This window comes from Calonectris borealis, chromosome 23 (assembly GCF_964195595.1).
Source record: "Calonectris borealis chromosome 23, bCalBor7.hap1.2, whole genome shotgun sequence".
NCBI classification, from domain to species: domain Eukaryota; kingdom Metazoa; phylum Chordata; class Aves; order Procellariiformes; family Procellariidae; genus Calonectris; species Calonectris borealis.
The window spans coordinates 3,932,083-4,073,363 of NC_134334.1; the positions used below are offsets into that span (position 1 = coordinate 3,932,083).

Genomic DNA, 141,281 nt, shown 5'->3' on the forward strand with positions numbered 1-141,281 from the left:
TAGATGTCTGTGTGACCCCATCTGCTCTCTAACCCGCTCAGTCTCAGCTGGTGGCTGGCTGGGAGAGGCTTTACTGGTGGCCAGGCCCTACCCTGCTACACTTGCCCCAGCAAGGACCCATGTTTCAGGCTGCCAGGCGCTCGCTGGAGGAACCTGCTCTGCTGAGCGCCCCAGGAATGGGGGAGCAGCCGGGCTCCTGTGAGCCTGGCATAGCTGGCCCAGAGAGCAGGAGAAAGTGGGTTTCAGCACCCTGGAGCCGGAGCTCTGGAGTCTGGTATTTCTGCCCCAGCCCTAAGGCATTTCCTGCTGCAGGCAGAGGAGAGCATATTTTTAGCCCTAATCTATGTGTTCTCCTGGGAATATCTACGGGTGTGGGAGAGTGGCTGGCCACGTGCTAATAACCGGGATAATAGTGGCAGCATGTCTAGGAGCGAAGAAAAGTGAGAACAGTCCTGGGGAGGCATAATGCTTGTCTTGCAATTACAGAGCGTGTGCCTGGGCTGGAGAATTCCCAGGGGACAGGGCAGAAGGTCCCCAGTAAGAACAGGGTTGACGTACCACCAAAATGCTGGCCACTGCTGGAGGGGAGAAGCAGTCACATGGGGCAGGAGACTCAGGAGAAAGCTCATCAGGAGAAAGCTCATCAGGAGAAAGCTCATCAGGAGCCTTTGTGTCCAGGCTGATCTCTGGGTTAAGACACCAGACTCTCCACAGGGAGTGTCTCTGAAGATGTTAAGTTCTGGGAAAAACGCTCCCAGGTCTTTAATGTTCGCAGTCAGGACAGCTATAGGGATCCCATTTCAGCTCCGTCTGTCATCCAGAGGAGCACCCAGTGCTACTCAAAGTCACAATTTCCTCCTGAGCTGTTCATTGATATAAGCACAGATTCACATGCTTGCTCTTCCATTTGCAGGCTGGAAAGGGATAGCTGGGTACCAGGACACAGCCACATCACATAGCTCTCCAGCAGCTGGTGCTGGGAATGCAGGAGAAGCAGCAGGGATTCCAGTCTGACGGAAGGGAATCCCCCAGGTGCGCTTTGGCCAGACGCTGTGAACTAGTCCCATTCCCTCAGGTCCGCATGGGGCCAGGACCCTCATGTTACACCACCTGAGAGATGGCAGCCCAGCACCAGCTCAGCTTTGGGGAGATGTTTGCACTCCCAGCCACAGCCGCAAGAGCTCCATAAACCCTTAAATTCAGAGCATCTACATAGCCCTGAACAGTAGACCCTGTGACAGGCTCCTTTGACGAAGAGCCAGAAAGACTGTGTTGATGGGCCAGGTTGTCTACTTACAAACATCGCAGCCCCTTTTCTCTCTGAATAACCACGTTTTCCCAGCCAGAGACATAGAGGTGCGTTACAGAGCAGGGTAATGGATCATTACGCTGCTTTGGCAGGTGAGGGGAGTGCAGTGCAGCGAGTGGAAGCGACCAGCCCGAGGCACAGGCTGCGTCAGCAGCAGAGCGGGGAAAGAAATCCACGGCTCCTGCTCCCCGCCACACATGCTGCAAAATGAGGCCAAGCAAGCATGGAGCCGAGGGGTCCAGATCTATTAACAGCCACTACCCCAGGCTACAGGGGAAAGGGATGTGGGCCACAAATGACACTCAGCAGAGATTTAGGTCTGGTCTGCCATATTCCAGAAGGACTAGCCCCCACCAGCCTGGCTAGCAGCAGCAACCTCAGGAACAAGCAAGCTGATCGGTCTCTCACTTCACACTAACCAGCACTCGGGAAGCGGGCAACTGTAAAAGGCGATACGCCAGGTCAAAATCCCACGGGACAACCCTGTGAGACCATTCAGACCAAAGCAACACAGCCACTGCCCTTCGCTTCCCCAGGGTCCCCCCATCGGCTTCCCCACCATCCTGCTGAAGCCTCAGCTCAGCGGCTTAAGAAGAATGGAGAAAGCTGCTTTTAGCCCCGGACTGAAGCTCCCGGGCACGGGAGAGGCTCACAACCGGCTGTCGGGGTTAGCTGTTCCCGGGGTGCCAGAGCGAGCTGAGGATGGGTAAGACCATCCAAGCCCAACTGCCCTCTCCTTCTTGACGATATCGCCCGATTGCCTTTGCTCCCCGCGAGGGGCTTGATGCGCACATGGTGCGTTCCTGGGAGCACTGAGCAGGCTGCTCTCGGAGCAAGGGCTGCCAGAAAGCGCGGCCAGGCCATTCCCCTGAGTCATGCTTGCTGCCTGCCCAAGCGTGCCCGCAGCGTGGCTCCTGTCCTTCTTTCCTTCCTCTTTCTCCTCACAATGGGGTTTTCCAGCCTGTAGTAAAAAAAAACCATCCAGCTGTCAGAGCTCAGCTTTTTCTTCTGGCCAAGACGACGATAGCTTTTTCTCCTACTGCTTTGCAGCAAGCTGGCAAAACGCCTGTGAAAGAGGTACCGACTTTGCAAGTCCGTGCCTGTTGCGGCATAATAAGGTCATTGTCAAGAAGACGCTGCACCAGGAGGCTGATCTTGAGCAAAACATGGCCCCAGTTGTGAGTTGTGCAACCCCTGTGGCTGTTCAAACACTGGCCTCATTGTTCCCCATTGTGAGTCTTCGGCGTCTCGTTGTCCATTGAAAAGCCGGTTCCTACTGAGCTGGTGCAGACACCAATCAAATGTGCATCATTGCTGGATATCAAAATGACTCGCTTTGCTAAATTAGCTGCCTCCCAAATGGCAGGAAACCCACGTTCTTTTCTCACTTCACACCACTTGGATGAACACGAGCTCTTGACGGAACAAAATTCTCTACCTCCCACCTTCTTTTCTTGCAGAAAGATGAAGCTGCAGAGATCGGAGAGCTAGGGCTCTGGCCAGGTGGAAAGGCCCCATTAGGAAGACCTGTCTCGAGCAGGAACTTTGACGCTGGTACATCTCAAACCACATCCTGCTTGCATGTTTGCGACTGACTTTCCATGGCTCCTCAGCTTACAGAGGGCAAAACCCAGGGGAAACTGCAGCCATCAGTGAGAGGCAGGCCACAGAAGCATCACTTCAGTCTCGTTGACATGGTGTGACGTCAGTGGGATACAAAGCCTCTTTTGAAAATGCTACCTAAGAAGAGTTGATAAAAGCACGCATGGCAAAGAAGGAAAAGCTAGTGGATACTTGAGTAGGTGAAACCATTCAGAGCGCGATCAGATGGTCACAGAGGAGGGGAAGTAGAGGCACACAGGAGTCTTCCTCCTGCAAACACTGGGTGGATAGGATTGAGGTTGGCATTCGTAAAGAGGCTGCGTTTAGAAGATACAGCAGGTACCTGCATAATCCGGTTCTAAGGGAGATAGAGGGGGAGACACCGGTTTGACTTCACACAGTATCTGCCCAGGAGACAGATACACACCAGCGAGCAAGCGTGAGGCACACAGGACAAAAAGAATAAAAAAGCCATAGGCCCCTTAAAAACATATTTAATAGTTTTCAAACTTTATTTCATGGTGATTGACGAAAGACACAAGTTAGTAATGGTTATATCATGCTGCTCCTCTACTGTGCATTGCCCTTCAGAATTCATACAGCAGTTCACAATGGTCATTAATTTACCCTATAAATGAAGCCACATGGACATCTTTTTTTTTAAAAAAAGCAAAAAAAAAAAAAAAACCAGAAAAAAACCCAAACCTCAATGTCTCTTTTTTTGTACATACATGTTATAAATGCTATTAAAAATAAAGCCGAAGTTAAGTGCACAGCCCCTAGGGAGCACTGCTGAATCTGACCTTGGTTCAAGACGCTTGACAACGAGGACGCAAGGTCCTGTTTTAAGGCATTTCCAAGCCCCAGCGAAAGCGGACAGAGTTTTCGGTTTTGTTTAGTTGTTTTTTTTTGCAGTGACCCTGGCTTCATTTCAGTGGCATTTTAGAAAATTAGCAGCTTCCTCTGCGCATGCCCCTCTCCCTCTGGCGTTGGCACATTCAGCCCTCGGTCTCAGCCAGCGCAGTCGCGTTGCCCAGCCAGAACTCACCTTCTCCAAACACAGATCGAGGGTCTCGCACTTCCCTCCCATCCCACCCCATCCTGCAGTCCCAGTTAGCCCCTGCCTATCTACACCTCGTGATCAAAATACAGCAGTCCGTCCCTTCCACAACAGTCACAGGACTCCCCACCAGGAACCACAACTTATATACACTAGCCACTTAAAATGTGGTATTGCCACACACACAGCCACACCACCCCCCCCCGAGGCTCCATCCCACAGAGGGTGCAGCCCCCCGTGAAATATTTAACCACTGGATTTTTAGAGGAATGTCAATAGATTAGGCATAGATTTGGCAGGGGGGAGAGGGCATAGATTTCTTTTAATAAAAAAAAAAGAAGAAAGAAAAAAGAAACCCAAGTGGTTTTACACTACGTTCTTCCCCTTTGTTGTATCTGTGTTCAGAGCTCACCCTGAGAGAAGTAATTTGACTTTTCATGGCTCAAAATTTAGTGCCAAGAAGCAACATTTTTAAAGGGTGCACTACTTTGTAAAGGTACACTACAAGGTGTGCTAGAAATTCACGGTAAAACTGCAAACTGATGGCACCCTGGCTATTAATTAACACCTGATACCTGGCGGGATCCTTCAGCAGGTTTTACACAGAGCAATGCCAGCTGCCATCTCAGGGTGGGAAAGGGACACAGTTGTGTCCCAGTGGTAGAAAGGGACAGAGATGCTACACAGCATCAGTAAATTCTTCCCATGGAGAAGGAACCTGAATGGAGTGGGTCATTTCTTTCATAGCTGCAATCCGTTTGTTCTTCTCCTGCTTACAGGAGATTCAGTGTTTGCATGCAAATGTGCGCTGGTTGACAGACACTCACACGTACATTCATTCAGAAACACACATACTGGCTTTGTAACTGGCACCACAATATTTGCTTTCAAGATTTGCACGGAGGAAGAAAATACTTAAAAAAACCTCCTCCCAAACACTACTGCCTCGACAGCTGACTCACGCCCCAGTCCCACTCCCATCGAAGCTGTTGCTGCTGGGCTGGCAGTATCCAGAGGAGCTTTGATCATGGCGTGGAAGACCCTGCATTGCACTGGGCATTGCAAAAACTTGAAGTCAAAGGTAAAACTCCGATTACTCTTCACGGGAGAGGCTCTAATACCAGCTCTACAGAGATTCACATGCTGGACAGCCGCAAGCATCCTCATGGTAGACAGAGGGCAAGTCATGCCCGGAGGCTGGAAAATGGACATGGGTCATGGAAGGATATATCCAACAGATTTTTTTTTTTTCCCTAAAGTGAAAAGGGACCCAAGTCCCCGTGCCCTCGCAGCCCGTTTGACAGCGCTGGAAGAGGGAGAGCACCTTCCAGCTCTTGAAGACGTGCTGCAAGTTCTCACTGGCGCACGGGAGGGCAACGCTTGGTACACAGAAGCTCTTGGGAAGAGCAGCCAGGGCAAGCAGGTGGTTAGGACACGTCTGGATAAACACAAAGCGTGGAAATGAGGTTTCACAGCTGCTTCTGCACATGTCCAAGAGGAGGAGAAGGAGAGCCAACAGAGAAATCAACATTTCCCCCACAGCACCTCTCAGTCCAGCAAACAGTCATAAGACAACCAAAGAGCAATGCTTTTCTGCCTGCTCAGAGCAGACCTTGGTCTCTCTTCCAGTGCATGGCATCCCTGATTTTAACAGAGCATAAAGGAGAAAAGCACTTGAGATTCTTACACACATAAATTATAGTGAGAGGAAGGGGGGGAAGGAGGGAGATCGGGTGAACACAGGGCCAGGAGAAGGCTTGGCAGAGCCAGGCCCCAAAGCAGGGTGGTAATTCCCATTTCTCTGATGGCCACTTCCCCGCTCAGCCAGCGCTGCGGAGGGGACTTGGGGCCAGGCCCGAGATGGGAAGGCGGTGAATCCAAGAAGGCCACACGTCTCGCCAGCACCAGCATCCTTTCCCCCGCGGGCGTGAACAACCACCCAAGAACACAAGTAAGGAGGGGGAAAAAATAACCCAAAAAGAAGCTTCAAGTATGAATAAGATTTACAATGCAGGTGCAATGGGGAAGTTCTTCTGTCACTTCTTGGAGACTTGGTTCAAGGTTTGTTCTTTGTTGCTGCTGTTTGATTAGAGTCTGACTGACCTGGATAGACTGCAACCGAACAAATAACCCAAAAGAAAAGGTGTTTCCTCCCCTCCCTTTCCCCCCTCCCCCCAAAATATAAAAAGCAATAAGTTTACAAAAATAGAAAATAATTACAGCAATAGGCAGGAGGGAGGGAAGGAGAAGGAAGGGTCCCTGGGGGTCTATTTGGCTGAGCAGTGTAATATCGTGGGGTTGTTTAAAGCGTCCTCCACCAGATGCAGTTCTTGGCGGTCGACAATCACGTCCCTTATGCAGCCAATAAAGCCAGTGCTGTAGGCCTTGGGCAGCTTGTGAGCCACGCTCAGCTTCTCCATTCCCCCTGCAAGAGAGAGCGCGGAAGGTGGGGTGGGAGGACAAAGGACAGGCTGCGGCGCGGGCCAGCAGCCTGCTCCCGGCAGCGTCGCAGACTCGCGCCCGCACACGCGGTGCAGGGAATGCCTTCCTCCACAGCCGGGAAAAACCTCTTTCCTGGCCAGTATTTATTTTCACTTAAAGCAGAGAAATGCCAGTTCCAACCCATATATCCAGGTTTCCTTAAGACACTTAAAACAGTAACTTGCATTCTAAAATATCAATTCAACTTGAAATGCTTCATTTCCTTGGAGATCGGTCCAAAATTCAAACTGAATTTTATTTCAGTTACTGAAATGTCAACTGTGGCTCATTCCAGGCCCTGAAATGATGAAAGGCTGACTGCAAACAAAACCTTTGGAAGAGCCAGTGGGGAAGCCAAGCAAAAATTTCTCATGGAAAAATTCCGCTTTCCACGTAACTTCTAGGTTGATTTCAGGATGAGAAACGGCATCTGGATACTGTCTTTTCAGAGGTAAGGCTACATTTGTGAATATGAACTCTTTGTAAGTCAGGTTAGACCTGAAACTACGGGCTTAGACCGGGAAGATAAGAACAGATGCTTCTGAAAAGCGTGAACAGAATCTAATTCACTGTTTCTTCATTACAGATAATCAAAATCCCCAGATGAACATTTCTGTGGCCTCTGTGCTCCCTTGCCACCTGAACGCTAGGACTGCTACAGCACCTGAGGAGAAGCCCAGTCCTTAACTTACAGATGGAGAACTGAGTCATGCAAGCTCCTCAAAGGACGAACGAAGCCCGGGACTTGCAGCATCCCCTGTCACTGGGCACCCTTCTTTCATCCCTTCAGGCTCCAAAAAGGATTTTACTATCCTCTTAGCTCAGATTAGTACTGGTGGTAGTTAAGCACAATTACCCTACACTTGTGGGTGGATTTCTTGCCTATTTGAGCTGTTTCAGGACGAATCTAGCCTCCCTCTGGGCTGGCAGATCTGCCCCAGGCAGTGTGAGATAGATGCAACGGGTCAAACTCTGCGGGATCAAAATACTTCTGTCAACACAAATGGAACTGACTCTGCTGCACACACAGGCACTTCTGGCACATCTGCTTGTTCTGTTATGCAAATAAAGCAACATTTAAAATCTGGGTGTTTACGTATTTCCAGACAGAAGTCCCCTTCTCTCAGTTCAGCCATTTCACCTTTGGGAACCAGAGTTACCCAAGGAAGTCACGTTTGGGAGGCTTGTGAACTAACACGGGGGAATTCGGCAGGTGGGAGCAGTCCCAGTTCGAGGAGGGAGAGGGTGCTCCGTGCCAGCGGCAGCAGGGCATCCTGCAGGCCAGCTAACCGCTCTCTTCAGGGGACACGGTGACACGGAAAGGACTGGCATTTGGTACAGCCAACCCTTCATCCTGCCCTAGTATGCAGAGAACGAGCCGGGGGTTTTTTAGGTCAAACCTGTCAAAGCCACCTGGGAGGCAAAGGTGTCCCAGTGAAACAAGGGAGGGAGCATCAACATCCCAGCTCCGGCTCCGCGCCCCTCAGCAAGGGGTGCAGAGGAGTTCACCCTTTCCACACCGACTCACCCAGCCACAGGGCCCCATCTGTATCTAGCTGTGTTGCGCCAAGTGGAGAAGAGCCAGCAATGGGGGCTTCGTTGCCGACTTGAAGGGAACCTTCTCTCTGTACCCTGCTCCCGGAGGGAGGGAAGAAGAAACAGAAGAGGATTAGCAACCTTACAGGAAAAAACCCACAGCTGCCCTCTGCTTTACGCGAAATCCAGACACTGGGCACCATCAGCTCCTTCTCCACCTGGGGAGGAGCGGGGAGCAGAGCTCTCCCTCAGGCCACGTAGCACAGAGCGGTCCTCGGTGCAACACCACAGTTCCTCCCGCGCCCTCCATCAGCAGAAATCCCTGGCATGCCAGGCGCGCGATCCGCTCCCCGCTCCCACCACCAATAAAAATAAAAGGGACGGCTCGGGCTCAACACGAACAGAATGTCAAACCCTCAGCTAGCTAAAATAAAAGGCACGAACCTTTCGTACCTCCTTGAGCCTGCCCCTTTGACATTTCCAGACGTGTCACAACACGCACCCCTCCAACGCGGCACTGCCCACATGCCTCTCCTCTATTATTATCCAAGAAGAGGAGTGACCCTTGGGGATCACAGGGCACGGAGCCACAGCCGTGACTCAGGCTCCCTAGTTCACAGCTTGCCCGTCCCAGAGCAATCTGCCGCGGTCCTGCTCTCCCCCCCTGCTAGCCTTCACACCTGTATGCTTTGATGTGAATCCACTGGTTGGTGTTGACCGGGACCGTCGATCGTAGGACGACTGGCTTGGAGCCGAGGTCGTAGGTCATTTGTACGAAGCCATCCACTATGGCGAGGGCGATGTAGTCCGATCGTTCCAGCCCCTTCCCACTCCATAGGATCAGCCCCTGAGTGGCTTCTGTTTTGATGCTTAGCTCAAAGTGGTTCGATTGCAAGGCCTTCTCGCTGCACGGGGAGATGGGAGCAGGGGAGAAGACAGAGCGGAGTTAAAAACATGGCTACAAAAGCAACAGGCAGCCAGTCAGCTCTCGGAGCAGCCTCCTCTGCTCCCAGCCAACTAGCTCACCTGCTGAGGATAACCTTCAACCGACTTTGGCATCAGGCTATGCATGGGGTCTCAGTCCCTACCTGCTGCACTCGAGGGGTCGCAGCCTTTGCAATACCCCAGGCCTGCTCAAAGGCCTGGTGCATGGCCGGGGGGAGCAGATGGAAAGTTCTAAACCAGGCCACAGGATCAAAGAAATGGCCCTCTGGAGTTCTCTAACCCAGCTCCCACTCAGAGCAGGACCAGTGCCAGCGCTAGGGGAGGGCAGCTGCGGCTCTGCCCAGCTGAGCTTGGGAACACCAAGAACGGAGCCTCTCCATCCTCCTACTGCCCTGAGCGGGGGCTGCACAGCTCTCCTGGGGATGAACTGTTTTCCCCAACGTCCAGCTTGAACCTCCAGAGACACAGCCTGGGGCTACCACCCCTTGATTTTGCCCTCCATGGAGCACAAGTTCAGACACATCAACCCCTGCAAGTCTTGTTTTTGCCTCCTCACGTGCAGGCGCTGAAGGAAGAGGTCTGTTACATGGGCTGGTGAACAGCACCAGGCTGGCCCCGATCTGGCCAGCAGAAGGGTTTTCCCCACAAAGCTACCTTTGATTTGGGAGAGACCAGAACAAAGAGGCCAGATTGGGAGGGCTGCGGGCAGCAGCTAAGCTGGGGTTGACACCATTTCACCATCCTGCTGGCAGGCGTCCGAGGTGCAAGCAGAGCTGGGGTGCCTGGGGACCAGCACTGCCCATGACCAGCACCACACAGCCATCAGCCTTGCAGGCACTTGTTCTACACCACTGCCTCTGCTTGACCAAGGCCCGACGGGAACCTGAGGCTGGGGACCGTGAGGCGATGAGAACCCTGTAGTTTGAAGGGGATGGAGACTGTTCCCAAAGGCAGAAAGCCTTCTTTCTCCTAGATGTGGTGTCTTTTCCCAAGGGAGGAATGAAGGAAGGACAGGATTCCCCCAACATCGGCATCTCCATCCTTGCTCAGTCCCTTTTGGAACAGGCAACAGGTGACATTGCCACATGAAGTCACCATCCACTCTCCTGGGATGCTCGGAGACACACTGCTGACACATGTACACACATAGACCAGACAACACGGGCAACACAGACAGCTTTTTATTCCCAAGGGACACGGTGTCCAAAGGGCTGGACGAGGGCTGTACTGTCAAGGTGACTCAGCCTCTCCCCTCACCAGTGGCTATTTGCTGTCTAGGTCCCCCGGGAGCGAGGGCCAGAGCTGAGCTGCATAGGAGCTGCTGTTCCTATGCTGGAAGGACAGGGCTTCCTTTGCATTTACTCTCATTATCTGCAGAGCTGTATCCCTTATCAATAAAAAGCCAAGGGTAAGGACACACAGAACACGCACAGAGACAGAGACATGCTGAGGCAGCAACAGCAGAGCACGAGACACAAGAGCTGAAAGCCTGGCACAGACTCACCTGGGCTCCGCGGGATAGTCCAGCACTTCGGGACTTAGATGCAGGAAGAAAGGGGAGCGTGCGATAAGCGCAGGACAGCAGAGGAGACCCTTCCCTCCCACCCCGCTCAGACAGGGAACAGCCCTGCTCCACAGCGACAGCTCTTCACCCTACAAATGCCCAAGCTGAGAAAACCACTCAGCATGAGCAGCCTCAGCCACTGTCCTCGGGGCTGAATTTCCTCAAGCCAGCGAGACAAGTTTGCAAGTTGTTGCTCAGCCAGGGTGAGCGTAATAACGCCAACGAGTGAATGCAGCCCTGTCCCAGCGCTGGAGGGACTCTGCAACGCTCCCCTGGGTCAGGACTATCAGTGTTCGTGCTGCCCTGCTGGGATGGGTGTCCCAGGACAGGACGGAAGGCAGCACTGCTGGAGGAAGGGAGCTTTTGGTCCACGGCCCTGCGCGAGGACCCTTTCCGGGGCAGACCTGCGGGCAGGTCTCAGGCTGGTTCTTTGGGATGCCGCCGCACGGGCTCCCATCTAGCCAGATAGCCGAATTGTCACTTGAGGCCTCTGAGTCAGCCTTGGGGCACTTGGGCAGCGGGGCGTGCAGGGAGAAGGGGAAACCCAGGATTACAGCTGTCCTGCTGGCTCTGCCTGCAAGCGTTAGGGGCTACAGGCCCGGCATTACAATCAGCTCTAACTACATGTACATATAAAAATGTACGTTCAAAAAAGAAAGTACGGGCATGTCTTGGCCAGCAGAGCCCAGAGGAGCAATTGGAGTGTCAGTCCTGCCCAAGGCACACCCCGGTGCCTGCCCGGAGGCAGAAGAAACTACTTTTTATGGGCAGCCCAATGGGTCCTTCAGCCCTGGCGGGGCTAGTGATTGCTGCTGCCAAATCCCAGCAGAGGGATCTGGCAGAAGTGCTAAGCTCCCTTGCAGGATGGGGCATGCAGAGCCAAAATAGGCTGGCTCAGGCGGGGAGAAGGCTGGGAACGGTGACCTTCCCTTTGCAGAGCACTGGGAGAGGCAGGACACAAAGGTGGCAGCTTTCTGCTCATCTGCAGGGATGTGGCTCGTGTCTGTGCAGAGGGACAGCTGGGCACTGCCACGTGGCAGAGTTGTCGTGCAGGCCACTACATGCCTCTCGTTGCTGTAGGGCACTGCCTAGCTTAGGAGATGCTTGGCTCCTAAAAAGCCCCTTCCAAAACACCAGAGCACCTCCCAAACCATTATGTACATGCAGGTGATGGGCTCTGTGGCTCCCCAGGTGCTGACATGCACGCATGCACGCAACTCAGCCTCCCGCGCCTCTGTCTGACCCTGCTTGTAGAAAATGAGGTGAAATGGGGATGTGACAGGCAGGTATCGCTCAAACTCTCCCCCACACAGTGGGGAATACAGCTGCATGAACCAGTGCTTCTCGTCCACTCCTGCCGCTCAGCAAGACAGACAGACAGCAAATCAACAGCTGTCAAGCCTGCTCTAGGGAAGAAGCCCTTCTCCCCATCCGCCTGCCCAGGTCCTGCTGCTGCCCCCCTGTACGTTGTGAGGGGTTGCCCAGGCCACGCACCCCTGACCGGGGAACATTCTCCTAGCGCCCAGCCTGGCCTCCTCGCTACGGCAGCAACGCCACATTCATGCTGGAAAAATCAGGGCAGGATTAGCATCCCTGATTTCCATCGCCAATGCCTTCGCCGCTGATGGAAGTTCACAAGAACTTTCTTTCCCTATGTTCATCCGCTTAAACTAAGGCTAAGTTGCAGCGCGCTGCTAGGACGCCGTCTGACTGCAGCAGAGCCAGGCAGCGTAGCTCCTGCTGCATCTTGGCTGCGTTTGGGCCCCTGTACAGCTGCCAGAGCTGCAGTCAGTACCTGCGTCCCCCTCACCCTGCCCATGGCAGACCCCTGGGACAGTGCCTGTATTTCCCCTCCCCCACCTGCCCTGCGGGTGGGCTGGCGGTCAGGGTGGCAATGGGAGACGTGGTGGAGGGCAGATGGCTGCAGGGGGGAGCTGGGCAGCGGGGAGGACTGTACTTACGCGGGGATCTCATTGGTCAGGTGGCTTGAAAACAAAGAAACAAGGACGTTGAGAAGAGACGGACAGACAGAGACCGACAAACAACAGCTCAACACAGACACTCTCCCCAGGGAGGGTTTAGGGCAGCAGGGAATCTGAGGGTGTAAGAGGCAGATGGACAGAGCCTTATCCAATATCCTGTCCCGGTGCCGTGGAGCTGGGAATTAACCACGGGGGTTGTCGGAGCATAGGGCTGAGGAAGGGCACTGAGAGTCTCCTGTGGGAGAAATATCCAGCCCAGAGGCTGAAGAGGACCTCAGTCAGCAGCTCTGTACCGGGCTCTGCTTATCTTGAGAGAGAAGCCCCAGGGACCAGTACAACCACAGAGACCACAGGTCCAAACACGTACCCCTAGCCCATGGGGTCAGGGCCGAGCAGACCTGGAGAAGGCTACGCAGGTCCCGCAGCAGCGACAGCCCGTCCCTGCTGGCAGAACCGACCCCGGCTGCACAAACAGCCAGGGAGACAAAGGAGCTGGCAAACAAGCGTGAATGAAACCAGAGGCAGAGCTACCTCTCCCCTCAGCTCACCCAGCCCACAACCCATTCCTGAGCACATGGGCAAAGAAAGGCACCGACCAGGAGCAGGGCACAGGCCACATGAACCATCTTCATGGGGTGCACTCAGCCAGCGTCATCCCACTCCCACACCAGACTATGCTAACCCAGAAGGTGGCCCACACGCTGCAGAATGAGAGCATCCAGACCTGAAGTTGGCCAGACGCTGCTGTTGTGGGGAAAGCCCTCTGCCAGCAAGGCAGCTTTAGAGGTAAGGGCTGGAAGCGACTGCTCACGGCCCCAGTTTGGCTTGCCCCTCTTTGAGCACTGCACTTGGACTTCTTTGACCTTAGCTCTTCCTCCTGCTAACAGCCCTAACTCCTTGTTTTGATCTTGGTTCAGCTCAGCAGCCAAGTTACCTCTTTGTCACGGCATTGTGGTACTCCATATATGTCCTACCATCAAAAGCAATGGCCTCTGCATCTCCAGCAGCCTTCTCAATGATCACTGGAGGTGGGAAAAAGAAGAGCTGTCAGGCAACGTAGCATGGCCTGTCCGTCCTTGGAGACTAGGAAAATCCCCCTTTACACTGAGCACTCATTACAGGACGAAGGCACGCACAAACCTGCCATTCCTTGGGGCACGTCAGCACTGTGGCACTCTAAGCAAGCCCCTGGAAAGTTTTGCTGTGGCTTTAAAGCCCGTGAGTTTGGCCCATCTCCCTGTTTTGCAGCCAACTGTCATGAGATCTGCAGCCTTGCTGGTTTCCTGGCTGAAGCTGGGGAGGAACCTGGACTCGGTGATGGCCCAAGTGCTCATCTCAGGGAGGTAGCAGGAAAGAAACCCTGATCTGCTACGGCACCAAACCACGTTTCCCTGCCCCAGACGGCTTCAAGTGAGTATAGCAACACAAGACAGGGTCAGAGTGCACTGACAGGAGGAGGTGTCAGGGCTGGGTGATCTACCCGTGGCCAGCGGCATTTGCCCTGCCGCATGCAGTGTAATGCCTGCATTTCTGAGAAATGGCATTGCCTCGACTTCACAGTGCCAGCCTGCAAATGCCACAGCTTGTTTCCCCTGGATCCCCCCCAGCTGCCACAACAAGGGCAAGACCTCAGGCTTGGCCTAAGCGGTGCGCTGTCCTGCTGCCACCAGCTAATCATCGAAGCAGCTTCAGTGCCGCGTCTGGCTAGTGGGTGAGGGTGCATGTCCAGCCCTACCCTGGCAGCCTCACCTTTCTCACAGTGAGCCCCGGAGAAGCCCCGCTGGCAGGCACACTCGTAGCTCTCTAGCCGGGGGCTGCAAGTGCCTCCGTTCTGGCAGGGATTGGGTTTCTGGGTACAGGGGTGGCCTCGGAAGGGGGAGATCTCAATGGCACTGCGGATGTTCTGCTCCTTCAGCACAGGCACCCCCTTGACGGAGATCTGACAGATGCAAGCAAGAGGAAGCACAACAGTCAGCCTTCACCACCCCAACTCTCTGCGGGGCCGCTGGGGGGACAGAGGCCAGCACCCTCGGGGAAAAGCGGGAGATGGGAATCCAGCCCCAAGCCCCATGCATTCCTGTGACGCATCCCCGCCTCCCCTCCTGCCACCCACTGCTGCCGCTTTTCAATTGGGTGTGCCCCCCGGGCAGACGGACCCACGTGCCGGGGCAGCCCGCTCCCAGGCTCGTCCTCGCCCTCCTCCAGCGATGCCCGTGCAGATGGCACGTCTCCCAGGCAGACGCCTGCCCGGTAGGGCCTTACCCTCTGCACAGCTCCATTGAAGCTGGTGGAGATGGCGGCTGCTCGAGCTAGTTTGCTGAAATCAGGGGCTCCCCCCACATAAAATGGCTCCTTCAGGTTCAGGAAGGTGTGAGGCACCTGGGGGGGAGAGGGGAGAAGGTGAGATGGAGAAGATATCAGGCTATCCCTAAGCTGCAAGCTGGGCACTTGGGCCAGCTCCGCGGGGACTAAAGGAGGCTGCGAGCAGGGCAGCACTGCAGGCAGAGCAGGCACCCGTGCACAACAGAAGTTGGGCTGGTGGGAAAGAAATCAACACCCGCCTGTCCCCCGCACTCCCCACTCCCTGCCTTCCTCCCTCGAGGCACGGGCTGCGTCCTGGGGCAGGGCTGGTGTGGGGCACCGCTAGCCATCTCTGCGGAAGCCGGAGCAGGAGAGCCCCTCCGAAAGCGTGCCAGGGGCCCAGGACAGCCCTGCCCTAGGGCGGGCAGGCAGGAGGTGGGCCGGGCAGGGAAAGGCAGGCTGGGCTCGGCATCCCACTTGGGAGTGGGTCCCTACCCCCTCCTCTGTTCCCTGTGCTGCTCCTGCCCCAGCCCAGCCACCCCGCACGCCCTGCAGCCCTCTGCCTCCCTGCCCTGCCCGCCGGGACCTGCAGCCGGCCACCAGCCACGGCACTGCCAGGGTTAGCCACCGCCGAGCACGGGGAGCGGAGAGCTCCATGACTGGCACCAAACCAGGGCTGTGTAACGGGCGCTGGGAGAAAGGGGCCTCCAGCGAACCTCCTCAAGCCGAGCTGCAAGGTCTTGCCTGCCAGCAGGCACACAAGGAAAAGATTTCCTGTGAATTTAATTTTGGGGAGACGCTGTTCTAATGCCCTCAGGCGTGGAAGCCTCTGGCTTTGTGTGGCCCCCAAAACCAAGTGAACAAATATTGCTTCAGTTTCGCCAGGGCTAATGTTTAAACCCAAACTCATACCAGAGGGATTCAGCTTGGGTTCATCCAGCTGCTACAGGTCCCCTACAGCAACTGGTTAGAGGAGGTTCTTGGGCATCTCACAGGGCTGTGAGTTTGGAAGAGAAAGATCCCTCCTTGCAGTCACCCTGCAGCCCCAACTGCTCAGCACGGAGAGTCCCAGGTGAGTCTTCAGCCGCACGGCTCACCGGGCACACGCAGGAGCGATGTCCCCTCCTGTGCAGCCGGGATGGACCCAGAGGCACAGCAGCGAGGCAAAGATGCAGTTATATGAATCACTAGCTAATGCTTTGTGGAGTTAACAGGAGAAACATGACCGGATTAATTGAAATGCTTCCGAAACAAAATGTAACAACTGGCTGGAAATTAATGACGGAAGAGGAAACAAGTGTCTCTAATCTACAGAGATCCTAAAGCTGCTTGGTCAGATGGGAAGGGGAGCGGGTGAAACACTGAGATCTGAATGGAAAACAAAAAAGAACAACGTGCCAATGGCAGATGAGATGAAGGTGCAGTGGGTCATACTTATCTTTACCTTACGGGATTTCTGGGATCCAGACAGCAGGGGAGGGAAAAATACAAATGAAAATCAAAGGGAGAAAAAGAAAGAGAGAGAGAGAAAAGGGAGATCAGTGGGTAACATCGTAACATGCAGGGCTGCAAGATCACCGCTGCAACCAGTGCCCGGGATAGCCAGGGAAGGGGAAGGGGAGCTGCAGAAGGCAACAGGAGGGGCCGCTGCCACCCTGGAACCTTCGCTCGGAGAGAAGCTTGAAAAGACGAGAGCGAGGGAAGGAAGAAATCCCTTCTTTTGCAGGAACGCTGCATAATCTTCATGCTGCACTTCTATGTGGAGCTTAAGGATGAGTTCAGCAGCAGTTGGGGCTTTTCTTGCATTATCAACTTCCCCGCTGGAAAGGCGGATGAAAGGAAAACCAGTGGCCCTGCCATGAAACCCTGGGGACCCGCTGTTTGTGCAGAGGGGACAGGACACGGGAGAAGTCAGAGAGGAGAGCTGCCAGCTGGGAAACTGAGCAGAGAAGGCACTAACGGATTCAGGAGCAACAGTGCAACTTTTACTACTCTGTGACTTCCTCCCGGCCGAGCTCCCCGCGCAGCCAAGCACTGCGGAGGGCTCTTGAGCCCAGCATCAAGGGCGCAGGATGAAACCCACCCGCGCCCAACACAGTGGCAGCACAGGCAGCCGCTTCCCTTGGCTGCAAGGGTGCCTTGTGTGCCTGCCCCAGTACAGGGACACTCGAGGACCTGCAAAAAGGGGGTGTGGGGGTGTGTGAGGGGGACGTCAGTCAAACACATCCCTGAAACCAAGGCCCCAGGAATCAGGGCACGCATGTCGCTGGCAAAGGGGCTGCAGCTCTGTGTGGTGGGGGATAAGGAGGGAGGAAGAGCTGGGAGAGGTGCAGGTGCTGTCCTACAGCACCAGGGCCAGGCTGTAAAGCAGCTAAGAGGGGCAGGCAAGCTCTGCCCTGCAGCATCCTTTTCTCCCCAGGTCTTGCCCACTCCTCCGCCCTTAAAGCCATGCACCACAGGGATTAAAAGCCCATGAGCCTGGGAACTTCTCAGCTCATTTCACACAAGAGGAGCAGGGCTGGAAGCCCAGAGAGCTCTCCCTGGCCCATCAACTTACCGGTGACTCTCCCATCACCCTCTCGCCGTTGTTGATCCTCATTACCCCTTTGCGCCCATTCCTCTCCAACAAGACATTTATCCAGGTGTTGAGGGGAACTGGCTCTTTGCTCCTGGGGGCGAGAAGGGGAGGAGAAGACACATGGGTGAGACCTCTGCCATCACCACCTGCAAACACAGTGCTGGAAACCTCCCCTGACCAGCTTGGGCTGCCCAAGCCACTGCAGCTTGACCAGCTTGGGCTGCCCCAGCTCGCAGCCATGCAGCCGTGCATTAGCCTGGGAAAGAGGCACGAGGCTGTCCCACACAGGGACGGCTGACCAAGAGCCACTACTGCAAACAGCCGAGGCCAGTATGAAGCCTGCTCGCCCCTGCTTCCTTACCGGTTTGTGGGGAGGGGAGCTCAAAGCCAGTGCTAATTACTGAAAGCCACCACTGTCCCTCTCCTGCCTCTGTTGCCAGCACCGCCCTGACGAGCAGCTCCCCAGCCCGCAGCCCACCCTACCTGAGCACAGCCGCCCCTTTGCCCAGGTCGTATCTGTACTCCAAGTAGCCATCGTGTAAGGCCAGAGAGACAAAGTCCCCTTTGCCATCTGTCTTCTGCCCGTTGTAGAAAATCATGCCGCTGGGGTTCTTGGCCAGGAACACAACTTCCATGGACATTTTGTCCCTGAGGAGAGAAGGATTATGGATACCCTCCAATCCGGCTGCCCACACGCTCTCTTCCTCCACCCCCGTGGGCTGAGCCCTTGGAAGAACTCTGCCTGCCTGGGACTACAGGTATGGCAGAGAGATGCCACCCTTGTAAGGCACCCTTGCCATGTTCAGGATGCCGCTCCACGGTGCCTATTTACCCAGCCCGTTGCAACGCCAAGTCCCCGGGGAGCGTTGCTGGCTCAGTCTGGCTGTGGGGATTCTGGCGATGCCAGTCCCTCTGGACAAAACCCAAACCCTGTCGAACGGGGAGAGCCAGCGTGTGACAGGCGAGGCTCAGAGCACGAGCTCTCTCCCCCAAATCAGCCACGCAGGCGATGCGCTCGCCTGCCCCTTTCCCGTTCCCTGGCACTTACTGCAGGTCAGGAACGAAGGTCTGCAGCCCGTTCAGCTCCAGGTAGGAGAAGCCATTGAACTCCGGGAGGAAGGGCATGGTGTGGTCCTGCTCTGTCACTGGGCACAAACGAGGGAATGGTGAGGACGAGGAGGCAGAGCAGCTTCAGCCAGCGCCCCAGAGCCACAGCAGGCAAGGCCTCCTGACCACCCGGGCGATCAGGGAGATCAGCACCTTCAGTTCCACCCCCTTCCCCAGACCCGCTCCTCTGCCAGCTCCCGTCCCACCTAGCTCGCAGAAGTCTCCTTCCCGGCCCATGGGACAGGCGCACAAGGCACCTCCCTCTGGCAGCACCAGGCAGGTGGCAGAGACGTGGCAGGGCGTAGGGTCGCAGGGATTCCTCTCGTCGGCACACGTTGGGCCTGCAGCAGAAAAGGCAGCCTGTCACATCAGCATCTCAAACCAACTGCCATCAGGCATGCTTTGGCCAGAGACAAATGTCTCTGATGTCTCCTGATGGCCCTGCCAGCCGCCTTCTCCTGTCTCAGGCTGGGTTCCCCGCAGTGGACCCCACAAATGGCAGACGATACCCCTGCCAGACTGCACTTTGCGCTGCCCCTAAAACGCAAGAGGACTTTTTTTTGTGCATGAGAACAGACAGACCCCAATCTTTGCCCCATGTGCGTATGAGGGCTACATCCTAAATTTATGATCCTCACTGGATGCGGCTTCATCCTACACTTCTCCCTCTGACCCACTGCTGACACTCCACACCACATCCCCCCCCGCTGTACCCCACAATGTGAGCCCCAGAGGCTCTGGGATCCCTCAGGGCCAGCCAGCGGGATCAGGAGCCCCAGCAATGCGCTGTCTGCAGCCCCCTCCCCGTACCGGTGTAGGTGTAGAGACACTCGCAGTGGAACATCTCTGCCTCCTTGACATGGCAGATGCCACCATGGTGGCAGGGGTTGGGGTGACAGGGGTCGTTGCCGCACTCGCCCACCCCGCTGCCATACAGCACATCACTGCCTTTCTCCCGCAGGTCGTACATCTGGTTGTTCACGTCCAGGAGGCGGATGCAGCCCTTCAGGCCGGTTGTAGCCGCAGTACGATCTGCCACCCTGAGGGGACAAGAGGACAAAGTGGGTGGGGGTTTTGTTGCAAGGACAAAAATGCAGAGGCCCTCCAAGCATCTGGGTCAGGCTGTGCTCCCCAGCAGGGTGTTAAGAGGCCCCCCAAGCCCAGAGAAGCTCCGCTCCACAACGCTCCCCCACCCACCGCCTGGAGCCTCTAGCAAGCAGAGGGCTGCAGCCACCGTGGATGCACTGCCCGCAGCAGCAGCAGATGCTGCGACGCCCACGGCAGCGGTCCCGCATCCTCACTCACACAGCCATTTGGTCCTCCGGCACTCCCCCGATGAACAGGTCCGTGTCGAGGTTGAGCCCGTCGGTGCCCGTCGGGCTCTCCCCGCTGACGTGGGGCTCCCCGTCGACAGACAGCACGCCACTGCGGCGGTTGCGGTTCACCACTAACTGGTGCCACTTGCCAGGCTCAACGCGGACCTTGCTGGTGATGATGCCCGTGCCGGAACCCGTGTTAAACCTGGAGCAGAAGAGGGGGAGACCTCTGTCTGTGCCACCCTGCAGAAAGGTGACATCTGCGCCATGGCACAGGGGCTGCTGCATCCCAGGGAGAAGCTGGGAGCACTCGGGAGCCCCCCCTCCCTCCCCACCTCTGGACCAGGCTGCACTCGGAGCATATAGCCGACCCCCGCGGAGCATCGGGACCGACTGCCCGAGAACTCGTCCGGATTTTGCAGTCCCCAGAGGTCTGCCCACCACCTCACCTCATTCCGAATCTGCGCCTTTGGCTTTTGGAACTGGAAAAATCATTTTAGCTCAGATTTCTGGGGCCTTTCTCCCTTTCCTTTTTCCCCCTGCATTTCTTTTTCCAGTACAAAAACAGTGCCAAAAAAAGACCTCTCACTTGTTCAAAAAAATCAACCTCCCACACCTTTTAGCTTTTCAAAATTCAAACTGAAATAAATGGATCAACTTTGTTGAAAAGTGCCACAGGGAATGAGTCCCCTTACTATTCCTATTACATTGGGAAAAAAGCTCCTCTTCTTGTCCATTTGGTGCTACTGTTTCTCAGCCTGCAAGTTCAAGCCCAGCATCCTCCCGGTGTTCTGCAAGGACCATTCTGGCAAGAGCGGCTGCTCCGCTTCCTCCACACCACACGGGGCTGAGGGGAAGGGCACCCACCTGAGCTCCACGAAGCCGCCAACCAGCGCCAGGGAAATGAAGTCTTTGCCGCGGTTCTGCCCGTTGTAGAGCAACAGCCCGCTGAGCTCCACAGTCCTGAACTCCATGGCGATGCGCACGGTGTGGTACGCCTTCATCATCTTGAAGGCCAGGTAGGACTTGCCACCAAAGCTGGGGATGAAGTACCTGATAGCTGCAAGAGCCAGGGCGGTGGGTAGAGAAAGGAAGGGGGATGAAGTACGGGAGGGAAGAGGAGGACAGAGAGCAGATAAAAGCCTGACGTGAGCCTGTGAACACTTTGCTACGTGTAGAAGCAAAGAGAGCTCTTGTGAAATGGCAGAAAGAAGCTCGCTCTCTCCTCTGGGCCCATGCTCCTGTGCAATTATCCTCTGTCACCGCCTCCCAGACACTCGTACTGGTAGCAACCACCGCCTCTCGTGATGGCATGCCCCGCAAAGATTGCTCCCAGGCTTTAGAGATCTGTGGTACTGCTATCCCAGTACTTCGCTTCAGCGGTGTCCCAATCGGCTCCTCCCAGTTAAGGACCAGTGCTGTCAGTCCTTTCCATGCCCAGCCATCACCTCCCCTGTGCCCTCAGCTGAGCTCTGCTGCACACACAGTTCCTCTAACTCAACTTCCCTGCTCCTTAGGTAATTTTTATCTGTCCTCCCAGAATCCCACATGACAGATCTACATTCATCACTCCCGCTCTTATCTATTACAGCTGAGATTTTCCAAGGGAACTGGAAGGCCAAGCCCTATTAAAATTAACAGGACTGGACACCCACATCCAGTAGCAGCTTTGAGCGCTCCAGCTTATAGCTTTAGGGATGAAGCTTCTCAGGAATAAGCACTCGCAATCACCCAGAGCCCCCCGGCGTGACACCAAATTGCCAGTGGGAGCTCACAGTAAATAACAGCAGCTCTGGTTAAGCACGCTGCCAGTCTGCAGCTGTTTGCTAAGCAGCTCTGAGCGCCGGGGAATAGAGCCTGAATTATTGGCACACATCTCCTGGTGTTTGGGAGGACAGTTAGTACCTGTCTCTCTGTTACCCTAACTAGCAGTCACTAGCTGCAGGAGCGGCGAGCGACAATGCCTGAGATAAAAAAGCAGAAGCTCACAATCCCCATGTTTCGGAGCACTGGTATTATCAGAAGTGGAGCCAGGAAAAAATTACTCCTGGCACCTTCTTACCCTGCAGCCTTGCCATACTTGCCTCTTACAATGCACAGTGTATGTACCACTTGTTTTTGGCAGAGTTAAGAAAGCCGGTCAAATTGACCCCTGCAGTGCCTCCTGCCTGGTGCATGTGCAGCGCCAGCGCAGGTTAAGGGCTGGGTTTGCATGTGCCCCCACGTCCCTCCATCGCCACGCAGTCAATGCGGTCTGCTGGAGCATGGACGGACGGAAGAAGGGCCACACTGCGTGAAGCCCAGCCCTCCAGCCCTGGTTGTGCCCAGCAGCGCGTGCTTAGGGAGAACAGGTAAGAAGAGGGGCAACTGCAGAGCAATGCTTTCCCAGTTGTGTCCTCCCAGCTTCCTCAGCTGGAGCCTCTAGGTGGAACTCAAAGCTCCAGAAGATGTGGTTCCCCTGACTGTGCTGTCCTTGCTTTTCGCCCTCGCCCTCCTACGGCTGTGAGCTCTGCTACCGGTGCCCGTCAGCGCCGCGGCCGCGATGGGTCAGAGGCACGTACGTTTCTCACAGACGGCTCCCCCTTTGCCGGCCGGGCAGCTGCAGGTGAACTCCTTCCCATCATCTTCGCAGGTGCCACCGTGCAGGCAGGGGTTAGAGTCGCAGGGCCGCGAGGGTTTCTTCGTGGCGGAGGGCTGGCGCGTGGGCTTCCGCCGGGTGGTGGCAGGGAGGGTGGAGGTGGGTCTCTTGGTGCTCACAGCTCCTGCCATCTTGCTGCTGGGTCGGCCCGCGGCATCTGGGCGCAGGACGTGGACAGTGGTGGCGGCGGCGGCCGTGGTGTGCCTGCGGGTGGTGGCGGGTGCCATGGTGGTGGCCGTGGTTGTGGTCACAGTGGTGGTGAAGAGCCTGGGGATCCAGTCTGAAACACAGCAAAATGCAGGCAGAGGTTGGTGCTTTGCAACCCCCTCTGAGGGCAGGGAAAGCCGCTCGGGCTTTTGGGGTGAGATGGCAGCAGAGAGGCTTGGACGGCTCCCGCTGCACGGCCCGGCTTATGAATCTGGCAGCTGCCTGCACAGAGCACGTGTCTGCACAGGGCCCTCCTCGGCAGCACCGCAGCGCTGCCTGTCCTCCCACCCTGGCGTGGGGGTGGACATGCTCCCAGGTAGAGCTGCGTGCAGGTTGTGGCCATGCACCTTTCTTTCCTGAAAAATCAGTGTTTCGGGTTTATCAGCATGAGATATGCGGGCTAGGCTGGTCACCCCCTCGGGAGTACCAGGAAGGGCTCGTTTTCCAGGACTGTGGGCAGTGCCCCATCGCCACGGTGCAGCACTGCCGCTTGCCACGTGCTGTGGAAGAGGGGAGCAATTTTACCCCCCTTATGGCCTTCCTGAGCTGAGAACAAGTCCGGGCACATGGACTAACCTCTCAGCCCTGGAGGGCACTGTCTGGGGAAGCATTTGACGGGTTACTGCTACAGATGAAAGGCCCTGGCAAGACTGAAGAGCCAGCCTGCCCGTTCGAAAGCCTAAACCAGGAGAGGGGGACTGACCGCAGCCAGAGGGGGCTCACCAAAGTCCATGAATTTGACATGCTCTTGCTGAGGCTTCTTCACCAGGATGGTCTTCTTCTTGGAAGCTTTGATCTGCTTCAGCAGGGCCCCTTGGACATCAGCTGCCGTGTAGGACGTGGCTGATCGTAGCCAGGAGGAGAAAGGAGAAAGGAAAGAGTGAAGATGCCACCTAGCAGTTTCCCTCTCATGACCCCCCACAATGCATCCGAATCATTCCTTTCCCTAGGAAAATGCTTCCAGCCTTCCAGGCACCAGCTTAGGGCGCACCTCCTCCCAGCTCTTCTCACAGCATCTGTTGATTTTGCTGGACAGAAGACATAGCGCTGGCAAATTTTAATAAGGTTCTTTCATGCTGCTTGCCACACGCGTGTTTCTCAGGCTGGCAGCCCCACTGGGAGTGCCTGCTCCCTCCTCAGGCTGATGCCACACTGGGAAGGCTCTTACCTGGATCGAAGTGGGACTCCACAATGACACGGACAGCGCTGCTCTGCCCCAGGTCTCGGACACGGATGCTCTTGAAATCCTTCTTAACGTCAGAATTGCGGAAAAGCTCATCCAGCTAGTTGGTCGGAGGTGAAGGAGGAAAGATAAACAAATTGAGTAATGGGGAGATCCTAGGGCACAGGTCCTTTCAGTGAAAGATCTTGAGTCTCAGCCAGTCTCCTTGGTTTCAACCCACAGGGGTTTGCATCCGAACCTTTGCAAGACATCCCACTGACACATGGAGAGAACAGGGCTCCTTTGTGTGGGGTGATAATTTCAGATGGTCCCTATTCTTTATGGCCTGCAGTCAAAGGTAAGAACAGGATCCAGAAACAGTGTGGGGAAAGTGAGCTATCCCCATCGTACCCGTGGAGAAGAGCGGAACAGAGCCAGACCAGAGACACCTTGTAGTTCATATAGGGATTTTCTATTGTGTGGCATCTAAGTCTTACTGATCTCTTCTAAAGCTGTGTAAACCTGCTTAGGCACTTTGGAAAATCCCATAAGGCACCATTCTGCATCTTTAAGTACCTGACTGCCTTTTAAAACTTGGCTCTCAGACATGGCAGGATTTGTCTGAAGTCACACGAAGGAGACAGTGACAATCCAAGGCTTACAGCAAGTCAGGGCTTTAACGCCCCTGCTAGCTATCTCTGCAGCCTCGCGTTGGACTGGCAGTCGTCACAGCTGGAGGCCACCGCTTCCTTCCCTCGCCTTCAAAGCAAAGTCAGAAGAAAGTAATTAGCTGACCGATGGTCCCATGGTATAGTCTCCCCCTATAAATTTGGGCACAGAGATCTCAGAGGGGTAAAGGAGCACATCACATCCATGGGTAATTTGCAGGTAGGTCGCACAGGGACAACAGGTCTCTGCAGCACAGGTCCGTGGCTGGAACCTTCAGCCCAGCCACAGACGGCCTCTGGGACAGAGGGCCTGTGCCATGCCTTCATTTCCCACAGCCCTGGGAAAACAGAAGTCGGCAAAATCTCCTGCCTTCTCACGGGGAGCAAATGGATGAACCAGAGAATGAAGCTTTTGTGTGCATGTTTGCATCCTCAGATAGAAGCCAGTGTTGTATTGGGAAATATTGCTATTGTGATACAGAACTGCATGAACCATATGGTCCATATGCCAGGCACACATCTGCTTATATGACTGTACCGAGGGCTTGCCAACTTCTAAGTGCAGCTTGGAACCAGCTCGAAATATGTTAATCTCCTCGCAAAGATGCTTTGTATTTGCTGTACCACACTGCAGGCTACAGTGTAATGTTGCTACCCCACCCAGTGCTTCCTTGGCATACCCATATGTACACATTGCCACGCAAAGTCCGCCTACTCCAAGAGCTGGCAATGCAGGGGGGTTCTCCCTAAAGGAGGGAGACTGGATTTACACAAGCAGCTTCTCAAGTTGTGTAGCTGAACTGGAAGGGCGAAGGGGTTTTGGACACGTTTTTGTCTAAGGGCTTTTCATGGAGATAAGGACACTTCGGGAAATCCAGAGCGTTAAGGCAGAACTTCTCATCTAAACAGCCCCGCTACCAAGATCAAGCTGAAAAAGGATAATTTTTGACTCAGCGCATAACAAAGGATGGAATCCACTGACACAGCATGTGACAGAAGCTAGTAACATACGTAGATTAAAAAGAGATCGGACAAATTTACAGAGGGTACCTATTAGACAGAACTGGTGCATCATCTCCTTGCACTCTTAATAGCCCACCCCACAAAAGCGCTGGCCCTGGTGATAGGCTGTCTTCACTTTTGTTCGTTAAGCCCATCTCCAAAAAAAAAACCACCCAACATGGAGCAATGCTCCTCCAAGACACCCAACACATTTTGCAGACAGGTCTCTGTGCTCCCATTTGACAGACAGCAATGACAGGCCATGGCCTCCCCAGAAGCCGTCGTGAATGAGAGGCAAAGCAGGAGGAAACCCACAGCGGTCCCCGTGGTCGGGACAACAGAGCCCCTGCAGTCACAGAGGGTGGTGCTGGCACTGGGAGCAGTGCTCGGAAAGCCGACAGCGCTGGGTCCCTGCTTCAGCGGGGTGGCTGGAATGGAGCGCAGCGGGCAGGCAGCCTTCCTGCGGAGCACTGGCACCTCGGAGGCCCAGCGGACGCAAGCAGGCGAGCGTGCCGCAGGCTGGCTCCCCGTGGGAACCCAGCCACTCGAACGGACAAGCCTGCTTATTAGCAGCAGCTCGGAGAATGCCTGCTCACTTGAGAAAGGAAGGACTGTGTTTCTGGAAGTGAACATTTGGGGTTTAGTCGTCTGTCCACCACAGTGGGCAGGGTCCTCTCTTCTTTTGCCGAGACCAGAAAAGCCCTACCCAGACCCTAGATCAAGTGCAAAGGACTCACCGCACTCTCAATGCTCCTGGCCGTCTCCCCAAAGAGCTCTGACTTGGGGTCAGCCATCTCAGGTGTGTAGAACAGCTCCTGGCCCTCCACCTCCTCCAAGATGAGGACTCCTTGGAAGACTTTGGTAGCTATGGGAGGGAGGGTAAACAAGACAAATGCCTTTAGTTGGCTTGTGGGCAGGGGACAGGCGTGTGGCTGACAACCGCAAGGAGCGTTCGAGACCCTGGGGGGAAAGGGCGATGGCAGTGTGCGGGTAGTGCCAGTGTTGGGGTTAGTCTGGATGGATCTGGGAGAGCGCCATGGAGGATTAGTATCAGAGGGTGCTGGAGCAGATGGCAAAGACCAGGCTGGAGATGGCAGCTTTTACCATACGGTTTCCTCTGAGCTCCGGCCCGGATAGCAGCCCCCCTGCACCGGCTGAGTAACAAGAGAAAGACGTTAGCCAGAGCAACACATAGACAATATGGCAGGATCAGACACGTGCATGCAAACAGGGGGCAGAGGAGGGAGAAATGTGGACTCTGGACAAGGAGAAGACCTGTGCTGGGAGAGGGAAGCAGAGACCCTGCTAGCTAACAGGCTGTGGCCAGCCTTGCAAAACCAGTCCGAAACTGCAACAGGAACCCCAGGCGTGGTTCCCTTCCAGGGGAGCTGTGGGAGTGCGGAGGCAGCTACAGAAAGATCCCCGCTGTGGGTAACCATACGGGAGGTTCCCAGCAGATGTCCTCTCGTGGGTTAGAAGGAGAACGTGGTGTCCAGAGGAAAAGGGGATGTCCTTCTGGAAACCCCAAGGAACAGGGACAGTTAAGAAGGACCTCAGTGAGCAGTGAGGAAACATCTGGGATACAGCCCCACAGCAACAATTTTTAGGGTAACGAGGATGTACGTACAGGGCAACCAATACTCTGACCGAGCACAGGTGGCTCTGTGTTTCCTCTACATGGACGGCGTGAAAGGGCCTGTAAGTGGGCAAGACAGATCCTGCCAAGGTCATGAGAGCAGCGCACACCCCTGGGAACCACAGCGTGAGTCAAGAGAGCTCAGACTCCCCAGGAAGCCCAGCAGGGACACTGGGGCTTCTCTACAGTTGCTCTCCCTCTTGCCCTGGCACAGAACTGGTCCTGGTCAGCCCAGTTCCCTTTACAGCCATCGACATAGATAAAATGGGAAACCAAGCAATTCCCTCATCTCCCTTAGTGCCAGTCGTGAGCTCTGCAGAAGCCTGGGCAAAACGCCAGTCAAAGTTTTAAGGCTGTAGCAGTCAAGGAAGAAAGTGGTCACCTAAGCGAAGAAAACTGCAGAGCGCCCTGGCTCCCCGTGTGAACAGCAGCACCCACCCAAGCACTATCGCTGGCTGCTGGGGGCTGCGGCAGGGGGGCACAACGTCTGCCAGCTACCAGGGCTCAGCACGTCCCCATGAACACCCCCTCAGGACACGCCAGCCCCCAGACTGGACACAGGAACCGTGCTCACTGCCAGCCGGGCAAGCACAGCACCATGCTGCTCTCCCTGCCGGGCAGCTCTCAGCGGCATCTCTCCCTCTTCTGCACCCTGCAAGAGCTCAGTCTGACTCCTGACCACCAAAAGGGAGCCCAGAGCCCAGCCCCAAGGACAAACTCACCCGGACAGTTGCTGCCTTCCGCGTCAGCAGCCGCAGTCTTGCCATCAGAGCAGCATCCCAGCGGGGTGTTGTAACACGTCGCCCTCTCGATGGCTGGCGTGGAAGTTACCTGGCTTTCCTCCACCTCCTCTTCCCCTGCAGGGCATTAAGAGGAGCATTCACCAGCAGGAGGTAAGACCTAACCTCGGTGTTAGAGAATGAGGCTGAGACACAGCTTCATTTTGTCTTGAGAGACAGGGTACGGTTTAGCCCACAAGCGACCTGCGAAGCCTAAGAAGCGCACACTCACCGGCAGAGCCTGCTCCACTAGATTCCTGGTCTCCACTGGTGCCCATCTCTTGGTCTCCACTGCCTTCTGCACTGCCTGATTCAACAGAGGCAGGCTGGGTGGTGGCCAGGACCACCGGCGCGGTGGAGAGAGGGCGGACAGTGGTCTTATACATCCCGTGGGTCATCCATGGTGTAGTGGCTGGTCTGGCAGTCGTGATACGCCTTGTTGTAGGGTGATCTCTTTCAGTAGGCCTGGCTTCCAACAGCAGGGAGCTGGTAGCCAGCTCGGTGGGTTCTGGAGCCCGGGTGGTGAGCCGCAGTGGTGGAGGAAGGATTAATTTGTCGAGGGGCAGTGTGGGCAGCGGTGTGGGTGGCGAGGTGTGGCTCGTGTGAGTGATGGACTCTGAAAGGAGCAGCAAGACAGGGTAGGTAAGGAGGGGCAGGTCTGGGAAAGGTTGGCCGCGACACTCTAAAGCATGTTGCAAACCCTCAGGCACCAGCCCTGGGCAGTGCATCGGCTGTGCCATGAAGAGTCACGGCACAGCGAGGAACCGCAGAGGGAGGCAGCCAGACCCGGGTCCAGCGTCAGGCCAGAGAGCTGGCACTGCCCCTGCACCGAGAGCCGCAGAAGCTCACCGTGGCACTGCCCCACATGCTTCACTGTGATGACCTGTCCCTGCCGGCAGGCAATGGTCTTCAGCTGGCACTGGTCCCCATAAGTGACACCATCAGAGCCACACACCTGGGAAGCAGAGGGGAAATGTGAGCTGCACCTCCAAGCCCTGGGCAAAACAAACCAGTCTCTAAATGCTGGGAGCAGAGGCTTTGCAGGGGTCCCTCCCAGGCAAAGAGGTGATGGTCTGCACAGAGGGATCCAGGGCTGTGGAAGCCCAGGAGCAGAGCAGCTCAGACCCGATGGGGCACAGGGCATCCAGCTCTGCTGGGAAACATCTATGACTCGCATGTCACCGTTCCCCACCGAAGACAGTGACCGAACTTGCCCGCCTGCTTCTTGTGGGGAGGAACAGACATCAGACTCTCGTGCTGCCTGCACCAGCCCGATGCAGCTGAGTTAGACACACGTCCCCGCGCACGCCACTCAGCCCCCCACGGCTGCCTCTCCTGCAAACCTTGGTCATGTTGGCCTCCGAGCAGAGCGGGGATGGGCACTCGCAGTGGGCAAAGCCGTTGACTTCCACGCATGAGGCCCCAAACTCGCAGCTCATTTCCTCGCAGGATTTTGGGGCTGATGGGTCTGGGGTAGGCAGAGAAGGGGGAAGAGGTGACCAACAAAGCACATACCAATCATACAGAAAGAGGCTATGCTGAATCAAAATCCCTCTCTCCTCCCAGTGGGTCTTAGCCCTCCCAGGGACTCGCCGGAGCAGTTCAGACCAGTGGACAAGACAGAATTTCCCCAAACAGAGACACAGTCCCTCGTGCTGTGCATGAGTGCACAGGTAACAGGAACCCAGCCAGGAATGGAGGCCAGGGCCCCTCTCCCCCGAAGCACAAGCACGCAGGGTGGGAGCGATGCATTTCTTTCACGGGCCTATGTGTGCTGCCCTGCAGCAGTACCCAAGCACCCACTTCTCGGTGCCCCACGCAATCCCTCTGGTACGTGGCTCCCTCACCTTTCTCACAGCCAGTCATGCCCAGCTTGCTGCCATTGGGGCACTGGTTGCATTTCATGCCGGTGATACCAGTCTTGCAGGAGCACAGTCCAGTCATCTGCTCACAGTCATCACGCACTGATCCCACCGGGTCGCAGTTACAGGCTGGGCAAGAAGGGAAAAAAGACACTGTTTTGCTGGTGGATTTGTGGAGCCCACAGCAGACTCACTCAGGTCCCCCAGCAATCCAAGAGAAGAGTGAGAAGCGGCCGGGGAGGACCATAATGCTCACCACTACTCACTACTTACTGACCCCACACCAGCTGCAGGAACCTGCCTCCACCCGCTCCCCTCTGACCATGGTCCTATGGCTTGTGATCCTATATCCACCCCACAGACCCGCATTCCCATCAGCACTAAAGATTTACATGGCTCCGGTAGGAATGTTCAGCCATCCTGGGAGACCTTCTGCCTCTCTCTCGTGCAGGATAAAGGAGAGGGACGGTAGAAGAGATAGTGGCCGTCGGTGTCTGTCCAGCTTGAAGTCAGAGGATTTTACCTATGACATTTGTGATTCTGCTTTTAGAGCGAGACCCCACTCTGACTTAAAGATTGCAGGTGAGAGCGAATGAAGTACAGCCTTGGGAAGACCTTTCAGCAGTGTGATGCCTTTGCTGTTACAAAGCTGACATCCTATTTCCAATTTAAGCTTTCTGGCTCTGACCTGCACCTACTGAATCCTGACGTGCCAGTGTTTAGACAAACACCCTTTCACGGAGCCGTGAAAGGAACCCAGGAGCTTGCCTGCCTGTCCTCTCTCCAAAGCACAAAGCATCCTTCTACCCTTCAGCTGCACAATGGGGTCTCCAGCCGGAGCTTGCTACCTCTGAGCAGGGCACTTGGGTTCAGTCCCTCGGCCAGGGGCTTGGGCCAGGTAGAAGTCCAAGACATGCCTACCGCTCAGCAGACAGTAATCTGTGATTTCAGCGAGAGGTGGGAAGAATCATATTCTCTGTTGTTTGCAGTCCCCTCCCAGTAACTCCTCTTCCCTCTGGCTGTTCTGGTCTCTGCCTAGTTGGAACTTACTGGATTTCTTGGGTGGGTCTCCGATGCAGCTTGGAATAAACAGGGCTTTTTTTCCTGTTTGTTTACTGCTGTTTTCACACGGCTATTCCTGGTGGCGTCAGCATCAACGGGCAAAAATACTGCCTCCTTCCTTCCACTTCAAACCCATTCCTTCGCACCTGCCTGCCCTGCCACGTGCAGGGACCCCAGGGCTCATTCACGCTGGGCTCTAGCAGCCCTGCAGAACGTCTGGGGGAGCAGGGAGCAGGCCCATGGAAGGGGACACCGTCTCCTAACCAAGCTGCACCACGGGGGAGCAACAGCACCCGTGCAACGCTTCAGGCCACCCCGTCTCTCTTGCATGGAGCAAATCGTCAAGCTCCGCAAAAGCAGCCGCTGGAGGTGACTTACAGTAGGACCAACATTAGGGCTCATTGTTTTAAATAGCACGATACCCTGCCGTGCCTCGAGCCCTGCGGAGCAGGCCAGGGAGCCGCGCCGGCGGAGAATTGCAGGGGACGAGTGGCACCGGCCCAACCCTGCCCGTACTCACGCGTGCAGCCGCTCTTGCTGTCGGTGACGATGCCGCGGAAGTTCCAGAAGCCGGGCTCACAGCGGTCGCACTTCAGGCCCCCCACGCCTGGCTTGCAGGAGCACTGCCCCGTTGCGGGGTCGCAGGCCCCCCCGTAGGAGCCATAGGGGTTGCACTGGCAGGTGCCTGCGGGCCAGAGAAAGAGAGAGAGAGCGTGAGGCTGAGTCCTGGCCAAGGAGGCGGGGGGACGCTGGGGGCTGCATCAGGGCGGAGGGACCGACTGCTGAGCCAGCGAGCTGCTCAGCCAGAGCAGGAACGTGCTCTCACGCTGGGCAGGAGGAGGTTTCACCAGCTGCTCTCAACACTTCTCCTCCGTCCCAGCTACGAGGGGGAACTAAACCTTCAGGGATTAACCCGCTTTCTGCTGTCATCAAGAACTCCTCTCTCATTGACATCAAAGGGGGAGGAAGCTATTAGAAGTTTATTACTAATTCATTAATTAGGAACTTGATGGAGGGAAATGATCCAAAGATAGACAGAGAGACGCTCCCTTTATCCACAGGGAGCCGTAGAGCTGGGGAGAAAGGGAGACCTCAGGAGCAGCAAGCAGGGTGCATGCGCACATCCCCAGACTGCCAGAGGCAGGGAAATGGCATGTCCAGAGCAGGCAGCAATGGATAAATCTGCCCTAGGGGCTTCAAGCTGCTGGTTAAGTGGTAATTGCCTCCTGATGTATGCTTGCTGCCCACGCAGGGACACAGGTGGGACAGAAACTGGTGGGATACTGCATCCCAGTCAGTTGGGAAGCTGTGTCCATGGATTGGAGGGCAGGGGACAGGACTTCCATCAGAGACACAGAGGAACATCACTACCAACCGCCACTGGCAGGACGACGCTGAAAGCGAAACGCTTCTGTCCCCCCTAGCGTCACTCTGGCCAGCTCCTCCCTGCTCCGCTGGCCCCTCTCGGCCAGCACAGACCACACTGCCATGCGTCTGCTCTTCCAGCGCCCACCTCGGCCTGCAGCCCGCCCTGTGCACCCCCTCCCAGGAGATCTCTGGACATTCTCTGAATGCTGCTGCTTTTTAAATTATACGGCACATTAAACAGCAGTACGTCCTCATCAAGCAGGCATTAGCCAGGCCCAAGCACGGCATGAATCCTGTTTCCATGGGGTAATGTGTTTCCCTAACAGGCGGCCACAGCCTCAGCTGTTAAGAGTTTGCTAATGCCTTTCAAAATGCGCCTTCTGCTAAAGTGCTGACTCCAATAATTATTTAATAAATATTAATGAAACATTTGCCAGCTCAGCTTCCTGCACAGCGCAGTCACCCACTAGTCAGCGGTCCTGGGGTGGTCTGCAGAAGATCCCTAGGTGAAACCTGTTCCACCTCAGCCTGCAGTGCAAGGATACAAGCAATATTTTTTCACTCAGGCCGGTGAAAAGCCCTAAGCCTCTAGCAAAGGGTTGAAGGCACAGAGGGCACTGTCTGGCCCTAGGGGCACCTTCTGGGGCATCCAGCAAGGACTCAGCACCAGACAAGTTCTGAGCCACCACCTTGTCTTCCTGCATTTCAGAGGGACTTAGAGCTGGAAGTTGACTCAGGGCTTTTGAAAGGACAAGAGCATCACTAGTAGATATAGAAGGCAAAGCATGTGTGCACATCTCCATGCTGTGAGCCTGGAGCTGGCGATAAACCAAGGCTTTTTGAGCCTGGGAGGTCACTAGTTAGCTAAGGAATGGCGAGGGTCCACCTTCCTTTGTTTCCCCTGGGATGGGACCCCAAGTCCCCCCTCCACCTGAACTCTCCTGCCTTCCAGACATCCTTGAAGGTCCTTCATGTCCCCCCCCAGGTGGGAACACAATGTTCACTCACTTGGGCATCCAGCTGCACCCACTCCAAGTGCCAAGGTCATGTTGTCTGGGCAGCATCCATAGATGGTCTGGCTGCAGTGCACAACCAGGAGCGGTGGTGGGGTTGTGGCAAGGGCTGCAGGGGAAGGCAGAGAGGTACAGGTTATCTTTGGCACGCAGGCTGCCGCAAGGCAGTATTGCCAATGTACGGATCGAGCAGCTAAGAGCATTCCTGCAAAACAACGCGGTCCTTGCAGTGTTGCTGGGAGCAGGTGATGAGGTGAGGTCCTACCCTTGGCCAGGGAAAGCACAGGGTATGAAACAGGAATGATGCAGCGGGGATCAGCAAACCAACACAGACACCGCTGTGTCCTTAGTGAGCACTTCCTTGCTTAGCCCCAGGGAAAGGGCACGTGTTACGGCAGGGCACCAGGCTGGGGACCAGTGCACACAGCTTGTGTCAGCCTGGGGGGCTGGCTGCCTTCGGGGGACTCACCGCGGCAGGCTCCTTGGCTAGTGACATAGAGATCCTGGCGTTTTTCACACCGTGTCTTCTTCAGCTCACACTCGTTGGTGTAGGTCACACCATCAGAGCCACACACCTGCCAGGACAGGGAGGGAAGCCGCTCAGGGCAGTCCCTGGCACAGGAAGGCAGGTTCCCTATCCATGGGATGCCCTCTCCTGCCCAGGAAGCATGCGGGAAGGCCACCAGGGAGAAGAGAGGAGGGGAGGCGAGGACTGCAGCAGGCAGCCCAGAACTGCTCAGCCTGCTTACCGGGTTGCGTGGCACTGCCAGGCAGGTGAAGTCACACACACAGCGGTCATCCTCTGCATCCTCGTCCCACCAGCCCCCGTACTGCCGGCACCGGTCCTGTTCACACTCACTACCGTCGCCGGAGCCCGAGCCCCCTGAGCCGCACTCTGGAGCGAAGGAGGACCATGGTGAGAAAGGGCTCACACCCAGCAGGGCAGAGTTAGGGGAAAGCAGAGGGGATGGGGCCACAAGGCTGTGTCCTGGACAGGGGAAGCAGCCCACAGCTGCACAGGCCCATCCAAATCACAGCAGATTTAACCTCTTCAGCACAAGCAACCCCAGAATCTTGGGCCCACATATATTAGGATGCTTATGCCTGGACCTCAGAGAAGGTCCCTCTCCCTTGGAGAAAGCAGATTCTCCCACCGCTGTCACAAGATTGTGCTAAGCCTACATAATGAAAACGGCACAGGGATGCTTTAGCAGGTGGCCTGAGGTCTCCTTCTCTACAGCATCACCGCAGGAGCTAAAGCAAGGATCCTGCGACTACCAGCGCCCTGCAGGCTACCTGGAGATTAGACAGCTAATAGCCATGCACAGGAGGAAGGGCTGCCGCTTGACTTAGCGACAGCGTAACTCCATGCTTTGAACCGACTCCTTCCCTTTCTCCTGCCCTCCCAAACACATAGTGCAGCAGAAAGGTTGCTGCTGCTCATATAAATATGGAAACCAGAGCAGAGGAAGGGATGGGGTTTGGGTTTAGTTTGAAGTTCAGTTAGGCAGATATTCTTAACAATATATAAACTCTGTCCCTACCCTGGCTGCTTCTCCATAAGATGCTCAGAGCTCCAGCAGCAAGAGAGAGACGTTGCTGATTTCAAAGGCTTATTAAAGGGGAAGGGGGGGAAGGAAAACCTGGCCCTTTTTATTGAGTGATCAAAGGCTGGGATTTGGCATTACAGAGAGAATTATTTAAGATCTTTTCCCAGAGGGACATCAACCTGAAATTCCCCAAGGAGGGCTGTGATCAAACACCATGTTATGCCTTCCCCTCTCCCTAAGCTCTGCCATAGCACTGAAGTCCTTTCCAGCTAGACTACATGTGCAATGAGCCGGAGAATCTCAGCTCGCCAGGTCACCACATCAGAGCGGCGAGGTTTACGCACCTCCTGTATTCGGATTCAGCCAGCATTAACCCACAGCTTTCTCCCTACAATGGGAAAACTCAGCAGGTTCTTAGTTCTTAGCCTGGCCAAGCAAGGTACAGCCAACCCCGCGACCTTCCCAGGTGCTCAGTACCGAGTCAATAGTGGCCACAGGCCAGGCCCTGGAGCAGCCCCCGGGGCAGGGGGAAGCAAAGCAGTAGCCAGGCCCCCTGCCCCAGGCACCGCTCCGTTTCCCCCGGCCAAGGCCCGCTGTAGTGTGAAATTAAAGCAGCGATAAACTCCTTGCCCAGCCGATTAGGTGGCGTCATCTCTCATTACTGCTGGATACAGCAAGACAAAGGGGAAAGGGAGGCGGCAGGGGTGCTGGGTGACAGCGGCCAGCTGGCCAGGAGGGAAGGAGAGGGCTGTTGGCATGGGACCTGCTGTGCTGGGGACGCTGGGGGTGTCACAGGGCACTGTGCCCCAGCTCCACGCCCCGGGGCTCACGTGGCCGCCGGGCACAGCAGAGCAGCGAGGGGAAGAGCCCGCTGTGTGCGGCCTCCGTCCTTCCTCACCCTCTCCCCCACCTTTCGCACCCGCACGGCTGGAGGAACAGCGGCAACCTACCGTCCTCACACGGCCCCATCCTGGCAACCTCAATGCTCTTCTTCTGCTGGCAGGAGGCCACCTGCAGCTCGCACTGGTTGTCGTAGGTGAGGCCATCGCTCCCGCACACCTGAGCGAAGGGCTGCCTCTCGCAGCGCGGGCACACGCACTGCCCACCCACGCACTTGCTGCCGAAGGAGCACACCGTGCTGCCGCAGGACTCTGCGGGGCGAGAGGGAGGAACCACAGTGAGATGTCGTCGGGACCTTTGCAGCCAACCGCCCAGTGTCACACAGCTGAGGACCACTAATGCCATGCCCTCAGAGGCAAGGAGAGAAGCCCTCCTTCCCCGGAGTGGTTTGTTATTGCTTATTTAAACCGTGCAAAGACTCTGCAACAGGCAGATGACAGTCCTCAGCATTTCTGATTCCCATCAGCACCCACAGGTGTTGCGTCCAACAGCTTTTTCTAGGACACCAGTAAGAAATCCCATTTACTCTCATGATGACTTCAGCCTCCTCCTGCTCGCAGTGCCCACGGAGCACTGAGAGTCATCTGTCACACTCGGTCGCTCTTCTCTCCCAAATTTAGAGAGGATCTCCATGCACAGTTCAGCCTTGGAACACAGACCCAGCTGGACAGGTTTTACAAGGCTCAATGCATTGCTTTTACTATAGTAGCATTTGTCCTAATGAAGAACGTAGGCAGGGCTTTTAATTCATTAATTCGTTAAGAAATTAGCACAGACAGTTCCCTGTGCTGGGGAGTGGGGAGGAAACAGATGAACAAAGAGGAATTAACCCCAGGGGATGGAGGGAAGGGAAAGCTACTGAGATGAACTGTGTGATCAAATAGACCCTCGATGCCTTCTGTTCTGGTGGTAGCTATTAATGTGTTTTTAGCCCAATTTCTTTTCTTGGCTCAATGGACATTAGCCCAATTTCTTTGCTTGGCTCAGACAAGTAACGAAGCGGGCAGATACCACCTATGATGCATAGCTGGGGCTAAAAAGAGAAGCTGCTCGAGAAACACAAGATGCCCCATTCGTGTGAAGACAAAAGGGAAGACCAGGCTGCTGGGTGTCCCTGGGCAAGCCCTGTTACTCTGGAGCTGATATCCTCCTGGGAAGTCCTGAAAACAACCGATAAAGGCACCAGGAGGAGTGCTAGGGAGACCCTCCACACATCCCGACCCTGGGGTTTTCTCAGGTGCCTCCGAGGGCTGGCAAACCCACGGGCTGCGAGTGCCACAAATGACTGGTGAGCCTTGGACGGCCACGGCCAGGCAGCTCGGCGGGGCCGGGCAGCCAGCGGGGCTGAGCATCCGCTCTCTGAAATGCCACCAGCAGGAGTGAGACGAGGGAAGAAGGGGGACCTTGCCAGACTCACTGCAGTCTCCTTGGGCAGCCACCAAAATGTTCGTCTGCTGCGTGCACGCCCGGACGTGGAGCTCGCACTCGCTGCCGTACGTGTTGCCATCTGTGCCGCACACGGGCTGAGAGGAGGGAACGCACTCCGTGGGGCACACGCACCTTCCCGTCTCCGCCTCGCAGATGGCCCCAAACTGGCACTTGCCACAGCGGTCTGCGCAGACAAAGAACAAAACCGGTAGGTTAAAACAACAGGTCAGGCAGGCATCGCTGCCTAATGAAGTGCCAGAGAAGAAATAAAACCCCACTGCAACCTCCTCCCCCAGGTCAAGCCCCGGCAGACGCCGGCAGCCTTGTCGGGAGCAGGAATCCCAGAGCACAGTGCAAGGGAAGGAGCCGAGGCGAGGGCTGCAGGAGGAGGGAGAGTCAGGCTCGGAGGCAGAAAGGCAATAACTACTCGTAAAAGCCTTCAGGGCCAGGAATAACCGTGATGAAATGTCACCCGAGCTGTATGCCGTTACAGCTAAATAGGAGGCGGGAGAGAGCACGGGGCTGAGTGCAATTACGAGGAGTGATAAATCAGCATCCCAGGCAGCAAGCGGCCAGTCTCCAGGGGAGGGAGGCGGCAGGATTCACACATGGCAAGTCGGCAGGGCGGGAGGAGGTGGTCGGCCGGGGGGGGGATACTGTCTTCCCCTAGTTTATCAGGGTGCCAGCAGCGCCGGACGCACGTATAACATAGCACCAATTCAGGGCTACCTCCCCCGGCGGGATCCTCAGCCTGCCTGCTGCAAACACAGGCACAGCACACGCACAGCACACGCACGCAGGCTCGGGTCAGAGAAGACGTTTATCTTCGTAATAACTCACTTGCAAAGGAGCTATCACTCGTTGCAGGAGAGATCGGACTCCAGCCAGCACATCTCCTTTCTCCTGACTCCTGGGTATTTAGTGATTCGCAGCTTCATTTTCTCCTTCAGAGAAACACCCTTCTTCCCTCCCCGCTATTCAAATCACGAAGAATTTGGCTCAAAGATGGGTTTTCTTATTTTTCTTTCGCACAGCAGCTGCTGCCTTTGCATGGGGGAGGGAAGATGCAACAACCCCCTGCTTGGTTTGTGCAGACTGTTGGCTGGGAGGCTTCTATCTACAGCACAAAGCTTGCAGCCATGCCTGGGCTCTGCAGGTCGGGAGAGGGGCTGCTCAAGGCAGCCTGTGTGCAGACAAGGGCAGCTCTTTCCTACAGGGCACTCGAATGCGTGTGCCCAACAGTTGAAGTATTTGCATCCTTCACTGTTTCTCTTGTAACTGCGTGGAGTTGGTACCAGCATTTTCTTCTGACCTGGATCCCATTGGGCCTTCTGCTATGCTGCAGCGGGGAGCTCTGCAGGTTTTCGCTTTCTGGAGGAAAGGTCTTCCTTTTCTCTGCTGTCTCAAAGCCCTTACAGCTCAGGAGCATGTTCCCCAAGTAGGACTGCGCAGCGCAGTTCAGTGGGGAAATGACTGTAAGGGATGAAGCCCAGTTTTGACAGGGGCACTGCTATGCCACACCAAGCCACAGCAGCCCTGGGTGGAAAGCCAGGCACCAGCTCCCGATACCCAGCCTGAAGGTTAGGGGCAGAAAAACTGTATTTTGACAAAATTGCAACGAGCCTAGCCCTACCTGACCATCACGGCAGATTTTGTCCTGGGAGAACCCAGCCAGCTCGGGCTGTGCCTGTCTGCAAACACTTTCTGACTGGCAAAGCTGTGCTGGCACAAAGAGAGAGCCTGCAGATGGAACTGCTGTGTATGGGTCTGAGCTGCATACACTACATGGTGGCAACCAAAGCGCAAAGACACCCCAACAGCCCTATCTCCCCGTGGCTGGGGCCATCTCGTGCTTAAGACAACCGCCTGCTCCCAGCAAGCAAACCCAGCTGCAGCCAGGAGGAGGAACCCCCAGAGATCGGCTCTTACCGCAGGGCCCCTTGTGTTTCACTTTGATCTCCCTCTTGAGGACACAGGCCATGGAATCGAGCTCGCAGGGGTTGCCATAGGTGCGGTTGTCGCTGCCGCAGACGGGGTCGTAGCGGCCCTGGCAGACCTGCTGGCACTCGCACACGGCCTCCTGGTTCTTCACCACGCACGTGGCCCCGAAGGTGCACTCCACGCTCAGGCACGGGCTGGGTGTGCCCAGGTCTGCAGAGGGGACAGGAGAGAAAGGCACCGGTCTCAGTCCGCTGCTTCCCCAGCTCCCCCGGGGCACTGTGCACAGCAATGCATGCCAGCATCCCCAGCCTCAGGCCCACGCCTGCCTCCCCCAAGCCGTGGCAAATGCACAGAGCTCCTGGCCTTGGCACCAGCCCAGCCCCTGCACCCGACATGCCACCCCGACATGCCCGGCTCAGCATCTTCCCCATGCTTGGCAGAGGTTAGGGATGGGAAGCAGGCACAAGATCTTCTCCCTGCACGCCACGAACAGGACTCCAGCCTCGTCTCCTCCATCCCATCCCCATCCCAGCTACGTTCTGCCCCGAGGGGCCGGCCAGAGGTGGGATCAGCCCCTTGGGTTTCTGCACCAAATCCCGATGTCTGGGTCTCCCCAGCAGCTCCCAGCCAGCATCAAGAACAAGCATCATGTGCTGAGGGAGGGCAAGACAGACTGAGGCCCCTCGTCGATGGGAGGGGAGCCGGCACTCCTCTTCCCGGGCAGCAGCGGTGCCACGAGCCTGCCTGTGAAGTCGGATCTGAACGACCAGCCCTGTGGCAGAGGGCAGGGCAGGAGGCAGCAGCGCAGGACTCGGTGCCTCCAGGACGCTCGCTACATCAACACACAGTACCTGGCACCGGCTGCTGAACCCTCAGTAGCCAAAAAGCTCACACAGGGATAGTTCCCTTCACTCAGAATCACAGTCCCCTGAACAGCTCATCCTAATACCCCCTCTAATACCCAGGAAGATCTGGCTGGAGAGGACACCTGCATTTGGCTTCACCACACAGCCCGTCTCTCTCCTCTCCCCCGCAGCTCAGCTCCCTTCCCCTCCTCTCTCTTGCAAGCTGGCGTTGGAAAGGCCAGGGAGCTGCTGTGCGGCAGGATGAAGAGACCTGGTGTCCTTGCTTCAGCCCAGTCCTCGGGCATCTGGCTCTAGGAGCAGAGCCCTGAGGCTCCCAGGGGACGGGTAATGCCCCGCAGCATGGGTTGGAGGCTGAGAGGCAGCAGTCCCCTCTGCTCACTCACTGGAGCTGCTTAATCGAAGTCAGCCGAGCAGGTGGCACCTTCCCTGCAAGATGCCCGGCAGCGATGAGGTGAGCAGCCAACCCTGATGGTGACCGCAAAGAGAAAAGGCTGCGTCCAGCTCCTTGGTACAGCTCTGCAACTGCTCGCAGGGAAAGCCCTGCAGTTCCACCTGGTTCCCAGCCCGCTTGCTGAAGGCAGACGTGTCCCTCCAGGAATGCCCTCCACCATCCACAAGCCAAGACAGGCAGCTAAAAGGCAGGACTGGCCGTGCTGCTGGGGAGAGACCCAGAATTGCCCAGCGACCCCTTCTTGTGACTCATGAGAAAAGCCCTGAGGACCTGGGGCAAGGAAAGGACACAGATTTAATCCGTGCTGAACACTGACAAGGACACATGACAAAACAGATGCGGGGAACAGACAATGCGGCCAAGGCGAGATGGATGCAACAGGCAGACACAGCGCAGCCCCACCACCACCAAACAGCGAGGCAGGCACAGAGCCCGAGCGCGGCAGGAAAGACAAAGCCCTCCGGAGCCTGCTGGCGTGGCACAGAGAGCGGAGAGGGGCAACAGGTCCGTTTTCCTCCCCTGCTGGGACCAAGGTGGCATATCTGCAGAGCAAGAGCAAGGCTTGAGCTCCCAGGAGTCTGGCTGCATGCTGTCAACCAGTGAGGAAATGGCCATAGGATGGGCACAGGCAAGTCTGAATTTTGGATTTGGCTCTTTGGGAAGCACCTGCCAAGTCAAAACTCAGAGCCAACCGTCTGCAAAGGAACAGGGAAGAGGGGGACAGTTAGGTACATGGCCACTACTTCAACCCAGCCTTTTCAACTGTGTCCCCAACTTCCCTGCACTGAAGCGTTTATGAGCAGTTCCCCAGGACCAGGAACCGCTCCCTGCTGTGCTTAGCCCTGTGATGCTGCTCACATCTCCTGCTTGTGTTTCACTTTTTTAAAACAACGTCTGTACCACAATCATGTCCACCGAACACAGAGAAAGTGCCTCTGCGGGACACAATCAGGCAGTAAGGATGCAACGAGCTAGGCATGAAGCAAATACATTTGTTCGTTTGAAATACAAATTCACACTCTTGTCTTGGGGAGCAAGTGAGCGGTGAGTGAGAATGCAGGAAAGTGCCAGGCCTGATGGAGAACTCTGCCCTGACATTTCTGGCCCTTCTTAAGCAAGCAAACCTGCAGAGATGCAGCACATGAGGTTCCTTCGCAGCCTGAACCTCAGCCTGTGAAACTTCCCACACAGCCCTGGGCACCTGCAGATGTCAATGGGAGTTTTGGCACCAATTTTGATGTGGGTGGATATAATGAGCTCCTAAGCAAGGACCTTAGGCTGTGCTATAATCAAGACCTGCTTTGATTTCTGGCCCTTCTCCATCTTATAGGCAGGGAAACTGAGGCACAGAGAAAAAATGCCCATTCTGCACCCTGACTGATTCAAGGGCATGATCCCTCACCCACTGCCAAGCTGTGCAGAAACCTAACCAAGCCCCGGGGACCCTGAGCTCTCCTGCAAGCCTTGCCTGTGGATGGCTATGGGGAAGAGGCTCTGAAGCTGCTTTGTAACCCATAACGCCCCATCGATCTGTGCCCATGACACTCAGCAGGCTCCAGCTCCAGCTCCACAGCGACTCCATAGGGGAGTATTCTTAGAGAAGAACCACATCTGAGCACAGACAGCTCCTCTTTCTTTCAAAAGGTGCTTTGCTAGATATTGGGGAGGGGAGCTGCAACCCCTGCAGGGCCCCTGCCCACTGGACTTGCACAGACAAGCGTGACACACACTACGGAGAGCAAAGGGACAAGCATCACAGTCCCAGGCAGGCAGAAGTCTCTGGGAAAGAGGAGGTGGGGAAGAAAGGGGGGTTAGTTGGGGGCAAAAGGAGAGGTAAGATCAACCAGGAGCAGTCCAGACTGATGTATCAGCCAAAGAGGGGCTTGCTAAGGATTGGGGGGCTCATAGCACCCACCTCTGCTCCCACTCTCATTTGCCTCGAAGGGTCAAGCCACAGCAAGCACCGGACAAGACCCCACTGCACTGCAAGGCATTTCCATTCCAGCAGGAAGTGTTTGGGGCGAGGGATGGGAGTAAAGTCAGGGCAATCTCTCCATCCCAGGGGCTCTCAAGCAAAACTAGAGAGGAGGGGAGCAGTGAGAAGAGGCCAGGACTGTCACTGGCTACGGAGAAGGAGAGAAAGCCGACCTCCTAGCAGAGATGTCCGGGTAGGGAGCAGAAGGGTGCTGCGAGGACACAATTCCTTCCTCCAAACAGGCAACACTGTAAAACACAAGACACAGACGAAAAAGGAAAGAAAGAGAGAGAGAGCGGAGGGCGAGAGAGCAGAGAGAGGCAGGGAGGGAAAAGACAGATGCAACTACAGACACCTTCCCTCCACCTCCTGTCCACATCGGTCTCATCCCATCCCTTCTTTCTCAGCTGCCCCACCATGGTGTAAAGGTAGAGAAGTATTAAAAACAAGGCCTGGACTGTTTTGTTTGGCTTTGCCTCCTTTGCCTTGCTGCTGGAAAAGACAGCAGCAGAGCTTAGGGTTCATTAGACAGCTACGTGTGAGAGATTAAAACACTGCGACCATACTAACAGCCTGTCTTTCCTTTCCTCCCCTTCCCCGGCTCCGTGCACCTCCTCTATCCTCACAGCGCAGCGGCACGGATGAACTCGCCCCGCTCCCCGCCCTGGGTGCTGGATGCAGACAGAGCCTGCAGCTGCCTCAGGTCCCCGGTCTCACCCACTGCCGAGCGTCCCACGAGTCCTGGCCCAGCCTGTGCCGGCGGACTGCACCCTGCATCCCAAGGGAGCCTCGGCCAGGAAGCCAGCCAGGAGAGAAGTTAGTGCCACCGGCAGTGCTCATGCTGAGAAGACCTGTCTCGACACACAGGCTGGCAAGCAACATCACCACCCCGTCCCTGTTTCTAAATCCGTTTCCCATCTCACATCGAGTCTGAACTGGTGACACAGAGGAGAACGTGCTTTCTTCCCAAAGGGCAGCACGGAGCTCAGAGAGAAGATGCTTTCCCAAGCTGATGGGGAGGCCAAAGGCTTGCCCCCACCTCATGGTGGCTTGCTACAGCGCAGCCTGGAGCTGCCCTGTGGACTTTGAAATCCTAGGCTTTGGCAGACCAAGCCCTGGCTTTGATTTACGTCCCCCAGATGACAGGCTTGGTTTGCTCCTACCCCACAAGGATGTAGCTCCTGAAAGCAGATGTGCGCATCTGCTGTCCTCGCCTGGAGGAAGAGAAGTTGCAGGAAAGCTAAAATAAAAGAGAGTAAGATGGAGAGAGGAACAGCAGATGCATAGGGACCATATCCTACTGTCCACTGGCCTCACTCCACCGAATGCGGCGGAGATGCATGTCTGACAGCAGGGTAACTAGCAGCACGAGTTCTCTGCTCGCCCTAGAAATTCGGGAAGCCTTAACAAGGACCTGACTCTAAAGGAGGTACAGGAAAGGGTTTGTAGAGAGCCCAGGGCCCGGCCACCCAGCTGCAAACAGCCATCTCCTGACCCCACTGCCCCAGAGCTGCCTCGGGAGCCCAGCGGAGCCCGGCCACGGGCACCTCGCTTCGCCTCCACCCTCTCCTGCGCCGAGGCAGCCTGCCTCGCCAGGAGCAGCCCTCTGCGTTCCCATGCCAGCCCCAGCGGCCGGTCACACCTCCAGAAAGCTTCACAGCAGCACAAGAGGGCAGGAAAATGAGTGCCAGGCTTGCCAGCGTGAACGGCTTCCTGGCAAGGCTTGCTGGTTGCCATCCCGCACCAGCTCCCCGTGGCCTGGGGAGAGAGAGGACTGAAAGGTGCCTCTGTTGCCCTCCCTATAGGGAGAACTTGGGGAACTGACTCCTAATCAGTCAACCACCAGAAACACGGTGAAACAGACAATTAAAAATAACAGTTGTGATTATATTGAGTGTGATTTTGGGAGCCTGACAAACAGTCTTCAAGCAGCTGGGCCTGGCAGCATTAAAAACCTACTGCAGGAGCACAAAGCCAACAAAACAGACCCGCAACATGGGGCCTAATTTCCAAGTACTTCAGAAGGTTTGATACAGCTGATGCAAAACATCAGCTTAAAATAATAGGACACAGTTCTAGACCTAGTAAAAACCAATTTGAGTTGAAATGAACAGTCCTTCCAACTCATACAAATCAATCCAGTGACCATGTTTAACCTCCTTCATTTTCTGTGCAATAATTTTAAAATTGGACGTTCCCAACATCCTAGGGACCCAAAGCCCCATCCTATCACATATGCCTGAAAAAAAGTCCATTACAAAGGTCAAAAGCTTCTCCCAGAGATGAGACAAAGACACGGCGAGACTTCCAGAGAGCGGGTGCGCTGGGAAGAGTTCCTTACGGAGAGTACCTGGAGCTGAGAGAAGCAGGCAGGCATGGGGGGGAAGCATGGAAGGAGCTTGGGGACTGGCACTACCCTGGGAGGAGAAATGAATGGCGTGGGCTGCAGGGGAACTGCGGGGTGGCAAATGTGCACGTGGCCGTGGCGGTGAATGAGAGAAACCAGCTGGACATCACAGACACTTTGGTACTGTTTAAACACAAATGATTCTTCCCCGTGTTACTGAGCACATCAGACAGAGACAAGACGAAGGAGGAATACATGCACACACACACACAAGGACTGCTGACTGCTGGAAGGAAAAAGAACAGGGACAATATTCAGGGCTTGTTGGCCGCAAGACTGAAGAGAGCCTGTGGCTTGCTCAGACGGTGGGCACCCGGTCACAACTTACCTGCAGCCTTCCAGCCTCAACGCAAGCACCGCTGCCTGCATGGAAGGGACTGACGCAGGCTGGGCTTAAAGTGGCTGCTGGGGCTGGGAAGTGAGAGGTCTGGGGGTACCAGTGTTCCTGTGGGCGACCAGCCCGGCGGCACCAGTGCTTACCACAGGGTCCACTGTGCTTTACTGGGATGACAGCCTTCTGGTGGCACTCGGCCTTCTGGCGCTCGCAGTCGTTGCTGTAGGTCCGGCTGTCCCGGGCACAGACAGGCCGGTAGGCACCATCGCAGGTGATGCGGTCACAGGAGCAGCGAGTGGTGCCACGGCGGTTCAGGCAGACAGCGTTGAACTTGCACTCATCCTTGCATTTGTCTGGGAGGAGAAAGGAAAGCACCGCTTGCACCCACCCAGGCGACAGGGGAAGGGGGTATACTCTCATTCCCGAGAGCACGGCACGGAGCAGCGGGGAAGGTCAGGAACCCGAATGCTCCTGTTCCCCAGGAAGCAGAGAGGTACTTACCCTGATGCTGGCACTGCCCTGAACGCACCTTCTGGATCTCCAGTCCCCGGATGGCCCCCGAGCGCCCCATCACGCACTCGTTGTCATAAGTCACCCCGTCGTCGCCGCACACAAGTTCCCTCTTTGGGGGACAGTTCTCGGGGCGGGAGAGCAGGTCCGCCCTTCGGGTGCGGGGGTTCACCCGGCAAACACGATTCATGTCGTTGAGGACGCCTTTACAAGGGTCTGTGCACAGAGCCAGGGCAGATAGTTAGGCACACTCATGCCTTTGCCCAGAGAGGTGCCTCCTGGCCTGCCCTCCTCCCTCCCAGCTGGCCCAAGAGCCTCCGTACCTTCCCCAGTAGCACTCAATGTGTGCTCATCTCTTCCTCGGGACTGGACATCTGTAGGGCTCTGCACACCTAAGGACTCATTTTTTACTGAGCTGCACACACTGAGGACACGAGCCCTTTCCAAAGTGACCGCTGGATGGGATGAGCTCTGCCTTTTTTCCCATCCTCAGCTGCCCTCACCCCCCTCTGTCTAGGGGACAGGGCTCTCTCCACCCAGGCGAACCTCCCGAGTCCAAGGGGCGTTCGCTGGGCATTGCGAGACGCTTGGTACTCCCACCCTGCTCCTTCCACTCTCCCTCCCTGTCTTCCCAAAGTGCTGGAAGAGCCCCGAAGGCAGCCAGGGCCACCCGCTGCCTTGCTCCACTGCTCCAATCTAGGCTTATCCGGCTCACCCTCTCTGACGGGCTGAGCTCACATTAGCATACCAAAGACACAGGCAAAACAGATGCCAACTGTTCACTAATCCCTACTCTAGCCCTGGGTTTTTCTCTTCCTTGTCAAAGCACAGTACCTGGAGAGTGCCGATTCATTTTCTGCAATTGCAGAAACACAGCTGAACGTTTCCAGCCTTTAATCCTACTAGTCTGAAATCCCTGCGTTGACCACAGTCCCAGGCTGACAAGGGGAAGAAACAATACCGTACCCTGTTTCCCCAGCCTCTCACAAGCAAGCGAGGGACCTCCCTTTCGGCTGCCCCCACATCCCTTGGAGAAGGCCGGCCTAGGACAGGGTCACAGCTGAAGTCTTTTGCTTTGTCCATTTTAGCACGTGCAGCGATCATGGAAACGAAGCAGACGAAGGAGCTCCCGCAGGACCTACCCAATCCATCTCCCATTCCCCCTCCGGCAAGAACGGCCCGTTCTCGCTGCTGCCCTGCAGTCACACCAGCAGACAGCCAGGGATGTGTTACCTCCTTGGAGGCCCCTACAAACCCCAACGAAATCACAAGAACATCTTGCGTGGACTCAAGGAGCTGTGGGTAAATAAAGCTGCTGTAGTGGGGCAGGGATGCGGTACAGTTGAGGAGCTGGGGACCGCATCAGAGGGGTTGGGGATGAAGCAGATGCACAGACATATCTCAGGGACTGCACGATGAGGATATTTGAGATGTGCTCTGCCTGCACTGCTCAGCCCCACTCTCTCCCCTACCTTGCAGAACATCCTCAAGCCTTACAGTGCAGCCAGTAGAGTCCAAACGCCTTCAAGTATTTTCAGGTTCCATAGCCCGGCTGCTCAACCCAGACTGCCTCAGTTTCTACTGATGCCCAGCTAAAATCAGGAGGACCTCAAAGTAACAGTGAGGCTCAAAGCCTCCTCTCTGCCCTAGAAACCAGAAGCGCCCAGCGTGACATCAGCTCTTTCGCACATCCCCTTGCACCCATCTCGCCCTACTTGGGACTGAGCAGTGAAAGCGTAATTAAAGCTCTTCCAGGTTTGCAGCCTGCCCAAACACACTCCCACACTCCTTCCCCCAGGGACAAACACTGGTCTGGCACGTGTCCTGGCTGATCTCATGGTTTTCCTAATGAATACAGTTGCTTTTAATTACAAGTATCCACAGCCACCATTAGCCAAAGAGGAAGCCATCCTCGGAGAGGCAGGACTGTGTGTGCGCTCTGGGATCTGTGCCTGTCGGGCTCCTTTAATTAGAGCAAGCTGCCTGCCCGCGAGCCCTGGGACGCCGGCTAGCAGCAGGCTCCTTGCCAAAAGCAGCAGCCGGGAGACTTCAGCCAGGGGAAACGGCAGGAGGGAAAGGAGATGGCACAGATGTTGCCATTGCTCTCTAGGGCAGTGGGTCCTGAGTAAAAACACCCCCAGCCAAATGCCGCGGGGGAAGCGCTGGCTTGGTCTGAGTTTCAGAAGCCGTCACCCACAGACTGACCTTTTTCTGCCCAGCCCGTGCTTTTGAGCTGATGACAGCAGGCGTGCGGACAGGTTTTTCTCCCCAACCCTCGCCATTTCCCGCTGGTCTGCCCTCAATGCTCCTGATGCAAGAGGAAACATTTTTAAAGCAATACCCCCGGGGGGGGGGCAGGGGACTCACCACAGGCGCCATCGAACTTCTTGAAAACATTCTCCTGCTTGTCGCAGGCATGCTTGTTGAGGTCGCACTCGCTGCGGTAGTCTTTGCCGTCGCTGCCGCACACCGTGCTCTCGGGCATGCCGCTGCAGGACGACGGGCAGACGCACTTGGCCGACTGGCCGTCAGTGGAGCGGACGCACGTGCTGCCAAAGCTGCAGGTCACCTCTGCGCAGGGGTCCTTGGAGCCTGCGGGAGAGAGGAAGGGGCACGGCACAGGCGTGAGCACAGCGGCCCGTGCTCCCGTGCTGCCCTCTCCCACTCGCTCCTCTCACGGGACAAATAAGCCCGACACACCACGATATCTACCTAGACAGCCCCGGTCCCTCCGAGTGCCCAGAAACGTACACGATGCCAATGGATGTCCTTCCCTCGGCTTCAGCAGATGCTGGAGCCAGTGCCGTGTACCTGGTCCCACAGCAGCAAGCTCATCCACCCCGATACCCGCAGAGGCAGGCAGGATTGTGAGGCTGTAGGATCAGCCCCGAACCCACGGCATGCGAGGAAGGGAGCTCACTCCCCACCTGGCACTTCAGGCAGAGCCCCTCCTTTCTAAACCTCTCAGCCTCACTGCTGCGAGCTCCCTTCCCTGCACATGCTCTCCGACATCCTCTTGCTTCAGCAAACGAGCAAAACAAGGGTCCTTAAGGCATCTCCTGCAAACCGTAATTAGAGGAAGAGCTCAAGGAGCAATTTCCTCACTGATGAGGAAGGGCCGAAATTTATTTGCCAGCTTTTTTTGCTTTTTTCCCCCCTTTATTTGTCACTTTTTTATGATTATTATTTTAAATAAATCACTCGGCACTCTCTCCCCTCTGACAAGAGCCCCAGCAGGAGTGCCGGATGCAGATTTATTGCAAGCCAGAGCGCTGCGTGAGAGAAAGGTCAAGTTAATTTACTCTGAGATGAGGAGACTGGGGTCTCATTTACACAGCTCCTTGCTCACAGCTGGTGAATGCCAGGCTGGGGAAGGGCTTTCACCAGCCCACCCAGCCTGTGCATAAGCCTGGTCCCTCCAACTCCAACTTGTAGCCGTGGCAGACGTGACCCGCTCTGGGGAGGCAGTGTGGTGCAGCAGGCAGAGCTGCCCGAGTTCCCCAGTCTGCCACGCACCTCTTGAACGGCCTTTGGCCATCGGTTTGCCTGCTTATTAAACTGCCGATCACCAAGGCAGAGCTGGTGATTCTCCCACAGTGTCCCTTCCCACCAGACCTGTCCCCGTGCCCCAGGACATCACCAGCACCGCAGGGACGACATGAGCTCGGGCCAAGTCTCCCTGGCCTCACACGGTCGCCTCCTGAAAGCAGGAGGGCACTCACCACAGGGTCCCTTGCTGATGACTTTGATCCGTCTCTGCTGGTTGCACTGGGCCTTCTCCAGCTCACACTCGTTGCTGTAGGTGGAGTAATCGGAGCCACAGACAGGAGCCACCACGACGGGGCAAGCTGTCTTCTTGCAGACGCAGGAGGCCTGGGAGGGGTCGGTGGAGCTCCTCTCGCACACCGCCCCGAACCCGCACAGCATCCCTCGACAGGCTGTGGGCACAGACACGGAGAGACCGGTGAGCCACGGCTGCTCCTCTGCAAACAGGAGGGACGCAGACCAGCGCCCGTGCCTCTCCTACCTCCCCGGCAGAGCTGCCCACACCACCCAGGCTCGGGGAGGGGCTGCAGCCCTCCGGGGGCCCGGGACTGCAAGGGCAGGGCCAGCGAGAGGAGGATGCTCCAGGCACAGCAAGGTCCTTTCCCGGCTTAGGGCGAGGGTGTCATCACCTCGGCATCATTTCTCGCTGCCTGCCAGGAACCAGGCGGTTAAGTTGGGTCCTTCTCCAGGGATGCTTAGGGTGCATTTGAGGTGTAGGGGGGCCGAGCCAACCTTGCCAGAGCCACCCACCCCAAAGCCACGTGCCTGAGAACAAGGGTCTGTCCAGCGCAGGCAGGGAACGGCGCGAGGCAGCCAGGCTGCACCCCGAGTTCCCGTCTCCTGCCCGGAGCACGGGCATTAAGCAAAGGCACAGGTAACCTCAGCGCCTGCTCCATCGCGCCGGTACCATGCAGAGCAGACAGCACAGAGGCCACGGGGAAGGGCAGCATGGACAGCGGGGTCAGTAAAGCCTGTGACCCAGAGAAAGCCTCATCTGAAGGAAGGCTGTCCTGGAAGGCAGCACCCCCTTTGCCCTCAGGCACCGCACTACCATCCACGCTGGCTCTACCGCAGTCTCTCCTGAGTGATTGAGCCCTGTGGCCCTTTGAGAGCGGCCAGGTAAGGCAGGATACGTGCTAGGCACCTTCATCCCATGCAAGGACAGGGAGGGAAGAGGCTGGGCTACAGCATGGTCCAAAAGGAGCCAACAAAGCCATGCTCAGCCCTCTTGCCTCCTTTGTGCCCCTTCTCACTCCAGGCTGCCCATTCTGCTTATTGCCAGTCCTCCACACCACGACGTGTTTTCCGCAGGGAGGTGCCTCCAACCCCACTACAGACACGGAGGAGTGTCCCCAGGGCTCCGGAAAGCACTTGCTCTGCCCAGGGCCCCTCTGCTCAAGCCTTTGCGAGTCCTCCACAACATGACGTGTTTTCTGCTAACCAGCAAGAGAAAGGAAAGTCAAGGAATGGAGAAGAACATCCTCATCACCTCTCCCAGTGTGGGACAGGTTGTCCCACACGCACACACTGCTTTATTCATTGCCGTTTATGCAAAGCAGCCGAATCACGTGGCTGGTGTCTCTCTAAAGGAGATGCGCAAATCTCTTTATCACATCCACTAATCAGCCAGCACGGACCAGTTCAGCATTTGAATTGCTAATGCAGTAGGAAATGTAATTCTTCAGTTGGAGGAAGGAAGGGAGAGGACAGGTGTCTCCAGACTCAGGGGTCTGCAGGTGAGACAGCGAGAGCGAGAGATGCCAGAGCTTTCTGCCCAGTGGTCGCTGCCACGGGCACAGCCCTACACTCACCACTGGGCAGGTACGTACGCACCGCACACCCGCTGCACCACCCCGCGTGCACAGCCGCTGCGCCAAGTGCAGTGCCTGCACCGGCACCCGCCACACCGCTACTGCGCCCACGCGCAGCGGGCACCTCCGGGCACACCTTAGTGCCCCGCGCTCTCCTACGCTCACAGCATACGTTAGAAATGGAGACTGACCTACATGAGAGAAAGAGAAATCATAAAAGGCAAAATAAAATGCTCAAGAGCAGCTCATTTACACTTCAATTCCCGGGCGTTTGCCTTTGACTGCCTTAAGATTTTGCGCTCATATGTACAGCAACAATGCACCACTAAGAGACTCTCTTTCTCTCCTGCCCAATATCTAAAAGCAATTCATCATTTTTATGAAGCGCTCTGGATAGTCTCTCCTCCTCTTTCCATTGCTGCTCTCTCTCTCTCTCTCTCTCTCTCTCTCTTTTTTTTTTTTTAAAAAATGCAGATGAGCCTGTTGAGCTCTGAAATTAGAGGGTGCAGGGGAGGTGTGCAAGTGAGGAATGTGAAATGCAGGACAAGCGGGGATTCATCCCGTCCCCGCGCCCCGAGGCGCAGGTCTGCGGAGCAGAAGTGTAACTGTGTAGTGCATAATCAGCTGCCAGTCGCAGGGGAGGCAGAGATGGAGCTGTCTTAGCGACCAGACCTACGGAAAGGGAGAGGGAGAGGGAGACGGGAGACGGGAGAGGGAGAGGAGGCAGCAGGTGTGTGCAGCAGATGCGGGATGCAGAGCCAGCTTGGAGTGGCGTTCAAGCAGGCGCCTGCTCAAAGGCGAGGGGCGAGAGGTGCCTGTCTGAAGGCACTTGCCTTCAGGACACACCGGCCCAGGTTCAGCAGCACGCTTGCAGATAGGGAAACCAAGGTGGGAAGCGTGTCCAGGGTTTCAAAATCGGTGTCAGGGACAGCTCTCTCCTTTCTTGAGAACAGAGCTCTGCTGTTTTTGTCTTTTGCCTCAGAGTATGGGAAAGGAGCCTCACACATCCAAGGCGAGGGCTTCCGAAGTGAACGCCTGACCCAGGTCGGGTCCCCCCCAAACTGAGGAAGTTTTCAGTGGGACCCAATTCAGGGCAGCACCGAGCCCTTCAAAAACCCTGTCCTAAGTCACTTGTTGCTATTTTTGGGTGCATTTCCTTCCCACACGGCTCCTGCACCACCAACAGCACTTTTGCCTTCGGTCCCCTGCCGGCCGTTTCTCCTCCCAGGCCTCGCAGCACTCCGCCGCAGCCAGCCTGCGAAGCTGGCAGGAAAAAGCTTTCAGCACTGGACAGGACTTCTGAAGAAGTTAAAACATTGCTGATGGTTTTGACTCTTCTTCAAAGAAACTTTTTAAATTGTTCATTCCAATTTGGAGCCAAACTGGGTCTTGTCACCTTTTACGTGATCCTCCCTGTAATTGTTTTGCCTACATATATTTAAGAATCTCTTAATCTGAAGTGATAAAAACAATGGTAAATGACAAAAAGGCCACAAAGTATTATAAAGTTAGTTGGGTCAAGCCACGTAAAGAAAACTGATATTTTATCAGAACTGAAGTTTCAGTCTATCCTTGCCCCCAGAATCGTATTTCATAAACACATTAGGGACATAATAGGCCAATATGAGAACAAAAGAGATGATTCAAAGGGTATTTATTTACCTCCCGTTCCGCATCAACTGATGCACAAACAGCACCGGTGTTTGACGACGCCTTCCCACTCCCTGCCAACAAGCTCCGTCCCCGGGAGAGAAGCTCGCACGGCGCGGTGCCTCGGAGCTCATCCCGACTCAAGGGGATGGCCCGGCTGCCCCGCGGACGCCCGGGCAGGATGGAGAGCGGGGGTATGGCAGGGTGCAACCCCCAAACACCGTGCTGCAGTCCTTCCTGCAGATGAGGACCTCAGCTTCACTGAGTTTCCGCGATCAGGCCAAGAAGCAGACAAAGCAAGAAAGAAAAATGCTTCAAACTAGAAACAAATTGTGACAAGCAAATTGGTTGTTTAAGTTTCTTTCACTTCTAATCATCGCTGGTGCTACTGGTGAAGAAGCCTATTTGTTCACAGCAAATGATTTTGAAAACTCACCCATCCAATGCTGTGATGCAGTTGGATGATGCAAGCTCAGAACAGCAACAAGAACAAAACAAAATGCCTTAATTCCCCTGCCAGACTCAGGAGATGAAACAGGTTTATTATGCCTGCTAAGATGACTCAACACAAGAAGCTCTGCAAAGGATGAAATTCAGAGGCAGTTTCTTTCTTGCCCAACATCTCTCTCTCTCTTTCTTTCTCTCTAATTTCACCTGGGAGGATGCAAGAAGCGTAACCATCGCTGACACGGAGGGAATAAAAGCTGGGAAATCAGAAGCGAAAAGAAGAGGTTATCAGCCTAGCTCCAGGGTACTCAGCACTGACCAAGCCTTCGCATCCCGTTCCCCGTGCAGAGCCACTACAGACAGAACCGCTTTGCTCGCTGTGGGCAGAAGGCAGCAATAAGCAAGGCACAAAGCCTCTTGTCCTTACCCTTGTACACGACGGCCCGAATAAACTCCAGGCAGCAGATAGAGCGTACAGAAGTGCAAGGACCTGTACAGTGCGGGTAAAGACCGTGCTAGCAAAAGCACCCCACAAGCGGGGGGCTGCAGACTGCTCTCTGTTCTCAGCGCCGCTGCTGTGTCAGGCGCCCAGGGCCAGGCTCTGCTCTGCTGGGCGTCAGGCCAAGATACAACAAAGGGACCAGCCTTGCCTTCACGCTCCCGAGCGTGAGACGAGACGGGGCAGACAGGAGTGCGGAGACGGCGCTCGCCAGCATGGCAAGGAAATCGTCTACCTGCCCACCCGACTGGGACAAGCACCAGAGACCAGGGGTGCGCAGACGGACCAGGGCTCTGCCTGCCTGCTGCCCCTCTAGTGACACCTCCACAACATTACCAGGACAGCGACCATACGTTTTCCTACCAGCGTGCCTTCTCCACCACCCGACAGACGTGCAGGGCAGGGCTTTTTTGAGACCAAGCCCAAAGCCTGCCTTATCTACAGCAATACTGCAGCTGGAGGCTTTTGAGCCAGCTCTGACGGACGCCTCTGCAGGGCGGACACTGGAAGGCAGTGGTGAACCAGAGTCAGCGTGAGCTGGCAACAGATGGAGTCCCTGCTTGGGATGTTGGAGGCTGCAGCCTATTGTGCCTGTTCCCCGGCTGCAGAGGGGAGGTGGGATCTCTCAGCACTTGTTCAAGACTGTGCTTCAAAAGTGTCTACAAAGCACACGGCAAGGCTGTGCAGCAAGATCAGAGAGCAGACTGGATCTAAAGCGAAGCACGGCTCTGGTTAAATCATCTTAGTGCTGCAGAAACGAGGCGCAGCAAGGCATTTGGCAAACAATGAGAGCAGCACTTGTCTGGAGCAGAAAAAAGCTACAGCTAGGAGCTGACCTTTCCCAAACCTCCTGAGCCACCGAAGGTGAGGGAGAGAAACAGCTAAAGTGAGGTATCTATACAAGACTTGAGCAAGCTGTACAGAACAAAAAGGAGGGCTTGGGCTTATTGTAACCATGCTGAATACCAGCCAAGCCTCTCCATGTCTCTTAGCAGCACTGGAGCAGAAACAGGATAATAAATAACAACAACAATAATAATAATAAAAAAGTGCACTTGCTGGAGAGGAGGGGAAAAGCAAAAGGTATTGCTACAAATAATTCATGGTACCGTGCTTCCCGCCACAACTGAGTCAGCGGGGCTCCATGGGCGGACAGAGCAGACTCCTTTCCCTCAGCAGCCCCAGGCTGAGCCTGCACAAGCAAGAGAGGCTTTTAGAAGAGATCAAGGCTAGGGGAAAGACCTGACTGGGTTCAGAGCCTCCCTCCAGCTCAGATACGCTATGCTCTGAGGCTCTACCTTGCGTCCTGCAGTGACCGCCTGGTTCAGGGTAAAAAGCACAAAGGAACGCTAACGAGAGTTTCCCGTCCTCTGGCTAATTGGGGTAGGTGAGGGGCACACCGAAGCGCCCTGGCCTCTCCTCCGAACAGCCCAGAGCAGAGGAAGGTCAGGGCACTGCCGCAGCCTGGAGAACAGGCCAGGCGGCTGCATTCTCCAACAGGCAAGGGGAGCGTGTCGGGCAGCTCCCACCCCGCAACTGCTGGAGCCGTGGCTGGCCCCTGCCTGCCTGCCTGCCTGCCTGCCTGCCAGCCGCCTCCTGCGCCCCAGGGACGAGCAGATGGGGGAGCGAACTCGGGTGCACTCCGGTGTCCTTTTATTGCACAACCGCCTGCAGGGCAGACCGCGCCTGGCCCGGGGGCTCGCAGCGTGGGGTGTTCACAGCAAACGCTGGGGCGAGAGGGGATGGCTCCTCCCAAAAGGCAGAGGAGCAGGGGCACCAGTCAGGCACAGCGACCAAATGACAGAAGCCACCTATGGAAATGTCCTCCCCAGCCTGCCAGTGATCCTCTGGACCGACGCACGGGAGGCCAGGGTGGGATGCCTGCATCAGAGAACCACAGAGAAGAAAAGGGGAAAGGAGAGAGATGACAAGCTGAGAGGAGCCTCTGGGAGCCTATCTACGCTGGCAGCTGAAACTGAGGTGGGAAGAAGGAGAGTCAGGGTTGCAGAGCAATTCTTACTGCAGTCTGGGCCCAGAGCTGCTGGCGTTCATCAGAACCGAGCCACTCCTGCAGAAAGAAGAACGACTACCCATTGCACCAGGTGTAATGACACCGGTTCTGATCCAAGCCTCCCACCCCATCGATGACACTTCCTCAGGCAGCCCCTAATTAGCACCAGGGAGGGAGCGGGATGCTTCATTACCATGGCAGCTCCTGCCAAAGTTCAGCTCAGCATTTCCCCGAGCAGGCTGCGCGGGCACAGGTGGCTGGTACTCCACGAATAGCTGCCAGGGCAGATGGCACCAGCTCCACCTCCTCACGTCCAACAGTGCCTGCAGATGCCCAAAGCGGCTGGAAGGACAGCTGAGAACAGGACGGCTCCACTGGGGCCAACAGGGAGGGCCAGAGCCACCGCGAGGAGGGCTAGGAGCCGCTGAGGCTCCTCGCACGCAGCTCCGCTTTGCGGGGAGATGCGGGAGCTGGTGTGAGGCTGCAGGCAGCTCGGGGGAAGACTGCTGTTGAAGTAAAGGCCCCGCTTGAGCTGGGCCCAAGAGACCGGGCAAAACGAAGATGCTGCACAGCACACACACATACCGGCCCATTCTGGAGCACTCCCGGGCTGGAGCTGGCAAGATTCTTCTGCCAAGTGAGAGCCCGTGACAATACGTGTATGCAAGGGGCTTTCTCCGTGCCTCAGCAACCCCCTCTCTCCACCGTCCAACACACAGGCTTGCTCTGTGCCCTCCTTCAGTCCCCTGCATCCTAAAAAACGCAGCAGCCAAGGCTTCAAGTGGCGCGCTGCCCTCCCCAGCCTGGACCTCCACCTCTCTCCCAGCCGCCAGTTCTGGCCACGCTGCAATTTGCACCAAGTGCTCCAGGTAGAGCTCTTGGGTGAGCTTCTCAATCCACCCCAGCTTTCTTCCAAGCCTCCTGACCAGAGCAGTGAGGCCAGGCAGCAGGGAGACGGCAGCCGGCTGCAGGCAGGGAGGGTGGAGAGCAGCTTCAGCTTCCAGCTTCAGAGCTTCCAGCTTCAACTCCCCATCCAGTTCTGCGCCTTGGTTCTCCCGTTTACAAAAAATGCGGATAATAATAATCACCAAACCCCCAATGTCAGTAGATAAACAGCTCAATATAAGTAGTAGGGATTAATAACAAGCTGGCTTCGTCAAGTGCTTTGAGATCTTGATGTGAAGAGCTCTATCTAATAAGCCCCAAGCATTCACATTAAAATGTTTCTCCAGCTTAATAACAATAATCATAAATGTAATGTCAAAATTGCTCTTTTCAACTGTACAGAAAAGACAAAAATGCTACTGAAGCAGCTTGCTGATTGCTTATTGCACCCTGCCAGGCCCTCTGCAGCGCATGCCTGCCTGCCTGCCCGCCCCGCATTCCCCGCCAGCGCCCAGCCAGACAGCCGGACCACCGAGAGGAGCACCCGAGAGGGGCTCTGGTGGGCACACGGTTCCTCCCCCCCAGGACTGAAGCTTTTTCCTCGCCAGGAATCATGCCAAGGGAGGAGGAGGAGGAGGGCCCTGAACACCCAGAGAGGAGGAGGACGCCGGGAAAACGCGCAGGCGATTCCTGGCAGCTCCCCCCTCCCTAGCCTGCTGAAGGCAGAACGTGTGTTTGCCAGCCTGGACCCGCTCCAAATCCCAGGGGAGTCCGTCCCTTCTCCGAACGGGCAGAGAAAAACGATCAGAAAAGCACAGCCGGAAACTTAATTACAGTTCGTGAGTGGGAGATAGGAGAGTGGGATGTACCTGCTTTCATGGCTTAAAGCGTGTCCAGTGTCAGGAAAGGGGTAGGAGCGAGGAAAGGCTAACGACGCACGACGGCCACACTGCCATGCTGCAGACAGACACAGCCATGAACCCCTACAGCAAGGGCTGCAGGCAGGAGATGGAGAGAGAAAGTCACTTGTGGCAGCACAGCCAGGAAGGTTAGGGCAACCTGCACCTCTGGGGACCTGCTAGTAGCTGAACCGCTGGCACTGGGTATTCTTGTTCATAGGAAGAGCCTGGAAGGGAAGAATGAAGATGTCCGTGCTAAATGTGCAAGGTGGCTGCCTTTTAATCTAATGCTAATGGATTAAAAACCCTCGCTCTCTGGAAAGCGGTGGGTGCTCCCCTGTTAAAGCCATTTAAAGCAGACTGGACTGGGGAATATAAAGTGGAGGGCAGCCCCGAACTGGCTAGGCTGGGCAGCAGAGGGAAAAAGCTGTGACGCTCAAATACATCTTTTCAATCCCTAACGCGCACTGACGGGCACTGAGCTGACGTGCACCTCTGCGTCCCACCTACCACCATTCCCTGCTTGCTCCCCAAGGATGGGGAGGTCACTAGTGGGCCACTCTGATTTTTCCTGACTCAAATCCTGCCTCAGAGCAGTCACTCCTAAATATCTATGTTAGAGAGGAGAAGCCACCGTCACAGAGTAGCCAGAAGCCATGAAAAACGCTGGACAGCGCCCTTGGAGCCCAGCAAGCTCCACTGTTCCTCAGCCAGAAGACGAGAAGCACAAGCGAGGTAGTAGCAAGCAAGCACACGTAATAGCAAAGGGCGAGGGCACGTGCACAATAAACCCCACGGGCCGAGGTCGAGCCTTCCTTCTGGAGAAGGGGCAAAACCCCACCACGACAACCTAAGCAAGCCTGCCCTGCTGCCATCCAACACGTAAGGACACCGCTGGTGCGAAAGGTGGGGGAAGCAAGCGAAGAGCAGGGCAGAGCTTTTGGGGCTTCCTTGTGCCGAAAGGGCAGAGGGAAACGCAAGGCCCTGGGGACGGAGCCGTCCGCGTGTGTCAGGACAGCGAGGGCCGGCATTAATTCTGCATGAGCGCGAGGTGCCCGTTGCCATGGAGACCGGTGAGGCTGGCGCTCCAGCCGAGACTCTCGCCTCTGCACGTTTACTCCTCTTCCCGGGCCCACCCTCCCTGCCATCGCCATTAATTGCATCAGCCAGGGCGTGCTCGGAGGGGGAGAAGGAGCCGCCTGCCCTGCTCAAAGGCCTCCGCTGCGGGGCTGGGAGAGCCACACGCAGGCACCAGCGGCAGAGCTGGGGCGTCCACCCCACAGCCCTGGCCAAACGCCGCTCGGCACCTCCCGGCCACGCCGAGATCGGCACCCGCTCTCCCGGGAAAGAAACACAGAGCCGTCAGATCGCGTATCATTGACACCACGCTGCTTAACCCAGGCGCTTCTGCTTAGAGCCCCAACCCCTGGCACGGCCAGAGCAGCATTAGGGGCACGAGTCCTTGAGCCCCAGCTTTGCCCATCTTCACCCACTTTGTGCCCTGTCCTTACAACATGGGACAGTGACTTCGTGCAATGCCACTGACGTGGATCTGGAAAGCTGCAGGCAGCCCCACTGAGCAGCAGCAGGCCAGGGGCAAATGCTGGCTAAAGGCACTGCCAGCACCCCTGCATACACCACAGGCACCCCTGCATACACCCCTGCATACCCTCCAGGCACCACAGGGATGGGGAAGGCAGCACCCCCCACACTCATCAGCATTGTGCACATCTTTATTTCCACAGTTTAGCCACGGAGCTGAGCTCCGCTGCAGCTGCAGATCTGTGGTCCCCAAGGCCACAAGAACCTCTCCAGACCAAGTCCCCAAACCACTTAAAGTTTTGAAGCCAACATGTTCTAAGGATGGAGGGTCCTGAAGAAGCTGAGAGAATGGTAGGACATCCACCAACCAGTTTGGGAGCCTCTGTGACACTCGTGTCTCCAAGGACCTTGCTTGCACAGCTCTACACATGACAGAGATCTCTGGGAAACCAGGTATCTCCTCCCGAGACCACAGTGTGGTGGTTCAGCACCCCCAAACACACTCTGTGCTCCTGTGTCACACAGGGAGACAGCGAGGGGAAGCCCAGAAACGTAGTCGTCACCAGCCGCAACCTTTTACAGCCCAGCTGCCTGAAAAAACTCTTCACTTCTAAAAGCCACCATAAGTGAAATCTAACCTGCGAGCAGCAGCAGCAGAGCAGTCCCCACCCGGGAAAGGGCAGCCCAGCACCTCGCAGGGCTGACACCAGCGACGCGGGCAGCACGGGCCGAGGCAGACGAAGGAGGAGCGGGAGGAGAGCTGCCTATACAGTCTATAATTGGGGGTCAGGAGGGATGGGCAGCAAGGAAAAAAGTTGATCAGTTGGAAGATCTAAAAGCAAAATCACGTGCTGGAGGCAGAGAGATGGTAGTGAGCAAGGCGAAGGCGGTGCCGGGGGCGGGCAGGGCAGGGTGGAGCAGGGAGGAGTTGAAAGCATCATGTTCTTGGGTCTAAAACATCAAAGTCACTCTTGCAAATCAAACATCATCTTAAAAGACTCTCTCATTAATCTGTCACGAGCCCCCTGTGAGAGCGGCTCTGAGCAGACTGTCACGGCTCCTAAGCACTGGAAGAATTCATCAGCCTCCATCAGAGAGAGGAGCAGTTTGGAAACGCGCTCCACAAGGGATGCGAGCGAGAAGCCAGCCTCAGCAGCCGGCTCCCGCTGCCCTGCCTGCACACCCCAGCGCACACAGATCCCCCCAGCCTCACCACAGAGCAAGCGGCCAAGAGCAGGAATCTGCCCCGAGGAGCCACGCCGCAGCAAAACACCCAAAAGCTCAGCGCACACAAAGAGTGCACCCAGATGGGATGGCAGCCCGTACATAGCCCACGCGAGGGAGGGAGGCAAGGGCAAGAAAAAAAAATACTTGGATTGTTTTAACCTGCTCCCACCTGCCTGCAGAGGCCACGCTCTGCAAAACAGAGTGTTTACAAATCAGGGAGATTAGAGAGCTGAGCAAGGGAAGGAGGGCTGCAGCAGCCTCGGGAAGCCTGGAGGGAAAGACGGCTCCTCCCCAGGCAGTCCAAAGCCAGCGCTCGGCTGCACGGTCGGCAAAGCCAGCACACCGCCCTTTGCCAACCTTTCCCAGGCCCCTGGCTGCCGGGCACTCTGCAAGGTCTACTCACGCTCTTTGCAAGGAGCTTGCTCGTACCCTGGGGGTCTCAGCCAGCTTCACGCCTCCCGCTGTCCTTCGCTCTCCCTCTGCGCTTCATAAGAAGTATTAAACACAGCGAGCGCGTCCCTAAGCCACAGGGTCTGCGCTAAGCCCGGCCTCCCCTCGGCTGCACGCTGCCTCCCACCGCACAACAGCGAGACTCCTCGTGTCGCTGGGACTTGGAGCATGTTCCTATAAAACCAACGGTCGCTGTGGCAAGAAAGCCTCTGCCATAGCACAGCGCCGGGCAGCATTTGCAGTGGGCTAACTCGGGAGCTGGTAGTGATGCACTCGCTCTCTCTGAAAGGTATCACGCACCAACTTCAGCATGGCACGGCCAAGGGGAAGAAAAGACAAAGCAAGACAAATGCTGTTTCTTTGTCACAACGCCAGAAGGATAGTCTTGGGAGACGTGAGGCAGAGATGTGGGGAGAGTGAGGCAAGCTTGGCGATCTGCAACCTTAGTAAGGACCTGATACAGGGAAAAACAGGAACACCTTAGCTGTTCTCCCATCTACTCCTTCTCTAAGCCACGTAACATGAAAGTGCATAAATTGATCCCCAAGAGAAAGCTCAAACCTCACTGTAAATGGAGAAGAAAATGCTCTCAAGAGATCAAAAGTGGTGTCTAATAACTGCTGCTACCTTATCTACCGCTCAGCTTTTGAGGAGCTATGTTTAGCATCTCTCCTCTCTCCAGAGCAACCCTGAAGCAGTCTGAGCTGGTTCGGCTGAAGCACACTTTGCTGCGGTGCTCAGGATGCGGACCGCAGGCAGGGAAGCCGTCGCTCCCACTGCGGCAGCAGGCAAGAAAGCCAGGCTGGGCCGTGGGGCGAGGGCATGGGGATGAAGCTCCACAAGCAGACCCCAGCCCTGGTTCCCGAGCTGTTGCCTCACTGCCATAGGGTGCAAATATGAGCAAGAAAAAAGGAAGGGGAAGCCAAAGACCTAACCACAGTGACTTCAGTGCAGGACCCCCTGGGCCAGCTAGGGGACAGCCAGCTTCACCCTGGAGGCATGAATTGCCCAGGATCCTGGGGCAAACAGAAGAGCACCCGGGCCACCCCCATGCCCGAGGAGGCAGTGGGTGCAAGCAGCAGTGCGGTAGGTCAGCGTTTCAGTCTGTGCTGCAACAAAATCTTAGAGAAGAAGTAGGCACTATGTAATTAAAAGGGAGCAGCTGCTGAGAAGGCTGGTACAAAAATTTCACCTTGTGCAGAGAGAGTGATTTTTTTTCTGTTCCGTGATGTGTGACAAGACTTCCCGCCATGCTCCGATGCTCCCAGTCCCTCCTCGCTCAGCAACGCCAGCCTCGGCTCAGCCACCCACCGGCTGACACAGCCAGAGATGCAGAAACACCGCCACCGCTCAACGCTGCCGGAGCCAGCAGCCGGCTGGGCTCTGCCCGTCTGCCTCGGGGACAGGCCACCCCAGTGCCACACGGCGGGGCGCGAGGCGTTTGGGCGAGGGGTGCAAACCTCTCCCTGCTCCCCACCATGCTTCTCCGCACGTGGCCTCGGCAAAGGAGTCGTTCCTCAGCACAACGGGGCTTGTGGAGGGAATACTGACAGCACAAGCAAGCAGGACAGTATCCCCGCTGAGCCGCCGTGGCCCCGGGGCAGCCCGTGCCCCAAACACACGAGCCTCCATGGAGCACCCCTTCCCCACACACGCCTATTCCACTTCTCGACACAGAGAAGAGAGGCCACGGCAGCCCAGCAGCCACTGTGGGCCTGCAAGGAGCACCAGTAAGGCTTAACGTCAGCCCCGCTGTCCGTCAGCATTTGCTAGGTGGGGAGCTGACATGGGTGGACGTGTACCCTGAGGCCGTAGCGAGATGGATTACTGCTGGAGCGGATCGCTTTCCCTGCTCCTGCAAGTCAGCTCCTGACATTTCAAACCGCACGTGCGGGGGAGAGCTGGGAAAAGCATGGGTGCGAAAGGAAGAGAGCGTGGGGAGGTCAGAAAAGACCAAGGGCTGCAAAATGCATCTGCGGGCAGACAAAAAAAAGACAGGTCTGCAACACCTGCCCATTCTACTAACCGAGATCAGCCCTGCCACGAAGCCTGCGCTATGAATTCATTTTGCAGCATCCAAGTCTTATATTGGCTTGTGTCAAAAGAGAAATAGGCTGGGATTAGCAGCCAAAGCCAGCAGGGTGTTCCAAGTACCACCACGCATAAAGGGAACAAAATTGAAAAGCTTGTGTTTTATTTTAAGTTATATTTTCACGGCTCTCTTCCCAGGGCGGTTGAGTGTCCCCTCCCCTGTCCCCCTGAGCAGGCACAGAGCTGCCCAAAGAGCCACCTGGCTCCTCTGAGAAACTAAAAACCCGAGGCTGCCTCCCAGTATTCTCTCCACCAGGGACTGGAGAAGGAAGGGCTCAGCGTGAATTTGGCAGCGGGAGCAGGGTACGGACAGCACACGCGTCTCCCGAGGTGGGGGCCAGCCCCAGCCTTCTCCCTGCCAAGGCACTGCAAGGTTTAACTGTGGGCAGCACGCACAACTAGGCAGAGCAGGCAAGAACTAGGCAGAACACGACTTCTAAGCCCAAGTTATTTCCCCCTCACTACATCTTTGCCAATAGGTTACTGGCCAGAGGAAGCTGTTCATCAGAATTACAGGATGTTAATTAAAAAGGATCAAATAAAAGGAAGGAGCATCTTTTCCTGATGAAGTATCAAACAGGAGGAGTGAGACCAGGACCTCTGATACGCGGCTGCTGCTCAGGCACAGCCAGTGCTCTGTGTCGAAGAGCACCGCAGCCCTGCGCAGCCCGGTTACGCCTCTCCCGGGGTGTCCCCTCCTCAGCTGCCCCAACACGCAGGCACAGGGCTGGAAGAGAGCAGAGAGGTCGTGAAACACCACTTCCCCACACCACTCGGCTGTCCCTAGCAGAACGGTCCCCTTTGCAGGGCGGCACGGCACACGCACCCTCCAGGCTCTCTTGCTGCCTCAGCACAGCCGAGGCAACACTCAGTCTGCCCAAACTCATCGAGGCATCTACAGGTGGGGAGTATGTCCTAACATCCTCCCGGCACAGATCAGATGCTCCGTAACGCGCGGCACCGTTCGCATCCCATGAAGGCAGAGACGGCCGCCAGCAGGGACGCGGAGAACCGGTCCTCGCAACGCTGCAGGTGGCTGTCTCTCTCTCCATGGCAGAGGGGACGCTACCTGGAGAGGGAGGGCTGAGGGAGCTGGACCTTATGAGGCAAAGCCGTAACAGCGTGCTAAAGAGAGGGCATCCAGCAGCCAGGGGAAAGACAATGCCTAGGACTGAGAGCATCGTAGGATTAATCCGCTAACCGATTTCCTATGCAGACTTGAAAAGCCACCTGCACCAGCATTTTCTCTGCCTAACTCCATGCCTGGACCAGTTCTGCAAACGCTGTATTTATGGGGCTGCCAGGCACAAGAAAGCATTTTTCCAATATTTAATTTCTCATGCGTCACTGCTGCTTTTATGCATTCATAAATAAGCATTTAGCGCTGCTCCCTTGGCCTGGTGCGACGGCTTGGGCCAGCATCACTCTGTCCATGCTCGCCAAAAGGAAATGTCCAACCCTCTCAGCCTTCTCGGATGTTTCCAAATCCAGCAGAGACAGGACCCACAGCTGGTTGGTGCCATTGACACATCTGCAAAGGTGCATGGATGCCAGCAAAAGGGCTGGCTCCCACCACCCTGGCGAGCTACCATGACTCTCCCCATCCATGAGGATGCTTGCTCAAGACAGGCTGAAGCAACTTATAGCTCCGAGATTAGGACATGCTCCTAGGCTTGATCCAGAAAGCTGTTGGGGCCAGCAAGAAACCCAAACCTGCCAGACCAAAGAGCTGGTGATAGCGAAAGGGGCGAAACAGGCTGCCCGAGCCTGTGCCACATCAAGAGGGCTTCCTTCTCCCTAGCAGGGCTAGGAGAGCAGCACGGACGGAGAGCACTGCCCGGACCCTGCCAGGGAGGCCCCAGCTGCAGCTTACCCCGCACTGCTCCGCTCTCAGCCCCTCGCCTCTGCACCGGGGATCGGGAAGGAGGCTGGCCCGCACCAGGAACGGGAGCAGAGCGTGTGCGCAGGCACAGTCAGAGCCAAAAACTGCCACCAGCGAGGCAGAGCCGTGCTCTCCTCCCCTGGCTCCCACGTGAGCAGGACAGCTCTGTGTCCTGCTTGCTGCTCTCGGCTGCGGAGCTGTTGGCTGTGCCGTCGCACTCCACGCAGACCTCGCTAACAAGTACCCCAGCCGAGAGGGCTTTCTGCACCCCTGCAGAGCACCCGGTGGGTGGCAGGAAGAGGAGGGTGTCAGGGAGAGAGGGATGACGGGGAGGTGACCCCAAGAGCCCAGTGCCTCATCCTATTGATCCACCTGAGCAGCCCACCCAGCTCTCACCAGCCTGGCTTCACAGCTCCGAGAGGGCTTATTGTTCTCCCTGCCCTCCGCAGAGCAAACAACAAAACCAATCTTGCCTCCCGCACGCGACTCCGCCAAGGGATGCTGCAAACAAACAGAAATCAAACCTCTCATCACAGATGCTGCAAGAACAAGGAGAGGTGAGGAGGGACCCTCCAGATCCTCCCCCACCATTTATTTCACCCTAGGGGATGCAGGAAGGCACAGCCCACCCTGCCTGCCCCCTGCACCGCACCTGCCAACCCCCCCTCCAGAGCACCCCTGCCCTGGGGGGCCGCAGCTGAGCCAACATCCGCCCCCTCTCCAGCTCCCCGCGCAGACACTCCCCAGCTCCTGCCTACCGCTGATGAGAAAGGAGAAGAATTAGCCAGCTTGGGTGCCACGGGCCAGTCCCTCAGCTGGGGAAAAGGCAACAGCCTTCATGGAGCACTGCATTTAAGTCAGCCAGGCCTTAAGACTATAAAACTTAACAATCCCCTGCCCGGCTGCGGGAATGCCAGCGGCGTGGGAGATTTGGGAGAAAGTGGTGAGTTAAGAGCATTAATGGCTTTGTTTTGAAATGAAGCAGAGATCACTCTATAAATCAATGTGTGGCTGAAGAGTTTTCTAGGGTAGAAATCGGTATTGGAAGAAATGGAAGAGATAAACAGCACACGAGTGCTAATTAGAGACACCTCCCGGCTGGCTAAGTCTTTCATCGCTGGAGCACCAGGGGAGCGGTCGTGGCTGCAGCACCTTTCGTCTATGCAGGACAGGGTTTTTACAGAAAAGATGCCTGAAGTGCGAGAAACCACTTCCTTCAGACAAAAACTGAGGTCTGACATTGCCAGGGCAGATGATGATTTCTGTCTAGCTTTGCACCACCGTTTGGAAAGGGAAAGGACCACAGCAGCGTTTCCAGGGAGAAATACCAAGTTGCAGTTCCTCAGCTGGTACCGGTGGGCAGAGATCTGTTGGTTCATGGCACAGGCTGCCAGCTGGTGGCAACCCGCTGCTCGCCACAGAGCTCTGCAGACTTGTAGAAGATGAGGATCTGGCCCAGAAGATAAAGAGGTGACAACCCTCAAGAAGCCCAGCTGAAGAAGAAGCAATCGAGGAGCCCTGCTGTGCTTGCCACTGGCAGTGTCACACTCTCGTGCTGGGACACAGCCCCTACCCCAGAGCGCCTGCCGAGACCCACCGAACCCTCACCTGCCGCCTTTGTCACGCCACCAGGTACCACCTGGAGAAAGGAACACGGTGCAGCGAGGCAGAGACCCTCCCCTGCCTGTCCCCCTCAGATGCTGGTTAGGGGAAGGGAGAAGGGTTCGGCGGCTCCCCAACCAGCCCTCCCCAAATAGGTCTGTCGGTCGGACAGCCGGGCACAGCTCTCGCTAGCATAACACCTTGTCCCACCAAAGCCACCCTGAGAGCAAGTCTAGGACTGGAGAGCCGTGGCCCTCGCCCAGCAAACCTCAGCCAAATCCCAGCAGTTTACAAGTACAAGCGTGGCCCCGTCTAAGTCGGTGGACTGTGCACAGGACCAGAGCCACGTCTCCAAGGCAGCTCAGGCGATGAACACTTCCAGTCCCTCCAGCACAGCAGAAGCACCAGGGACCAGCCCCTTCACCCCAGGGGGGGACCTCTTCCCCATGCCCCGAGCTCCCCTCTGCCCAGAAATGCTCCCCCAAGACGACACGAGGCATTTGCACCGTATTAGACTTGCAAAAGGAGGTGCCTCATTTGGCAACCCACCAAGGGTGGTAGTTTTCCATCTCCTGTGGGGACCAGAGATCTTTTGGAGTATGTCATCTGGATGGGCTGGGCTGCTAATATTTTGGAGCCCTAAGCTAGGAGTTACACCTACGTTCCTTTTTATTTTTGCTTTAGATGTCTTCTCTGGTCCAATTATAGATTAATCACATTTTATCTAGCATCCGTTTCTCCCCCGCCTCCTTCCCCACCCCCATCAGAGAAGGAAAGAAAGAAAGAAACAAATGTGTTATTAATTGGCTGCTGTTTTCTGCTGCGTTCTTATCTGTCCACGTGAAACTAGGGAAGACGGGGAAGGTGACTGAAGAGCCTGCAAGCAGAAAGCAGGGTATTTTAAGCCTGATTTTCAGAGAAAACAAAGCTCCTATGATGACATTATCTGAGCACATGCTTGCCTGCCTGCATCCAACAGCTTTTCAAGCCATTGACTGATAACAGCATGGCCTCAAAAACCAAAGTTCCTACAGGTCTGTGAAACTGGAAGGCTTTAGTAAGCCCAGAGAAAAGGTGTGAGGTGCTGGCGAGTACACTGCTCATCAGACACCAGCGAATCTATAGGTAAGAGACAATCCATAGGCGAGGGCCAGAGGTCCAGGGAAAATGCAAGTCCATAGGAAATCCAGGTGCTGTCCCACTGCTCTGCCAGGGAAGGACCAATAACTCTGGAAGAGGACAAGGAAAGCACCATACTGCCTCATGACTCGCAAGGTGAAAATTTGGAGGTGGGCAGGGAATTGTTAGGAGGGCCCAGAAACAGAAACCTGTAGGACCCAAGCAAGGACGGGAAAGAAAGGAGGGCTGCGTTACAATCCCCCAGAATTTACATCCCCATACCCTTTCTGGCCAGGGCAGTGGAGATATCTGATGTCCAGCTGGACACCAGCTTCCATTTTGCTCTTGATGCTGAAAAAGCTGAAACCTTTTGCCAGCTGGAGCACAAGCCCAACAGATTTTTTGGTAGCATTTATACAGTGTTAGTAGCTGACTGATCCAAGACTGGATGGGCTGGGATGATTCAACTTTGGCTGCACAGCAGAAGCAGTAATTTAATGAACAGCCAACAGCATCTCAGCAACCTCTGCTAGCCTCAAAAATCACCTCTCCCTGACCTGCTCAGCCCACATCCCACGTACTTGCACCAGAGAGGTTCCTACCTGCTTTGTGCCCATTTAACCTCCTGCTGCCACGAGCCAGCATGAGCTACTCCAGTCCTTTCCCAGCAAGACCAAGACCTGCTAAGGCAGCGGAGAGTCCCAGGGAAACACCGCGTTCTGCATCACTCGCTGAAGAGGCATCCCTCTCTGCTTGGCCCACGCCTGCTCTCAGGGCAGGGTGTGGGGCGGCAGGGAGGACGTCTGCTGCCCAGGCCACAGCGAGATGCAACCTCGAGCTCCAGGCCCCACAGGCTGAAACTAGTCACCTCCCTCACTGTCCTCCCCTGGGTTGCTCTGATGCTACACCAAAAAAACGGAGGGACCAAGGGAGGCAGAACACTGTTTCCGGCTATTTCCTCAGGCTAACAGCCCATCACCTTCTCGTGGTCTTTCCTTCACCTCGACTCTGCCACGTACCATGGGCACACATGCCATTTGCCTTTTTTTTTCCCCTGCTCTGTGCTTGCAGAGCAGCAAGCCTTTCTGCACCTCCTTCTGCTTCCCCCCTCCTTTTGCCAACATCCAGGAAGACCCTTAGGGGACAAACACAGAACAGCCACTGGATTCAACACTGCTGCTTTTAAGGATGAGGTCCCTTTCTCCAGTCTCTTCCCTTCCACAGATGAACCAGGAAAGCCCTGCAAACTGCTGGAGCACAGGGAAGATCCCATCTCCCCTTACAGCCCGTCCCCACCTCCACCACAACCACCCGGGAAACCCTCTGCAGAGAAAGAGCTGCTGTGCCTCCCCGGGAGCAACAAGGGACAGTGGCTCTGCCCTCCCTCCTCGCCCCGGAGGGCCATGCTCCTGCATCCCCAGGGCGGGGGCGAGGGCAGGGCGCGGGCGCGATGCAGTACTGCTCCGGGCACGGATCTATTCTGCAAAATAGATCACTGGGTCAGGAGGCACTGCTCCACCGTCGGCTGCGGGAAGGACGAGAGGCTTAAGCCATTTGCTCTCAAGTGCATCCTGAGCACAGGAACCGAGCTCCAGCAAGCGACCGTGTACTTACCATCTCGCGGCGTCGGCGGCGTCTGAGTAAAATAACTATTGGGCTTGTCTGCAAAGAAATAAAAAACAAGGGGCTATCAGCAGTTCCTTTTTGCACACTCTCCCCTCCTCCTCCCAGACCTCTGTCCACAGCTCCCCAGCGGCTTTTGGGCCGGCATTTCATTCCTTCAGCACGCAAGAAGGCACCGAATCCCAGGGAACGCCCGGGAGGTCCTGTAGCAAGAAAGGAGCAGCAGGAACAGGAGCCAGGAGCCCCGGCTCTCCCACCTGTATCGATGGAGCATCTCTGGCTTGGGATGTGGCAGCAGCCCTCTATCTGCCTGGCAGGCTGGGGCTTGCCTCAGCCCGTTGTGTGCCATTTCACCAGGGCTGCGATGCAAATCACGCTGGGTATCACCTCGCACACATGCACCCACCTGGGCGCTGTATCACCAAGTCATTTGGGTTGGGTGGGACAGCAGTGGGGAACGCTGCAGCCGCCGGGGCAAGAAGGCAAAAGGTGGGAGAAAGGGGTAGCCTGGGGCAGCAGGAGGTGAAAGCTCCCATAGACATGACCGCAGGTCCCAGAGCAAGGCAGCACAGCCTCGCCACCAGCCAGCCCTCTACGTTTGAGTAATCCCTGATTAAGCAGGGGGGCGAGAATAGTTCCACTCAGGCAGTTGGCTCTACAGACCCTACCATCCTGAGTGGGAAACACCCTAAAGCCAGTATCAAACTGGGCTCTGCTCTCTATTAAGTGATGTGCCCAGGGCAGCAAAGCCAGGCTGTGGCAGAGGGCACACCGCTCCTTACTGGCCAGGGTCTTTCTCTACCATCGCCTGGGCCCTGCTCCCGCCAGTGCTTTTTCAAGGCATTCATATGTTTTCCAGTTTTCCACAGCTTTTCTCTAACTATGCACACAGCAGGGGAAGCAGTGCATCCCAAAGCTAGGCTGGAGGATTTGCCTGCCCTCTAAAGGTTTTTCTCACAGCAGGTGTTTGACACTTTCCAGCATCAAGGAAGTCAAAGACATCGCTGCATGATGGAGTCCTCCTCCACAGGCTGCGCCTAGAGAAAGCCAGGCTTTGGGAGGGTGAGCACCTGTGCAAGGATGAGGCAACAGAGCACAGTGCCTAGAGGAGCGGGCAATACGTGGATGTACCCACGCCCAAGTGTGCCATCTACTCGGCCACACCAGGGATCAGATCAACAGCCTAACCTCAGGGAAAACTCCTTCGTCTTGCCCCAACCCTCTGCTGATTCTTCAGAGCAAGAGAGCGTATAGAGAGCAGGGGTCCTGGAGCAACCTAGGAGACACATCTCCCACCCATCGCCTATAGCGACAGGGCCCCAAGGTTCAGCAGTTTGCTTGTAACAAGAGAGCAGCAGAAGTCCCTGGCCAGGGCAGGGCTCATAGGAGCCCATCTTTTGCCCCTCAGCCCCGCTGAGATCCCCACCTCCTAAATGGACTGACTGCATCCCCCCCAGGAGCATCACCCACACTCAGACCTCAAGCAGCAGGTCGGGAGATACAGTATTGGGGGCGGGGGGGTGGGAAATGGGACATGGGACACAGAAGGTGCTGGCGCAGCTGAGAGCATAAGCGCACCGTGCACGGTGGGGAGCTGGGGCTGGCCCACGCACGCCCGCCTTGGCAGCTCCGCTCTGCAGTTCTGGGCCAGCATCATCTCAGGGCAAAGTCAGGTAGAGCTGCAGAGTGGGCTGTCGCCTCCCCAGCTTCTCCCAAAACAGCAGCAGGCGAGCGATGAGCGCCCAGGCGCAGGGTGAAGCCCAGCCGGCGGCTGGCAGTGTTGGGAGGGCTGCCCCCACGCCAGAGCCCCGGCTCACCGGCTGACCTTACTCCTGCCTCTCCCTCCCCTGCTCCTCCCACGCGCCCGGGGACACCTACAGTTGTTGAGGAAGAGCAGCACGGCAAATCCCAGCGTCGAGGTGGCCAGGAGGATGAGGCAGATGTTGCACGGGATCATGAAATATCGCACCACCAAGGAGACCTTGTGCTGGTACATCCGGTCCCGCTCCAAGGCCCCCGGCGCCATGGGGTACTGGCAAGCCGTCATGCTCGGCCGTCACGCTGTGGGCCAAAGCTCAACCCGCTGACGACCCATCCGAGGCGGCGTAGCCACAAGGTTCACATAGATCCCTCTTCCCCCCCTCCCCAGTCGTCTTCGGCAGCCGCAAGACCTAAGTTTTCCCAGAAGTTCCCATCCTCCACTCGCAGGAGGGCAGGGGGGGCCAGGGGCACCTTCAGGAGCAAGAGTTTGTCCCCACATCTGCCATCCCAGAGGCACAGCCTAGGGGTCAGGTCCGAGCCCGCTCCAGAGGGACACCCACAGTCCTGTGCTCAAGCAATCCCTCTTCCAGCCCGGGAGGTGTCAATCCACACCGGCCCGCAGAAAGCAAACTAAACAACCCCAGGCAAAAGTGCTGAGAACTCAAGTTGTGCAGCCAAGCCCACCGAGACGGGGACAAGCTGCTACCAGCACAGGAATAACACCAGCACCAACATGCGATGGCTCCCGAGAGCGGGGCTGGGACAGAGTCAGCGCGAGGGGTGCCGGCATGGGACCCCTCCTCTCAGGCTCGCAGCCTCGGCAACATCCGTATCCTCTTGGCGGGGATGGGAGGGGAGGTCTCGCCACCCCAGCGGCACGCAGCTGCCTCTCGCCTCCCCGCTCAGGCTCTGCGCCAGCCTTGCTCCAGGAATGCCGAGCTTCCTCCACTGTCCACGCGTCTCCTTCGGCTGCGGATGCTCCAGGGCAGGCACTCCCACGCTCACCGGCTTCTCACCCTGCAGGGCAGGTCCTTGCAGCCAGGTGCAGGGAGCAGCCCAAGGGTGCCGCTCAGTTGGCCCACGCCCCGGGCGAGGGCAGGCGCTTCCCCTTCCACGCCGAGGCTCCTTTCACAGCCGCTGCACATCCATCCCCGCTCGACTCCGGTTTCCTCCAGGGCAGCCGGTGCACAGCGCTCTCCCGCTGCCGTCCCTCCTGAGGTGAGCTGGGTGCCAGCTCTCCAGCACCCTCCCAGCCGTCCGGTGAGCAAGAAGGGGCCGCAGCTCGGCTTCTTCCCCTCGGTGGGCTGCCGCCTCGCAGACCTCGCCAGCGGAAAGCAATGCTGCCCAGCACGGACACCGTCACCGCCACGGCAGCGGCCGGGGCAGGCCAGCTCCCCTCCTCACGCCGCTGGGACATGCCAGTCCTTCCCAGAGAGGTTCCAGCTCCCCGCGGAGCCCGGCATGGAGAGGCAGCACAGATGCGGGCGATAGCGATGGGAGCGGCGGCCACCCTGAGTGGGTGGGTGGGTGGATGAATGAGTAGGTGGGTGTGCGACGGGAGCTCGGAGACCTAATTCCGGAGGTTCGCCCCACGCGCGGTGAAAGGGCCACGCAGCATCAGACAACAGAGCAACGAGGAAAGAAGCCCAAGCCCGAGCGACCGCCTGAGCGCCCGCCCCACGCCCTGAAGTTTCCCCGCCCGCTCCTCTGCCCCGCGGGGGCCGGCGTCCCCCTCCCTCCCTCCCTCCGCCGCCGGCGGGGCTCCGCGCCCGCCCCCTCCGCTCCGGGCGCCGCGGGTCGACCCCCGGCAAGCGAGGCGGGGAGCGAGCGAGCCCCTCCCGAGCGCTCCGGCGGCCAACAAAGGGGAGGCGAAGGCGATCGGGGCGGCGCGGCGCAGACAAAGAGCAGGAGGCGGCGGGGTCGCGCTGCCCCGGCTCCCCCGGGACCCCCGCGCAGGCAGGGCGGGGGGACGGCACCGCAGGGCGGCTCCGGCCCCCACCAAGTGCCTGCAGCCCGGCCCGCCCCGCCGGGCACCGCTCCCGCCCGCCCGGCCCGGGGGGGAAGCCCCTCTCCCCACCCACTCGAGATACTGAGAAGCGGAGAAACTCCTCACGCTTTCCCCAGCATCGCCCCCACGCGAGGCTCCCGGAGGGGGCCGAAACCCCCAGGGATAGCCGCGGGCAGGGCGAGGCATAGCGCAGCAGAGCCACGCAAGGAGCGGGAGCAGCCCCTAGTTCCTATTTTCTAGGACATTTATTCTAGATGAAGGCACACCTGCACATCCCAGTATGGACTGGGGGCAGCCCCACCACAAATGCCCGGGGAGCAGGACCAGGCTGCGGCCATAGGGACCCAGCTGGAGCTGGAACCCGCTGCGTGCTCTGGCTCCGTGCTGGCACTGCCAGCGCGCCAGCTGGACCAGGGGAGGAGAGCACAGAGGGGAGAAAAGAGGTGCTGGGACGCAGATGCACCATCAAGTTGTGCTGCTCCCTTCCTTGCCTACCCGGGTATTTCTGCCCTCGCGAAGCCAGAAACCTCTGGTCACCGCCTTCCTTGGGCAGGACGCTGCCAGCAAGGACAGGAAAGCTGCCAAGAGGAGAGCTGGGCTGAAAGCCAGAGGGAGGTCAGGACCAAGAACCAGATTTCTTGAGTGAAGGTCCAGCAATGGGGCACGAGCAAACAGCAGCCCTGCTACGGCCCGAGCACTCCCAAAGGCAGCGATACCTGGTGCCCACAAGACAAGCCCAGGCTGCCAGGGTCTCCGCTCCGTACTTGCTCTCCACAGCACCTCTCCAGGCTGATGCCCCGTCTCTGGTAGACGACGTCCCTGGCAAAAGACACAGCTCCCAGCAAGTTGTTTCCCTGCCCACAAGACCACGCATCTAGAGCACCGTGACCTGCCACCTCATTTCTAAGGCGCCATGGTCTTTAGCAAACAGGCTGAGCTCTTCCTCACCATGGAGGAAGAAAGCAGCTCTGGAGACTATGAACAAAACCCTGTGAGAGGAAGGGCCTCCGGTTACAGAGCCACCTGAACACAAGTCTGTACGCAGCCCTGCAGTTTCAGAAGCTGGTTTATCATCCAAGACAGGACTCCTGTGGCCTCCTCTGCCCCCCAGGCGCTGCAGAGGGGCTGTCTGTACCCTGCTATGTCATGTGCAAGGCAAGGAAGGAGTCCTCAAACACCCATCCTGTGCTCGTAGGGCAAGATGAGCACTTGGAGATGTGGCAGCAGGTAATCCCACTGTGGTTAAACTGGGAAGCTCATTGCAGAGAAGCTGCTTCAAGTTCCTCCTGTCTCCCCTTCCTGGCTGCGGCAGCTGCCCGGTCGGTGCCGAGCAGGGGAAGCACAGCTTCCTCCTGGCCACTGCCAGTAGCCACCACGTAGGCCTGGGCTACGGCACTGTCCCACAGCTCGGCAGCGTTCTCCTCTCCTCTCCTCCCGCGATGAGCCGGGTGCCGTGACTCCACGCGAGGCAGCTACAGCTGGTCTGCCAGCGACTCCGGCTGCACAGCCCTCTCTTCCTGGGGAGGTGCTGGCTGGACAGCAGCATTCCCACCACCCACTCCTCCAAAAGGCAACAACAACTTGAGATGGGAGAATAACCCTTGCTGGCAGCACATACCCCTCCCAGCCCCAGCCTGCTCCTGCCGTGCTGCCCCTCCCTCCCTCACCTTGGCAATTCACCTGGAGCCCGAGGGACACAAACACTAAAGCTGAATCCACCCACTCTCCCCTCCAGCGGGGAGATGCAGAGGAGACTGGGTGGTCCTTTAGCAGGGCATCTCAGGCACCACGAGTCGGTGGGTTGCAGGGTCTCCTTGTGGGATTGGCACAAGCTGCCCTACGGCCGCCCCACAAAGCCATGCTGCTCCTCTCTGCCGGAGACGTGGGCTGGGAGCATCCTGGGCGACCCAGGACCGCAAGGTGCAACTTGCCAAGAGCGGTACAGGGAAGAAGAAAAATAGAGAAGGGAGGAAAGAAATCCAAGTCACGTCCCAGACATTGCTCCTCTTTAAACCTGCATCGCTCCCTCCCCTCCCTGGGGACTCGCCGAACATGATCCCAGCTTGCCGCGAGGCACGGGCTGCATCCTAACCACCCTGCCAGGAGGAGAGCCCACACGAGCAGGGTGCCTGATGGCCTCACGTCCGAACAATAAGGCAGATTGGCATGCACGCCAGGAGCCATTCTCCTCCTGACACACACAGGGTCTGCGAAAAGCCCCTGAGAGCCCAACTGCTATGAGGGCTCAGCGGGAAACGCTCTGCCAAGCTGTCTCTCCCAAGCAGACCCCTGCTAGGAACCCATCTCAGGACCTCAGTCACAAGCAAAGCCCTCTGCCAGGGAGAGCGCTGATGAGCCAGGTGGAAAAGGGCTCCTCAGCCACCACCAGTGGCCATGGGGCTGCCTCCTGAGACATGGCACAACACCCCTCTTTTCACCAGGGACGAGGCATGAGGACCGGCTGAGCAAGTCGGAGCACCCTGGCAACTGGATGGAGACCCTAACCTCACCACACATGGAGCCCCCCACCCTTCCAACCCAGTATTTTTCCCTTAAAGGATAAGCTCAAGTCCCTGCCACTGCTGCCCCATTTCCAGCATCCTCCCCAGCTATCGCAGCCCCCTGGGAATTTCTGGAGCATCACACAAGAAGCCAAGACCTTCCCAAAAAGCAAGCAGAGTCTCCTGGCCCTCTCCTTCACTTGGCCACTGTGTGGCCAGCTTGGCCTGGTCCTGCATCCTTCTGCTCTGCCCTGGGACACAGGTGCCAAGCTCCTGCCCGATGCCTTCACCAGGGCACTGCCGTGCTGACGCCAGCCCAGCAGCACCCCCCTCCCCTCCTGGCCTGCTCCACGCACCCCCCCGGGTTGGGCTTCAGAGCCATGCTCCCCTGGCAATCCCAGCACATGCGGGCTAAGGCCAAAGGCTTGGCTTCGAATAAAGAAAGAAAAAAAAAAAATCCCCAAAGGGAAGTGAGGACATTTGTATCCTCCTGCGTGCATGTTTACACATGCAAATCAGCCACTGCACAGTCCTCCCTTTCTTCCCAGGTCTGCCAGGACTCTGTCCCCTCCAGCCATTTGGGGGCCGCTTTTAGGGGCAGCACTGCCTCCGATCTGAACAGCCCTTGTGTCCTGGAGGAGGCAGGTTCAAACTTCAGCATAAGCAGACCTGCTCATCACCCTCTTGGGAAAGACAAACACTCGCACCTTTGCCCCTTGCGAGTCTTTCAGATGAGACTTTATAATCAGAAGAGCCATCTGCGCTGGGGAGACATCACACTTGCCTGGTCCATCCATGTGGGTCGTCATTTTTGTCTGTTATCCCTCCCCACTCCCCAGAGCTGGCTGCACGTAGACACCCCTGTACAGCTACGGCATTTCACAAATGCCCGCATCCTTTTGCGCCAGCTACAGCACACAGGGACAGCCGGTCTCCCACCCGCTCCCTCTGCCAACCATGCCCACCACACACGCTCAGCCCTTCCCTTTACACTTCTGACACCAGCGCACGAAGGACCAGGCAGGAAAATACAGCAAGACCTGACAGGGCGAAAGAGCACATAAAAGCCACCTTTGGCTCAGAAGTGAGCAGCTCGGAGGAGCTGGCCAGCAAGCCCAGCAGCACTGAACGCACACCACCCGCTCCAGGCTGGTCTGAAGTGGAAGGAGTTGGCTGTGCAGGAGCCAAAGGCACCCGAGACACAGGGACAGCTCGGCCCACCCGGTACCTCTACATCTGGCTCCGTCAGCACTGGGACGGCCCAGCCTGGCCAGTCCCGGGCAGAGGGGACTCATCCCTCATCCAAGAGCAGTCCATCCACCGCTCACCATCCCCGCACGCCTGCGCTGATGGCATTTCTCCCTCTCCTCCTCCTTGGGACTGGAAGCAGCCTGGCTAAGGCTGCAGGCGTTCGGAGGAGGGCCAGCCCCAGCAGGGTGCAAGAGGCAGAAAGTCACCATGTCTGCAGGAAAGCAGAGGGAGGGACAGGGGACAGCGGGCCAATTTAACACCCTCAGACACAGCTGCTATCCCTCTACTACAGGCAAGAAAACATTATCTTTGAGCTCATCCATATTCCCCCCCTGCCCAGTTTTCTAAATGAAAGTGTTCAATGCATTAAGGCCTCCATGTGGTCACCAGCCAGTTTAAAGCCTGGTGCCATTAATGGGTTTATTTCTGGGCTTTCACAGCGAGGATGTCACAGCGAGGATGTCACAGCTGCTGCCAAAATGCAGCAGACAGGCAGAGGGGACTGGGCTGGGTGCAGCTGGGTGTGCTCAGCGTGGCAGGACGGTAGTTTTATCCTCTTGCTTCTGAGGCACGGAGCTGGCAGCAGACACGTACTCCACCTCGGGGTCGGGGCAGGCCCCGGCACATCAGCGCTGGGAGCAGCACGACCCACGCACACTGCCCTGCATCTCCGCGCTGACCTCAGATGGGGGGGGTCACAGGCATCTTGTGGGACCCCGCGCCCTCAAGCCACCAGTTACTTGGGAAGAGATAACACCAGCAGGAGACACCAGTTTCATTTCCTTCACCTCTCCATTTCTGCCTACCAGATGCCAGATACCAGCCTGCAACACCAAAAATCAGTGCTAGTTTAGAATCTGACTGACAGCTGTCAATCTCTCCCTCCTCACGGAGCTAGAGACCTTGCAGAAGACCCCAGCTCCTGCTGTTGCCAGGCTGATTTCCCACCTGGCTCCCTTCTTGCTAATCCTGTTTGGCAGGGAGCTAATTGGGATTTATCTGACAGCACCCAATGCCTAGAGAGCCATTTTGTGCTTCCTCAGGGGAGGGCGAGGAGGAGGAGGAGGAGGGAGCCTGCAGAAGGCATTTGCACATTCTCCCTTCCCCATCCCCTCCTGCAGTTTTACAGGCTAATTACCAGCATTACAGAGAAAGGAGCAGGAGGGGGAGAAAGTGGGGATTTTAATTATTTCATTTAACACTTGGCAGGACCCAGCTTGACTCCTGCTGAGCAGCGCTTGGAAATAAAGAGCTTTTAAACCCTATCAATGGGAGACGGGGGAGCGGGTGTGGGAGATGGGGCTGGGGTGGCCAGCCTCGCGGCTAGGTTGGCGTGTGTGCTGGGAGTGGAAAGGGGTGTTAATTCACACCCTGTCCAATAAACAGCCGTGCCAGGCGGTGCTGGACAAGGGGTGCCAGGCTGCCTGCTCTGAAGAGAGGAATTTCCCCACTTAATGACTTTGTCCTGAAACAGTCCCCTCCTATGATGCGACACTGGACCACACAGCTGTCTTCCAGATGCGCTTAGGGATGCCCGAGCGTGGAGCATTGGAGCAGGCGACGCGTGTGCGTCCCGGCGAATACAGGTCACCCTTCCCCAGGACCGCAGGCCCTTCTCCGAGCTGGCGGTCTGCACGCCACAGCCTGCGCACACACTGCATTGCAACTGCGAGACAGCCCCTCCATTAACCTATGTTCCTCCACGCATACAGCCCAAAGCCCACACCTCTTCCACCTAGCTACCCATATGCAATGGTGAATGGGTTTTTATGATGTCTCTGTCTCCCCCCTTAAAAAAGATAAAAATAAACCAAGGTTTGCACATAGAACTCGGTGTCCAGATCTAAAAGTACAGGACTGCTGCCCAAAAGCAGACACACAGCAAAAGCAAAAGCAACCCAGGGGAGGGAGGTGATGCATCTCAGCACTAAGCCACACAGCTCCCTGCTGTTGCGGTCAAGGAGCCCAAGTGCTCTTTGCCCAGCCCTGCCATCCTCTGCCTTCGCAAGGGAAAACCGCTGCCGCGAGTGACTGCTCACACGAACTGCTGGGCTCCCGCTGGCACCCGCGCTCCTGGCCCCAACTCCTCGCTCCCTGCGAGCCCAGCTTGCAGGCTCCAAACGAGTCAGCCGGGCTTGCACCCACAGCCCAAGAGGATTTCCCAGACCAAAGCACGGTGTAGAGATTTCACGCCTTCAGCAGCCAGTGCTTCCCTCCTCGGTGGTTCCCAGGAGAACCACGTAGCCCACTGGCTCACTGCGCTGCCAGGACAGCTGCCCGCTGCAGGACTTGTATTCAGGAGCGATGCTGAGAACAGCGCCCGGGCTGGAAAGAGGCAAGCCCGGGTGATGCTGGGACAAAGGCCCCTCCAGTCTGTCCCTCCGTGTTCTCCCGATACTCCGAGGGTGTCCGGGGCAGCACTACAGCCCCAACCCTGCTGCTGTGCGCCCGGAGCTGCAGCCCAGGCTGCCCGCCGGCAGCCCTCGCTCCTCCGGCAGGCTCACACTGCCACCTGCCGCTCTCGCCAACCCGTGCAGCAAGAAACTCCGGCTGCGAGCCGAGCCGCAAGCCCGCAGCATCTCCACTGACGGGGCATGGAGGGGATGATGTTAGAGCAACACGAGGGTGATGGGGAAGGGAAGCCTCTCCTTTGCTGGGGGATAAACAGACCTTTCAAACACCTCAGAGGCTACAGCCTGTCCTGAACTTACGTTGCCCTGTGGCTACTGTTTCCCCAAGACAGCATCAACTCCCTCCGGCAGAGGAGAGCCTTGCCTGACTACTGGAGTGGCTGAGAGTGAATCGTCCAAGCCTTCAGCCTCTCTATGTGCTGATCGAGTTGGCTGAGCTGTAAGACTTTACTTCTGCCAACCCTCTTCCAAACATACACCAGTTGCTTTGCAAGCTTGTTCATCTGCAAGGGAGCGAGAGGATCGGCTGGTGTTGCAGAGTTCCTCAAGGATATGATAACATAGGGGGGTGCAAATAAAAAAAAAAACAGAGGAAAACAAGTGACGAACCAAACCTACAGCACATTTCTGGTGCAAATATCCAGCAGGCTAAAATTAGCATGTATTCCTGGCACTCTGGATACCTTCCCACCAAGAAAGCAGCTGTCAGCGGAGTGCTTCCAGACAATGAATGACATCTTTCAGCAACAGGGGTGGGGGTATGCCTCATACTGGTTCTGCCTGAAAGAGCAGCATTGGCTGGAGTTAGGGTACTGCCAGTAACCGCATAGCCTCAGAGTCCTCAAACCACGTCAGCAGAGCCCAACTAGTGAGAAAACACATCATGCCGGTGAGAACCAGGCATGCAGAGCGTATGAAAGCAGAAAACTAAACCACCTCAATTCCTACCCACCCAGCCCAGCACTCGAGCTGAGCAGCAGCACTGGGGTAATATAGGAACGGCCAGCACGTATCCTGTGCAAAGGCGAGACATCCTGACAGCAGAAGCATCCGTTTGCCATGCCGGCTGTACAGAGTGCTGCAGGCAGAGGGAGCGCTGGGAGCAATATTCACGAAAGGGCCTGCCAGCCTTCAGCCGGAGCCACTCTAGAGAGCGGAATGCCATGCCACAGGGCAGCCCGGCAGCTCTCTGCCACCTCCTCCCAGCCAGGGCTCCGCAGGGGAGCAGTGGGTTGCCCCCGGTTCAGCCAGATGCCTCACCCTGCTCCCCACCCTGGGCCAGGAGCCCAGTCATGCCAGCTAAGTGCTCTCCCTGCACCTCTCCCAAGAGGCAGTCCAGCCACAAGAGAGCCCGCACCGGCTAGGAATTACACCTGCGCCCTCGAGAGATGCAGCTCCGTGCCAGCCAGCACCAGCGCCTGCCGCGGCAGGGCGGCTCCGAGACAGGCGCTCGGTCGTGGCTGTGTCCGGCACCCACCACAGGACAAGAGCGTCAGCCCCGGGCCCTGGTCCAAGCCGTCTGGTGCAGCAGAGCTTTGTTAACCGCTTCCCATAAAGCGGACAAACCACAAGAGCCGCGGACCGGTGCGAGACAGGCCTCCTGGGAAGGCACGGAGCCAGACTTACCAGCAGGGCGAGAGGCGGCAGCATCGTCCCCTCCCGCAGCAGCAGCAGGGGAGGACACGCAGCCCATTGCCCAGCTCCTCAGCGGTGGTGCTCGGACTAAACCCAGTGCAGGCCGCTTCCTTGGGGAGAGCAAAGCCCCCCGAGCTACACAGTAAGGTGAAAAGAAGAGCGCTCAAGCACGTCACTAAGAAAGGAGAAAGGAAACACAGCCAGCAAAAGCGTGTGCTTGCACATGCCCTCAGGGGAGGAGGGCAGCTGCTCCACTTGGATCGGGAAGGCAGGGAGAGCCGCAAGAGTCTACGGGAAGGAGAGGAAGGGAAGGGACACCCTCGGAGATCGCTCGCAGGCACTGCAGAGGGGCTTGCATGTTGGACTGGGGACACAGCAAGGGCGAGCAGGCAGCCCCGGGAACCCAGATCCTTTTTCTCCTGCCCACCTGCTGCCGGGGAGAGACAAAAGCAGGCGGCATCCAGCTATCGCACTGTCAACCATGCGCAGCTGAAAGTAAAATGTTTGTGCCAGTGTTGCAAGCAGTGAACAGCATCCAGCCGGTGGGGCTGCTGGCAACAGCGGCCGGCACCCAGGAGAAGAGCAGAACGCTCTAAACTCGGTTTATGCATCTCAGGGCTGAGAGGCACGGGAAGCGTTAGCCGACAGGGGATGCTGTCGGCTTGGATAGCTTCTCTCCTTGCTCCTCCTGGACCCAGAGAGGCCCAGGGTCCAGGCCAGGAGCAGGCGGCTTTCAATAAAACTTTTATGTCCTTCTGTTCCCTCTCCAGCGCCTTTGCAGCAAGGGCACATTTCCAAGCAAACCCTTAACCTACCCCTCCCAATCTGCACAATACAGTCTATATATTATACATAATGAGGGGCACAAAACAGGGAGGAAACACAGCAGCAATAGCTTTAAACAGCTCACCAGCCACAGCTGGTCCAGTCCTGATGTAACTCCCTTTTCCTCGGTTCAGTGAGGTTTGACACAGCCAGCCGCAATGCCCAGACCAAGGCTAGCTGAGCTGCCACAGCTCCGTCCCACCCCACATCACACTAAAAAGCCAGCTGCTTACCCAGCTACATATGTGAGTCAGCAGTGAACCTAAAGGTCTCAAGATGAGCACAGAGGAACAGCCCCAAAGTCAAAGCTGGTGCAGAGAAGCGTTTTGGTATCTCTGCACCCAGGCCTGTCTGTACAAGCAGGGTACAGCTGCCTGTCCATGGCAAACACGAACCTGGGACCTTTTGCCACGGCAGGGCGGCTGCCCGGGCGTGCTGGAGAGGGGCAGCGGCACAGGGAGGCATTCCGTTTGCCCCGTCCTCCAGCCCGAGCCAGCCGTGCCGCCGGCGGATGTACGCAAAGGTTTGTGCACGCACGGGGAGGGCAGGAGATGAACTGCCAGCCCCAACCACATGCCAAACGCCTTCCTTACATACGCTCTGTATCCACAGCCACCAAACAAAGGAGCTGGCCACGAGGCTCCCGGGATGCCAGGATTCCCAGCACCAGGGATCAGAGGGAAGTGGGCACCCAGCCAGCCTGCAGCCGTGTACACCCTCGCCCGCTAAGGGCTGCTCTCATCAGCCAGGGCACGCACACGGTTTGTTTTAATGACTGGGATTCACTGTTTAAAACAACTGTCTGTGCAGATGACAGCCGAGGAAGAGATGAGCCACTGCTGACACGGTGCAGGGCAGGCGAGGCGAGGGGACCAGAGGAGCAGGGACAGGAACACCTTAGAGGCTTCGACCTGTGCCCACACTTGACATGCTTTTGCTAGAAAGATGCCCAGAAGAATTGTCTGTGGCACGTTTGCCCCACACTTGGAGCTTCACAGCTCAGCCAGGACGGGGGGCACACACAGCCTCTGCCTTGACCTGCTGGCAGCAATGCTCTGCCCGTGTTCATTAATCACGTCGGGTGCAGCACGTGCCACAAAACCCCCAGGCCCAGTCAACAGACAAACCCGTCCATTTTACCTCCAGTATGAGCTGGGACAGTGCTCTCCCCCACCCTCCCCAGGAAGCTGGTGAAGGTGAGAGGCTGAGGATGGAGTCGGATACGAGACAAGCACTAGGTGAGAGGTGTCCTTAGATCACAGTTTCGCGCCCAGAGCACTCCAGAGGCTTGGTGCCACAGCAGCTGCCGCTCGCTTTGTGCGAGGACAGGATCAATCCAATTGAGCCCAGGCAGCAACGTCAGGCTGGGCAATGGGGAGGCAGAGGGGAAAGCAGTTCTTCAAACTGTGATCTAAAAGCAATAGCTCCCTTTGAGGTGAGTGCACCCTCCGCAGCCAAGAGACCGTGGGGATGGGTGTGCCTGTACCCACCTCCAAAAGGTTTCTATTGCTCCAGCACATTCTGGGTGGATGGAAGAATGACACGGACTAGCCAGCGAGTCTGATGGTGGATGGAAAAAATGGTATTTTTTTGCATGACACACCACCACTTACCAGCAAGAAGCTTCCTATGTTCTTTAGAAAGCAGGGAAGGGGGAGAAGAAAAAGGAGAGAACAAAACAGTTAGAAACAAGAAAACAGACATCTAACCCAAAGCTTTCCTACCCTCCCCCAAACCCCCTCCTCCAATACTATCGACACCACCTGGGGCAGCTTCCATCCACCTCCTGCCCTTTCCAGGCAGCATCGGGCACTAGCTCCCAGATCACCCCAGAAGATTGTGGTCAGGTTGCTGGCCTTCTAAGCCCATTGATTTAAATATGTTTTCATAGCACAATGGGCTCCCAAATCTGCAGATAGCCAGAAAACAGCAGGATCCTGATGTTACTGATGATATTGCACACTGCAACAGCCTAAATCATGCACAGCAAAACAAGGGAGAAACAGAGAGCCCCAGAACCAGAACACTAAGTATGTGCCATCGACAACAACAAAAACCCCATCAGGGACAGCTCAGCACTGACCGCTGACTATCAGCCACACAACGCAAGCACGCTGGATTAGATACCACAGTTGATTTGATCCACGGAGAAGCCCGCACTCTTTCTTTACAAGGAGGTCCTGGAGGATGTAGCAAGTGCAGCCAAAGACTCAGAAGTCAACGTGCATTAACTGTTAAAACTTCGTGGCTTGCCTTGTCAATAGATGATTTTCTGAAACCAAACTCACAATTTGGACGTGTTCAGGAGCTAAGCTTGGAGCTATCCGCAGCCATACCAGCCTCCCAATACAGGCTACCAAGGATCAGATATTTCCCATTCAACTCAAAGGGGCACATCCTTTACCATCGCAGCTTGATACCTCCTATCCAAATGCATCACCTGGGCTGGAACTACTTTTGAAGTCTAGGAAACCAGAGCACAAGATGAAACAAGGTTCCCAACACACATGACGAGAGAGAAGGTTAACAATTAAAGAGCTGAGCATTTTAATAATTGTTATCGAGCACAGCTAATATATCTGCAAGTAATCTATGGCAGTATAGAAGTCCTGTAACCATTATAGCATTCATTCTAGACGCCTATGGAAATAAGAGCTGTCCTCACAGCCAGGTCTGTGTCCCACCAGGACATGGGTATCTCCTAATGTAAAACGCAACTCTTGACCCCTCTTTTCTATTCCACGTAGACCACTCTGCCCCCTCACAGGACCACACAGTAGCTACTAGAGAGTTAAAAGCAGGGTGGAGTTTGGAGTACGTGGTGCTTCTTGTGTGCTTTTCTCAGGCTGGACTCTCAAAGGCTGCTGAAAGAGGACAGACACGAAGCCCCAGGGGAAGCAGGGCCAGACGGGTGGGATGCAGGGGACGGAGGTGGGCGACTTCCCAGGGAAAGGGAGCGTGCTGGGCCACATAGCAGAGGAAATGGAGGAGGAGGAAGGCAAGGATGCAGCTGGAACGAAAGCCTCACCCGCTGCCCCGGTACCCGCTGAGGCCTCCCCCGTGCTCTGCATGCCACGTTAGCAGCAGCTCCCACAATGGGCTGTGGGATATGGGTAATGTGACACTGTGAAGAGTCCTGACAGCTCACTGAGACTATTAGGGGAAAAACAAAGTGAGCATTGAGGGCTAGAGACGGCCCCATGTCAAGGAAGTGACGTGCAGCCTTCTCCATTGGCAACCGGGAGCCCTCTCGGCTATAAGCTGTTGGGAGATGCAGGGAAGAAAGGAAGAGGGGGAAAAACAGCTTAAAAATATCCCAGAGCAGCACAGTTATTTTGGGATTTTAATTTATAAAAAGAGGAAGAAAAACAGAAATGAAAGCCAAGACCCCATGGCCAGCTCTGGTGCAGATGAAATACTAGCGTCTGGCTGCAGGACTGCAGGACTCCCCCCCTTCCTTTGCTCTGAGACCTCTAAATTAAAATTATGTGGATTGCGCTATCTCCGTCACATCCTTTTGTCACCTGGCAGAAGAGATGGCTCTTCTGGGCCCCTGGACAGCAGGGTCTGGGATTGCCAGAGGGAATGGGGTCCACCTCCTCTTACTCTGCTCCTCCAAGGCAGCACCTCCGAAGAGCCCTGCTGTCAAGGTGAAAGGAAGGCACAAGAGCAGCAGCAACACGTTTGGGTCAGCAGAACAGACTTGATTTTGCCAGTGTGCAGGAAGGGGTCACGGGCTTTTCCTGGGTTGTGAAGCCCTGGAGACAAGGCGTGCTTGGTTGGGGTTTCTACAAAGCTGTCTGCCCACCCTGCTTCAGGGGATTCGACTCGATCGCTATTCCTTGCCGAGGGAAGGATGTGAATGCCAGTGTGGGAGAGAGGTGGTCGCTGCGGGGAGTGGAGCATGGGCAGTCGTTAGGTGTTGCATATTGTGCAGGACATTCCCGTTAAGCAGGGGAAGTCTCAGGTCCCCCCCTTTTGCTGGGGGGCGGGGGGGGGCAGCTCACCCAGCTCAGCCTGGTCACCTCGGGCACCGCGGCAGAGAGCCAGCAGCTGCCTGGCAGCAGTCACCGCACAACACTCGGTCACACATCATTTACTGCACACACAGCACTTCTCACCCCACTGCTTTGCAGCAGGCGGGTCCCTCAGCCGCTGGCACAAGCGGCACAGCCCCGGCACCCCAGGGAGCCCACCCTGGCAGGGCCACTGGGTCACTCCACCACATCCCTGCGAGGCGATCCAGACCACATCGCCTAACACGCACAGGACAAGTGATGTGCCCAAGGCCACTGAGTGAGAAACTGTGGCAGAGATATACAGCACACAGAACAGAAGTCAAGCTGGAAACAGAAGATCTCATTTCCCACATGCAAAAGCACAGCGTTCCCAAAGCAGCACCTTTTCTTTAAGGTACCCTGTGGCCCCTGCAGGTAGGTGCAACTGGGGTGTGGAGACCCTCGGGTCCAGCTGGGGCTCTGTGCTGGGTAATGAAGTGTCACTGCCTGCCCCTGGAGAGCAACTGAAGCTTTCACATGCAGGTACCAAAACCAGACGTTCACTGGGACTGTAACAGCAGCTGATTTTCAGAGTCAGGGGAAATCCAGAAGGAGCAAGACGGCGACAAAGAGAAGGTGAAGTTGCCTGGCCAAGACCCCCACAGAGCTGCCAACTTCAGTGCTGCAGCCCTCAGGAAATGGGAATTGCAGCTTTGCAGCACCAGGACAAGAGACCTGAGTGCTGCTCCAGGCCCAAATCCCACCTGGCTGCCTGGGCTGCAGAACAACAGGGAGGAGCACATGGGATGAGTGCTGCTAGCTCTAGTTTACGGGTGAGGAACAGAATCCCAGAAGGGTTAAGGGACTTGAGATGCACCCACTTGGGCTGGCGTTGCCACAGCAAGACTGAACACTTGACCCCGTGCAGTCAGAAGTCGCCTGTGACTCACGGAGGTCTCTGAGCCAAAGGCAGCCCGGACCGTTCTTCTGCTCAGAAACAGCCACCCACCCACGCAGCGCTGCTCCAGCGCCAACGCCACCGGACGGAGCCCCAGACAGCCCAGCATCTTCCCACACATTCTGACCTAGAGAGCTTCCACGCCGCAGCTCCTGCTCCTTCTTCCTAAAGCTCGGCAGATCACGCGGGTCCGGCAGGGTGCACACGTTCTCCCTCTCATTTTTTAGAACAAAAGTGCAATGGAGATGCATAGCCCCAGAGCCTGACCTGCCTTTCAACTCCAGCAAACATCACTGTGCTTTGATTTTCCCTTCATCGTCCTGTGGCTCAATGAAGCAGCTGTTAACATCAAGAAGGGGAAGATAAGTTTATTTTACTATATATTAAATAAAACAAAAAAGGAGAGCGGGAGGCTCTGTTCCAAGGTCAGGCACTTGACTGCAGAAAGTCTTCCTGGACAGAAACACACTCGGAGCAGGGGAATACACCCGAGCTTTGCAGAGAAGCAACGCAGAGCAGGAAGCTGGTGCTCGTGCTGTGCCATTCCATGCCTGGGGAGCGCAGGCCAGGCGCGCAGCCATGGCTGGAACAAAGCAGACCTAGCTCTCTGGAGCACCCAGTACATGCTTTTTGACTTAATCCTGCCAGGGGTTGAGCCACTACATCATGAAAAGTGGTATTTCTGAGAAATCACATGTGACTTGGACTAGTCACCCAACACAGCTGTTGGAAGGCCAGAACTATTTCCCGTCTAACAGCTCAGTTCCTGAGACACTCGACCAACTCATACCCCAGACCATTTCCCTGCCCCTCGGGTCAGAAGAACTCACCAAGGCAAGCTGTCCTCTGGGAAAACCCTGCTTGGAGATCCCAAGCTGAAGAGGAGGCCCTGTAAATTGCCCTTGCAGAAAGAGAACCGCTAACCAAACAAGGGCTCAACCCCGGGGCACTACGCAGGGCAGGGGGGTTCATCTGCAAGTCTTCCTTCGAAGCGGGAACCCGCTGCGTGCCAATGAAGGGCACGGGGGGTGGATATTGTCCACCTGCACCCCACCTCTCTCAGTCAGATGACAGGGCACCCAAGGGAGGCAGCTGGACCACCACAACCAGAAGAGCTGGGCTCTGAGGGGCCAGGAGGGATCCCCGATGGATCCCAGGTACCCGACAGCACGGCGTTTTCTTTGCCCTCACTCTAATGTCCCCGATAAGCCTCCCAGTGAGATCCAGGTTGGACTGTCTCATTCCCAAGGAAACAAGCCAAGGGTTCCCACGCCACCTTCCCGCTGCTCAGTGCACAAAAGCAACACAGACTTCCTGAAATCCCTCTCTCCGTGACCCTCCCTACTGTTTCTCTGCATCCTGCTCCAAGGCCACGCTCTGTACTGAGATAACAAGGCACTTGGCTGCCAAAACCAGCAGCCAGAGGGGCCCAGGATCCACGCAAATCTGCATTCAAACAAAGACCTGGATCTGAATGGTCAGAAACTGGAGCTGAAGCCCTGTGGCTCGGGCTTACCTAATCCGTGTAAGGCCAGCGTGGGATCTCTGGAAGAGCTTGGGGACTGGGAACCAAGGTCCCACTGAAAGCCAGGGGCAGGCAGGCACCCACCTCCCAGCCGCGGCGGGCAGGCAGTGCCGGGAGCCAGCTCAGCCCCGCAGGAACGGGCAGTTCTGCGGCACCTTCCGCATCCAGTGACCGAGACGAGGGGCTGGAGAAAGCCAGAACAGCCAGAGACAGTTTCCATCAATTTAACACGAAATCCCCTACACAAAGAAATGAAACCCAAGCAATCGCACACTAAAAAAGAAAATTTCTCCATTTTCTTCGCGGTTGGCACTTAATTCAGAGATTTTCTTAAGTCTGGGGCAGCCAGCCGTCCCTGCTCTTGTAAATTACACACTAATTAAACACATTACACTCGCTCTCAAAAACATATCAATCAATTGGCACGCGATCAGCATCCAATAATTGCTGCCGCTGCTGAAATTCAGCGTCCCTGGAGAGGTGCAATTTTCTGTGTTAATTGTTTAGGTTTGGCAAGCAAGATGGGAGCTAACGAGTGGCCCAACGGCCACCTTGGGAGGAGGGTGCTGCTGAAGGGAGAAGAGGAGGCAGGGGATTTTCCCACCTTCCTCCATTCCCAAGCTCTGAAGAACAGTCCCCAAAACACAGCCAGAATTGAAACCAGATGTGTAGGAAGTGTCTCATTAGCAGTAATTGCTTTGCAAGGATTTGAGGTTTCCCCTCTGTGCCACCACCAAACACACTTTTAAGAAGCTGCCGTGGGTTGGGTACTGGGACGCACTGGTGGGGGGGAGGAAAAAACCCACAGGGCAGAGTCTCTACTACACTAACATTTTTATTGAAGTCAGGGAAAGTTTACTCAGACCGGGCTGGCTGCAGGCATCAGCCTGCCGAGTGGCAGAGGATCACCGCTCCAGCAGATTAAGCTGAAAAAAACCCTCAGTATCTCAAACCCTCTTTCTTGAGCGTGGCTCATCACAGCCAAATGATTCGTGAAATAGCCTCATGATTAGCTCCCTTGCACCCGCCCTGCTTTCCTAAGGGGGAAAACAGGCACGAGACACTCCAGGAACTCGTCTCCTTCCCTGCAACTCAAGGCTGATTAGAGGGTCTGGCAGGGACTCCAGGCTTCCCTTCCCAACCATCCCTGCCTGTAATTTTACCTGTGGAGTGATTTTCCTTGGATTACAGGGCTGAACCCAGAACAAATCAAAGCCAAAGACACAAATAAGAACAGGTCAATCAGGTCCTTGCACAGAACTGCAGAGCTGCTTCTGGAACAGGGAGACCCAAAACAAGGCAGGATAGCCACGAGCCACCCCAGGGACTGGACAGGACCCAAGACCCCCTCTGCTCAGCCCTCGGCCCCTCCGAGTCCCTGTGGCATCGAGAGCCGTTATTTTCTCGGTGCTGCACAAGCTTCCCCCATCAGGTGACAACTTACCACCTATTCATTTTTCTAAATCACTCCTTTGTTCTTGTGCTGAATTTCAACTTCTTCAAATAAAAGCAAAGGCAGAATCTCTGATTTATGCCAGACTATCTTCACAATTCTGCCCTCCTGCACCCCACACAGCACTAGCTTTGATCCCACCGCAGAGGGAAGGGGTCGGTGGTTAAGCAGCCAGCACACCACTGGGCCGTGCCGCTGTCCTCCAGAGCCGGTCTCATCCCCTAGCAGGGGGCTGAGCTGGCCCGCAGATCCTGCTGCAGGAACCCGTGGTTTATTATCCCGAGACAGAAACCCCTGCGAAGCAGCACTTCGTGCTCTAAGCCCACACCAGAATCACCCCTGACGCACCCCTTAGCGAGGGGAACGAGCTATGAGGATACAAAGCTGAAGGGAGAGGGTGCTACCTGCCGCCCGCAACATGGTGCTCACCAACGGCTTTGTCACCTCTCTAGAGAGATGGGCGAGTCCATGCCCTGAGCAATCTCCCTGTCCCAAGTGCTTGTCCCTACAACCGGGGTAGCGTGAGGGACCCCCCGTCCAGCTGGGGTATACTCCCAAGGAGGAGACCCTTACCGTAGGACCACTCTTCCCCCCCATTTCCTTCTCCAGGCTGTGCAAGACAAAGGACCCAGTCTTTGCTAGACATAAACTAACTGTAACAGCCACCCCCAGGGACAGGGTGGAAGAGCGATTCGAATGTCAAAGAAGGAGTAGGCACCCGCATTATTTTTGGTGAGAAGAGCATAATTGAGAGCTTGCAAATCTCCTGTATTCCTTGGGCTCTTTTCTCAAGTCCCTTTAGCGTGCTGTATCCACTCTCCCCCCTCCAACGCCAGCAGAGCTCAGATCGCAGTCTCCAGGGCTAAGACAATAGCTGCTTGTGTTCTAAACTAGCTCTGCTTTCTGGGAAGAGAGCCAGGCCTGGCAGCTCTCAGCAGCAGGGAATAAAAGATGTGTTTGTGCTACGGAGCCCCTCTGCACCCGTGGGGCACCCTCAAAGGGAGGCAAGGCATCAGCCTGCTGGGGATCCGAAAAAGAAATGCAGACAGATGCCCTGGGCTTAGTGAGAGGAGAGTGAGAAAGACCACAGGACCAAGACAGAAGCAAGCGCCTTGTTCAAGGAAACGAGCTGCGCAACCAGCAGCAAGCCAGGCCCTTGGGCACAGGCAGATGCACAGCATCCCCCCTCCAAGAGCTGAGAGAGCCAAGGCTGCAGCGCATCAGGCAGCTGACATGGGTGGGAATTGAGGATGCTCTGAACACCGGGGCCACTCGAAGAAGGAGGCAGGGTCATGGCAAGAGCACGGGCACAGTCCTCACCGAGAGCAAGCTGCATGTCAGCAGGGTCCGTCTGAGGATGAACAACAGGGATCCCCGCTGCAGCGGAGCTCCCTCCACCCCGCAGCGGGAGCGGGCTCAGGAGGCAGGCAGCCAGCCCTGTGTTTTGCCAGTCGTTTCTTCATGCTCGCTGCTGCCAAGCCCGAGCGCACAGTCCCAGGGGATCTCCTTCTCCGCAGCGTGGCACTCTGAACGCCTGTACCGCGGGCTGGATAACAAGAGGTGCCCTGTGCTGCCTTCTAGAAGTCCCTGCAGCCAGGGACACGCAGTCCGGCACTCTGAGACCAGCCGTCCCGCCTGCTGCTAACAGAGGCATCGCATGGAACCGGTGAGGCTAAAAGCACACACGAGGCCTTCCCACACAGGCAATTTTGTGGGTTGAGCAGCAAGTGCAGCAGCCAGCCTGCAACCCCATTAGCTCCCCCATGTCCTTGGCAACGCAGCCTTTTGCCCCGCTGGGCTCTTTTGGTACCTCTGCCATGCCCCAGGCAGTACATAAGTCATTTCCTGATATCCTTCCTCCTCAGCACTGCTGTCAGATGCAATAACCAACAGCAGTATCTTTAAAATGTCCATGTTTCACTGCAGTGGAACAAAATGCAAATCAATTCATCCAAAAAAAAAAAAAAAAAGGAAAAAAAAAATCAAACTGGCCTCTTCCTTTTTTATGAAGCTTTAAAGTTGCTTTTCGACTGTCCTGAATAATTGAAGTTAACATGAAAATTTAAAGTCTTTCAAGATTTCATTAAAATTCATTCTCTTTCCCTGTGGAGAATTGTCATTGCCAGAGTCCCATGTAGGGCAGACAGCACAAGCAGCTGCCTCCATTCACAGCATTTAACTCCATTCTCTCTGGCTAAAGAAAATTCCTTAATTGTTTAATGGAGACCCTGAAATAACATCCTTCACTGCTCCCCATCATCAGCCTACTAATCCTACTCCCACCCAAATCCAGCACAAATCCTGCATTTCCCCTACCTCCTTCAACCCATTTAAGCTCCACCACTTCCCTACCGCTCCTTCCGTCCCAGCAGCCCACAGCAGCACGATAACGGGCTCCTGCACGGAGCCAGCAAGGCAGCCCCCTTGACGCCTTCCTCACACGAGTTAGCTGGTGTCCTCCTCCCCAGCTCTTTCTGCTTCGCATCGCATATTCACCGGTGGGCACGGCACTTCAGAGACGAATGAGGTCTTGCATCTCCCAGCAGAAGGGGTCCACATAGACCCTCCAACGTAAGCCAGCCTCTAGCAGAGGGCAGGAGGCAGACACGGGCCTCAAGGGCAGCACTGCTACCACGGTTCCTTCCAGCATGCCCGACGCTGGTGGCCATGGTCCTTCTCAGCGCGCTGCGCTCCGGAAAGTCGTGGCTCTGGCGGGAAGCCGTGGCTCTGGCGTGAAGCCGTGGCTCTGGCGTGAAGCCGTGGCTGCCGCGCTGCGGGAGCACCCCAGCAGCAGGCAGGGGAGCGCAGCTTGGCGCGGTCGCGGGGGAGAAGGGGATTTGCAGGGCACTACCAAGGGGGTCCTGCACCCGGCAAGCGCTCCGATCCCGGAGCGGCAGTGAGGGGCTTGGCCCGCTCCCGCTGCTAGCCTCAGCGGGCAGCTGCCCACCTCCTTCCTAACAGCGAACTGCCACGTCCGATTAAGTGTCTCACAAAGAGAGCGACCCTAGCCCAGGAAACCTAAGACAAACGGCAATGTTTTTAGAAATATGTATTTTTAAATTGCAAGATTGCAGGTTGTCTTTAAAAGGCCAAAATGTGCTTCCCCGGAGCATCTGCAATGCAGGAGGGGTGGCCCTTGGTTAGACCATCAGATAAACTAACACAGAGAAGGAAAACGGCAGAGACCAGAAAAAAAATTAAAGGCTAGAGCTGGTGTTAGTGCTCTTAAAGTGATGCCGAGGCTATCAAACCCCGTTGGGCTTTTCTGCGAGCGCTGTTTAGCAGCACCCTCGGCGGCTGCTCCCAGGCCACTGCTCGGCTCCAGAGGCTGTGCAGAGGGTCAGGTTTCCTATTAAATCACAGCACCAGACTGGAGGCACTGTTACCAATTAAATGTTATAACCTTCGGCGAAGCTCTCCCAATTTACCCCACTTGACCAACTGACCCTGAAGATTTTGAACAGCCTCTATAAATCCTATTGATCTTTACCGAAGTCAAACCCATGTGGGTTTTGTTTCCAGAAGAGAAGTTATCAGGGAGTGAGAATGTTGTACTCGCACTGACCATTCACCTCACACTTTCCTTTTAAGCATACGCTGACCCTTTTCTCCTCTTGGTAAAGAAACAAGCTGGCACTTCAGAACAGACGTACGCTCCAAAAAGCTCCCAGCAGCAATACTAGCACCGAGTGTTCACTTCTCCACGTGCTCATTCTTGTGTAACCCTTACGGGGAAAACCACTGCCCCTCCAGCTGCAAGGAGAGCCAGGGCGGAGGCTGCCTTTGCTCTCGGGGCTCTCTTCTCACAGCAGGGCTACTACATTCCCTCTTCCAAGAGGGCCAAACTACAGCCGTCATGTCCTGCGGTTAGTGCCAAGGCTGAGGACTACGGCATGAATCCAGGCTCAGGAGACCAGGCAAAAGACAGAACACAAGGCAAGGACACAGCGCTCCCAGGGCACTTCCTCCCTGATCCACCGAGACCAGGCAAGTCCAGCACACAAGCAACTGGGAGGAGAGTACCCAAGCAGGACATCTCCCACTACCATGAGATCTTCTGGACCAGAAGTGGCAAGTCATGAGAGATTTATAGTCCTTTCCAGGCACATGATGTATTTAAGGGTGCAGCAAGAGACAAATGCCAGGATGCATAGAACAGTCTCTAGCTGCAAAACGCTGTAAGCAAACAGGGCTATTATAAGGGATCATTAGCACGAAAGGAAACAGCATGGCACAAAAGCCCACAGCCAGGTAAAGCAGGATTAGAGAGGCAGCAGCCAGTCACTCCAAGCAAACAAGTTTTGGGCCAGCAACAGAGGCCAGCAGAGCTGGCAGCGAGGTTCAGTGAAGGACTTGCAGCTGCCCACTCCAGAGCCTTAGGGGTAAAACAAAATAAACCTCATTAAAAACTGCCTCCCCCCTACTTCTCTAAGCCACCATACTGCCGGTGGTACAAAGCAAAAGCCTGACAGTATCTGACAGCACCAGCTCCCTTTTGCTTCAGAGTCCTGCAACTCTCGGCATTTCCTCTTGCCTGCCCCTGACATGCTCTTCTGCAGAACTCAAAAGGCTCTGCACCATTTCTGCCTGCAGGAGGGCCAGGAAGACAAGCTGGGGTCTGCTCTGGGATCCTGGCGCATTAGCGGCCCTAGCAGGAAGCCGAGAAGGCCAAGATATTTTTTTTTTTTTTAATAGAAGATTTAAAACTGAACAGAGAAGAAAGGTTCAACCCATCCACAAAAAATGTCTGCTGTGGGTCCCAGTCACACAGTGGGAATGTGGGAGCATCAAGAGAAGCCAGCGCTGTCACCCTTCCTAGGATGGAAAGCATCACTACCAACTCTGGCTGCTGGTGCAGACACACAGGAGAAAGCCCCCACTTCAAAGCGTTCCAGGTATCCTTATCTCCACCTTGACGACCCCTCCCCAGCCACTAGTCAATCAGTTGATACTCAGACCCAGCCCAGCCCGCTTCTGCAAAATGAAAGTTTTATTCACACTCCTCTAACAACAAGGAGAAAGGGGCAGAGGCGGTTTCTTTTGTGGCAGTGGGCAAATGGGACAAGGCTCTTTCTATCCCCCTCTCCCCCTGTGCTCTGCACACCCCTGCCACCTGCACAGGAGAGCTCCCTCCAGGCACCCACACACTCTCACTGCTGGCTGGGCTAGCGACTGCCCAGGAACAGGCTGATCCAAGTCATCAGCCTCCCACGCACACGTACTCTGCTCCCTTGAAGCCGTAAGTTCCCATCACACAAAGCGTCCTTGTGTGTCCAGACCAAATGCGTCCCAGCCTCCCCTGCCCCACTTTCGGTTCAAGAAAGGAGATAAATGCCGTTCTTACCTAGTAATGAATAATCCAGAATCCACGTGGGAGAGGACAGCACATGCAAAAAAAAAAAACAGAGCAAAAACAGTTGGTCAGACCAGAGTAAACTCTGCCCACAGACTTGCCAAGCAGAGCCGCCCTGCCCCACTCCTCCTGGGCAGCGCAGGCTGGTTCTGCTGGCCACGGAGAAAAGCTCGCCGGAGTCGGGGCGAGGGAGCGGTCATGCTCATCCAGCCCCCGGGTTTGACTCCTCACCCCCTGCGTGAGAGGTTCCCCACTCCACTCTCGCTCACCCCCAGAAGTCTACAGCCCCCCAAGAGCAGCCAACTGCTCAGCAGATCTGCAAAGCATCATCCCTCACCCAGCCCGACGCCAAGCCACAGAAACGGTGCAGATCAAAGCCCCCTGAAAAACAGCCTGGATAAAAGCAAGGGAAAAACCCTGACCCCTGCAGATCTGCAGGGACTCCAGCAGAAGGCAGATAAGCACAGAGGACAGCCGGGTCCCTGGTTCCTGCCACAGCAGCCTAGCTGCACCTCCTCTTCGGTTAACCCAATAAGGGAGAAAGCAGACAAAGTGGCAGAAGAGTTTGATGCACTTGCCTTTCCCCAGGAAGGGGAGATGCCTGAGCAGCGCTTGAGCCAACCAGACAAGGACAGAGGTGCCCACTAAAACCCACGCAAAGAATGTATTTGGTGGCAGGGAAGAGGCACGGTGGTGTGGAGCACAGCTGGGTAACATCAGTTAGTGCAGTATGAAATGGGTCACAAGGGAAAAGGATCCATCTGCCAAAGAAACATCCGAGTGGCATCTACCAGGAGCCCTGCCAGGATGGAGGGGGTATTGCCAAGGGTACAGCCCAGGACACGCAATAGTCACAGGATGCACACACAGTGAGGACAGGAAGGAAGAAAGCAGCAACCAAGTTTATTTCTCTTCTGGCAACTCCCCTCACGCTAGATTTCCACAAAGCCTCAGACCGCTCTGTGCCGAAGGCAGGCACTCTGCAGTGTAGCAGCCAGGGTATCCCACGGGATCTCGGCAGAGAGAAAAGAGACAGAAGCGAGCAAGTGAACAGACTCTCCTGCCCCGGAGTTGCCAGGCCCATCTGTCTCACATCACCACGTGCACCAGACACCTAGCTCATACGGCAGAGGCTAGCAGGATCTCCGAAGGCTGGTGCTGGCAATTCCATTACCACCTCTTCCTCTACCACCTCTCCACAATGTCCGTTCCATACAACACAGACCCCTTTTCTCCTCTGTCGCAAGGGATATACCTGAAATACTCCGTGGGGGAACGCACAACTATTCTGCAGCCCCCTCCAGGGGCTGGGATCAGGTGGGCAAAGCTCAGGAGACTTGAAGGAGCCAATGAACCACAATCAGCTGGAGGAGCTGAAAGCAAGAAACTACTGCTGGCCCACGCTGCATCAGTCTCATTTCCTAATAGCAGGTTTTAATGTCCTAATTGGGCTGCAGCAATGCTCCCAACACAGGGACAGGGTTATGCAGCTGAAGTCACCTGGGTGGCTCAGAAAAAGCTGGGCAAGGAGCCAGGGCTGGAAAAGCCTCAACACCTCCACCAGCACTCAGGACAAGCCAGCCCTCTCGCTCACACTCCCCTGGAGCCAGAGGGATATGGTTCTGCTTAAACCAGGGGAGAAACCATGGGACAACAGGGACTTGAGGTGACCTAAGGATGTAAATGCCAGGCAGGAGAAAGGTGTGCTCCTGACTGAAGAGGGCAGCTTGCTGTAGCCATGCAATGCCCCCTCCCCAGCCAGTGCTGGCATATGAAGAACAGGAACAAATACAGTTCTTGCGTTAACTGCACAGAGAAGTGACAATGGAGGAGGACTTGGGCCTGCGCTGGCTGATCCTGCCCCAGCCCTGATAAAGTAATTACGAACCCTGACAAGCCCCTTGCTATCTCTTTCAGGTGACCGCTTATTTGTCCACTCCTCCCATAAAGATGTAGCGCATCCCGACTTTGCTTGGCTGAGAAGATGTCTGCAGATGGGCAGCTCGCCCTCCCTGCAGAAGGAGAGCAGACCCAGGTTAACTGTCCTCTGGAGAAAGGCAAGACCTAGGACCCCAAACAGCCCAGGAAGCAAGACACCAGTAGACACTCCCCTGTGTTTAACTGAGGGGCCAAGCCGAGGTGGCCCGGCTGTTCTCTCCTTACAGCTCCGACTGCCCAGGCGTGCAGCCCGGAACGCCGTGCCGCAGCAGGGAGCTGGCTGATGCTGCGTCCCAGCTCCAGAACAGTGCTCTGCCCAAGGGACCAGCCCACCACTCACCCAGCCGGTCCCTCTGGTGCAGCATAAAGATGCTCTAGATCAGGAGCCATGTCCCATCCTACCGGTGGGCATGCCCTTGGGACTGGGTCAATCTCACTCCATTTTAACGTAAGGTCCTAAGCTGAGGGTGTCATTCTTTCGGCTTCTCTCCTCAGCAAACGAGGAGATACTCCTTCAAGAGGGTGCCAAGACTGGAATGCAGGTTAGAGGTGCTCCAAAATTCCCTTAAGATCAGCATGGTGGACAGTACAGACTCAGAGGGCAGGTAGAAACGGCACCAACGCAAACCGCCTGGAAGGGGTTCGGGAGCAACAGGCCAGGGGAAAGCGGAGTCACATACCCACAGCACATACTCTGGCTCCCATAGTGAGGGAGCGGGCATCTCTCCCAAAGCGGTAAGGCCAAAAGGGCAGCAAGAGCCCAGCAGAGCCGGGGAACAGCAGCAAACAGCTGCTGCCAATGCTCCAGCCAGCAAGGGTTGCCAAGGCTGCTGGGCTCTGTATATGCAGCAACAACCTTTGAAGTCAGGGCAGAGGAATGTGCCCTGCTTCTCTCCGCCAAGGCAGGGCAGGAGAGGCTCCCGCAGACACCTCTCTGCTCTTCACCTGCCACCGAGCCTGGGACCATCCCCACCGTACAGAGAAGCGGGGGTTCCACGCTCCATCAGGCCTTTAGGCAGCGAGCCACAGGAGGCCAGAAGGAGCAAGCTGTGACCATGAAGCGTCTTGCCCTCTAAGAACTTGCTTCCCAGGGGTTCGGTGCTTGGGAGCCGGAGGACAGTGCCTACCAGCCTGGCCGGGTCACCCTGCTTGCCTCATGACCCCAGGTGACTGCTGTCCCCTCTCCAGCCCCACGACTCTCCCATCTTTAAGCTGCTCTGACAGCCCCTTCTCTGGAGGAGGAAGCCCGCAGCACACATCCTTTATTGATTGAGGCCATCCTTCTGAACAAATTCCAACAAATTTTGGGTGTTGATTCCCGCGTAGGCAGTTTTCTGCCTGTAAACAATTATTCCTGTATTTTGACACCCCCATAGCGTAGTCAGACCATCTGTCTGAACTGCAAGGCTGTTAACTGGTGTTAAACTGCCATTAGCTGCAGATGCAGAGCTAGAGCTACGATTAGTTTAAAACAACCACCAAACCCCCAAAACGCACATACAAGTTAAGATGCGGTTGAAATGAACCGGCAGAGCCAATTATCTGTCCCCTACGGCCATTAAGTGCCACGCAGACCCCACATCCTCACCACGCAGCTTCCACAGCCTGAGCTGTGACTTTGCCCGTCCCGTTGACCAAGACTCCCACAGAGCAAAGCCAATTGGTCTCCCCCCTACTTGGGAGCAGCATCCAACATGACACCCAGATCCCCCACGTCGTACACAGGCATGATTCCTGTAACAGGTCAGCGTCACAGTGGCCGGTTTCCAGCCCTGCTCCTGCTCCAGGGCAAAGAATGTAACACGTTAAGATGTAAGACATGCAAGATTTACTGTGAAGGGAAAGCCTTTAATCTGAGGTCAGGCTTCAAGCAAGTGCCAGCTCCTTTCAACTCTATCCTCACACACACTGCGGAAGGACCGGCTGTCGCTCAGGAGGAGCACGGCAGCGAGGGTAGTGCTTACAAGACATGGCAGTGCAGATTCCCAGCCCCACCAACTGCTGCGGGGCTGCAGATCATACAGGCTGGAGTCGGAAGGGTACGTGTATATACGCTCAGATGTAATGCTATCTCACGTCCCGTGCCATAGGCACCGTGACGCGTGGAGAGGCAGGCATGCGCCATGACAAGCTGCTCGTGGGCCAGGCGCAGTGAAGCCGCTTCTGCCAAGGACTCTGGGCCACACGTTTGTGTGAACCACGACCGCTCTGTGAGCGATGTGCCACACAGAGACCAGGCTGTCCGGCAGAGCAGGGAGCAGAGCCCCGCAGTCCCACCTCATGTAAGTCCCATTACACCCCACATAATGGGGCGCAGAAGCCAGAGGGCTGGGAGGAGGGAGAGAAACTGAGTAACTCCCTCTGACAAGTCGGCATTCCCTATGCAAAGCTCTGACCGTGCCAGGCTGTGCCCGAGGCCCCTCTGCAGGGCACCCTCCCGCAGCAAGGGTAAGCCATGCACCCCTCCTGTTCAGGCAGAAGCAATGCAGGTCTCGCTAACATCCCCAGTGCCCTTCCACAGCCGCTGCAGCATCCCTCCTCCTCCCCCAGTGCACGCTCCCAGCGGGGAGCTCCCAAACCTCCCCTTCCTGCCCCTGGAGCTGCAAGAGGCAAGTGGGGTCTCCTACATAAAAGCCCTTCAATGCTGTCCCCTCCTTCCCGAGGAGCCACCGCCTTGCCAGGCCAGAGGTGGCCAGGCCCACAGCCCCAGGAGCCCTCTGCAGCAAGAGGCACTGCTCTGCGCAGACTAACCCACGGCGGTGCGGGAAGCGCCCGTCCTCTGCAGCCGAGTCCTTGCAAATCTGCGTGCGGAGGGTCAGAGTGCAGCCCTCTGCGGTGGGGGAGGAAAAGCCCCCGCTGGAAAGCGGAGCAAAAGGCACAGAATATGTGTGAAGGAGCCAGCCAGCCACCAGACTCTGCTAGGGAAACAGAAGCCCCGGAGCAGTATTTTGTCTTATCGTGATAGATGCAATAGCCAGAGGGTCCCTAGGGGCTGGAGGCTCACTGGCCGGGTTCACAGGGCAGAGGCTCCAGCCCACACTGCTGCTTCCCTTCATCCTCCGGCAGAAAGACACCAACCCGCTCGGGGGACCGATTTCCGGGGGCAGCACTTCACCAAAGGGTTCCCACGCTTCGGCTGGACGGAGGGGGTGGGACATCCAACATCCTCGTTTTGGGGAAGAAGAAAGGCACACACTCCTCTCTCTGCAGAGGCGGCGTAACGCAGCACGCGCAGTTGCTGACAGACAGGGAGCAAGCAGCTCCCGTTGGGTGCACGACAGCCCGGTGTTCCCAGCGCTGCCACCAGCCGCCCCTGCCAAGCGTGATGCTCCCGGAGAGCGGGGCCAGGCTCTGCGGGAGTGAGAGAACGCTGGCACGCTCACCAAGGTGACACCCACCGACTCGGGCACGGCCACCACCCTCTGGGTGGGAGAGCAGGCAGCACAGCTGTAAACGGCAAGGCAGGAGGGGGGCATAAACACAGCCTCCTGCCTTCAGAGCCAGCTTGCCCACAGGCCTGCACCAGCAGGAGAGGTCCAGCTGCCATCTTAAAGCATCTTTCTTTTTGTTTCCTCCACTCTTCTGGTCGCTCTCCTGTAGGCAGCGTTGTAAAAGCCCTGCCTGAAGCACAAAGGCAATGCTCCACAGAAAACGAGAATGTGGGGAAGATGGGCTAAAGCCAGATGGACCTGCAGTTCCTGCACTGGACTCTGCACCCATCATGCACATGGGTGGGCACGATGTCAAATTAAGATGAGTTCAGAGCAGCTACACTTAATGCAGAAGGCAACACTGCACACCCCATGCTCCCACTGGCAAGGCTGCTCCCAGAACCGTACCCCCGAACAGAGGATGCTTTCTGATTTTGTAAGGCTACACATCACCACCCATGCACCCTCGAGTCACAGCCAGCTTCTCCCGCCAGTCCTGCCCCGCTCCTTTCTGCCTCCATGGCATTTAAGCCCAGATGCCACAAGCAGAGCTGCGCGACGGGACGTTGCTGAAAGCATCACTCGCAGCCTCAAGGAAGACAGGCTGCACTTCCACAAGGCTTTGCAGAGTCTAGAAGAGACTCCCTTGGGCAAAGAAAGTGCAAGTCCAGCTGGCTAGGAGTCTAACTGAGAGCTGTCTGGGAGAAATTATCAGTCTAGAAAAACAATTCCAGCCTGGGTTTCTTTAGATTCCCTCCTGCTTCAGTGCCTGGGAACTGGGTCCCAGCCAGCAGCTTTGAGCTCAGCAGGAAAGGGTTCTCATGAGCCAGAAGAGCATGAAGTAGATCAGCTGGTGTCAGTAGGAAGCTTGGGACGAAGGCAGAGTTTAGGAGGAATTCGGCAGATATGCCCCCCCTAGCTTGAATCCAAAGCAGAGATGCTCCCAGGCAACCAAAGTTTCATCCGCTAACAAATATCCGAGCTATTTCTATCTACCATCAGCTTCACTTTCACCCACAAATGGAAGGGTCGTGTTCTGTCCAAACCAATTTGCCCATGCTGCTATGAAACCCCACTGAAAACAGACTCCTCGTGCTTTACCCCAAAGATCACTTGAGATCTGCACATTTGCCATTCCGATGCAGCCCTCTACAAAGAGCAGAGCAGCGAGCGCCGCAGCACAACCAAGCACCAAGCAAGCTGCTGTTTCTCTCCCCTTTGCTGAGCAAACAAGATGTTACCCCGGAGAAGGCAGAGCAGGTACCTGGGCCTGTCTGCAGCACACCGCCTCTTCAAGCACGCCCAGGGCAGACTCCCTTTGCAATGAGACTAGCAAAAGGAACGGCACCTTTAAAATAACAGGCTAGCTCAAGATGTATGCCTATAGCCTCCATCCCACCGAGGCAGCTCAGAAATCCCTCCTGCAGTTTGTTAGTGAATAAAGCCTGGAACATGAGCTGGCCTGGGAACTGCCCTGCCAAGGAGAGAAACGCCCTGCAAACCAGGGAGCTGTCAAAGCCCCAGCGAGATCAGAACTTGTGGCAAGACCCTGCAGGGAAGGATGAGGAAGCAAGACGGCTCCTTTCCCAGGGGATGAGAATTCAGCATACTTGGGGAGAGGAAAATCAAGTTCATCTGAAAAGAAAAACCACACGGTGTGAGATTGGGAAGTACATGTTTACCCTGCGCCACATCAGACAGCCAGCTCCTACAGAGCATCCTCCTAGGCTTCTGTGAGGAAGCCATTAGTAGCAGGGTGTTTGGTTTTTAACTAGAATCACAGGCTTATAACAATAGCGGTATCAGCATCAGTTAGCTGGAAAGCCTTGCGGTTGGCTCCCCAGCTCAGACAGGGGACTGCAGCTAACAGCGCCTGGAAATGGGGCGCAGCCCAGCCGATCCCTGCCTGCAGCAGCAGCCTGGCATGGACAGCCAGCTTGCAGCAGGGAAGCAAACTGAGGCAGCACACCACGAGTGCAGCTGCATAGCCTGAGCCTGGGCTGCCATAAGGAGCACATCTCATCTCTGCCATAGGGAGCACATCTCATCTCTGCCCGGGAAAAAGACCAAGAAGGTGGCAGGTGAACCTTAGCGGGCGCAGGGCTTGATGAGCAGATGCAAGAAGAATGCCTCCCCGCAGGTGAGGTGGGGAGAGGCAGGGATCCAAGCCCATCAGCCCGTCTGCACTGCCAGCCGCGATTCACCACCCCAGAGCCTCCTGGCTCCAAGCAGCTCAGTCTAAACAGAGCCCTGTCTTCTCTCCAGCGATGGGAAAGCTGCTGCCTACAGCTGGGGTGAGGCCAGCTGACAGACCAACCTGGGACTGTAAGACCCTCTCAGGTCTTGCCATTAGTCAGAAGCCATGAGAAGCAGGATTCTGCCGCGTGCAGGCTCTCCAGCCCGGTGCTGCACAACTGCTGGGGCCAGCTCCAGCTTCTCCCCGTGCTGGCGAGTGGCCTTTGCCAGGCTCGGCATTGCCAGCCCCTGTGGCCCCGGGAACCTTCTCCAATCGTTCCCCAGGCAGCCAGGTAAAAGTGGCCTCAAATCCCGAGGGATGCCCAGGCACCTGCAGCTCCCAGCCCCCTGCCCCGCCGGGGTCTGCGTGCAGTCCGACATTGGGACATGCCATTTGATCAGGGAGCCAAGAGTTTCTCAGGGGAGTCCAAGGGCTCGGCTTTCACAAACCAGTGAAAGCATCAGATCCCTTTGACATGAGGTCGGAACTCAGACATTCTTTTTGCTATTTACTAGGGCCACTTCTGGAGGCAGAAGCTTCTCTCTCACATCCCCAGGTTTGAAGGCTTGCCCAGGATTCTCTGTCAGTACCTTTAAGGCTGGCCTGGGTTATTGCTCAAGATCCCTCAGCACATGTAGAAGTGAAGCGGGCACTTGCTCCGATGGAGGCTCTTGCTCTACCATAACGCAGCACTGCCCCTAGGCTCAGCCAGCTGCGTACTTCCCCGAATAAGTGGGTGGGAAAATCCAGCCTTTGATGTTCCACTGAGCGGCTCCAAAACAAAGATGGACTACAGGAGATAAAAACACCAAACAAACTTCACAACAGGATATATCCGGTAGATAAAGTGGGAAAGAATTTCATTTCCATGGAAGGCAGACTGCATGTGGTCCATGGAATAACCAAATGGCAGCTGTTTTCCACTCCCAGCACACGCTGCCTTTTACAGACATCACACCAGCAGAGCACAGACTGGGTGGTACAGACTGCCCCAAACCTGCGTTAAGGCTCCAGGAATAGCCATCCCGACAAAGCCGCTCCCTGCACGCATGCTCAGCAGGTAGCAGTTCTGGGCAAGGCAGCTTCCCCGCAGCCTTATCTCAGCCTGCCCAGAGAGCAAGAGCCTCTCCCAGGTACCTGCAGCTGGACGTTATCCAGGTCATCATTCACACGGCATCAGACACAAGCAAGCATGTTGAAAAATGCAATCTGAAAAACAGTAGCAATCCATTGCTAACGTGGATTTCGGTCCTAGAAACCAGAAGCAATGCAGACTAGCACAGACCAAGAGAGCTGTGGCTGCTCAACCTAGAGGAATGGCATCGGTGGGGAGAGGTGACCGACTGCTTTCGAGTACATAAGCAGCTTCTAAGCAGAAAAGGGAGCAGGCTGTTCTCCGTATCAGGGTGGACAGGTAAGGTGCTCTGTGCAAGTTGCTACCGTTGATTCAGACAGGCCACCCCAAAAAGCAGGTTTCCGTCATATTTCTGTAGCCTTTCCCCACCTTTAATGATCTTCATAGCCAGAGCATTGAGACGATTAAGTTTGGCTCCATCTTCCAGACCATGACACTCTCCCAGGCAGCACAGCAAAGAGAGGAAGGTGCTTGCACCAACACCATGCTCCAGCCAGGCATTTTCTGGGTTGATGGGACAGCCTCACAAAGCTGCTTTTCTTCCCAGCTCCAGCAGGCCCACAGCCGCCCCCTCCCCGCTTCCTCTCACCATCCTCTTCCCCCTGAAAAGAGCCCCAGAGCTCAACAGTGACACAGATGAGCCCAGCACATGGGGCTTTGCTGCTGCAAAGCCCAGCTTAAGGCAGCAGGGAGGGAAGAAAGGAATAATGAGTGACAAGCCTCATTTGCAGTCTGGCAATGCCACTTCTACTATCTAAGCTGCAACCAGAAAGCCCTCTGCCACCGCATCTACGCAATAACTAAAACACATAAAACTGGCAGAAAAGGAAGTTTTTACAAAGCTGAAAGCAGGGCTGTCATGTGGCAACGCTCGATGCAGGAGCTTTGTGCAAACTACTGCCAGCCCTGCCGTGGTGAGGCTCTGTTCAACTGAGACACAAGAGAGGGACCCAGGGCTTGCCCCGCTCCACGTGGCTGCTCTTCGCTGCTCTAGTTCACCTGTCAAGAGAAGGCTGCACACAGCCTCGACACCCGTGTTACGCAGTACTGCTCCGAGGAGCACCGTGTCCCCTGGCATTGCGTCTGGCCACGCAAGACGTAGCGGGGGGCTCAGCCTTGCAGCGCCTGTTCAGTATAAGGCAACGGTTCTCACGAGTGTTATGAAGACAGAAGCCTCCACTACCAGAAGCAACAGGACCTCTACCATTGGCACCTCCCTCATCCCAGCTCTCCACTGCCATGCTGAGCACCTATGAAAACCTCGTAACTTCACCTTTTGTGCGCCAACAGGGGCAAGTCTGGGAACAAGTGACCACCTGAGTTCAGTTTAAGATAGCCAGCTGATTTGGAGCTTGCAATTCTTCCGCCTTGAGTGACAGCACAGTCCAGAGGCAAAGGTGAGCACTTGAACCACCTAACCCAAAAGATTTGGTCCGAGCAGTGGAGCGCAGCCCCAGCCAAGGAGCAGGGGACCTGGCCAAGTAGAGCAGAATTCTCTTTTTCATGAGAAGTGCCTCTAGGAGCACGGGGTACTCCTTCGGCGTCCTCCAAGGAAACTATCTCCAGCCATACTATTCCACCAAGCAAAACAGGGCTTGTTCCGAGAGCTAAATATATGCCTCGGTCCCTAGGGGCTGCAGACAAACCCTGGCAACGGAACTGCAGGAACCCTGATAATATTGTAGGATTTGCCCAGCCCTCTAAGAATAACTGCACTGCCTATGAGAACATCACAGGAATTAGCTCCCTCCTGCCCACTACACCCCTGGTACCACGCAGGAGCCAGGAACCCGCTGCTCTGGGGCAGGCACCGAAAGAACATGGATTTGCAGCCTAGTTCAGCATTGCCTCAAATGGAAAATTGCTTTTCCTACAGGATTAGAAGTTTCACCCTCAGCTTCCTGCAGAGAACAGTGCAGCGCTGTGCCTGGCACAATCCTGCCTGGGTGTCAGTGGAAAATAACCAGCAGTTCTCTCCATAAAGAGATTAAAACCTTTTTACATGAACAACAACCGATGAGGGAGGGAAGGGGAACGCTGCGGGAAGCATGTGCACACAGGACATCACGCTTCTACTCTTCAGGCATGAGCTGCTAAGCCAGCGGCAGCCGCCTCGGGAAGGCAGATCCCAACTCTTCCCTAGCAGGGACTGCCCCGAGTCTCCCCAGCCATTCCAGGGCAGCGCTGCCTTTCCTTGCTGGAGCTCCACAGACACTCTGCAACTCCAACTCCGCTGCAGCTCCCCACCCCACAGCCTCCCACGCCTCCCGTGGAGGGAGAGGAATAGCTCCCAGCCTCACAGCACCCGAACAAGTTCACACAAGAAGCCCCCGGCAAGGCAGGGATGCCAGCTGCTTTCCAGCAGCCTCACACCCTAACCACCAGACCCAGCTTTGCACCAGCACCGCTCTTCAACTGGGCGCCTTCCCCAGCCCGGCAGAGGTGCTGCCTCCCAAGCTTTCCCCTCTCATATCTTTTGACAAGCTCTGGCATTGCCCAAATTCTCTCCGAGAGGCACCAGTGCTGCAGGAAAGCTACCGGCATGTTACAAGTGGGTGTCTGCCTCTGCATCCAGGGGCGCTCAGGGGATGCATAGCTGGCATTCCAGGCTGGCAGAGCTCTGCCCCACGTAATCCACCTGACCAGGGCACATGCCAGAACAGGTTATGCAAACAGAGCACACACGCCGTGAGGGAGAGCAGTCCTGGGCAGGGAAAGGGGAAAAAAGGCTGGAGAAGGAGCTGTATCCTAACACGCATTTAAGGGTCCTCAAGCCAAATCCTTCCAACTGGGGTGCAGAGCACTCTGACCCTTCCAGCTCACCACCGGCAAGTCAGTATGACAGAAAGTTGTGTTTTCTGTGCACTGCAGAGGGGGAAAGAAGAGATTCAACCCCACCTCCTTGTCTTGCCCCAGTTCCCGCAGAGGCAGGAACAGAGCGGGGCTGTTCTGCCAGCATTGCCACCTTTGTCTGGGCACTGCAACCACAAGCCAGGACACATGCTCAAACGGGACTCACTGGGATGCTGCTGCATCCCCCCTCCTTCCTCCCAACCCACAGCAGGGAGAGGTACGCTGCGGATGGAGCACTACCCACAGCCCACAGGGCCAAGGGATCACTCACCCCGAAACCTGCAGCCTGCTGGGCTGGCAACGCAGGGGAGGACGGGCAGAACTGAAGGGGAAGTAGGCCAGGAGGGGACTGGAGAAAAGGAGGCAGCTTCTCAGGCAAGTTTTTGCAGCACAAGGACCTGCCCAGCCTTGCGCTGAGGAAGCCATACACCCACCCTGCAAACAGAGAGCACCCAAGAATGCACACACAGGCAGGCGTGCAGCCTCCCCACTCCTCACAGGCTGGGGCACACCAGGCCACCCCAGGAGGGAGCACTGGGGAGACTGGGGTTACAGCACTGAGGGGGAACTGAAGCCTTGGTAACTCCCGTATGAGAGCCTGGCTTTGCATCCCCCTCCCTGTGCCTGGGGACAACAAGCAGGCAGCGGTGTGACAGCCGCTGCTCCCACGCTGCAGCTCGCCTTCTTCTTCCAAGCCTTATGGTGACGATGCTGGAGGAGAGACCAGAATGAGAGAGGCCACTGAGGCAGGACCAACGATCCTCCTGGTTCATACCCTGCTGACGGCTGCTGGTAGCAGACGTTTAACAGAAGAGTGCCAAGCAAGGGCTGAGCAAGCTTGCCCATACCCTATACCGTCCCATGATCTGGAATTTAGCTCTTCAGGGATTTCCTCAGCCAGAACTGGCTTAACTTACACAATTGCCAAATAACTGGTCGACCCACCCATGATTTTGCCTAATCCTTTTTCAGCCCCTTAATATTTCTGGCTCTTACACCATCCACTGGCAAGTTAAATTCCTTAGTTTAACTTGTCTCCGTGTAAGAGTGGCCTCCCTTTGAGCCTGCTGCCTAGTTCCTCCACCCCTCCAGTCTTTAACAGGAGAAAATTCACCTCCTGTACGCTGATCTGCATCGCGCCCCTTTACACCGACCTTTCTTTCTAAGAGAAAGCCTGCCCCAAGCCAAGAGGCCCCAGCGCCTGCATGGGCAGAGCTGTGGGCTGCCCGGTCCTGCCGAGACGTGCCGACAGCGGTGCGCAGAGGTTGGGGAGATGCGGTGTTTAGGAGACGGGGACGTTACTCTTCGAAGGCAGGGCTGGAAGCCCCCACAGGGGGCAACCTCTGCCAGGATCTTTCCTCTCCTTGCCACGCACCCTTGTGCCCAGAGCCACCAAACCTGGGACCTGCCAGTGACACAGCCGAGCCGGTGGCCCAACTCCAGCCCCATGGCTCCCTCCTCCCCTGGTCCATAGCAGCAGGCACAGGGGACCATGCACTTGGTGTCCCCAGGCACGGTGGCAAGAAGCCATACTGAGTGACCAGAGATTTCCCTTCCCCTTCCCAAGCTTATGGGGATCCAGAAATTTGGCACCCAAGGTGGAGACTTAACCAAAGGCGAGGGAAACGCCCCAGAGAGCTGCCAGAGACAAAGGGCAACCTACGGAGAAGGGGTTTCTCCCTCGCCAGGCTTACGTCACCCGTCACCGTATAGGGACATGCATCTCTGTGCCATTGTTTGCAGGCAACCTCACTGCCCAGGAATGCAGCAGCCCGTGGGGGCAGGGAGACGCGGCGAGGGTGGGAAATGCTTCCTGCGCAGAAGAGCTCACTCCTCAGCACATCTATTAAACAAAGCCATAAGTGACCTGGCTACTTATCCGAGGAAACGCCAGCCGCCCCTGGAGTAGAGGGCTGCTAGACAACAGCGGCTCCAGCGTCCAGCTCCAGGTCTGGCTGCAGGACCCCGCGATCAGAGCACCAGGTCACACAAAGCGTGCAACAGAGGCAGGGGCCATATCTGCACACGTCCTGAGCCTGAAGACTTCCCCATATCTAAATCCACCTTTCATCCAACCCACTTAGTTATCCATCCTCGAGACTTTCAAATACTGAGCTGATGCTCTGCTTGCAGCAGAGATGCCCTGTAAGAACTACCTGGGCTTTGTTTTATGGCTTACTTGGCACTACTGATGAAGACAGCCCCCAGGCTTTCATGACACATTAAAACTCGTATTGAGGAACAGGTTGTTCCCTGCAGAGAAGCAGGGATGGGATAAGGGAGAGCAGGCTGTGGGGGGGTATGGGGCTGCAGGCCACTTGAGAGACACAGCCCGCAGTCACTGCACCCCCAGGAGCCAGCACAGGCAGAATCCACCCCAGCACAGGCAAACATCTCTCTCCCGAAGCCCTGCACCCATCAGCGTGCCTCTCCTCTGCACCGGTATTCCAACCGCAAGGCAAAGGCGGCAAGAAATAGGGGATTTCTGCAAGTCTTGGGCTCTGTGCTTAGTCTGGGACAAGTTTGTTAGGAAAGCAACCACGCTGAAAGAAGCAGAAGCGCTCACCTAGACGGAGCTTAAATGGCTCCTCATGACAGAGTTTCCCCATGCAACTGCCAGGAGCTTCCACTGATCCTAGTTTATCTCTTAGATAAATAGCATCAGTTAAAACAATTTGCTCAGGGATTTTATCACTACATAAACAGACAGCCCAGTGTAACAAGGAAAGCTGAGAAACTGGCTGTAAGCAGGAGATGGACAAATAAAACAGACAAAGAACCTGTTTTCTCAAAGGCTGATGCCCCCAGAGCACAACTGTCCCAAATGAAGCTACAGCCTGCCCCAGGCCAAGCTCTCGCCAAACCCAAGCCACGCGAACGGCGCCCAGGCTCCCACAGCCCAGCCAAAAGGATTTGCTTGGGTAATTAACTGAGGAAGAGAACTCAATTCTGACCCCATAGCCTCGATGGATCTGTTCATTAGTAAAGTTTTTGGGTACCAACAGAATGAGAAGTAAGTGGCCAAAAAAGGATTCAGCCGGAACGAAGCCCCTGGCAAAATATCACCGCAGAAGAGATGGAGCCACAGTACAATCCTGCTCCTCACATAGAGGGAAAATGCTCCTTGGCCACCCTGATAAAAATGCCACTGAAAACACTGAAGACGACCCCAATTATATAAAACATGACTGTGAAGGAGCCATTCCCTCTGGGGAGGCACACAGGGAAGAGCGAACTGCCCAAACGCTTGCCCTGGTCTGCAACCAGACTGCAGCATCCCGCAGCACAGCCAGGCAGGGGCACACAGCCAGCCCTCTCCAGCTCCTCTCCCGCTGGGTGTCCGTTTCAAATGCAGCCATCCAGGAGTGACAGGATCGGTCCTGAATTCAAAGCAAGGACCTTTCTGGTCTGCTGCATAATGCCAGGCACTGCGTTTTCCCCAGAAATTGCTATACTAGCATCTAAAAATCAGTGTATGTCCTCTTCTACCAGGGACAGCCACCAAAAGAAAGAAGGCGGCGCTGGTTAGCGTCGCAGGAGCAGGGACCCAGAGAGGAGAGGATCAGCAACAAGAGACCACCCAACCTACACCGGGGAAGGATGCCACCCCTGCCTGCACCCCTGGGCAGTCAGTGCCACCACCACTGCTGGGCCATCGCCCCAGCATCGCTGGGAACGCCTTGCTCCCCACGCCGCCCCTTTCCTGCGGGCAGACTGCTCCTCCTACACCTCGCTCCGCAGATCCCATCGAGCAGGGCTTCTCCTGCCAGCCTACCTGCCTGAGCTATGACTGGAATGCCGCCCCTGGCTGCCCGCCCGGCCGCTGCCCGTTAGCGCAAGAGCGGATTAAGGTTTATCGGCAGAAAGGTGCAAGGGGGGGGCTGGTACCGCCGGCATGCAGCGCCCAGCCAAGCCCAGGGAAGCACCTCTCTCCCGGGCTAGCTGCACAGAGGGACAGGGAAATGGCTTCTGGACAGAGAAACCCTACGCAGAGGTCCAAAACCACCATTTGCCTCTGCTCTCAGGGGTGCGAGACGCACACCTCACATAGGCACTTCGCTCCCTCCCTGGAGATTTCTCGCTCGGCCTCCGCCGGTACCCATGGGAAGCAGTGCCCAAGGGGTGAGACCAGCCTGCCCTGACCCTCGGGGGGCAGTTACAGCCCCCCAGCAGAGCCCTGCAGGTACCGCTGCAGGCACTGGGAGCGGGGGTCTCAGCGCCGTGGAAAAGGCGATAGAGCCAGCCCACGGTACCGATAAAGGGAGCCCCAGGTCCTCAGGCGCAGCCCCCAGAATATGCTCTAACCTCTTTTTCGCTCCTCTCCTTTCTTCCCAAGCTCGGATGATTCTTGCCTTCCACAGGAACCAGGAGTCTCACCACGTTAACAGAGAACACACAGAGCTGGAAACACACCTTACAGCTCCAACCGGCCAATTCCATTTTCTGTGTCCAAACCCATCACCGCCAGCGACTCCCCGAGCTGTGCAAGTCAGGAAAGTTTGTTTGGGGCTGTCCTGCCCGAGGTGGGAAGCCAGGATCCAGCTTGCCTTACGCAGCCAGAGGATTCATTCAGATCACTTTTACACCATCACTTCTTTGGGGCTGGTGCTTCCTTTGTAATACAGTTATTCCTTGATTTTAGAGAAGTACTTGAAGGCCTGAACTGACCTAAGGCCCCAGAGCATTGCTTTTTCCCAGAAACAGAGCAAGATACGGTGCTTTTTGGCCAAGGAGAACAGCTTCAGAGCCAAGACAATCACAATTTGGCAGCTGAATTAGAGTTGGCAAGCAATGTATTGGTTGATTTTTCTCCCCGCCGCCCTCCAGTGACTTCTCTTCTGCAGTTTGGGGGTTCAGAAGTACTGCAAGTGCTGGAAGGCCACAACTTACTCAACCCTTTGGTTACCAAAGCTGAGCACCCGGCAGTTTCTGTTCTGGTAGGAGTTAGCGTGCACCCAGCCAGGCTCCAGGCTTTGGCTTACAATCCTCTACCTGGAACAAACATTGCCACGGCACCAGAGGCTGGGAAGAAGTTTTAAAGACTAGTTTTTAGAACATGAATTTAGCCTCAGATGGGGCTTTAGTTCAACGCCACACAGCATGCACACAACAGTGGCAAGCGGTTACAAATAAACTCTTGAGCATCCCTCCTGGCCTTTAGGTTCTGCAGCATGAGCTGTCCTTCCAGTCTGCAGCTATAGTTCAGAGGAATGGGTAAATTGCATTGGTGGCATTTATGGTAGAAGGAAGACAGGAATCATAGATTCATAAAGGTTGGAAAAGACCTCTAAGACCATCGAGTCCAACCGTCAACCCAACACCCCCATGCCCACTAAACCATGTCCCTAAGCGCCTCATCTACACGTCTTTTAAACGCTTCCAGGGATGGTGACTCAACCACTTCCCTGGGCAGCCTGTTCCAAGGCCTGACCACTCTTTCAGTAAAGAAATCTTTCCTAATGAACTAGCTCTAGCCATGCTTCTCCTTAGCTAAAGAGTTGAGGAAGTCCAATTTCAATGCCTCTTCTGTTTGCTTACTCCTCCAGACCAGCAGGCATGCTAGGATTTTACACAGGCTGAGAAAAGCACAAGCCAAGGTATGACGTCCAAGAACATGTCTGGCAGACCACCTCGGCACCATGCATGCATCAGCGTGCGGTGCTCACAGCAGCCCTGGGCTCCTGTTGCTGTAGACGGAGTCAGGAACAGGCTGATAAGGCATTGTGGGCAGCCTGGAAGGCCGAAGGAAAAGCCGGCAGGAGGAAACTCAAAGCACATCTACATTGCCAGTGCATCCAGGGGAGTGCCATAGCAGGGAGAAGTCCCAGGGAATCCATAAATAACAGGAAAGAGTCCACAGCGACTCAGTGCTGCGGCAGTGAGGATCCTGAACAGCCCCTCAAGGGAGATCTCCCCTGCCATCAGCTCTCCTCCAATTTTAGGGACCAAAAGCCTGCCCCATCCATTCAGAGTCAAGATGCAGGTGGATAATCACAGTTATCCTGAGCTTTCCCCATCTACTGCTGGCAGCCGTGAGCAGCCCACCGAGTTAGAAGTCCCAGCTCCCCCTCCCTGCTTGGTCACAGACTTGCTCTGCAAACTGGGACCATATTGCTGCTTATTTACCATTTACCTGTCTCAGTCTGCAGAAATGCAGACAGCACCGAGGGGAGTTAAATGGCTCGTTAACGTGGGCAAATTGCTTTAAAGCCCTTAAAGGAAAAGGTAACCACTTGACTCTGTTCTCCAACAAATTCTGAGCCTCCACACTTCCCTCCCTCCCCAGGAGGAGCAGTTTGGATGAGACCAATTCCAACCCAAAGCACTCCTGCTTGTCTGAAGAGAGTTGTGAGCTGGTCTGGCCTTGCTCACCTGAAACACAGAACTGAGGACTAAATACCCAAAGAGAGGCAATGCACTTAGAAGTGCAGAGATCAGCAAAAGCTCCCTCAGCCTTTTTCTGTTCCCCTTGTTTTAATTGAGTATCACTCACAAATCAAAGATGCTGAGGCACAGCCAGTCCTCCAGTTCACTTAGCTAATTAGCATCCCTGCAAGACAGAGAGAGCACAGTGGTCTAATATTAGACAGAAAATGCACTTACAGCCCATCAAGATGACACAACATCCTCTGGGAGTGTACAGTTCACTTCCAACGTCCACTACTATGCAGGGGAAAAACAAATGGGATAGGGAGAGGCAGCCGGTCATGGAAGATGTTAAGGTTTGTCTCCTGAATCTGGAGAGGGGCAGCAGAGCCATTTTAACCTGTTTTCCCTCTCCCACAACGGCAGCCCAAGATGAGATATCAGAATAAGCAAGCTACAGAACAGGGCTACAAGCAAAGCCCAGCTGTGAAAGAGCACCACTAGTCTCAACACAGTGAGTAGCAATGCCAATCCTCTTTCAGGGCAGAAATCCACTAAATCCAAGAAATCCAGCTAAATCCATGCAGCCTCAGCTTGAGGAGGAAAACCACTGCCTAGTTACCAGGAATGACACATGCAGACTTCCCTCCGCAGCATGCCAGGCAAACACCAGCCACGGCTCCCACTCCGCCAGCTCCTTAAAGACAGAGGTACCAGACACCGTTACAGCAGTTTGTGTTGCAAAAGACCTCATACCAGCAGGCTTCTGCGTGATCCACAAGATCTCTGCTGCCTGGTACTACCTCTGGGACGGGACAAAGCAGTTGTGGGTCAGTGCAAGGCAAAGCAAACAGGCAGCACATTTCCCGACCAGAGAAAGCAGCTTGCAGGTGAAGCAAGGGGAATCAACAGGGATCTGGCACAAGAGCTCACACAGAGGTATTGGTCAGCTCAAGGCCTCAGCTGCAACGCTGATGGAGGTCATTCGTAAAGCAACCAAGCAACAAGAGAAAGTGGGTGAGACACTGGGTGGGAGAGTGCAAGCTTAGGAAGACCAGCAATTCACTTGGGCTCGAGGTAGGACTGGGGATGGAGCCCACCATCCCGGGCTGCTGCGCACACCCGGCCACGCTGTTCAGCTTGCCACGGTTCAGTAAGATTAACAGAGATTGACGTGGCTGCTGGACACAGGAAGAGCCAGGGGAGTAAAAATTAGAAGCGAATAAGAAAAAGTGGTTTGAAACCTCACACGCTCTTATTCACTTTGTAGTCTGTGCTGCAGCCAGACTGAAATTAGCCAAATTGGGTATGAATTATTGAAAGCACTAGAGTCCCATTTCCTTTGCTAATCAAAGAAAATTATTCCAGGGAGCTGAAAATGCAGGAAGAGAAGCAGTTTTTCAAGGAAAAAAAGAAAAATGCACTGCTAGAATGGCTTCTGTAAGGAGGGAACAGCTTGCAGAGCACTGTTCACCTCCTCCAATCCCTTCTCCCTGCCTAGCTGCCCAGAGCCCATCAGGGAGAAGCGGCTATCCATCCAGTCCTGGGGCGCGGGGCCCACTCTGTCCCCACCCCGGCCACGCAGCACATCAAAGAGCTCTCCTGCTCCTGGAAGTCATCCCGAAGGAATGCAGGATCTTTGCAGAGTGTTTAATAAGATAAACAGACCGAAGTCCTGCTCCGGGTAAGGATTAGCACCGAGCAAGCCCAGGCGGGTGCCGGCAGTTCCGGCAAGCGCCTGGCAGCTCTGACAGGCAGAGCACTGCGGGGCTCGTGGGCAAAGGCTGGCCCGCCCGGTGCTGCCCATCGCCCTGCCGCGGCTCCGGACAGCCTGAAGGCTGGGGCAGGTCAGCTCTGACCTCCCTGCCAGCTGAGCCCAGCTCCCAGGCTTCGTTTGGAAACCAGATGAGCAGTGAGCCGTTTCCCTCGCATCCCTTCTGCTTGGGACAGCTTCTGTGGGTACCCGAGCTGACCTGTGTGCCCATATGCCACAGCTCTCAGCCAGAGAGAGTCCAAGACAAGCAGCGTGAGCCTTGGGCGAAGGGAGAGCATCGCCCGCCTCGAGCGGCAGGAGCCGGCAATTTGCAGAGAGAAACAGGGAATCGAGTTCTGCCCCTGCCAGAAAGGCAGAGCCACTCAGTCCTAGATGGCTGCAAATTGGTAACAGCATTAAAACAATCCAGACTGATACATGTGATTGTCTGGCTGCATTCTGCAAGCAGCCAGTACACTTAATTTACACTTCCAGCACATACAGCGTGACAGGGCTGACTGCTCCCTCCCATGTTTAATGCTGTGCAAAGAGGTAGGGAGCAGACAGGGAAACGAGTGACAGGGAAGGTTTGGACAGAAGCAGTTATAGCATGGCAACACCTTTTGTTAAAGTTACAGATTTGTGGCCTGGTGACACTGTGACCAAAAGCAACAGCCAGCGCATAGAGGCTCACGCAGCACAGGCTGGCTGCAAAGCCTGGCCCCAGCAGCATCAGCAGGGCTGACCTCCAGCATGGGAGCTAAAGCAGCATGGGCTCAGGTGTAGGACAGGCTCCCAACCTCTCATCCAGCTGGAGGAGAGAGGGAGGGATGCACGCAGATCCCCATTTTACACGCTGGCTGCAGGATGGGGGCAGGGGGTGTCAGGGAGAGGCAGTGAGACAGAAAAGCGGCACCCGAGTCCTGCCTTGCGACAGGTTATTGAGGAGTCCGAAAAACAGTTCTGCAAAGCCAGGAGATGAAAAGACGATGAAGGAGATGCCAGAGTCCCAAATCTGCAGGCATTCAGTTTAGGAGATGCTCAGAGGGAAGAGATTCAGAGCCAGCCTTGTCAACAGGAATAGTGATGCCTGCCAGTAGGAAGCATCACTCCACTTGCACCCACTCCCTGCCGCCCCGGGGAGCAGCTGCTCCCGCAGCCCCCGCAGGGGGATTTCCTCTGGTGCCTGCAGCCCCCAGCACCACCACCAAAGGCTTCACGTGCCCCCGGAGGAGCTCCCTGCAGCAACCCCCTGCCTGCAAGCACTGCAACACAGTTCTTGCCAAGTCCCCTGAGCAAGGTTGATGCTGTGCAAGTGTCCTGCAGTGGGAAGCACCAAAAGGAAGCTGCAGAGACTGAAAGTGGGACACGGAAATGTTTCAGGCTGGTCCCCTATGGGAATTCACAATACCTTTCCCATTCCCACGTCCTTTCCCTTCTCCACCCTTCTCTTCTACCCACGTCTGTACAAAAAGGATGAAACAGGGACAATGCTGCTTCCCTGTGTATTCCCACCAGCCAGGAGGTGATGTGCCAGCCCCAGACCAGCACCAATCAGTACGTAGCAGTTGAACGGGAAAATACACCGCAGAAGGAGGCACAGAGCCCGCAGCAGCAGCTCCCCTCTGTAGCACTGCAGACAGCAAGCCATGGTCCCCCTCCAAGTTATTAGAGGGACAAACAAAGGAAAAACAGAACCAAGAGCACATGGCCAGGGCCCAGCACTTGTCATAACTGCACAGCCAGCACCGCCAAGAGATACGCCGTCTGTGCTGCTGACCAAGAAGCCCTAGCCGATCCCGCAGAGAAATGCAGCAGGACGTGCCAGAGTGGGAAGTGGGGCCAAAGGAGCCTTCCCAGACCAGTAGCCTCCCACAGCAGATTAAAATTCCATAGGAATTTGCTAAACAAATTTACTCTCTTAGCTACTGCCATAAACCCATGGGATGTTTTGCATTACTACCACGTAAGGGAGGGAGGAAACAGACCCTTATGCTTGGCCCACGCACAGGGCCCCCCACGCTAGCGGCGAGCGCACCTCCTGCAAACACTGGTCCGGCCAGCGCGGCGGGGCCAGGCTGGCTTCCACAGCGTCAGTCGTGGCTCCATCCGCCCCTGAAGCACCAGCACCTCACCCACAAGTAAGTCCCAGCTTTCCCCCGTGCCAGTCTCTGACGTGGCAGCCCCGGAGAAAAACCTGCTCCAGCCCCAGCAGCCAGCTGAGCTGCCTGCTGTGCCCGTGCTGCCCCAGCCCGCAGACGGGCAGGCAGGAGGGGCTCCCAGTGTTCCATGGATTCTCTCCTCTCAGTTTACTACATTTTACAGCTGCTGGCTAACTCTCTCACCCTCCCGAGACAGAGGTGTTGATGCTGTTCTCATTATCTTCAATTCAAAACAGAGCCAAGAAGAGGAGGGAAGGAAAAAAAACAACCTTTAAGAAGAAACCCACACGCTAACCCTCTTCCAGCCCCCTCCCTCGCCTGTTCTGAAGGACAATGAAATGCCAGGAATGGATTAAAAAGAAATAGTTGCAGGGGTGGAGAAGGGCTGCAGAAAGACCAGAGCATGGGAAGTGACCACAGCCCAAATCACCTAACACAAACCCGTGCCAGCAATTTCCTTGCTGAGAGGAGCCTACTGTGCATGCCTTACAGTCTCTGTAAGGAGCCTGAAAAGAAAATTTTGCATGGGCTGGTTTACAAGAACAAAACGTCTCAGTTCTATGGAGGCAGAGACCTAAAAAGAAAGAGAGAACAGAATAAAAGTGAACAGGCAGAAGACAAAAGGGAATGGACAGTGTAAGTTAAAGGGAGATGCTTTCAAAGCAGTCCCGCTCCCAAGTAGACATGGGAGAACACAATCTGCAGGACTGGATGCAATTCTTCCACAGGATTAATTAATAGGGTTGCCACAGAGATGAAGAGTCAGAGGAGAGTTCTGGACTGGCTAGCATCAGGATTTCAATAAGAGTTAAGTGACATTTTTAAACATATGGAGCATCTGCAGCACACTGCATGTTGAACACAAGCCAAAGTAGCTGGCTTTATTATGGGCATCTATATGGAAGAAAGTTTCAAAGGCATGCACACTAGCCTCAGCACCCCGGGACACCACCAGCCCCCTCCAGTTCCTAGGCTGGGTGACCGTCCCAGCAAAACACGCATCCGCCTCGCTGCCTACCCAGAGGGAGCAGCCCCAGGCCCACAACTGCACCAGGGCTGGAGGAAGCAGCAGAGAAGCTGCCGAGTGCCGTGGCAGCACTAGCCATGACCACTCTCAGCAGCCTGGGTAGTCCAGAAGGGGTTTGGGACGGCTGCTACATGCGCACGTAGAGGGTCAGTCCTCAGCCTTGCTCTCACTGCTGGAATCATTCCCATTGGGGAGGCAGAGTGTTGCCCCCGAGACAGGCAGACCCATCCTTAGCAAAAGGCTTAACAACCCCCCCCTTGGTTCACGGGCCCTATTTTCCACATCACTTGAGACGTTGAGGTGACACTGCACTAAAAGCACAGAGCAAGAGTTTCTTGAAAATATGTTGGACGTGCTGCTCTGGGACGAGGGTCTCAAGCCACCAGCAGGACCTTCTGTTACAACGGCGTGTGCTTACTGTACCCAACGCTACCAGGTGTCACTATGCACTGTGCTTGTAAAGCCAACGTACACAGCTTTTCCCAGGAGGTTCAAAGTCCACACGCATCTCCAAAGCTAGCAAAGCAGTCTCGGCTGGGGCAATTGCACCGGCGTTAATGCAAATCATGCCACAAGCAAGGCACTATTTCAGAGGAACTCTGGGTTCTCATTAACCAAGGCCCTAACAAGGGTTTAATCTGAACTTCCTTCCACCCAGACAGCTCAGTATGGAGTCAACACAGCCCCTCCCACACCATACACAAAAATCTTGATTTTCTTCAAGTGTAGTTGCGATCAAAGTGAAATATGAGACACACACACAGGGGAAAGATCTCTCAGGGATTAGTCAGCTGTTGAACTCCAGAAGAGCGTGCTTGATGGCATTGTCAGGGGAGAGCACGGAGAGGAACGCACTGCACCTAGCACAGAGCCCCGTGGTGTGCCTTGGGAAGCTCTACCGCCTGCGCAGTGACTCCAGCCCTCTTCATGCAGTACCGGCATTCAAGGCACAAATACAGCAAGGCTGTGGCTTATCAGGCTGATTCTTTCCCCGGGAAGCCTCATCCAGATGTCTTGAGGAACAAGAGGAAATCCACTCCCGGTTACACAGCACTGCGTGGTGTGCCGGCTCCCCTTCCACGCATTCCCCCAGAGACACCAGAGCAAACACCGTCCTTCACCCAGGGACCCAGCCCAAGCCTGCGTCCCAGCCTCCTGCACAAGCCCCAGAGCTGCTCCTCTGCCATTCAGCACCAAAAAAAACTTCCCTCCAGGCACCCTCAGTGCTGAAGCCAGTTTGCAAAGCTTAGCTGAAGTCTGGCATTTTGACTACAGCTGGTCAAAGCATTTTTACCACAATTAAGTGTAATCAAAAGACACTGTTTTTACTCTAACCTGAGCTGTTTCACAGAGATGCCCTGGTTTGAACTCCCCTCTTAGACAGGCAAGATTTGATGTCTAGGATTTTTCCAAGCTGGAGCAACAGGAGATGAAGATACTCAAAACATTCATGTTTTTCCACTCAGCTGCCACCATTCTTCCAATTCTTTCTGCAAAAGCACTCAAAGGTTTGTTTTTAAATTCAAAGTGCAGCAAAGAGCAGTGTTCTGGGCAGCTTTGCTTTGAACCCTCCTGTGGGGAGCTGATGGGAAACAAGTCCTGGAGCTAAATTCTCAGACTTGGAGCTCAGAAAGGGTTCCCAGGGTGGCAGGAGCAGGTTCTCATGCCCGGTTTTGCACGGCCTCCCAGCAGCCAGCAAGGCAGCTGCACTGGGCAAGCCAAAAGGGACTTTCACAGACCTCAGGAGAGGCCTGAGCTTTGGGTAGGGCTCAAGGGAAACTGAGGTTTTGGGGGTCAGTTTGTTCCATGCTCTCTGCAGCAAACCTGTCAGCACCCAGCATATAGGATACTCACACAACGACCAGGCTTCCAAGATGTGGGAAGAAGAAAAGCAAGTCCACTAGATATGACAAGAAAGGTGGGTTTATCAATGCAAGCGAGACAGCTGCTAAGTCAGGATGCCAAAACAAGAATCACTGCATCTCCCCCGAGCAACACTTTTTGACCTACCTGAGATATCAGTAACGCAAGGTTGCCTTGGTTTTGTCATTTCTCAGCAACACAGTCTGGACAAGTCTCCATCAGTTTGGAGCAATCAGGTCCACCACACATGGTGACTTGTCCGCAGGCTGTTTGCCAGCCCCCCCGAGTCCCCAGTTTCCACCAGCCAGGCAGGCTGCCCCTGCACGCTAACAGCACCCTGGTGAGCCATTGGGAAGAGGGGCCTAATTAGTTAAAGGAAGCAAGCTATGCAGCAAATGATCTTCGGAGAAGAGGGGAGTCCCAGAAAGATCATCTGCTACCTCGCATCAAGAAAGGTTAATACAGCAGGGAGGGAAGATAAACCGAATTATAACTGCATGGACCTGCAATTTAAGCACACAGGAGGGAGAGAGAGAGTTCAGACATGCCCAGCTTTGGCACCTTCAACCCCCTTGCACAACAGCATGGGAGCAACACCAAGCAAATCTTTCCTATGGTACTGCATCAGAGGACATGCTTATAGACAGACACATCCACCTACAGCTTGGTGCACACAGGCACTTCACACCTCTCCCCTCCTGGGACCAGGACAGCGGTACAGCTGCAGGGTGTAGCACACTGGGAACAGTCCCATCACCACCCCAGCCCTCTGCAAGAAAAGCTGTCCATGGATGTGTCCCCGACTGCGGCAGGTCCCAGCCCAAGCTCACCGAACGCAGCCAGCCCCAACACACTGGGGGCTGTAACGAGCATTACACCAACGCAACACAGTTTTGAATCTTCCCCCGCTAAAGGCAAAAGCGGGAATGGGTCCCAGTGATACAGATTCAATGTAGAATTTAGTATTAGGAGGAAAACTAGATCTCTCATCATCTCCCAGGGGCCTTAAGCGACAACATCCTTCACCACAAACGGGAACCACCTAAGCTCACCCACCCCAGCTCACATTCAGTATGTGCAAAATGAGCATGCCAAAGAACACATTAAACTAGGTGAAGACAGAATTCTTCCAAATGTTTGCTCAGGTTTAACAAAAACAACCACACACACACTCTTCTTTCTCCTCCCTCCCTCTCCACGAGGTGCAAGGAAAGAGCAGGACTGATACCTTTCAAGTGCAAGATGGAATACATATACACAGGCAGAAAACCTCCAGTGTCCCTCCCTCTTACAAAAACCACTCAAGATGGGTGCCACTTTGCTGAACTAGCTCTCTCCCAGCCTCCCAGACCAAGAGTTCGGTCATTTACCCCTGTCAGCATTCACAGCTGGAAAAAGGGGTTATGGCCTCTCCTCTGCACATCCAAGGGGGAGGAGGGAGCCAATCTGCATTTTGTTTGTTGTCTGTGCAGAATTCCTGCATTCCTTCCCGTGTTTACTCATCTGCTCTCAGGACATACTCAGACCCCAGCAAAGGGCTTTTGGGGCACCACATTCCCCCACGAGCTCAGGGCTCTTGCTGGAACACAGGACAAGCATAAAGGGGGAAGAGAGAAGCCAGCGAATGGGTTATTACAGAATTATGTTTTCAAGGTGTTTGGGCAACAAGTAGAAGAAAGATCAATTCTCTCCAGATCTGCTCTCCATAGAGGCACATCTCCACACCTGGAGACCTAAGACCCTATTAAAGAGCACATACAGGCTGCCTCCCACTCAGCTCTTCCCAACAGCTATGCTGTTACACCCACAGCAGCACTAATAAGTCACCCACCCTCTTTGGCACGGGCACGTTAGCGTTCCTCACGTTGTCCCACGGACAGCTACAAGTCCAGCCACGGTCCCTGTGCTGAGCGTCAATGTGGTACACATGTACTCCATGAGCACGGCACAACATTACAACCCTCCTCATCTGAACTCTTTTGGGAGCGGACGCAAAGGCTCCAGAGAGATTAATGTGCACGGGCTGCACCACGACAATACAGAAGCACAACTCATACCCCTCCTAAATCACTTAGCTGCTCGGCTTGGTTCTGACTTAGTTATACCTTGGAGAAGCAAGCTTCACCCCCAAGCAGAACTCGGCTGGCTTCCTGGATCCCGACAGGAGTCCGCAAGGCTGACTTAGCAAGCAAGGAAGCTCTGAGACAGAGGAAGCTAGGGGTGACTACCATGAAGGACAGGCCTTCACCACAGGATTAACCCATTAACTTATTAGCTCTAAACCTACAGGAAAATTTAACTCAGGTGTGAGTAGTCTCAATTCCCTGGTAAGTGCCTACCACACGCTTGTGTCGGGACAGGACTTGCAGTGGGGATGCTCCCAACCACATGGGACTCATTACAGAGGGGACTGAGAACCTGCATCAAATCTGGAGCAAAAACAACATAAAATAACTTTGCTTGGCTGTACATTAGTTGCAACCACTGCCTTTGACAACAAGGTCAATGCCAGGCACTGTCCCCGTGACAAGTAAGTCCACAGAGCAGTATGACTCTACCCCAGACACATGTAGAACAGCAGGACTGATCCGCCTCATCACCAGCAGGATCATTTGCCCATCAATCATTTACAAGCTAAGAGCGCAAGGTGGCCAACAGAGCCCAGGGCTTGGCCGCTGCTGCGTCTGCGTGCTCAGAGCACCCCAGGGAAAACCAGGCACCCATGCTCCAGCCTCACCTTCCACACAGTGCTCCACCTCCTCCAGGTTGCGCAGCGTTATCCGCATGAGGCTGGAGTTCAGCATCAGCTCGTTGCGGTGTGCCGGCCACATGTACTGTGGGGCAGGGTTGACAAAGAAAATCCGTGTGTCCCCAGTCGAGACTTGGTTGTCGCAGATTAAGGGGTCCCCGAAGCCACCGATAACCACCTTGTTCCCACCATCCAAGAGGATCTCGTGAGTGACGATGTCTTTGCCTTTCAGATAGCGCCAGACTCTCACCTTGAACGAGAGGGAGAAAGAGCACGTGAGACCATTTCACGAACGATTGGCACCTTCTGGCCCAGTTAGTTTTTATGACGTTGTCAGAAGATGCTCAGGCGTGGTTCAGGCTGGCAAAGCCTTCCAGCAGAGGTAATTTCATTAGCCGTCCCTCTAAAAGCAACGAAGACTAAACACATACTACTCTTTCTGCCAAAGCTGCACCCCACTCCCCTGCCCGGGTGCTCGGCACTCCAGGCCCCTTCCCCGCACAGGGGGGAAGCCAAGGGGGAGAGGCCTCGTGCCGCAGGGGCCCCCTCAGCCACGCAGGTTCTCCAGCGAGGGACAGAGACCCCCCCTCCCCCAGCGCACACCTCTCCCCTTCGCGCTGGGACGCGCCGCCCTTGGCACCCAGGCGCAGGGTTTGCCTTCGGCTGGGCCCGCAGCCTGCTCCCGAGCGTGCCGCCAGCCCAGCCTGATGAAGAGCTGCCCCGCACCAAACCCCACCTCCAGCCGCCTCCACTCTCCTCCCCAGAGGCCCTCTCTGCCCGCGGGGGAACCCAAAATGGCCCTCTCCTCTCCTCACCAACCCCACGGAGGGCTTGCCTTCCCCACCCGGAGTGCAAACACCCAGCAAGTCCCCGGCACAAAGGATCCCGGGGCTGGCAGAGGGTAGCAATGCCCCTTTCCTTTGTTCGGGCAAGAACAATGGCTCCAGATAAGCTGTCGCTTCTCAGCAAACATTCGAGGGCCACCAGCAGGCACCGCTGCTATGAGCCCCAGAGACCAGCCTCCCACACGGCGCAGGAGTCCAGCGGGGCCGGCAAGGCGGGGGCTCCCACGGGACGGCCGAGCAGAAGCAGCCAGGCAGAGGTGGGGTGGGAGAAGGGGTGAGCAGGCCCCGGCAGCCTCTGCTCAGGAAAGGCTGCTCAAGAGCTTCCCTGGCAGAAGGAGAAGCCTCTGCTGCTGTTTTGCCTCTGCTGCACATGACCAGTAAGATGGAAGATGAGCTAATCCACCTTTTCCCTCTGATATTGTTCTAATGTTTATGCCCACAACAGCCATTTCGGTTGCCACATGGCTGGCTATGGCAGGGAACGCTGCTCTCCAACGAGGGACGCTGCACTCAGCCAGGGGAAGCTGGCAGAGCCTCAACCAGGAAAATAAGTTATTTTAAAAAAAAAAAAATCAGAACTGATCTGGTCCTGCCCATTACTAATAAAGAATTCAAATTCATAGCAGGAGATCCACTCCTGGACTGGACGCTTGGACAGAAGCGAGATCCACCTCACCTGCCACTGACCCTTTCCACGTACATGAGCTGGACCCGACCTCTGCAGACACAGGCCACAGGGTCAGGGACACGATTCAAGCCCCGTCAAGGGCAGCATGCAAGTCTCAGCCTTGCCAGAGGAACCCCCCTTCTACTCGCCAGCAGCATCATTCACGGTGACAGACTCCAGCTGGTGCAGCTCTCCCAGGGATATCCTGACTCACAACAAAATCTCAGTGGTGAAATGTATCAAGGGAGAAGAAAACACTTCTGAATAAAAACAAAAAAAAGCTTTGAAGGGAATGTTAAATGGCTGGAAGTCCCCAACTGGGGAAGGCTGCACAGCTGAAGAGGGCACCATCCATCCACGGGGGAGGCTCTGGGCAGTGGCACAGGAGCCTTAAAACAGGGGCAGGAGGCAGCAGGTGGGTTGGGTGAATGAAAGAAGGGAGTCTTCTGGCTCTGACAAGGCGCTTGGTACCTTGGGAAGACGAAAGGCAGAGCAGGTAACACTCCATGTGGAAATGTCAAAGGTAACTTACGTTCCTACAAATGACTAAAGAAAACCTTTGTGTGAGCAGACTGGATTTGCTAAAATGCATGGAGGATTTGGCAGAAGAAGCCCATTTCCCTTTACTCATCCAAACTTCAGGAAGAAAAAGAAGTCCTGGCCACAAGAGTTAGTGCCACCCTCCCTGCCTCCGCTGCCAGCGGTTCTGGAGCAGTCTCCCCAGACCTCACTGCTGGCTCATCCCCCTGCCCAAAAAAGGCCAGATCTGCACACAACTGCAAGCCAACCTCTCTCCAGCGACACGCTCTCTGCCGCAAACTGCCCAAAAGAAACACCCGCACAGGAGGGAAGAGGCAGCCCTAAAAATTAATCTTTAGCGCACACGGGACACCAGAGACATGTCCCCATCCACTCCTGATAGGTCAGAAATCCTCCTGCTGCTGCTGCGATCCTATTGCAGGGGAAACACGACGCAGAGCAAAGTCGGCGAGTTGCATGTAATAGGAACAGCTCATCAGAGAGCTGCCTGCGGTTTCAGCTTGGAGCAAGGGTGGCTGCTGTAATGCATGGGTATTACTGCGACTGCAGGCATCCCTGGCCCGGCATGCTCAGAGCGTGCTTTATCATGCTCTCTACCAGCATCTTCCCTCCTACCGCAGCCCGAGTGCCCAGTCACCTGCATTCTCCAGCTGTCTCCACCACCCAAAGAGCACTTCAGCACAGTGTGCCAAGCACCAAAGCAATCAGGGAGGCGGTGGCTCAGAGATAAGGGGGCTCCTGATCCCCTCTCTGAAACAGGCACGCACGCACGCACGCACTTTAAGAGTGCAATTCCAAAGGGAACGCAAGGGGCAGAGAAAGGATGCTCACGTGCATGTGGGCAGACAGGTCTCTCCCGACCTTGGGGGACACGGAGGGTGGCAGGGAGGCAGACAGTTGTTCACACTACAGCTCCTACGCTTGACATAGGGGTTGCGGTGGGGGGACTTTAGTTAGAGTTGAGGAGGAAAGCACAGAGCAGACATTATCCCACTCTAGAATGAACCATTTTTATAGTTATCTGCAACTGCAGCTCACTGGCCTCCACCCTGCACGGCCCCTCAAGTGCACTGCGTTCCCCTACGGGCTTCTTTGAGACCATCCAGACAGACAGACTCTTACTCTTTGCCAAATACCTCCACCCCATTACTCAGCGACTACAGAAGACACACACAAAGATCTGACACTGCAAAGTTCAAATAAGAGGGTAAAAACATGTTGGGGGCTAGGGGGAATGCAAGTCTCATTACCTTTAATCAATCTTGTAATTTTTTGAAGCCCTAACTCCAGAATTTCAGGGGTGTGAGCTCAGCACTATCTCAGTCCTGATCAAGAGGCTTCCACAATGATCCTGAGCTGAACTCCCACACACCGTCCCTGCCACGACTAGGAGTAGGCAGCTACAGGTGCTGGGGCAAGGGAACAGGGCCATTCCCACTACCACAGGAGCAAGCAGGCTGGGCTGAGACCCTCCTGCTCAGCACAAAATTCACCTTTCAAGCAGAAAATGGGAACGAATTTAGTGTTGCTGTACTCTATAGGTGCAACTGAAGGTTAAGGACAAAGTTTAGCAGTGTATTTTATTCTCAGATCCTCCTACTTCTCACACCTTCTCCTGAAGGCGTAATGTTTGCCTGCCTTGGAGAAGGACTCTGGACTTGATGGGTCTCAGCTCCCACCCAGCCCAGCAGGTCCTGTGATCCAAATAGCAGCCACTGTGTATTACTGAGGTGAGCCCTGTTCTCCCGCATACCTGAGATCAAAAACCATTCCAGGTATAAACACCACTGTGACAGGTCCTCTTTGGAAGCTGCACATGCCTTAGCTGCCCCCAGACAGAGGGTTAGCTAGAGACGTTGTACCCACGTGCTCTCACACTCATTTGGCTTCCAGCACGAAGAGGGAGTCAGCTCCCCTTGGGCCAGTGCTAAGCAATGCCACAGCAACCAAAGGACAAGCAATAACTTATGCACTACCCTCCCTCCCCACACAGTCCAAGCTGCTGGGCAGAGGTAAGAAGAGGGGCTGCGAAAGCAATGCCTTCAAAGCCATTTGTGCAGCCTATTTCAGCCCAAGACGAAGCCTGCTTGAAAAGCTGACTGCTCGGTTGTGCACAGCCCTGTCAGCATGAGCTCTTTTCTTGATGGCAGTCAACCAGCAAACAGAGGGAGCTTCAGATGGCAAGGCAGGGTAGCTGTGACAGGCAGCCTTCCTCCCCTCTGATCTTGCAGGAATCCCGGTACTGACACAGCGACATCTGCTCCACCGCACGCAGGTGGTGCCACACGAGGCAGCCCCCTTCAAAGAGCCAGTCCGGGGCCACCTGCGAGCATGGCACCTCAGGTGAGCCGAGGAGGCAGGGTGCCAAGGAGCACAGCTTGCACAGCTTTAGTGCAAGCCTGCACTAACACAAGCCTCTCGCTTCCTCACCCGGGACCAGCTGTTTCTCCAGCATTTCGCAGCAGCGCAACTCCCTGTGGTTGTGCTTCTCCCCACAGTCAAGTTAAGACACCTTCCTGCAGCCCCACCAGCCCCACCTCCTCTTCCTTCGGCAGCAGCCTGCAGCCCGCAGGGCAGGCGCTCACTGCAAGGAGGTGAGGTGCACAAGCAACCAGGGCAAAAACCCAAGAACACAAAGGAGACAAAAGGAAAAAAAAAAATACACAAGGCAGGCAGAGAGCACAGCCTGAGGCTTGTGCTGAAAGGTAGCAGTCGGGCGTTTTCACAGCTAGGTCTAAGGGGGAAGAAAGGCTGAAGCCTACCCCCCCCATTCTGAAGCAGATGGTAATTTGAGTTAATTAGCATGGCTGTTCTAGTCATACACCTCAGAGCCAGGCCACAGCATTCACAAGCAACATCAGAGTCCACCAGCTTTCTCCCCACCCTTACCCTCTATAATGAATGGATGTGAAGGCACCAAAGACCAAGCAATTACCTGTAGGGCATCCCATTCATCACCACACACAATTAAGACTTTGTCACTGGTGACTCACCGGCTACATGAAGGATTGGGGAAGAAAGGAAGAGAGAGAAAAAATTAGGCTGGAACCTAGTTCCAAGAGGTCCCTTCCCTATAGCAGACTCACTCACTCTTTTGCCAGCAAGCACATAAAACACTGGATTAAGACTGTTTTACAAGACTCCTGGCAGCTACAGGGAGGCAGAGTAAGAACAGCGAAGACTTTCTTTAAGCAGATCCTTGCAGGGGTATATTTTAAGTGCAGTACAAAACCAGAAAGTAAAAGGATTTTCCAATGTGCGACGGGGGTCCATCCCACAGTAGGGAATGGGACCACCTGTACACGTACACAAATTCCTGCCAGGGAAGATGCTTTGAGAAATGCTAGCCTTGGTCTTCTAAAGCAAGAAGAGAAGTTGGAGCATAGTCTCCTCAGGAAGAGTGCTGTCACTCTGGACAGAAGTAAAAAGGGTCACCACTAGATTTCGGCAGTTCTTAAAGATGAAGGGTACTGGCTAGCATCAGTTCTGCTTGCAGCTTCACACGCCGCTCCGCCAAATCCTTCCCTCCTGACCGCACATCATCCCTCTCCCCTTGCTTGTCACTCTCTGTGCCTTTCCCTAGGAGCTAGCAGAGCACCGAACCCACCTCCCCCAGCAACTTCCACATCCAACCCTGGCTGGAGAACAGCCGCCGTTACCCCCCAAAATATGGGCTCTATTGTTTGGAACAGGATCCACATCCTTTTCAACACTTCCTATAGCACATATAGAACCTGTATTTGTCCTATAAATAGGAGCTCTCTTCATAAATATGAGGTCAGGCCAGAATAAGGCACACCAGAGGACTCCAAAGCAGGAAGGGACAATGCCAACACACAGGCTGTAAATAGGGTGAACAGCAGCACTGCAAGCTTGGGAAGAAGAGCAGGCCCAGGGCTGCAGTCAGGAGCAAGCCCAACGCTCCTGTTCCCATGTCAAATCCCTCAGTAAAGCGGCACATCGGCCAGGTTCAGAGTCAGTTTTGGGAGCTCTGTCAGCCTGTTCTTCCTTATTATTCATCTCCTCTAGTAGCAAATGAATGGCTGGTAGCTATTTAAGGGTGTTTATCTAACTAACTTCACATTTCTTCTGAGTTGTAATGTGCTTATCTTCATCTATCAAAGGCTTCAGCTGGGAGGGTTTAGAGTTTAACTAGGAAGAACAATACACTAATGCAGCACTCGCAGATACTCACATGCCTGCTCCCTCGCAGACCACCCAGCACCAATAACACTCGCTATTTTGGGTGTGGGCTCTAGGGAACTCCTACCGCACACTTGGCCCTCGCCTTTCCTCTTCAGATAAAGAAAAGCCCGACAAGAGATAACTGTGGTATTTGGAGGTAACCCCAGGGCCTAAGGAACGGTTACTGGCGTATGACAGTGAGGAAGCGGACACGTGTTTTCTCACCAGCAAGATCCCTTCTGCACCTTGGCTCGCTCCGGCTCCACAGGGCACCAGGGTTGGTCGGTGCAAGGGCAGCAGGAGCCAGTGGTCAGGTTTAATGCCCAAACTGCCCTTCTGGAATCTAGGTGCTTGGTAAAAAACAAACCAAACCAAAATGCAAGTATGTCTAACCCTGCAGCCCAGCATCAGCAGAATCCACAACAATTTCAATACTTTGAGAGATCTTAAACAGGCCAACGGCTGCTGCAAAGCTACGCATTCACCGGTCATGAGCATTACACCCTGCTAAGTCACAGTTAGAAGAGATTTATCTGCTTTCAGGTCCTTAAGACACCTCAAGTCCCATTTCAAAGCTTTTTTCCCCTGCAAACACACTATGAACATACCATTAAAAATTACATAGAAGAGACTGATGTGTAGGTAAAGGGATTGAAGAACCACTGTTCTAAGAAAATTACTAAATGTCACAGCATAACCGGGAGAGCACTGCCACAACGAGATGGGATGGGACGGGCGCTTCCATCCAGGGTAGGAGAGAAGGTTTTTTTCCGTTCATTTTCTTTTACCTTTACAGTCCTAGAGTCCTCTATCTTGAGGGCAGGTTCTGGCCTTCAGGTGCCGTTATGACACTAATAATCGGCAGAAGCAAAATTCCGCAGTTAACTCCAGAGTAAGTAGCACAAGCCTTCTGCACAGCATTGCTTGGGACGGCTCAGGGAAAGGCGGGCGAGAGACTCTCTTCCCAAGCGGAGCAATGCAAACTGTGTTTCAAATAAAGCCACCACCTGCAGACCAGGTTCCTCCCCGCGCTTTGCTCCCTAGCTGCTTTTACTTGGACTTGCTTGCGCCTTGTCAAAGGCAGAGCTGCTGAGCAAGCAGGTTTTCCATCACAGGAGCACAGGCAAAACGGTTTTGCTGGCCCAGAGTCTTGCTCTGATGCAGCAAGATGAAGCCTGGATTTTACGCTAGCCAGACACCTTGCTGTGTGTCCACAGTGGGAGAAAGAGACCCTTTTTCTCAGAAGAGCGTTTCTGCCTCGTCACTAGCCTCCTGGACCACCTCCTGCCTCCCTGCACGGCAACCCTTGCCCCAGCGTCAGGTGGCCCACATCCATTCAGCCATATGTGCCCCAAGCTGCCGCAGGACACCGGCTGCTCGCAGCAGCTTATTAGTTTTCTACATCGCACCCAGGATGTGCCAGACACTTTGCAAACATACGGTCTCTGCACTAGCCTGGAGGGTCCGTGATCTAATTTACAAGAGCAGAGTACAGATTGTACCATGCAGCATCGCAAGGGGCAGAGCAGTGGGAGCAAGCGTGAAGCAGCGGGCACCAGCTGGACAGACAGAAGCTGTTCAACTAGTTTACGGGGCTGAGAGATGCTCCAGAACAGAGGACAACGCCATGGTATAAAGTTAACCTTCCTCTGCACCGGCAGCCCTCTCCCACCAACGCACTGCTGCATATCACCCCAGGCCCTGCTTAGCACTAACCACAGCCTGGAACCGCAGCACTTTTTAAGGATGGGCAGAATTGGGGACGGGGAGAAGAGGAAAAGGCAATGTAGCAGCATGTCCTCGCAAGCAAGATTCCTGCCCCGGGAAGGGTTAAGCCGTACAGCACGTTTTCTGACAACCAGGCGGATGGTATTTCAGGTTGCTAAGTACTTTACAGTCTCTCAGCTTAGGGGGGAGAAGAAAAAAAATCATAGCCAGAGGCCAGATTCGTAGTTAAACAATAGCTTGAGCTAGAGGAACTCAAGATGCTGCTAAAGTCAACGGGGAGCTACGCGTAGAGCCAGCAAGCGGCTCCGAACACCTTCCCCGGCAGCCCAAACCCTGCCAGAGCAGAAAGTTGGGAGTCAGCTCCTCATCAAGAAAAGCAGGGAAATGCCCATAAAAAGCAACCTTGAGAGATTCCCCTCGACACAGCTGTGGCAGCTCTAGCGGGGAGAGACTCCGCAGTCTAAAAATACATAATTACACACCAAAGCTCCAGCGCATACAATAAAAACCACATGCGCTCGCCTGAGAAGGCGCCTGGTCGGGGCCGAAAGTTTCCCCGCAGCCGTCCCCCGTCCCCCCCATTACCTTGCAGGAGTAGGTGTGGTGCACGGGGTCCACGTTCATGATCTCCTCCACCGTGCCCGTCAGCACCACGTTGGCCTCCTCCTCCCGCCGCTCCAGCTCCCGCTCGGGGCACGTCGCCCCGCCGCCGCCCAGCGCCAGCGCCAGCCCCAGCAGCGCCAGTAGCACCCGGGCACCCGCCGCTCGTCCCCCCCCCATCGCCCGCCGGCCGCGGAGGCTCGGCCCGGCCCGGCCCGGCCCGCTCCCAGCCCCGGGAGCACCCCGACGGCGCGGGCAGACAAAGCGACCCCGCTCGCAGGCAGGGCTGGCGCAGAGAGAAGGGCTACTTTTGTTCGAGGAGGTGAAAAGGAGGAAAGAAAGAGAGGGAGGGAGGGAGGGAGGGGAGGGGAGAGCAGGGGAGGGGAGAAGGAAGAAAATCCCAGGAGGAGGAGGAGGAGGAGGAGGAGGAGATATCTCTCCCCCGAAGCCGCGGCCGGGGAGAAGCGCTCGGTCCTCTGCCTTGCCCCTGTAAGAAAGCCCGCAGATTTGCATGCAATCTGAATTGCTGATAAGGAGGGAGCGGGGGTAGGGGGGGAGAGAGAGGAGGCAGCCCGCCCGCCCTGCTGCCGGCTCTGATTGCAGCGCTGCCGAGGACGCCACCCCCAGGAAAGGGAGCTCGCATCAGGTTAATGGATAATCAGCGCGCCAACGTGAGGAGACTTTTAAAGGTGTAGGGGCCGCAGCCCAGCGGCAGCCAGCTCCGCCGCCCGCTCCCCCCTGCGCGACACCCCCCCCGCCCGGCCCTGTCCCGGGGTCCCCCACCCCGGTCCCCGCACCCGCTGGGGCTCCCCCGGCCTCGGCCCCGCAGCCGCACCGCAGGAGGGGGTCGGGCCCCGGTGCTTCCCCGCTTCCCTCCCTGCTGCCCCCAGCCCATCTTTGGTATCACCGGAGGGGGGGTTGCTGCCAGAGCTGCTCCCGTTTTCCCTATGGGGAAACTGAGGCCCGGGCAGCCAGGCTGGTCCTGCTCTGCGGTGCTCCCAAGAGTACTCCATCCCGGGACGAAGCGAGTCACCCACGCCAGGTCCATCACCGTCTGCTCAGTTGCCAGGAAGAGATGGCGCCCAGGGCTTCCCACACCTTGCCCCACGCACGGCAAAGCCACCCTCCCGTGGAGTGGCCTGTGTCTGCCCCTGGAGCACTGTGACCTCCTGCCCTGGCTTTCTCCAGGGACTGGACGGCAGTTTTTCCAGATGTCATGTGCAATTACTGCAAATATAAAATGAAAAGTTAAGTGGCACCAGGGGAGGGATATTGTTTCTCCCCTCCATAAATTAGCCATCCCCCAGAGGCATTTTACAAGGCTGTTTTACTTGAGGGTCCTAAACAAGTCATGTGTGTGACCCGGGGCCACGCGGGTGAATTACCCGTCGCCAGGTGAATTTTAACCACGCCAGTGCCACGATGCCAGTAGAGGACACGACGTGCCCCATGCCCATCTCTGATGAGCGTGTTTCAGTACACAGCAGCATCCTGCGCTGTAAGGCTCTGCAGGACCATCCGTCCTGTTTGTCCTCTAAGTTTTGAGCAGTGCTGTTTGCGCTGTTTGCCCCTGCGATTGTGTGTGTGCCAATCCTTTTTTCTCTCCCCTGGAACATAAACAGAAATTAACTACAAGATAGGAATAAATGAATCTTACTGAGCGTTCAAAATGCTGTCCAAGCTTACCTTCTACCCTGAAGAGGACAAAATAGAGATTGCACAAATCTGTCTGGAGATATCACAACTGCTGTGGGTTTTACAGGGAAGGCATACCATACATATTCTGTCTTAAACCGTGCGCTTGGCATTTCCACGGTGACTTTGCTCTCAATACTGGGGCTGTTCTTGTAAAAACCCCGCATCCTCTTCCAGGTCCCCTTCTGCTCAAAGCTTCAATTTCTGTCCTGTAAAACTAAGTTCCCAGTTCAGCACCGAAGGAAGGCTGCCTATTCACAAGCCTGCAGTATTTAATCACCTCAGTGAGGACTTCAGAGAGATGACTTTCAGAAGAAAGTGGCCCACAACATACCCAGGTCTGCAGGAAACCTGGCTTCACCTGGTGGGGCTTAACTCTTCTAAACCTGACTGTCTTCTGCAGAAACCCCAGGGAGGAATGGGTCCCTGTGCTCTCCCCTGCCGAGAAGAAGGTGCCGCAGGGCAAAGGGACCCAAAGCAGGATACACAATGTCAGATTTTCTGCCTGTGCAAACCAAAAAACTTCACCGAAATGTGAAGTTTCTGGATGAGGGGCAAGGGAGCAGCGTTCAGCTGCAGTGGGACGACTCCGTCGTAAGCCAAGAGCAACGCGGAGTCCAGACTCTGCAGTCGTCACTGTTACACAGCGGAGGTTTAGCACAAAGGACTCCATTATTACATTGCTGCTATTATAAACTCAAGCAATCAGCTAAAAATATTTCAGTGCCTGGCAGATTATTTTTGCTATTTTAATTATTAATTTTTATTGTATTCCTCGAGCGCTGCTCAACTGTAAATCACAGAAACAACCTCAGTTCAAGGTGGAAGAAACCAACTGTAGTATTCTGCTCCCACACTTCATAAAGAGGAGAGGGGAAGAATTATTTACGCTGTGTTTGTACTATTTTCTGTTTGTTAGTTCTCTCCTTCTAGCCCCACCCCGCCATCTGCTTTCAAAGCTGTGAAGAGAAAAATGAATTTCACAAGCTTTTCTGATGTATTTGCCCCTATATGGTCAATTCTTTGAGTGGATTTACTCAGCCTTGTAGGCTTTCTGGTGGAGGTGCCACACAAGCCCCCCAGGATCTCGGCTCTCCTTTCCACGTGCAGGTTTAATAAAGTTCATAAGGAGAAAGCGGTTGGCTTTTTTAAAGGACAGCACCAAAACACAAGCGAAGGAGCGCAGTCGCTCCGAGCACCCCTCTCAGGGACAACGTGCGCTGGGTCCCGCACGATATTGCTCTGCTCCTCCTGCTCAGGCTGACAAGAGGAGAAACCGGCCAAGACACTGATCATACTGTGGGAAAAGTGACACAAACTATTTGGCAAATCAGCGCACAAAATAAATAAACTGTGTAAGCGACAAAAATACATAAATCACTGGGGTTTGTCCAGGCTCTTTACAAGACAGCTATTGTAAACCTGGGGCTCGCAAAAGCTTCCCCAAGCTAAGCTAACAAGCAAAGGAGCTCAGTCAGCCCCTGAAGAATCAAGAGATCTTGGAAAAGTGACAGTGGCTTACGCAGTGTTTGCTTTCTGACACCTCTGCATGCGTTGGGATTGCGTTTGCAGGATTTGCTTGCAGGAGGGGCCTAAAATGTCAAAGGAGGGGAGAGGGAGAGGGAGAGGGAGAGGGAGAGGGAGAGGGAGAGGGAGAGGGAGAGGGAGAGGGAGAGGGAGAGGGAGAGGGGAGAAGAGGAGAGGGGAGAAGAGGAGAGGGGAGAAGAGGAGAGGGGAGAAGAGGAGAGGGGAGAAGAGAAGAGAAGAGGGGAGAAGAGAAGAGGGGAGAAGAGAGGAGGGGAGAGGAGAGGAGGGGAGAGGAGAGGAGAGGAGAGGAGAGGAGAGGAGAGGAGAGGAGAGGAGAGGAGAGGAGAGGAGAGGAGAGGAGAGGAGAGGAGAGGAGAGGAGAGGAGAGGAGAGGAGAGGAGAGGAGAGGAGAGGAGAGGAGAGAGCTGCGACACTTCCAATCAGGTCGTTACAGCAACCAGCGGTTTCATAAAACCCTCCGGTGTTGCGAGAGCATTGCTAGCACTGGACGGCTGAGCAATGCTGACCTTTAGACACCTGTTTGACTCCCAGCCCTCAGCAAGCTTCGGCGATGTCCGCGGCATTTCTTACACATCCAAAGTTAACCGCCTGGGTAAGGCTTTGCCTGATCAGGGCTTTTCCCTCCAGCGGTAGCAGCTGTCACATTTTTGACAGGACTGTAATTTTTTTCATGTCCTTTGAAGATTTTTCCAATTTTAACAACTCATGGCACAGGCAAATGAGCTTCTTTTAGGTTGGGCTGAGTAACTCTGCAAAGGTCTCTCATTTATTGCGAGTTATTGCCTCCTCAGAATGACTGTACAGACACTCCTGCTGCACTCAGCAGTTTCATGCCAGCATCCCTCTGCCGTTTGACCCCGAAGCACTTCCCTTTCAAGATATTTGTTATCACAGCTCTCAGCCAAGGCTATCACAAGTGTTATACCTTCATTCTCCAGCTCCTTCCCTTGGTGGGGGCCTGGTGTCCCTGGGCAGGTGCTCGGTGCTTGCTAAGAGCAGATCCTTAAGGTGTATCAGGTTCGGTATCCGAAAGTCGCAGCAGCCACGGTATCAGTAACCACAGGGGAAATACCTCGTCTGCTGACCTCTTAGTACAGCGAGGGGCAGAGAGCAGAGCTCTTCATTCACGCTGCTATGGCACGCACGTCACAGCAGGAAACCCGCAAGTTTTTAGGCCAAGCCTTCAAAGCAAATAAAAGACCTGGGCGAATACCCTGGCAAAGCAAAACAGAGCCCCGATGTTAATCGGAAATACTTCCCCAGGGGTGAGAAAGTGTCCCCATTCCTGCTTGGGCTGGCCCCTGATTTCTTCACTGGTTGCCTCTACGCCCCACTAGCTGGTTTTTCTGCTCTGAGGCTCTCTATCTCTGATAAGCTCCAAGACATGTTTTAATGTGGTTTTTTTTCCCCCCTTTTCTCTTTTAAGTTAATCCCTCTCAGTGGTTTCTGACATTGTCAAATGGCTTTTGTGTACTGTCAGAAAATCTCTTGATGTAGCTACAGAGCAGCTGCTAACAAGTTGCCCCTGGGATCCTACATCTATGAGGCTGTCTGCCTGTATAATGATTTTCAAATAAGTAAATCTATTAATGAGATCTCGGTGGGAGCGGGGCTGAGGGCCGGGGAGCAGCTCCCTGTTGGGGACCCGCACAAGAGAGGCTTCGTGCCGCAGCGGTTCCCGGCAGGTCCGCTTTGGCCACGATGGGCACTGCAGCACCACAAGGGGAGTCACGGAGAGGTACTGTCCCTGTGCCGTACTGGGGGACACTGGGAGCCACTGGATCGGCGGCCGGCACTGGCTGCAGCATAGGTGCGTGGCAGCGACCTGCACAGCCCTTTTCCCTTAGTTACAGGGGGAAAGCGAGGAACAAACTGGGATCTGTCACACGCTCTAGATAAGATTCAAGAGATGAATTCAAGAAGTCAGTCTCTTCCTCCCCAAATCAGGATGGCAGCCTTACTATTGAGTTAAAAATTCAGAGCTAGTCTTTGGGGTTTGTCAGTTTTGCCCCAAGGTTTAGGAGCTACTGGGATTCAAGCTTTTCTCAACAGCATGATCCCAAACCTTCAACTTTAAAACAGGAAAGTAGGATGAGATTTGCACATATTCACACGAGTACTACAAGCACTGTGCTATAATAACAGGTTACGAGGAATCCAGCCTGGACACATCCAACGCCCGCACCCCGGTTTATGATGGCAACGAGACGAAGGGCTGCAGTCGCACAGGGAGCTGCAGCAGATCAGAGCAGCAGTGGGTCTCCAGGGACCCCGCAGACTCGAGGGACTCTGGTGAAGGCAGAGTGGGGTGCCCTCGCTCGGTACAAGGGGCAGGCTTCAAGCTCGCAAAGATGAGCTCGGTTTAGCATCGCGAGAGGGACGGGGTATCGGCACAAAGCACGCACACACACAGGTGTCATCTTGCTGTGTTTTCAGTGGCCATGAACCTCCAGCATGGTTTAAGGCTTAACCTAGCAACCTCTCAGCTTGGAGGCAAAAGCATCCAGTGAACCACAATGACTCTTTTAATTATTAAAAAAAAAAAAAAAAAAGAAAAAAGAAAAAAGAAAGAAGCAGAAAGAAAATTCAGCGTGAACTTCAGGGCAAATGATCCTCCATTATCAAATCCCATCTTAAAAAGTGCATGGGGCTAATTGAATTACTCTTGCTGGATTTCTATGAAGCCATGAAGTCTTCTTAATGTGGATTGATAGCATAAATCTGTTCTCCATTGAGGAAAAAGTGAACACTGGCCCCTGACATCTATCTTTCTTTCCAGAAATCCCATCTAACTGGACGTCTCCCTAGGCCACTTCCAAGAGAAAGATGTCTCTATCCATTACCCCTGACACGCAGCAGCAAAAGGAAGTGAGGTCCGTTCACATCTAATTACTCCCACTCCTGGATTTATTACAATCATGCCAGGATTAATTGAGAAAGTAAAAATGCTTAGTTGGGTGATCAATCTTCTCCGAGTTACTTACCTTGTCACTCGCTAATAACTGTAAAATAAAAATGCCCCTCTTTGCTGCATCTCAGCAAATGGATTTCTATAATACATCGCTAGGAATCTTTAAAAGGCATTTGAAAGGAGTAAGGAGACAAATTGGATTAGCTGGAGAGAAAGTGCAACCAAAGCATTTTTTTCATTACCGTAAAGCAAAAATTTCAGCTCTCCAACGCTCAGGTGGCGATGCAGAGATGGTGCCCACCCCTGTGACAGGCTCGTGGACACCGGCGGTCCCGCGGCACCAGCACGGTACTGGGGCAGCCTTGGCAGGAGCTACGGGGCAGGCTTTGGTAGGGGGATACAGTGATGGGAGGCTGAAGAATATTCCGAGTGAAACACAAGGAGTCTTTCCTGGTTTAAAGACCGAGTGCTTTTTGACACCAGAGACACATGCTCTTACATAAGGGAGGCTGGGGTTTTTGCCCGGCTGAAACTGGGACGTACCCAGTCACTGCTCTCATCTTGCCCATCTCCTGCCATGGGGCTCCCTGGGTTGCCCCAGTGTGTCCTCAGGAGCTGGGGCAGATGTTTTGGTTTAGATCTCCTAGCTAGTAAAGCCAGATGGCCACCCTATGTCAAGATGACTTGAAGGATGTTAGCATCGTTGAGATCGGACCCCTCTCCCTGTCAAATTTGGCCCAACCTCTATTGCAAGAAACACACATGATGCACAATGCTAGTAATCCAGCTCCGTTCTTTCACAAAATCTTGTCTGAGAGAAATACTCCGTTTTCCTTCTGCCACAAGCTCTTTCAAATAACAAGAATCCAGGAGGTCCCGCAGCCAGGGCAGTCCCGGTTCCTACCGATCACATCCCCTGGTCTGTGTAAGACGCTGCCCTCGGCGTGCCAGCGGGACCCAGCTGCAAACCCTGGGTGCCGAGGGCTGCAGGAGAGGTGGGGCGGCAGCAGCAGCCATCCCGCGTGTCCCCTGCTGCAGGCTTGAGCCAGCATCCCTGGCGCTGGCGGCGGAGCTGGCAGATGCCACAAAGACACCCAGCTTTCGGGAGCCCTCCTTTAATGGAAAGCATTGAGGGTGCTGGGAAGCAGGACTCGAGCTGAAAGAGATGAGATTAAGATTCAGGGCATGCAGGGATCAGGCTTTTTCCTTTCCTCCCCTTTTTCGAGGAGCAAGGAGCCAAGGTTTTAGCATTCGGTTAGAGGGCCCTTGGCAACCCCTGCAAAGCTGCTGCCCGGCTCCTCTCTGCTGGGCTCCCCTGACAAAAGGTCTGCGTGGTGCCCAGCGAGGCTGCCGGGCTGGAATGGTCTGTCCGCAGGCCGGCAGGGAGGGACCGAGCCCTCCCGGCTTGTGGTTTCACACTCCCCTTAACCCATTTCATAGTTAAAGGCAGGATTTATTGCACCAGACTCTCAGGGAGATAGAGGCTTTTGTGTTGAATTTTATCCAAAACAGTTAATGCAGCTGCTGCTGTTGCCATTAGCGTGGGCAAAAGAAAAAAGGAGGGGGGGAAGAGAAAAAAAGACATTGAAACTATCAGCTCTTAAAAGATTTCTTCTTCTATCTGAAAATCAATTTCCTAGTGCACACGCATAGAACGACCAGGAAATATTTCATCCTCTCGGTGCCAAGCTGAGAGAAGCCAGCACTGGGGTGATGCTGCCTCGCATTGAATCTCCCAAATGCTCTCCCCTGCATTCATTATTCCGCGCACACACCCGGAGCAGGGGCTCAGGCTGAGTTAACCTCTTGCTGCCTGCTTTTCTATGGCAAAGTGAAGGGACGCTGCTGAGACAGAGCAGGGCCACCCAGCCCCTGGGCACTGGGCAAGTCACTGCCCTTCTTTGTCTTACCTTTCCCCAGCGTAAATTGGAGAGAACATCGAGGACGCTGTCCCAGCGAGGGTGGAGAGGCCCCAGCTTTGTGTGGGTCTTACTGGCCCATCAGGCTGGTGTGGGCAGGGGGGCACTGAAAGCAGAACTGCCAAGCAGCCCCTCTCATCGCTGCAGGCAGTCGGCAGCAGGAGTGTCCTGCTTCAGTCCGCATTGTACTAGACTCAAATCAAGCAAGATCCCAACGAACATCACTTGACACCCTTCTCCATCAAATATTTATTTGTGTCTGCAGGTCACGGGCTGAGCGTGCTGGGGCAGGAACCCAGCTTAACACCTCCTGACTTAATACAAGTCATGCAGGGAGAGAGGCCAGGAGAGCCGGGAGCGGAGGCTGCTGTCTGCCTCCGGCCAGGGGATGAGCGGGCTGTTGGTAGGAATCCCTCCCCAGTAATGCAGCAGCCCAGGCTTTGAGTCCTCAGGCCAAGCCCAGCTGCACCTGCAGTGCATTGCCAGAGCAATTGCCAGCTGAGGGTCCTGCTGTACCAGCAATGCGGTCAAAGAGGATGGAGGAAGGCAGCCTGCCCTCCACGTGCCCCTGCCCAGCTGGTGCCTAACGGACCCGACAGAATTCTCCTTTTCCTGAATCTCTCTGCTGCATGCACTGCAAAAAGCTGAATCCAAATAAAAGGCCTGGTGTCATCGAAAAGTGACAAGAGAGGGAGAGGAAAATTAGCCGCACACGCCTGAGCGAAAGGGGAGAGTCAGCACCATGCGATGTACCAGGTTGGAGCAGGAGTGACAGACGGGCACAGCACCCCCAGCAGAGATCCTGCCTCTCCCCAGCCCCACAGCGACTGGCCGCCCCGCAGACCTTGCTGGCCGGGCTTTGGCAGACCCCTGCATTCCAGCCTGACCAAAGCAATTGCTGCTCCCATAACACTGCAGTATTTGAGAGCTGAACTCCCTTTAACACCTTTCTCTTCACAGCTGCTCCGTGAAGCACCTTCTGCATGGTCATTCGCGCTCTGATCTGTCTAGGAAGCACTGGCAACACCAAGTGACTGGTGATAAGGGAAGTCTGAGGCACGGCATCAACCAGAAAGATGCCTTCCCCTCCAACCTCCTTTGCTAATCCAGTGAGGAGAGCAGGGCCGGTGTCCTGGAGCGCAGCAGGGAGAGCGGTCTCGGTGCAGTGCTCTTCACACCGCATAAGCTGCTGCACCCGGGGGGGGAGCAGTGAACCCCCTCCCGCTGGCAGGGCAGGAGCCTGTCCAGTGGACGCACGGCCATGGGGCGGCTGCAGTAAAAGACTCCAGGCAAGGTACCGCCTTCCTGCCAAGGCGACTCAGTTTGCTGCAGGGAGCAGGAGGCGAGCCAAGGAGCCAAACGCAGCAGGGTTGGGGACTGAGCCTCCATATATTGTGTCACCTACTTAGGGCCTGTCAGGGGAACCACATTCTGACTCCCTTTGGCAGCAATAGGCAGAGCCTTTCAATTAAACAAAGTGCTTCGGTGAATTGCCGCCTCATCCATTAGGCTCATCTGACTCAGGCACTTGCAGACTGTCTGCTCCCCATTGCACTTCATTTGGGAAATTGGTTTCTTTAAAAAAGCAGAAAGGAAGAGGAAAGGATGATGTCTGTGCAAGGGGAAAGAAATGACCCCACCATGACAAACCAAATCTTGCAGCCGCAGGCAGGCTGTGCTTTTAGCTCTTTAACAGCGGAGGCAGCTCGTGGCAGACTGCTGCAATGTTCAAGTCAGCGGGAAAACCTGGCAACGTTTGCAGTCAGGTAAGACAGGCAGGGAGACAAATGCACGTGATGCCAAAGCAGAAGGCATTGCGCGTTCACGCGTGTGGGTCCCCCCTCTGTGGGCGCTATCAGCTCCTCCGGCGTGGGGTGCTGCAGAGCTGCCAGGTCGGGGCCGATGCTTGCGGCAGGGTGCGAGTGACCGCACACAGGAGGAGCGACTCGGCCCCTCGGTGGGCTGAGCAGGCGTTGTTCCTAAGCCACGCTGCTCTCAAGTCAGATGGCTGGTACAGAAAAACCAAGTCCTGTTCTTTTCCTGTAGTCATAAAAGTTTTCTTTGTTAGGCAATAGCTGGAAAACAGCTGCTCCCGAGCTGAGGGCTTGTTCAGACACATAATCCTTGCTAAGGAGCCAGGCCATTTACAAGAGTGAACAACTCTGTGCTGGGATCTTAAAACTGAGCAGCTCCTCATGTCCTGGCTCTATCAATGCGCCCATGCTATCGGCTGCCAAACTGGAGGCAGTCCGGACAGTGTGTGCATTCAGACCCCGGGCGGCCAGGCAGCGGTTAGGTCCCTGGCAGCAGCTGGGTGCTGGAGGCACTCCTGACCCAGCACCAGCACCGCGGGGAAGCCGACAGCCTCTGCCAGGGACGGCTGGGTCCTGCTGGGAGATGGCAAGGGTGGAGATTTGGGCAGGAAGGGTAAACAGACCTGCTCTGTGTCTGGGGCTGTTTGAGCTGACTGCAGCTCCCGGAGTTCTGCCCCCACTAAAAGAAGGACTCCCGGCTCTTCTCACCCCCTTCCAGAGCTGTAAAGAGCATTAGGAATAAGATGATGTGTTGCAGAGCTGTCAGAACTGGGGTGGACCCTGTCTTATTTACTGGATGGTCAAGAACATAAA

At 55.6% G+C, this 141,281-nt stretch overlaps 1 protein-coding gene across 1 annotated transcript; it reads right to left on the bottom strand.

Moving 5' to 3' along the window:
* Positions 1–5,222: 5,222 nt before the first annotated feature.
* On the bottom strand, positions 5,223–70,791 carry AGRN (agrin). The gene is made up of 35 exons (XM_075172398.1): positions 70,703–70,791; positions 68,816–68,863; positions 49,263–49,478; positions 47,908–48,132; positions 45,532–45,756; positions 45,177–45,383; positions 38,986–39,207; positions 37,046–37,240; positions 35,679–35,879; positions 33,928–34,073; positions 33,648–33,753; positions 33,174–33,287; positions 31,318–31,482; positions 29,721–29,864; positions 29,217–29,341; positions 28,723–28,828; positions 28,106–28,489; positions 27,817–27,951; positions 26,196–26,323; positions 23,795–23,909; positions 23,350–23,469; positions 22,343–22,699; positions 20,649–20,841; positions 19,771–19,986; positions 19,276–19,505; positions 18,672–18,806; positions 18,407–18,503; positions 17,842–18,006; positions 17,338–17,449; positions 14,742–14,858; positions 14,229–14,418; positions 13,414–13,501; positions 8,669–8,893; positions 7,981–8,084; positions 5,223–6,396 (listed from the first exon to the last, which is right to left on the bottom strand). The coding sequence occupies exons 1-35, from the start codon at positions 70,779–70,781 to the stop codon at positions 6,239–6,241; spliced, it is 5,793 nt and encodes a 1,930-aa protein (XP_075028499.1). The 5' UTR covers positions 70,782–70,791; the 3' UTR covers positions 5,223–6,238.
* Positions 70,792–141,281: the final 70,490 nt, after the last annotated feature.

Bases quoted from the DNA above. Each gene is read 5' to 3' on its own strand.
- AGRN (XM_075172398.1), bottom strand. From the start codon at position 70,781: ATGATCCCGTGCAACATCTGCCTCATCCTCCTGGCCACCTCGACGCTG. The intron at 49,479-68,815 runs GTAAGTACACGG...CTGTGCCCACAG, and splicing joins GCCGCCGACGCCGCGAGATG to CCTGTCGAGGGATGCTGTGC. The intron at 18,007-18,406 runs GTAAGTGCCAGG...TTCTCTCCTCAG, and splicing joins ACCTTCGTTCCTGACCTGCA to GGACAAAATGTCCATGGAAG.